Source organism: Brachyistius frenatus, unplaced genomic scaffold, assembly GCF_029030835.1.
Source record: "Brachyistius frenatus isolate BFR_SWC_R1_liver_20210118 unplaced genomic scaffold, ASM2903083v1 Contig_104, whole genome shotgun sequence".
NCBI lineage: Eukaryota > Metazoa > Chordata > Actinopteri > Embiotocidae > Brachyistius > Brachyistius frenatus.
The window spans coordinates 1-107,500 of record NW_027210703.1 but is presented as its reverse complement, the minus strand read 5'-3'; the positions used below and the strand labels follow the sequence as shown (position 1 = coordinate 107,500).

General features: G+C 41.5%; 7 protein-coding genes across 9 annotated transcripts in view; 5 read left to right on the top strand and 2 right to left on the bottom strand.

Moving 5' to 3' along the window:
- Positions 1-2,974, top strand: part of bbs9 (Bardet-Biedl syndrome 9) — a 165,038-nt gene extending 162,064 nt beyond the window's left edge. For both annotated transcript variants that reach the window (XM_069711947.1, XM_069711946.1), the window contains one exon: positions 943-2,974. In XM_069711947.1, coding sequence (XP_069568048.1) covers positions 943-1,232 — 290 coding nt within the window. In that variant the 3' untranslated portion in view covers positions 1,233-2,974. The remainder of the gene's footprint in view (positions 1-942) is intronic.
- A 10,590-nt stretch (positions 2,975-13,564) lies between these two features.
- On the top strand, positions 13,565-47,092 carry bmper (BMP binding endothelial regulator). Its single transcript, XM_069711909.1, has 18 exons — positions 13,565-13,586; positions 14,368-14,789; positions 15,366-15,482; positions 20,425-20,510; positions 30,409-30,508; positions 35,059-35,141; positions 35,805-35,895; positions 36,620-36,702; positions 37,499-37,598; positions 37,931-38,040; positions 38,191-38,325; positions 38,413-38,517; positions 42,130-42,175; positions 42,951-43,114; positions 43,418-43,619; positions 44,104-44,446; positions 44,887-45,017; positions 45,864-47,092. The coding sequence occupies exons 2-18, from the start codon at positions 14,786-14,788 to the stop codon at positions 46,043-46,045; spliced, it is 2,082 nt and encodes a 693-aa protein (XP_069568010.1). The 5' UTR covers positions 13,565-13,586; positions 14,368-14,785; the 3' UTR covers positions 46,046-47,092.
- Positions 47,093-48,680: 1,588 nt separating this feature from the next.
- On the bottom strand, positions 48,681-54,299 carry eaf1 (ELL associated factor 1). The gene is made up of 6 exons (XM_069711910.1): positions 53,991-54,299; positions 53,238-53,332; positions 53,008-53,144; positions 52,694-52,866; positions 52,336-52,557; positions 48,681-52,232 (listed from the first exon to the last, which is right to left on the bottom strand). The coding sequence occupies exons 1-6, from the start codon at positions 54,091-54,093 to the stop codon at positions 52,183-52,185; spliced, it is 780 nt and encodes a 259-aa protein (XP_069568011.1). The 5' UTR covers positions 54,094-54,299; the 3' UTR covers positions 48,681-52,182.
- A 250-nt stretch (positions 54,300-54,549) lies between these two features.
- On the top strand, positions 54,550-58,044 carry mettl6 (methyltransferase 6, methylcytidine). Of its 2 annotated transcripts, none has more exons than XM_069711919.1 (5): positions 54,550-55,003; positions 55,588-55,722; positions 56,046-56,216; positions 56,505-56,646; positions 57,127-58,044. In XM_069711919.1, the coding sequence occupies exons 1-5, from the start codon at positions 54,692-54,694 to the stop codon at positions 57,279-57,281; spliced, it is 915 nt and encodes a 304-aa protein (XP_069568020.1). In that variant the 5' UTR covers positions 54,550-54,691; the 3' UTR covers positions 57,282-58,044. The 2 variants fall into 2 exon arrangements, with proteins under 2 accessions (XP_069568020.1, XP_069568021.1); XM_069711920.1 differs by lacking the exon at positions 57,127-58,044 and adding an exon at positions 57,022-57,091.
- A 933-nt stretch (positions 58,045-58,977) lies between these two features.
- Positions 58,978-62,675, bottom strand: LOC138628731 (uncharacterized). The gene is made up of 3 exons (XM_069711922.1): positions 62,508-62,675; positions 61,529-61,861; positions 58,978-61,314 (listed from the first exon to the last, which is right to left on the bottom strand). Exons 1-3 carry the CDS (start codon positions 62,575-62,577, stop codon positions 61,310-61,312), a joined length of 408 nt encoding a protein of 135 aa, XP_069568023.1. The 5' UTR covers positions 62,578-62,675; the 3' UTR covers positions 58,978-61,309.
- Positions 62,676-63,497: 822 nt separating this feature from the next.
- Positions 63,498-67,301, top strand: LOC138628754 (C-type lectin domain family 4 member G-like). The gene is made up of 6 exons (XM_069711980.1): positions 63,498-63,570; positions 64,368-64,460; positions 64,834-65,061; positions 65,186-65,337; positions 65,485-65,594; positions 66,408-67,301. Exons 1-6 carry the CDS (start codon positions 63,498-63,500, stop codon positions 66,532-66,534), a joined length of 783 nt encoding a protein of 260 aa, XP_069568081.1. The 3' UTR covers positions 66,535-67,301.
- A 6,949-nt stretch (positions 67,302-74,250) lies between these two features.
- On the top strand, positions 74,251-104,451 carry sh3bp5b (SH3-domain binding protein 5b (BTK-associated)). The gene is made up of 9 exons (XM_069711963.1): positions 74,251-74,596; positions 75,471-75,533; positions 80,925-81,053; positions 96,040-96,204; positions 96,301-96,431; positions 98,329-98,371; positions 99,209-99,428; positions 102,001-102,378; positions 104,176-104,451. The coding sequence occupies exons 1-9, from the start codon at positions 74,519-74,521 to the stop codon at positions 104,409-104,411; spliced, it is 1,443 nt and encodes a 480-aa protein (XP_069568064.1). The 5' UTR covers positions 74,251-74,518; the 3' UTR covers positions 104,412-104,451.
- Positions 104,452-107,500: the final 3,049 nt, after the last annotated feature.

Genomic DNA, 107,500 nt, shown 5'->3' with positions numbered 1-107,500 from the left:
GAACAAGTATGAAATAGTCATTTAGTGACTGCTCATTGAAGCTGATGGACAGCAAGGGTCAAATCTTTCTAATGAAAAATCTATGTAAGTCTAGATTCGTTTGTGGGTAACTACAAGTGTGCATTCGCTTAAGTTCTCATTTAAAATGCGAGAAAGTTAGAAGCAACATAAAAAAAAATGTCTTCACTTTCTTTCAAACTTTAAGCTTTCACCTTTGCCTGGACCAGCTTGCGTCATTGTTTTGCAAAAACTTAGTGTTCAAGCATTTTCAGATTTATCCATTTAAACCACATATAAAAGTGGACGTGGCTTCCGTGCCTGAAAAATGAGGCTGAGGCCGAAGTGCCCTAAACTGCAATACCACAGAGTGCCACTAGAGGTTGGCTCCTAAAGGGCTCCGGCTCCGTAGACTGCCACTCAACTTCCCTCATGAAATTGGAAGTCAATAAAAAAATATTCCACGTTATTTTGGTGTTGTTAGCTATAGTCACTCCTTATTAGTTTTCTGGCGGTCCATCTGAAAATAATCCCGTCATAACATAGAAAATAAGGCTGGAAAAGCCGTGTTTTGGGGGGCGTGTCTGTTTGATTGACAGGCCTGTGGTGCAGTCAGGTTACAGCTATCGGTAGGCGGGACATAGTAACGCCGGGTTTCCAGTCAGATCCACCGCTGGCTCCTCCCCAGCTCGTCCAGATGTGGTCACTTCCTGCTCCAAACCGCTCCTGAACCAGCAAGATGGCGCCGGCTTATATCGGCGTTCACAAACCAATGGGAGACGTTGCCACTTGGTTTTAGGCCGTGCCTGCATAGACAGCTAAAAATGAAAATGCATGGTTTAAAAAAGAATAAATCAGTGATAAGAAGTAGATAAGTAAACAGATTTAGTCCTATGTAGAGACATGCGTGTTAACGATCTCTTTATATTCTTTTCGCTCATTCAGAAAAAGACTCCAAAGACAAGAAAGCGGCGTCCAGGGACTCCTCCGAGGCGGCTGTGAGAGACGAAGCGGGAGGCGCCGAGGAGTCCGCCAAGGAGGCGAAGAAGGAGAAGAAGGAATCGTCCAAGGAGAAGAAGGAGTCGAAGAAGGAAACGTCTTCCTCCAAGGAGAAGAAGGAGAAGAAGGAGAAGGACAAAGAAAAGGAAGTGAAGGAGTCGGGGGACAAGAAAGTATCCAGGAAGTCATCTGTAAAAGTGAAAGAGAAGAAGGAGCCCGAGGCGGCGGAGGGCTAACAGAAGCGGTGCAATAAGCTCACATGATATGCATCCAGACACACGCGTAAACAAAACACGACAAACATGTCTAAACAATCGTACACATCCGCGCATGTACGCGTATCTATCAACGTATGTATATACAGTGTACGTGTAAACATGTACGAGACCGCGTAAGTCGACACCACGCAGATACACTCTCACATATGCCCTCGACATATACAGTATATTTATGTAAATATACTGTATATTTATGTGTAAATATACTCAGTAAAGAAGAAGCAGAGCCATTTCCTCCCAGACGCATATTTACAGTAGATCGTCCAGTAAGAGCTGATCCTCGCACACACACACAGACACGCCTGTGTGTGTGTGTGTGTGTGTGTGTGTGTGTGTGTGTGTGTGTGTGTGTGTGTGTGTGTGTGTGTGTGTGTGTGTGTGTGTGTGTGTGTGCGTGCGCTGGGCGACTGTGGTGAGGTCTGAGCCCACGGAGACTGAGGACGAAGGCAAAATCTTCCTCCTCCTCCTCCTTCTTCCTCAGACATTTCGCTGACTCTCTACCTTCCTCCTCTTCGTCCTGCCTCAGCAGCAGTCGAACCCACAACCCCTGCACCTCCCTAATCCCAGTCAGGCCCCAAAACCACCTCCCCCGCCCACGCACGCTTCTGGATGTGACGTCGGACCCGCCCTCTCGCCCCCTCGCGTGGCACCGGGCCCCGTCGGAGTCGTCCCCCGCCTGCCCGCTAAGAATAAAATTGTCCCCGCCGCGTCCAGCCACCTCGCTGCTTCCGGGTAAATCGAGGCCACATCCTCCAGCCGCTGCCGCCCCCTCTGACCTCCTCCAGAGAGAGCTTCTTTTTTTTATTTTTTTTTTATAAATCTGGGACACTCAAGGACATGCGGCGGCTGATGGGCACATACTTGCTGCCTGCGGGGTCAAACCTGAGACTGTTTTTGTAAGATGGAAACCAACAGAAGGGCGTTCCTGGAAAAAAAAAAAAAAAAAATCAGGATCCCTGCAGTTTGGCACCCCAGATTTTCTGCTCGTCTTCGAGAATATTACAAAGGGGAGGCTGCTTCAAACAGCTCCTCACCACAATGCTCTCATAAAATGAGCATAAGTGGTGCTCCGAGAGCCTTTTTAGCAGCAAATACATATACGTGCAGGTGTTAGAATAAACTTCACGTTGTACTAAATGATGATAAAAGACCGATGAAGCTAGTGCGAATGTTGGATCGCTGGTTTTAAGAAAGATAAAGGAAAAAGCGAAAGTTCTGCCAACATCAGAAAGGTGTTTTGGGAGCGGTGGTTCAAAAACTATCCAAAAGGCACGAATGCCAGAGCAGACGGGTCCCTTTCACAAATTCGACAGCTTCAGGTCTTTTCAGAAATGGTGCACCTATTTTGGAAAAAGATCCCACGTAGACCGATGACTGAATTCTATTAATTTATTTATAAATTGATTCAAAGAGTCGGATATTTCCCAACCCGGGCTTATCACACCAAAATTGCCTGCATGTTTAGATACCAAGAGGGGGAAGTGAGGAAAAAAAAGAATATATATCAAAATATATACTTGGGTTAACCAATCCTTTCATAAAAACTGGATATAAATAGATAATTACATTGCTGAGAAAGAAATCTTACATCCACAGACTGACGAGTGTACCATGCAGTATGAGATGTGGACGTGTGTCCTGGCTTCTTGTAATGATCAGACTTACAACACACTGTATATGCATCAACAAAGTTTCAAAAAAAAAAAAAAAAAAAAAAGATAGATAGATAGATAGATAGATAGACAGGAATGTACTTGGACACATTAATTGAACCAAAATAAGCAGGGGTTTTTTTTAAGTTTCATTTTCTTCCAAAATGAAAAACTCTGTGTTATTATTGAAATACATGAAGACACAAATGTTGTCACAAACACACACGAACATCCTCGTTTCACTGATTACAAACCAAATCCTGTGATACTGGATTTGTGTGAAAGGCTTCGGACGCGCACAGTCATAGACTCATATAAACTAGTAACACTTTACAATAATACTACCTTAATTAACACTAGTTACTGCTGTACTACAGATTAACTACCAGGTGGATAACGGTTAACTAATGTGTAAATAGTCATTTTATAATCCCATTCAACAAAGAAATATTGATTCACAAATTATAAATACTTTAGATGTTATTGACATTATTGATTAAATTATTAAGTATTAATAAAAACAGTTAACTAATGTTTTAGTATCATTTGTTAACTGGTATTAATTCATTCATTGTTTAACAGCTCCCATAAAAGTTATTGGCATGTGTAGCACAATAAATAAATGACTACTCACACACACACACACACAAGTTAACTGTTTATTAACAGTTAGTTAATGCATATTACAACATTAACTACGTGTAATTAGAATATCCTCTAAAGAAGCATGTTTAATAGCTTTGAGGTGCATTTCTGCCAGAAATGAAGCTTCTTGACTTCAGCCATAGACGCTGTGCCAGTTCAACCAACGACAATCCCAGCAGCTCTGCACTACACCACAAGTTCCCTACAAGTCATGTCCGGGTGACCGATTTCAACCCTTCTGTCCACTGGGAAACTTTTTTTGTTGTTGTTGTTTTTTTTTTTTGCTTGTATTGTGAAACGGACGCCTGTTTTGCAGCGACTGTCGACCGATCCGATGGCGATATTTAGAAGAGGTCAAAACAGATCAAACTTGAACTAGCACCAGCCCATCCCCGGCCAACAAGGAGAGTTAGACATGTCTGTGATGTTTCAGAGGTTCCCATTGGACAGAAGGTACTACACGTTACCGTCTCAGACTACTTTGGATGTTTGTAATGTAGACTAGGTTTTGTAATTGTTGTATTAGTTGTCGGGGTTTACCGGGCTCCTGTTCCGAGTCTGCTTTTATAGCCACGATTCATTCCCAGAGGACAGTTTCTGCACTTTGTCATTAGTGTGCAACCTGTAGAGGATGAATATGAAATAAACCTTATTTATGAAATATTTAGTAATAAAAGTTATCTACTGTAAGTAATCAAAGCCTTCCGTTCGTGATGTACCGTATTATCAATGGTAAAAGGTATTTGTTTACAAAATATACGTGTACATACCATGTGTTTTCCTTGTATGTCTGTCTTGTGTTCCGCTTTTGTGGAGACGACGTCGAGTAAGTTCACTTTCGCCTGAATCTTTTCTGGTCGGATTTTTATCCAAACGCCTGCAGGACGAATATCCCGATGATTTTTGGCCAGAAGTCGTCATCTGCCAGTTTAAGTTCCCTCCAGGTCGGAAGTCGTGTATCAGTAAATTAACAGTAATTTTTCCCTCAGACTTCTGCACTGGATCGTCTTCCTTCTGCACAGAAGCCGTAAGTAAATCATCGTTCTGAGACATTTCATGTTTGTTTTCACCAACAACAACAACAACAACAACAACCAATTTCTGTCCACCAGTAAAGCAAGTGTTACTGAAAGAAAGCAGCTGAATTCTCCACTTTGTTCACCACCTAATGTTTAACTTCACCCGTCTGCTGTTTGAAGCCGGGCAGGAAGTATCCAGGACTTTTTCCGGCACTAAGATTTAAGCAAAACGGGAAAGATGTCCGTAAAACCAAAACAATTGGCTTAAAGATGCTAAAATGCTCGGAGCCGCAGCGTCAGATGATAATTCTCGAATAGTTTCCGATCACATCTCATCAATTCATTTCGCCTATTGTTAACATAAAACTATTAATCAGAGAAGCCTTGAGGGAAACTTAAAGGTACGCTGTGGAGTTTCTTGAAAACAAACACAGTAACGGGTACATTTCTCCTCCTCCTGCCGGCTCAATAGTACTTTTCTTTCAGTGTTACAGAACACACTTCGTACACATTAAAAGGTCCAGACAACGGAGTCCTTCAAGTCTTCTTCCTCTTCTTGTGTTATAGCTTCCATGTAGCACGCTTTAGCATCGCCTGCCTCTGCAGTCAGAAGAAACTTTACATTGTCACGCATTTACATATGTCCTCAAACGCAAGATGCTAAAGGCGGATTAAAAAAAAAAAAAAAATTTGCTTCATAGCTCCACACGTGGTCAAAAACTGCTCCATTAAGCTGACGTGTATGAATGTAATTCGATTTCTTTTAGCGTGCTGCGTTTAACGCCGCTCGGCATTTATAGTCATCTTTACTGAGTTTCCTTCTTACATAAAGGACCTTTTCACCGAAGCGAAACCTTTGGATTTCCGACTAGCCATCATCTCTCAAACTCGGCCCGATTCTTACGTTTCCCCGTTTCCTCAGGAGTGTTGCGGACAAAGAGTCAAAACTACCCTAACACTTGTCAGGTTGATGAACAGCGCTCCGTCTGATGACTTTTGAAGTGGCTCCTTTATTTTTTTTCTTTTGTTTTTTTTCTTTTCCTTTCTCTCGGGCTCTGCGGGTGAGATCAGCTTCAGATTGGGTGACGGCGCTGAAGCGGAGCTGCCGCTGTTTAATTTGGCAGCGCGTCCGCGTAGGAGCGCCGCAGATAGAGTTACACCGCCGCAAAAACTCTCTCAATTTTTGTTTCTCTTTCCCACTTGGGCAAATATTTTCGTTTCACTCCCTCAGCTCATATCTGCCGTGACGTTTCTTATTTCTCACTCAAACTTTCTCTTCGTGTTTTCCGTTCGTCTCTTTCTTCAGAATTTCTCATCAATTTCTACCATTTACATCCCTCCTTTCTCTCTCCATATGTTTTGTTTTTTTTCTCTCTCTCTCTCTCTCTCCATCTGTCTCCCCTTATCAGTTTCTTTATTTTCTAACTCAGTTTGGATTTCCATTTCCTCTTTCACTCACTCTTTCCCAATCTCTTTCTTATGGTCTCTATTATGTTCTTTCATCGTCTCTTTTCACTTTCACCCGTTGCTTCCTCTCTTGCGCTGTTTCATCCTTTTTTTTTTTTTTTTTTTTTTTCCCACCACTCCGTCCCCTTCATCTATCAACCCTCACCAAAATTACCAGCCGCCCTTTGTTGTTTTCTCTCCTCATTCAGCGCACTTTAGCTCCTTTTCCATCCACAGGAACTTTTCTTGGAAGTATTGAACCTTTTTCAAGAACTCAGGAACTTACCCCCCCTCCCCCCCCCTTTTGTCCATGAGTTTTCCAACTTTAAATCTTTGACCATATTTCCAACCCCTGGAAAAAGAAAAAAAAAATCTCTGCATCCAAGAGAAATTGTTTTTGATATTGGTTTAGAATAATAAACGTGTCTGGACGGTTTGATGAATGAGTGAATACACCCTCGGTGTGTTACACAACCACCTTTTTTGGGTACCGACGAAGGGAAACAGTCATATGAAATCGATTAAATATAACTGAAGAAATAACGATGAAATGTCACAAAATATTTCCTCGTGTTGGACAGAATTGCGCGCAAGAAAATGGTCCAAGACGTTCTTGTGTAAGGTTGTTTTCCACTCATTTTGACATGTCAAATGGAGTTTACTAGTCATGCAGAGTTTGGTTCAGCTTGCGTAACAAGACAAAACAAATTTTTAATTTCGTCTTTCCCCCTCTAAACTCTTTGCTAAGTTAAAACTGGACAGGCGCAGTGAGTTTTCATTCCGTTTTGTCCACGGCGGTTCCAAAAAAGTTAATTCAAGACAACATCCTCAACGGTGTTGACAAAAAGACAGAAGAGCAGCGCTTCGTTGTGCAATTCTGCTCCGAGCAGGAAAAAAAAAAGAAAAGTATGAAGCTATAAATTTCTGGAAGATGTTGACAGTGTGGTCCGTCTGCACTGCAGCAAACTGTTTTATATCCCAGCGAGGCTGTTGAGACAGTTGAGACTGCGCAACATGAAACCTACTCCAGCCATAGTAAAAGTCCCGTATTTCTACACTTTTCCTGTGCTATGATTGCAGTCTTAATATCCAAAAGATAATATTCTTGTAGTTTTAAGTTTTAAAAAAACATCTTAATATAGTTTTATATCTCCTCTCTGGAGCTCCACGAAGAACAGGTTGTTTTGTGTCCTGTCTTCTGATTGGCTGACTCTTTCTGAATGTCACATGCCCGCCGCAGGTTTTCTTTGTCTTGGAGCTTGCTGGCTCTACGACGGCATGACTGAAGCATGGTAAAACTTTGATAGAGTTTACATGGAAGTTAGTCCTGCTTTATAATCACACCAAAATAGAAATCTGAATATGGCGGCATTAAAACAAGCTCACTACCGACCAAGTGTCTTGCTCAAAGACACTTCGGCACGTAAACACGAGGACCCAAACAGGGATCCAATCGACGGCTTTAGGATTAGCGTGCCTCCCTTTCTCCCGTCTGAGCCACAGCCGCGCGTTCATATGCTAGATTAATCTGTTTAAAGTTTAATTTAGGACTTTTCTGAATGTCTGGTTTTCTTTATATGTACTTATATCTGACTGCTTTTGTGTGCTGTGTGTTTTCTCTCTGCTTTTTTTTTGTTTTGTTTTGCTCTGCTTTACTCAGGCTTCTTTTGCAAGCTCAATCTTGATCTCAGTGACATTATCGACTGAAATAAAGATTTTATATTAAGCTTAAAAAAAAACCACAAAAGAGCGCAAAAAAAAAAAAGCAAATCAAAATACAGGAAAGGCGTCTGCTGAGAAACCGACAGCTTGAAGACAAAAGCCTGTTTGCAAATGAACGTTTGAAATGCAGCGAAAACGCGGCCACATCCAGTGGACGTTCAGAGTCACTTCTCTCCCATCAGTCAGCTTATATTTCTTTCATAAAACAAATTATTCAAAATCTTTCTCTCTTTTTCTTCCTGTTTTTCTTGCTTACACTCTTTCTTTTCTCTTCTTTGTCTTTCTCCGTTACTCTCCGCTTGATGTTTTGTATTTACGTCCTCTAAACACTTTCCCAGATTTGGTATTTTCCTCATCAGTAACTTCTTTCCTCTTTTAAAGGCCCGTGTCCTGTAAACCGGCTCTGATGCGAGGAACACCCAACAGTTAAAAAAAAACATCAAACAACAGTACGTCAACAGTCGAAGTGTAATGTGGCAGCAGCAGCAGCAGTTTGGATTGAATATAATAAAAAGCGGAGTTTGGATTTAGACATTGAGCAGACGTGTCTCGCCGGGTTTCATTTGGGAGCTTATTTCTGTCTCTCGGGGTTTAAGGTGTAAACAAACTGGATTAGATAATTGCCGCATCATTTTACGATTTGAAGACTCAGCAGCGTTTCTCCACGGGGAACTTAAGTGGCTCGGATTTCTTTTTTTTTTTATGTGAACAGCACTGATATCGTGTTTTGATCCCCGGGGAAAATTACCATAAATTATATTTGGTTTCCCTGGTAACGCAGCTACATCATGTTCCCCAAATGATGTTACAACATTTTCTCTCTTGGTTTGTACTTTATGCTCCATTTTGGAGGGCTTATGGTTAATAATTTGGATATTGATGGAGATATTTGCCATGAAAACAATTTTAAAAATGATCAATTTATATTGCACCTGCAATGACACGTTTTATCGACCTTTTATTTGCAGTTATTTGACAAATACATTTGATAAATTTGTGATTAAAAAAAAAATAGAAATGCCATAATATTCCCTGAGATATACTTTTGCATCATATTTCTATTTGACCTGTTGGTGCACTCGCCCCCATCTTGTCTGGCAGCTGGAGAAAAATTTCCACCAGACAAAACATGATTGATTGATTTAAAAAGCTCTAAATGAGCACTGCAGGACAGAGAAACTTTACAGAGAATAACTCCAAATGAGAAACGGTCAGCCAGCTTAAATCAATAGAACACAAGGCAGCACAGCTGTTAAAAGCACTAGACACATCAGGCAAATCAGAAAACACTGACATTTCGAAAGGCTCCTTCGGCCAGTCAAGAACTAAGTGTCTAAATATGAAAATCTTTCCTACAAATACATAATAAATGCCAACTATCGAACTCGCCAACTCTAGCAAAGCAACAAGAGGAGCAGGATTTATAGCCATAGGTATTGCCGTCAGATGGTGTCGTCAGCAAGTGGCAACCAACCGATGACGTCACCCATTGGTTTGTGGACGGCCAATATGAGGCCTCGGGGGGGGGGGGGGGCAGACGGTGGATCTGACTTGTTTTTAATTGGAAACCTGAGGATACTACGTCCCGCCCTCCGATAGTGGAAAGTTTACAGCACCTCAGGCCTGTCAATCAAACAGACACGCTCCCAAAAATATTGACTTTGTATTTCACGAGAGAAGTTGAATGGGAGTCTGTGGAGCAACAAGCCTTTTGGAGCCGACCCCTGGTGGCAATCAGTGGTATCGCAGTTTAAGGTACTTCCGCATTTGGCCTCATTTTTCCGACCCGAAAGCTACGTCCACTTTTATGTTCAGTCTGAGGGGAACGACTTTTAGTTCATCTTAGAGGTATTATCACCGGATGACGCCGTCACCTGATAAATGCAGAAGTTGCAGCATCGCCGTTTGGCCATTTGGCCACCAGGTTTGCTATTTAATACCTTTTCTGTATTTCTTTCCAGGAGAGACGGATCTCTGCTGTGTCTTGTGTGTTCACATTCTGGTCCAGAGCAGTAGGTAAGAACCTAAAAACTGAACTGAGGGAAAAAACCCTCCTCACCACTGCTATTTAACCATGTTTCATTTTCTTACTTGAGCCAAAGTCTTTGCAAAGTCAATTATGCGCTGAGTGAGTTTCATGACCTCTGGGCCCTTGAAACCTTTAAAAAAAAAAGAAGCATTCCTCGCTTCCTTCCTGCAAAATGCCCTTTCTGAAGATATGCGGCTTCAGTCCGACAGCGGTGATACATGCCAAGAGATTAACTCGTCGCCCGACTTCCCCGTAAGAAACTTGTAAAACCAGGAGATTCTGCAGTGATGGATCCCAGAGCTCCCACACTAATTCAGCAGCTCCTGAGAAACGTACCTCTCTGTCCTCTGAAAGATACATGGCAAACGCTTCATGTCTTCACATCCTGGAATTTTACACGATTTAGCTTTTTTTACTCAGTTTCCAGAGCGTTCGTCTGTTGTGAAAAAGTACAGAAGATAGTTTATAAAAAATTAAAACCAAATCTCCATAAAGCTCTAAAATAGCTGCAGTTTATGTACTTACAAGGATGTAAACTGCAAACAATTACATGTTTATATTGCGTAGCTCCACCCTCTGGGCTGCCAGACGTCTGATCGAGGACTTTAGTTGCCAAGAGGAGGAAGCGTTGATCCTTAAACTACCAGAAACACCGGCACTCCAAACTTATGGATTTAACTAATGCTGAATATTTGTCACTCAATGCTAATATCCCCTTAATTTTGGAGGTATTATTATTCCTTATTTCTTAAATACACCAGTTTGTGGGAAGTCTCTCTCAGGGTGTCCCATGCTGATCAATGATGATGCAGTATTGACTCGAGAGACCGTCCTCTTCGACCGTTACCGTTCCTTTTAGTATCAGATCAGCTCCTGGAAGCTCGATGTAGGTGATGGCTTACTCAAAACTGAGTGTAGCGTAGAGTCCACAACTTTTACCCAGCGGAAAACCAACAAAGGAGAATAGAGTCGAGTTGAGGCGTACCACACAGAGGAAAAGCACCTCCAGTGAATCTTGTGTGGCAGCGGGAAGGACTGCGCTTGAGAAGTCAGCTCCGCAAACTGTAGACCGATAATTCCTCGGAGAGAGCGACTTTCAAAACACGGACCGTTTGGGGCCAGGAACTATGACTAGAAACTAAATTTAAACACGTGTTCGTCCATGGGATTCCTGGAAAGGTTCTTGTGGTGGAAACAGGCTGTTGGTGTTGGTGTGGCCTGACTCAGACAGCTGGGTCTAACCTCCCCCCACCTCCCCACCCCTCCGCCTCTCAGAGCCAGACCAACCGGCTGCAGGGGGGGGGGGGGGGGGGACCTCAGAGCTGCCGGGGCCCCAGCTCCCGTCCGCAGCCGGTCTCAAGACGGGACGTCCCTCACACCCTAAAAACCTCAGGTCATTCCAGCAAGTAGGAACACGCTCGGTGACCAAAACTCGTCTCGTCACATGTAGTTTCAACGATCCGTCTTCGTCCTCAAACCCACTTTCTACCATCTTTCTGGTCTTAAGTTTCCCGCTGCGCTTTTTGTTGAGGAAATAAGACTCGGTGATTATAATGGATTTCAGCTCCTCACCTTGCTTTTGAAAACGCTTCGCACTGACTTTCTTTTACGCTCTGATTTTTATCCACCCTTAAGATTTTCTTTGAGTGGCTACAGGCAAACTACTAAAATCCTCATCGATGCAAAAATAGGAAACTTGACGTTTGCACCTTCGATTGACGTCTGCAAATTGTTTGGAAATGTTTTCAAATCTAAAGCCTTTTATTTATTTTTTTTAACTTTCTTAAAACCGAAGCAGGCATTTTTCTGCAGATTTCTTTCATAGTTTTGTCAGTGAGTTTGAGTCCCTGCAGCACACACTCACGGTCCCACAGCCTCTTTCATAACTTCCCTGCTCACTCCCCGTCTTCGCCTCTAACGTGTGTGTGTGTGTGTGTGTGTGTGTGTGTGTGTGTGTGTGTGTGTGTGTGTGTGTGTGTGTGTGTGTGTGTGTGTGTGTGTGTGTGTGTGTGTGTGTGTGTGTGTGTCAGAGCCGGATAGTGTGAGAGGAGGATCGTTAAAGGACGTGCTGGGTCTGCGGTCAGATCAGGTCAAATCCCCCCTTCTTCTCTCTATTGCCATCTAGTGGTTAATATTACAGAAATTCAACGGCACACACTGAGACACTTTTTACATCTAATGTGGATATTTTTTTTCTCTTCTGTTCTTAATTTCAAACCCTTATGTTTTTGATTTTTTTTCTTTTGATATTTGTGACTTTTATTTGCACTTGACAATCTTTTTGACACAAACTATCGCTCTGTTGCTTTTCATCTCTTTAAGACACATTTTCCTCTTTTTGACAAACACATTTCCCTTTTGCTCCTCTTCCTCTTCCTCTCATGTCTTTTTTTTTTTTTTTTTTTTTTTTTTTTTTTGACACCTCGCCTGTGTGTGTTTCCAGCGTGCAGCGGAACAGATCGAGCGACGGCTCAGTTGAAAGCTGCTGGGTGGGTCCTAATTATTTCTTTGAAGACTCGCTTTTCCTCCCCGTCTGAGCTTCTGACGAGCTTCACTTTAAAGAGGCCAGACACACACACACACACACACACACACACACACACACACGCCGTCACGCAACCCGCCTCATCTGTCACATAAGACGTTAATGTTGACTCCAGACTGCAGATTTATGGGAAAGTAATGCTTAAATGTAGACGAGTTTACACGGTGAAGGAGCATGTTGAGTTTGACAGGGAAGATAAGTTTCCTCATTGTTTGCCCCGCACACCTGCAGATATACACACGTTACAGACGTGTAAAATTGTTTTAAAAAAAACAACAACACACAATTGGAAGTCACTAACTGAGCTTTTTAAGAGGTGACGATGCTACGGTGAAGTTAAGCTCAAAACAACTTGGTTAAGTTACTTGGTAAAGTTTCGGGAAAAATCATGGTTTAGTTTATAATGAGTTCTGTGTCGGAGGATGTTTTGGTACGACACTGTGTGCGGTAAAAGTTATGGAACTGTCCGGTGTTAAAGTCTAATGTTTTGTCAACCCATCCATCCACCCCGACCTCCTCCCAACACCGACTTCATTGCTCTATGACAACGTGGCCTGGCTTCCCTGTTTGATTCCGTTATAATTACTGTGGCCGCTAGAGGGCGATGTCAGTCGCCCGTAACCACGACGTTTTAGGGCATTTGCTGAACAGATGGTGTCTCAGATGAACACTTGACGATGTCGCTTGACAATGAAACGTCAAATATTTTTAGCTGTGGTTACGATTTAGATCATGAATAAGCTGCAATTGTAAAAGAAAAATCACTTCTTTTAAATGAAGAAACAAAAATAGAAACCCTCAGCTCACTGTTGGTCCTGTCATGGTCACATCGGTGTCCCCGAGAGGATACCCCAAACCACAGTTTGGAAACTACTGACCTTTGACCCTTTCAAAAGCCCCAACTGGTTCCTGAGTAGAACTTTGACGGCAACACAGACTTGTTTATTTTGATAAATTAGTGTTATTAGAAACACATTTTGGAATTAATGGTGAGAATACAAATATTGCACGACTATTCAATTCAACGAGGCTTCATCGGCATTAAGTTTGACCTAAGAACATGTCAAAGCATTTACAGTACTTCAACACTGTGCTATATATCCAAAAGTATGTCGACATCCACGTCTGTGATTGTGCTCTTGAATCTTCTACTGTAACAACTTCTACTCTTCTGGTTTCAGGCTGTAAGTCAACAAGAGCTGTATGAGAGCAGTCGGTGTTAAAGTTCATTCAAAGGTGTTCGACGGACTTTAGGTAAGAACCCTGTTAGATAAAGTTCCACAGGAAACAGGGAAAATGTTTCTTCATGGTGCCGACTCTGCATTTTTAAAACAGGAAAGGGACAAGCAGTTGTCACAAAGCTGAAAACACATAATGTCTATAATATCATGGCGGTGCATTAGGATTCCCCTTCATTATATTTAAGGTGTAAGGAACAAACCATGAAAATCATCTCCAGGTGTCCACATGCTTTTGAACATAATTGTAAACTTCGTAGATTAAAACACATTTCAAAAGAAGCAATGAAAAAAACTACTTAAAGTATAAAACGAGAAATACTCAAAATCAGAAAAAGATGGGAGGAAAATTCAGATTTTCGCATCTAAAATTTAATTAAAAAAATAATTCAACAATAACACAAAAAAAAAATCTTTCATTGTGATAATAATGCTGTGCCACTAACTGTTTGACCAAGAGGAGATCCAATAAATCCATAATGAGACGAACAGACTGGATATTTTTAGAATAAAATTGGGATTTTATTTTTGTTGTTGTTTGTTTGTTTGTGTTGTTGTTGTTGTTTTTTCTTCAAATTTGTGATATTTGGCTTCTGCAGGAGACACGCGTGTTCTACTTGACTGCAGTCCTCTATTCCTTATTTGTTTATGCATTTCAAAAAGGCATTAACTTACCACGTGGAGACATGAAGCTCTCCTGGCTTGTTGGTAATGAAACTGGATCCTTCGGAGGGAGTTTGCGCTCTCGCTCGCTCTCTCTCTCTCTCTCTCTCTCTCTCTCTCTCTCTCTCTCTCAGCTTTACAGACGCTCAGCAGCAGACAAACAGAAGCTGATATGTTGTCATCACTGAAAACTTAACAAAAGGAGGTCTGGAGGGTTTCTGCAGGAGACCTGAACCACAGGACCAAGAGACGGGTCCGCGGAGTTTGGAGGAGGCTTTGGAGAGGGGGCAGGAGGAGGTCCCGGGTTTCACAGAGGAGGCAGGACTTTCTGGCTCCGTGGTGCGCTCCGACACCAGAGGTCCGCTTTAATACCAGAGGAGGAGGAGGAGGAGAAGCAGATTGACTTTTTACGCTGCTCAGAGAAGAGAGAGGCTGCAGTCCACCCCTCCGTCCTGGACAGTCGGCTTCGAGCATCCATGTGTCAAACGGACTTCTGGATCGGGCGCGCAGAATTAGACGAGTCCGCTGCTGGAACAATCTTCACTTGCTGACATGTGTAAGGGGGGGAGTCATGACTTTTAAAACACCCCAGCTGTAATAAATCTGCAAGTGTGTGGGTTTTGTTTTTTTGTTTTTTTTGTTTTTAATCTAAGCTCCAATCACCTCGGACACTTTGGTTTTGGACTCTTCTGGCAGCCTGAGTGAATTGAAATCTATCTTCAAACCTCTAAACGCCTCCGCTGCTCCTCTCAGGATCCTCATATCTTCAGGGATTTGGGGCTGATTTTTTTCATAAATGGTTTTTAATCGATCCACGCACTCCTGTTATCTGCGCAGGACATGCGCAGCCCCGCTGTCTCCTGCCTGTCGGCGCGTCTTTGTCATTTTAATGCCGCTGTAATCACCGCACGTCTGTGTGATTGTCGCTTTGCATTTCAACGCAAACTGATAAACTGACCAGGTTTTCTCTCCTGGCTGCAACACAGACGAGAAAATTGCGAGATAAACGCAGATTGGGAGGATTTGTTTCATTTGATCTTTTTCCCCCCCCTTTGGATTGTTTTTATTTTTCTATTCCTCCGTTTCACCCAACTCTTTGATATTTTTTTTTTTTTTTTTTTTTTTCCTGGAGCGATCCCGAGGATGTTGCCGCGCTGCTCGAACCCTCCCTCCTGGTCCACCTGTGGGTTTTTCTTCTGCTTTTTGTTGCTGCTCCAAACGCCCCGGTCTTCCTCTCCGCTAATTACAGGTAAGATTAAAGGGATCATACGGCTTCATAATAACACTTCACAAACACCCACCGTGCGTAAAATCTACCCAAACCCCTGGTTATTTAGTCTGCTGCGGCGTCTCCGTGATCCTTCAGCCTGTTTTTTTACTCTGCCGGAGGCAGTGCACCAAAAAAACCAAAGTCACTTCAGCCTCTGATCACGCTTAAAGTGGTGGTAAAGAGCTCACGAAATGTTGGCGATAACCTCCAGGTTAGTGCATGATCACCAGGAAGCAAAAAATAAATCGACGGTATGCGGAAAAATCTATTTTATTTTTGAGAAAAGTATCCAAAACTTCCTCTTAACTTTGCATCCTTGCTAATTGTTATTTCATGTTGCTGTTTTTATTAGATTTTTTTTTATCCTGTCCTAATTAAGAGGGTTAAATGTGGAGATTGTGTACAATTTTCTTGCCGAAGGCAATATTAATCTAAAGTGCGGGAGTTGTGATATTTTGGCACTGGATGATGAACTTTATCCGGGTTATCCTCTCCGCACCACCCTGCAGGGATCTGGTCTGCTAATGCTCCAGCCAGAGATCCAAAAAAAAAAAAAAATCAACCAAAACCCACACTGGCACACTTGTTCTCTGCAGCAGAGCTTGTTATTTGCTGACATCTATCACGATGGCACGGGTCAATATCAAAGTAATCTATATCAAATTGAAGGAAATCACACAAGGATTTGAATCCTCAGGATGAAAGGTCTGCGTCAAATTAAAAGCGATCTTTACGCAAAATTGGTTGTTTGCGTCACTTTGGGCTATAATTAACCCCCTTTTTTTTTTTTCTTTTTTTTTTTTAAAGTTAAAAGCAGGCTGTAAAGTGTAAATCACTTTCCTCAACCAGCTCTAATTTAACAGCACCAGTCTGTGCGGCCTCTCCTGCGTCTTTCTCCGGGTGTAAACGCGCGCTCGCTCCCCCTTTTTTGACAGGCCACATCGCATCATATGATATCGTTTGTTTGCCCCGGAGCTCAGCTGAGGGATGAAAAAGAATATTAGCGGCGTGAATGATGCGGCGTGTGTGCGTCAAACGGCAGCGCGAGGAGACGTTAACTCCCGCGGACGACCTGCTCTCGTTGACCTGACCTGACCTGGCCTGGCACTGTGAGGAAAGGACATTAAGATTGGTTTCATTCGATTGTTATTTATTCGGTTCCTCCGGAGGTCATTTGGGTTGTTTCCGTGACAGCAGTAGATGCTGTTTCATGATAAATTCATTAAGAAAAAGAGTAAATCTGATTCAGAACAGAGCCGTTCATCTTTGAACATGAATTAATGACCAGAAAAGCCAGGAGTGACTTTATGCACATCCGCTCCTGACCCGATAGGAATAATTCTGATTTTAAGGGCTTCCCCTCTCTTGGCTGTTATTTATTTATTTATTTATTTATTTTCCTGGAGCAAACGAGGTAAGATGGGAATCAGATGGAGGGACAAAACCTGTACCAGATGGGTCTGTCTTGGTCAAACATGTGCATCTGTTTGAGTTGAAAACAGGGCAGGACACCAACCGCCACCTCTCCGTATCAGCTGAGAGGGCTAAACCATTATGATCCCACAGAAGATCGTATTCCTCCACCCGGCATCTGAAATATGCACTGTGTCATCTGTCTATTGTCTGTTCGACCACAGAGCAGGAGGTTCGGAGTGGTTTGAGGTCTTATAGTGGAGCTGTTGAATGTGTCGGAGCAGCGGGTGGAGCAGCAGGTACAGAGGTCGTCCTGTGGGCTGCAGGATTATCGACGGTGCTCATAACCACAGCAGTGCTGGTTTAAATCGCATCGCACTGATTGTTGAGATTTCATCCTCCTCATCTCCTTGCTGCCTCCTCCTACGAGGGCTCGGGGTACGGAAATCTTATGACCCCCCCGGAGTGTTTCACCATTGATCCCTGTGAAGTCAGGAAAGTTAGTGACGTTTAAGCTGCAGGAAAACCTGAGTGAAATAAATACAAATTTAAAAAAAAAAAAGATTCTATGCAAACTAAATTAGTCATGTTTAATATCCCTCATATGTCTTGATTGGATCGATTTCCCATGCGGTATTTCTTCTTTTCCAAACAACCTTGTTTATTCCGAAACAGTGGAGGAATGTAACAGAAGTACATTCAAATACAGATTTGAGTTACCTGCACTTTACTTGAGTGTTTTCATTGTTGACCCAAGGTGGGAAATAAGTCCACTTTTGACTCCGCCGTATTAATTTGAGTTTAAGTTTAACTTGGATGATAAAGAAGATAGCGAATACAAAACATATAATAAGCTCGCAAAACCTGTTAGTTTAAACTCCTCGTGAAAGTAGCTCCAACTTCATCAACAGCACCAGTAAAATATGACACTTCTGAAGTCTTTTCATAGTGCAGTATTAATACTTTTACCTTAAAATGTGCATAACGTCCATTTTTTTTAAACGTAAGTAGAGACTTTGAGCAGCAATAGCGCAATAAAAGTGTGCGGCGTATTTGTTTACGGGACCGAGAGGGTTAATATTTGAGGACTAAAACTCCGAGCCGGGCTACACTCGTATTTGACATTTAGCTAACTTACTCATCGGAGCTTAATGAATCGAGGTGCCTTTGTGAGACTGAAATGGAAGCGAGTCTCTCTCTCTCTCTCTCTCTCTCTCTCTCTCTCTCTCTCTCTCTCTCTCTCTCTCTCTCTCTCTCTCTCTCTCTCTCTCTCTCTCTCTCTCTCTCTCTCTCTCTCTCTCTCTCTCAGCAGAGCCAGATCAACGTTTCCAATCGGAGACCGCGACCTCCAACCGAGGAGAGGTCACGCGGCTCGGAGTCTCCACGAGCTCGAAAAATGACCCCCGAGCTGCTTCACCCGATTATTTGATCCGCCTTATTTCAGCTTATTTGTTGTTGTTTTTTTCCCCCCTTTAACGTAAATGTTTTGCAGCGGTTGATTGATGCAGAGTTTTGAAGTAAGGACCTGCACATCTATCATTAGAACCTAAGCGTTGACGGCTATCGGTTTGGATATGGGACAAACAAAGCAGCTTGAAAAACAATAGAGGAAGGGCTTTTTTTTTTTTTTTTTTTTTGTCAGACTAAGAGGCCTCGGAGTCCCCCGCCTACCCCCACCACCCACCACCACCTCCCCCTCCCCCGACACTTACAGCCCTTGCCAGTTTAATTACGCTCGAAGGTTGTAAATTTTACAGTGGCGGTGGAGTCGGCAGGGTTTGCCTGCTCTGCCCCGAATCCGCAGGCCGGTTTACTGCCGAGCTCGGAGGGACAAAAACAGACGGCACGGCCCGCTGCTCTGAGGATCTATTGTTGTGGAGCGGCTTCTGAGTTTACTCCATCACAGACCCGACGGAAACCCGCTGACGCCTTTTAAGCTGACGCTCCTTCTCGCTACGCCTTGAAAGCTGCTCATTCGCGCACGTCTGTAATTTTGCAGTGATGCGGCGGCAGATTTACGAGCCATATTCAGAGTAACTTTGGAACCGACGCTCGAGTTCAGACAGGGGTTCGCAAAAACTGCTGCTTTCTCACTTTTAGCCACCTATCGTCAGTTTCGCCCGCCGAAACGACACCTGTCGCCAAGCGGGGTTTGCTGGCTGCAGCTAACGAGCTAATGTAGCTAATGTCAGCTCCATGAGTTAAAAAAAAACAAAAATGTTCTCCAGGTGACTTATTTTGAAGTAAAGAAAACTTTTTTAAAACAGCTTTTACGTCTTTGCAGCTGCGTGCACGATATCACGCTAGTGTCGACATCTCGGGGCGCTTTTGCTTTACAGGATAATCTTACAAGTATTTCGCAGCTCACAGTTTACGTACGGCTCTTTTATTTAACAGTTAAGTTTGACTTTTAATGTTACAACAGCACGGAGAGTTGCTGATGTGTTCATCAAACATAATGCCGTCTCTGGTAATGTTGCTGGTTGCAGCGGTCTAAAACTTCCGACAAAGAGCCGGACGGAGCCGAGCGTCCGGGAACCGGCTTTCACACAGTGGGGAAATACTCCACTGTAAATATGTCGAGCCCCAGCAACTGAGGAATTACATTTGGAAACGCTGTAGCTTGGCTGCTCCTATAGAAAGTATACGTTAAATAGCCAGAGGTGCAAATGTGTCTTTCAAGTGAATCGTATTTGAGCAGATAAATATGTTATTTAATCCAGGCGTTACAACACTTTTGCTTTTGTGCTGTCTGGTCGTGGAAAGAAGAAAACCGGCCCGCGAACTCTTTAAATGTTGAATCGCAGTCTACCATTTGGACGCTTTGGTTTCTGAATTATCGACGTCACAACAAACCGAACAGTCCTCAGGTCAGAGGTCACACCGCACTGATGAGAGAGCCACCAAATGCTGGTCTCAGTCTTTTATTTCATGGTGGCATGTTCACGACCCCCGTGCAACACGTTCAGGTGCGGAAGCGCTTCGTCGCTGTGCGGTTGGGAAACGCTTACTGGACGAACTTGAAATGATCCTGATGGAGAAGCTGTGTCAGTGAATAGAAACAGGAAGTAGTTTTGACACTCAAACCGAGCTGTGGTGACGCCGCTTCAACTCCGAGCTCATGACGATAAGCTCCTACCGGGAGGGAAGTTTTTACTTTACCGAGTCAGAACAAGTCCGACACATAAACAAACAGCTGAGCGTCGGTCCGGACTTCGTTTCTTTTTTCTCTGCTGCAGCAGGAACTGCTGGCTCGGAGATGTTGACATCTGTCTGCTTCTACCCATAAAGCCATGTGTTTGGGGTCGTTTCCTGCCGTTGGTTCAGATTACATTTGCACTCGTAACAAACTGACGTTTTTTAAGACCTCGGTTTGAATGTCAATGCGTTTACCCGGGCCGACTAAAGGAAAGAAAAACTGCAGAAAACGCCCTTAATTAAAGGCTGATAAATGTCAGCAGCTATCGATATTACAGATATAACTGCGTCACCGTGTTGTCCATCGCAGGTACCGAGGCCAGCTGTGAGAACGAAGGAGAGGTCCTGCACATCCCCAACATCACAGACAACCCCTGCATCACCTGCGTCTGCCTGGTAAGAAACGACATCTCCGCTGTCACGTGGCTTTTGCAGTTATCGGCTGCCGTCACTCCCGTCGAATGATTCGACGCCCTTTCTGTTTGCTCTTCGCACCTTGACACGTAATTGCTGCCTCGGACCGACTGGATATGAAATGACCTCTCCAAGCGCTGACACTAGTATTTGTAAAGCTGATTATTGAGCTTTGATTGGTGTTTATCTTTTCTCGGGGTGTGAAAGATTTTGTGACAAAGAGAGAGGTCTTTGTAAAGCACGGTTTTGGAGGAATTTAAAGTCAGATGTGGGGATTGTTTCATTTAATGGCACATGTTTTTCGGCATTAAATACATTTTTATTAGCTTTGAAATTTTGCTCAAAATGCTTGGAAACCTATTTATCGGAGTGGAATTGGACGTGATGGTGCAACAGTAGTTTATAGCACATAAAGTGAGGGTTGTAGGGTTTTATGTTGTTTTTTTTTTCCAGGCAAGTGATTTGCGAGTGCAGGAAAGCCACTTTATAATGCAACTTTTTTTGGACCATTTTTTTCAGGATTTACAACAAACTTTCAGTGAAACTCGATGTGGGGATTGTTTGTTTTAACAGACGCGCCTGTCGTCACGCTGTCTTGGCTCGGCCCGGCTGTTAAAGCCAGCCTACAAAACGTTAGGGGACAACTCTTTCCTGGAACATGTGCTCTTTGACCCCTGACCCCCCTCCCCCTCTCCGCCTCCACCTATACACTGCTGTAGAGGCCTTTGTTTTAGGGAGATGAGAGTGGACCGACGGGGCTTTTCTGTGTCACTGCCTCGACATTGGCTGACAATTTGGGAAGTCTTTTTTTTTTTTTTTTTTTTTTTTTTGCTTTCTTACTGAGAGATGTGCGGCTGATACCACTCTGACGTTGCTATGGTAATTATGAAGCCCTCAGCAGCAGCCGATGAAACAATAGGGATGAGCATTCAAGCTAAAATACTGTTCGATATTCGCTGGGAAACTCTTCGACTGTTCTTCAAAGACCGCCTTAACCCTTTTGCATTTTTCTGCTGTTTGCAAATCTCGCAGCACCGTGCACATTTGAGCTGATCCTGGTGGTAACGTGTTCTTCTCCTCCGTTTGTTGTTAAATCGCGGTTGGTAAACAGCTTTTAGGTGCATTACCGCCACCTTCTGGCTGTGGTATTGTATTACTACCAGGTAACGGTTAAGATAAGATAAGATAATCCTTTATTCGTCCCGCAGTGGGGAAATTTGCAAACAAACAACGAGGGAAATTGTTTTTTGATTTCTTGTTTTTAAATGACTCCTCAAAAATCTGAAAATCAGGACCCTAACCTTGGAAATAACCACCTTCGGTCTGTCCAAGAGTAATTAAGTCTTTCTACCAGCTCCTCTAAAACTCACCGATCAACATGTTATACCTTGTTCTGGTAAATCCGTACAAAAAACTGGTGTAAACAACAAACATTGTGGTTTTACTTGGGTCACGTGCTGGACTGGCTTTTGGCGATGTGTTGCTGCTTCATAAAGTCTTATCCTCAATCTCAGGTTACCTGGCAACCAGCGGAAACCCCTGGACACACTAAGAGAGGTATCCAATAAAGCTCATTACCATATTTTCCAAAATGTCATAAATTATATTTAGAGGTCGCTGTTCGAATCAAACCGAACAAAGGTCGTATGACATGCTGTCCAGCTCTGTCTCCCTGATGTCTCTTGTGTGTCTTTGCTGTCCAGTTGGTATCAATCAAACAAACTGGAGATAACTGCACACTCATGGACAGATTCTCTCTGTGAAGGCAATCATTGGGTTGTTCTTTGTTGTTCACACTAATCTGAAAGAATTTTCCAGAGTAAGACCTGCAGGCCAGGTTGGACCAAAGTTAGCGTGACTTTAACGTGGTCTGTTTTGAAAAGCTTCAACATTTTTTGGACGAAGACGATCCAAAGTTTAAAAAAAAAAAAGTGTTTTAAAAAACCGAATCCTTAGATTTACTTCCACATTGAGCCCCGGCTACTGTTGGGTCGTTTCATTGGCTCCTGATTGGCTGCTCTGTGGCTCCCCTCTGCCCGAGGACTGACTGAGCCGTCCTCTGTGTTATCAGGCAGACATCAGCCGAAGCCCTGCTGAATGCTATCAGTCATCAGCAGGCAATGGCCCGTCCTTTCATCTCCGCTTTAACCCCCCCGTCTCACACACACACACACACACACACACACACATCCCCCCCCACCCCGCACACACACACACACACACACTCATAAACGTACATACATTCAGGGCGCCGTCTTTATTGAATTTGGCCTTCGTTTATCTCCTAAAATCCTTTTTTTTCAATCCCACACATGACGTCTTTCTTTAGCTTCTACCACAAATTTGTATCAGTCAGACATCATATCATTTACCTGTTTGGTTTTATAGTTCCGTTTTCTTTCTAACAAATAATATATTTAACATATGATCACTAATTTATTTGTTGAAATGTGAGAAAAATGGGTGTTACTGGCAATAGCTAGGAATCTATTGTTAAATAACAGCTAGAAAACATAACTGATACCTGAAGGTGATACTCTGTTTTAATATTTAGTTTTATTATTATTTATTATTATTATTACTTTCTGTCCCGGTCACGATTCTGCTCTCTCAACTTTTTTATCTTGTAGCAGGAAGCCAAACGAATTTTTGATGCCTTTTGCCATAAAAGCCAGTTCGAATTTAAATATAAACTGAATTATTTTTAACCAGAAAACAATGAGCCTTGCATGTGCATGACCCCAAAGTATTCTCAGGTCTACACTTCCAGAAAGGCTCCTGTGTCGCTGGATGGGGGTGGGGAGGGGGGGGGGCTTGGTGAGCCACCAGGGCTCCAGTGTCACTCATACATGGAAGAGTAAAAGGGGGGTGGGGGGGGTGGCTCCTTAGTTGGTCCAGCTAATACCTGCTAATGGCCCTGTGGGTACGGACACACACACACACACACACACACACACACACACACACACACACACACACACACACACACACACACACGTATATACACACACACACAGAAGATCCATTGTGTGTGTCCGGGTGAGGCCGAGCGCTGTAATGGGGCCAGGAGTGGATGTGACTGACAGACTGACTGACAGGCAGGTCGCCATGACGATCGGTTATCTCGGAGAGAGTCAGCCCATCTCCGTCACGCTCTTCATCGTCCTCCTCTATCTGTCTGTCCATCTCCGTGTCTTTTTCCACTCTCTCATCGGCTCTTCGTCCCCTCCCTCACACTCAGGTTGGCGCCTTCTTTTTTTTTTTTTTTTTTTCTCCCATCACTTCACATCGTTACAGTTTTCGCTCTCGTCCACCAAAACCGTTAAATCTTTTTTTTTTTTTTTTTTTTTTTATTCTGTCAGCATCACGTGGGAAGAAAAGATTGTTGCTGGAGGATGTGTGACTTTGTCTGGATGATAGTTCGGCTCGTTGTTCTGCTCACATTAAAACACCACCGATAACAAGTGTTTGGTAACAATCAGGACATCTCAGACAAACTTCTCACCATAAGAATGTAATGAGACTCAACAATGTTAAAAACTCTCATTTGATCAAACATTTATCAGTCAGTCCAGGACAGTACAGGTCCCTGCTTTCCAGTTTGTCATCAGGCAACAATAACATAACTTGAAATTATTATTTAAGGAGGAAAACATAGACATTATTAAAAACATAAATATCGATGCAAAAAAATGATCGAGGTGATGGTTCCTCCAAGAAGTTGTAGAGAAAGTCGGGAGCTTTAATGGGCTGCAACCAACTTGTTCTTCATTTTTAAGCAAAGTCCAATCAGACAGCGTACAAAAAGAGAAATCTGATCATTAAGGCTGTTCATACCGGCAGGAATGCAAATTTGTGACAGTTTCTGCAGTTAAAAAAAAGTTTTAAATAGATTTACATCTGTTCATTCTTCAAAAAAAAAAAAAAAACAAAACACAATGGATTCAAAACAACAAAAATATATATATTTTTTTAAATTGGCACGACTGCTTTTAAGGTATCAAAATATACGACTGTAGTAGGTAAACTTGCATAGCGTCCTATTGGGACGTGATATTAGTTTAATAGCAGAACATTCTTCTCCTTCATTCTTTCACTCCAACATTACAAGCGCCAACAATAGGGAAGGTCAAAGGTCAGAAGTCCCAGCAGCCCGTTCATTGATCAAACAAACATTCCAGTGGAGCTACATGGAGACGACGTTTTACACTCGGTAGCTGTGATCGATCTGAGAAGGTCAAAGGTCGTCCTCTGTCAGCATCTCACATCAAACAGTAGCTGATCAATACGAGGGGGAGTGGGAGTGGGGGGGGGGGGTTACCTGGCAACAACCTGATAACACTGCACCAACACCAACTCTATTATCTGCTATTTTTCATTCAAAATAAACTAATAATAAGAAATTATATATAATAATATATATATATATATATTAATAAATATTCTTACATTTTATACACATTACAAGGACTTCTGCTCGTGTTTTTTTGAAAACTTTATTTTACTCTCAGACCTTCCTCACCAGTCACCTGTCAAAAACATAATCTGCTATTCAAAACGTATTAATCACTGTCACAAAAATGAAGTGATCAATCATCACAATCACAGAACAATTACCTGACATTGAAAGCAACCTGAAGTTGCGGCCTCGGAGCTTCCTTTATTTGATATTCTACACTGTCTATATCTATAAGTGTAAAGGGAAAATTAATTCATGGCTGGATGCTATTACATTAGAGGCCACTGTAGTACAATAAACTCATCACATGCAGTCGCTACAAACTACTGCCGCGTTGTCGCACTTTGTTTGGACCTGCTGGACTTTATTTACAAATGCGGCAAAGATCTTAAAGTCCAAACAGACCGAATCTGTCAGGCTGACCTTCGAAGGAAATGTGTCTAAAATGATGCACAACGCAGTGAAGGAATGGTGCAGCCATCGTAAAACCTCTTCCATTTGAATATATCATATAAATAAGGTATTTTTTGGACAGTGCGGAATAAGATTCTTTAACATCCCTTAAAGCTACCAAAAAAGGAGAAAGAGGTTGTTTAAATGCAAATCGTTCAGGCTCCATCTCGCTCTAAGATAAAGTCAACACACTGCACGGTGTTGTATGTCACCCGTCCTCTACTACAGCAGCGCCGAGCTGAGGTTGTGACTTTGCCTCCAGGAGAACCGGCCGCAGAATCATCCCCATCAGGTTCTGCTCTCTCGTCAGGAGAAAGTCAACCTGCTGAAACAGTTTTGGAAACCGTCTCCCGTCGGCGTCTTTTCTCAGGCCGTCTCCTCCCTAAGCCGGCGTGGCTCCTGCTCTCCGGCGGGGGCGGGGGGGAGGGGGGGGTGGGAGGGGGGAGGTCGCGACCTGTATGTTTTGGAGGGAGGGTGAAAGGTGAAAGGTCACAGTGGCAAAGGGTCATCGAGGTTGGAGTCCAAGGGCTTAAGTGGGCCTTTAAGCTGAGAGCTCCTCTCCTGATTTCTCTATCTTTCACCATGACTGAGGGGAAGCAGGAAAGAGAGGAGGAGGAGGAGGAGGAGGAAGAGGAGGGGGAGGGGGGAGGAGGGATGTTTGACTTTTAGATGAAACAACTCAACACTTCAGAGGAAGTGAGTTTAAAGTACAGTACAGGAGATATTAGCAGCAGTTAGGCTTGTTGAATTTTAATGAATCAAATAAATCGTCGGCGAAAGATGAAGAGGACGTGATGGATGTGGGCTAAAAGATAAAGACAGGATTTGAGCGATGATGAGGAAGAGTGAAGAAGAAAATGAACTGAAGCAGTGAGCACTGTCGCCTCCTAGTGGCAGAACGACCCTACCGGCATGCAGACGAGGATATTTTTATTCATTCAAGCGGAAGAAAAGATCATTTAATGTGAATAAATTTATGAAAGAACTGAGATGTACAATATTTAATTCTTTAAATCATCAGTTTTATTTCAAAAGCGGTCTTTAAATTTGTTGCCCGTGAGGTTGTTTTTGCAGTTTCTGTCCAGTAGTGTGATGCGGAGTAAAGAACCTGCTCACTTATCATCAATAAATGCCTACAATTTGATAAAGTGCAAAAATAATTGATGGAAAACATTGCAAAATAAGTCATATTTGGACATTTTTTTTTTACAATCGCGGTGCTCATTGATTTCTGTAATACGTGAAGGAAATAATGCCCGTGTTGGTGTTAAATGGTCATTTTGTAAGTTTGGGAATTTTTTTTATGTTCATTACTCACAAAGAAACAGGAAGTTCACTGCTGGTTCTTCTGGTTATGTAAAACTGCCATGACATGATATTTTTTATGATCTGTACTTTAGCAATTTAATATTTCGAACATCGTCATACGTAAAACATGTGCTTGACATTTTGTTCTCTGAGGCCAAGGAGTCAACATCAATGTGTTCTCGGTCAACAATGTCGCTGGAGTTGACCTTGACCTTCAATAATTAAGTTAGCAAATGATTGAATTGAACTGATTGAGTTAAAAGATTTCCTTGGAAACAATCAGATTACACTATTTTTGTGTCCGCGATGTTCAGCGATTTAGAAGTTCAACTGGGAGGTCGCTGGAATATGAACAAAAATATTCATCTTTGACACTAAAAACTTGTATTTACTGTTAAATTACTTATTAAATGGAAATCCTTGTATCCTTTTACCGAGAGACAAACAAACACAAAGCGCTTTTCACTTTCCCTTTGTCCGACGCACACATATGGGCATACCAACGCTTTATCCCTCTCTCTGTGTGTGTGTGTGTGTGTGTGTGTGTGTGTGTGTGTGTGTGTGTGTGTGTGTGTGTGTGTGTGTGTGTGTGTGTGTGTGTGTGTGTGTGTGTGTGTGTGTTGGGGGGGAATGTGGTGGTCGTCGCTCTGCAGCAGACAGTCGTCCAGTCAACCAGCCTCGGTGCCGTGGTGGTATGTCGAGTGTTTATAAGGCGTGGTGACCCGTTGTGACCTTTGACCCCCAGACAACGAGGGTAGTGGCGGAGGGAGGGTTACATGTACTAACACCACTCTGTGCTAATGGATAACAGGAGAGAGAGAGAGAAGGACATGACCTTGGAGGCTCTTTGACCGAATTGTTCCCAGTACTTTAAAGGGACATTCCAGTGTTTTGTTTTGTTTTTTATTGTTTTTTTTAATGTTTTATAGCCAATTTGAAGTATATTTTTACTTGCTTGCATCTCGCAAAACCAGATGATTTTCGTCTGATGGACTTTTGCAGAATTCAGGCTTCATTCATAGATCTGTTCAGGAAATCTGGATGTCGTACTGAGAGTGCGTGAGGTTCTGGCGTCATCGCACCAGCCATACTCACGTCCTGGTGTTCATTCTCTCCGTTCTTCTGTCCTCCCTCTCAGTGTCGCCATGTGTTCTGATGGTATATTATTTTTGGTATTTTATTTGTGCCATCCTGCGACAAATTCCCACCTTACAGTAAACGGGGCCTTCGTTCAGGTTTTGCTTCAAGGAAAGTCAACAATCATTCACATCATCCATATCCCAAGTTATTTATCTGTTGCTTCTTATTTCGAAGCCGCTTACACTCCTCTGTCTGAAGATTTAAAACTGAAGCTATTGGACTGCTTTGGCAGCACCTGTTGCTGCAGAGATGAAAAGCAGATGACGTTGCCCATCCGCTATCGTACTGGGCTGTTTCACAACACGTTGCAGCTTCGTCCTGTCCTGTGCTCTACAGTTGACCGGACTCGCCCCCCTGGTCCGGATTATAAACAAGGTTGAGATGGATGGTAGTTAAATGATCCTGCGAGTCCTCAGAGTGTAGGAGGTTTCCAGAACTCGAATCTGATTGGACACAGCACGTATTGCCTGAGCCAGGAGCTTCAGATGTTACAATTGTCCATTCACAGAAAATAATTTTGCCTGATACGACCTCACTTTCCCCGAACATCGACCCCCGACTTTTTCCTCCGGCCTTTATCTCCTCTCTGCCCTCCTTTCTCTCCTCCTCTCTCCTCGCTCGTTTTACCTCCTCCGTCCCCTCTTTCCATCTCCGTGCCTCTCCTCCCTCCTCATCTGTCATGACATCATCTGTCCTCAGTGTGGTTGGGGTTTAGTTGGAGCACCGAAGCTATATTAAACCACCCGGACTTATTTTTTGCCCTCCTTTGATCCGTCCTCGTTAGAGCCGCCTGCCGCGGTGCCACAGGGCCACGGGACCTGCCAGCTCCCACTTTATAAACCCTCACAGTGTGTAAAATAAAACACACGCAGCATGTGGATAAAATCAGCAATAAAAGCTGGGTGTGAAAGTCGAGCGAATTAAACCGGCGCAGAGTCGGTCCTGTCCCACGGTGCAGTTAGTGCTGATGACGGATACAGCGCGCAGTGTGTCTGGAGGTGACCGGACGATTGTTGAGTTGGTGTGAAAATTCACAGCTATTCTGTGAAGACTGACTCACTTTTCATTTAAGAGCTGCAAACTTCTGGACGTGTAATGAAGTTGATAGCAGAGCACAGAGGCGGCGTATCTGCTGATTTTTTTTTTTTTTTTTTAGCCGTAGCTGCAATGTTGAGCTGTTCACACTGAAATATCAGGAAAGTTTGCGCCGACATTTATTCCCTTTTACTTTTCATTTTTCATCATCAGGTTTAATCTGTTCGATATTTTGCTTCCTGACTTACATTTAACTCAAAGCACTTACAGAGCTGACGGCATCGGCTGTTTATGGTATTTTACATTTTAACCGTTAAAATTTTCCTTAAAGAGACGAAAACCAACAATTTGTGTTGCTAACAAGTATCAGCATGATACACTGCAGTGTAACGACAATTGTTATAACTGAATGAAAAGTAGATACTTGTTTATTCAAAAGAAGTTTACAGTTGCATCAACACGCTGAGTATAAGTTGCTTTGTTTTCTCCTCTGTGAGTTCAGGCTGTGTTGGTTGTGATGTAGGAATAAATCATCTGAAAATGTACTTATAGACTGTATATAAAAATGGATGTAGTTTCCGTGAATAAAATGTGAAGCCTAAAAGTGCAACGCCACTAAAGGGCCACTAGGGGCTGGTGCCAAAAAAAAAAAAAAAAAAAACATTGACGCCAATAAACTCCCATTCAAAAAGTGTCAACTTCTCTTAAGTCAACACATTTTTTTCCCACAAGTCATTATGTTATCGTTAGCTAATTTCACTCCTTCTGATCAGTGCTCTGGTGCTCCAGCTGGAAATAATTCCATCATTAATTATATATTAAGGCCTAAAGCAGAAGTATGTTTTGGGGGCATGCCTGGTTAGATTAACATGCCTGAGGTTCAGCCAGGTTGCCACTATAGGCAGATGTTCAGAGTACTCTCAGATTGTCAGGCACATCTGACGCGCTTTCCTCCCTGGCTCGTCCAGATATCATCATCTGGCTCCGGAAAAAAAAAAAAAAAAAAAAAGATGGCGACAGTCAAAATGCCAAACTGGAGGCTTAAAAACAACAGTTCACAAACTAATGGGACCTCAATGCACCATTACGTATGTCTCTTTAATGTATTTTTAATTATATTTAGACATACATTTTAGTTTCTGGTCTCTTCAGGGGCTTGTTACTAGTCCAAATAAGCGATAAAACAACCTCATGCTGTGCTCATGTTACAAATTAAGGTGCTTGTATGATTGCAGAGTTGGTCAAAAAAAAAAAAAACAAAAATTTCCAGAGTTCCCAGCAATAAGCATGATTCTGATTCAGACACTGTTTACAATGTAGAAACTGATAATCACAGAAAACAAGAAAACAATGAGGAAGTAAAAAAAAAATTTTTTTTTAAAAGTGAACAAAGAGAAGTTGCGTTAATTGTTTTGCAAATGTTGGAAAAATATGAAACTGACATCTGAACACTGTCCTCCTGTCTCTCTGTGTTTTGTCCTGCAGGAGGGAAAAGCAGACTGTAAACAGGAGAAATGTCCGCTGGTCTCTGAGGACTGTGCTCTGGTGGTGAAACAGACCGGAGCCTGCTGCGAGAGGTGTAAAGGTAAGACGGGCTGACAGACACCAGAAGAAGAGGACGCCTGTGGTCCCTTTGATTTAGTTTTTTTTTTTTTTTTCATCATGATATTACAATATACCAGCAGTGATAATAAATAATGAAGAGCTTATACCTGCAGCTGCACTGCACTAATAGGGGACTGTAACATAGAGATGCTAACCAGACTCTCTGAACACACACACACACACACACACACACACACACACACACACACACACACACACACACACACACACACACACACACACACACACACACACACACACACACACACACACACACACATTGTCCTCCAGGACCTCTTTAATGCATTGTATCTAAACAGACAGACCTAAATATGACCTGTGGGAGTAAAGCTGTTTTATTTACCTGACGTATAGGCACACACACACACACACACACACACACACACACACACACACACACACACACACACACACACACACACACACACACACACACACACACACACACACACACACACACACACACACACACACACACACACACAGCTGCAGTGTGTGGAGACAGTGTGGCTGCTGAAGGGGTTCACCGGTGGGTTTACAGGCCACAGAAATACAGTTGCTTTTATGAGCCATGAAACTCCCCAATATACCCTTCATCTCTCAGATCCTCATCTTCCTCCTCTGTCAGGTTTTACTCACTGTTACACATGTGGATTTATATATTTGTCTATTCTTCCGAGGACTCTTAACGCCACATGAGCAGCTTCAATATCTTGCTGATCAAGCTGAGCACACTTATTGGGCACATTCACGATAAAAACGAAGCAGTAACTTATTTATTTTTCATATTCATAGGTGCTCAAACATTTTCCAAATAAATGCAAGTTAAAATTAATCAAAAACCTTGTCTTAATCCTAAATTCAAACTTCAACCTGTAAAAAAACTGAAATGTAGCATCTACGATTTTGAACCTTGATTTGAGTTTATTCCTTTATTCCTTTTATTTTATTTCTCCATTAATGGAACCAGAAAATCTGGACTGGGCAACACGAAATGGGACATCCAATCAGTGACCACTGTGGCTGCTTGTGATTGGCTAAAACCTGTCAATCATGCAGTACGTCATTTTGATCCGCAGAGCACTGTGCTAATGTATCTGCCACCAGCGGCTCCTTAACTCTTGTATAGTTGACATTTTTTTGCTGACCATTTTTAGATACAAACAGTTGTAGATTTTCTAATGTACTTTCCAACAACTTCATTAGTTTTGACTTGTCTCTGCAGCATCCAAATCAATTACATGAATTTTGAAACTCTTAACATCAAGCCCACACTTTCATTGTTGCCTTGTAATGCAGATTAAGTGCAGATTATAAAATACTCACAGCACTCATAGACCTTTGTTAAATCTTTGTCTCCAAAGTAATTTGAGGGACCCTTTAAGATCTTTTTAATGAGGCAATACCTTCCAAACTGCCACCAAAATCATTAAAAGGAAGCAAAAGTGAATCTTTTATGACCCTAACTTGTTTTTAAGAAAATGTTTTTGTTAAAATAACATTTAGATTTCTGTGTTTTGGATTTTTTTTTTTTTTTTCATTGGTTCCATATGGTTTGAATCGTTGGCTAACATTCAGTTATCAGCAGCTATTGGACAACCAGCATGTTCAGTTACTTCTGTATTGGCTTCAACACTTAAGCCATGAATGAATGCAAAATAAGATCCCCCAAAAAGTCCTCCCTTTAGAGGATGTTCTCGTTCTTTTTATGCTTATGAAGCCATTGTGGCTCCGTGGAAATATAAAAACACACCTACCTCCCAGCGCTCTGCAGGGGCGCGGCCCCCTTTTGTTTGCGGTTCTCCGTTTTACGACGCAGCACTTCGTTAAGAGAGGTGGAACTCACTCAACTCGGACATGGAAAGCCCCGCGTCGCCACGGCAGCCAGTGTTAGTTTTCTATTGTGTGGTTGAGTGTGTGACCGCTGTGACCAAATTTAGGACCCCTCTGTGTCTTTCGCTTTTGGACAACACACCAACTCCTCCGTGTCATATCACTGTTTTCTCACTTTTATGAAATCATACACTCAGTTAAAGGGAATCACAGCCAGACTGCATCAGTTTTATTGGGAACAGTTCACTCCAAAACTGACTTAATTAACCAGTTTATACATGCAGCAGTGTAGCAGAAGTGCATTTGAAATGGATTATAAAAAATTAAAAAAAACGTTTTTTTTTTTTTTTTTTACTAGAATTTGGGTATCTAAACTTTTTTTTTATTTTTTTATTTTTTTTTTTTTTATTATATACTAATTGCCTTCATCACCAAGACGAAGATGCAGGAATTGATTTGAAAGATTTTTTTAAATGAAATACATAGTGATTTTGACTGGAGGTCATGCTGTTATTCTTTTAAGCTGCAGTTCGTCACAATAATGTAAATAAATGTTTAAACATTAATAAGTCCAAATCTTTTTTTTTTTGGTTAATGTTGTTGTTAAAGCTAAGTTAAACCACCTGTAACCTTTATTTAAAACTATAAGTACTTCCCACAATCAAAGTTCAAATTGAGGAAAAAAATATCTTCAGGTGTATTTTTTTTAACTGAGCAAACAACATCTGTCCCGAGATTTTAATTCAAATATTGCTACCTCATGCATGATTGGTGCACAGAAGTATGTGACATTCCCTTTCTCTAGCGGAGCCCTCGCTCTTTAAACTAGTGAGAAATGTGCACACACTGTGTCAACACACAAATCCTCAAATCTACCATGAAATCGACCATAAACCTCAACATCCCCTTTGATGCGCGTCATTCTCCATCACTCTCCGCTCTCGACTATCTGCTGTGTCTAAAAGCATAAACTGCTTTACTACTTTTTAAAAAGCTAACCTGCCGTACCAAGCCGATGTTTTGTCACGTTCAGTCTGCGTTAGCGAGCGTATCGGCGGGATAGTTGTAGTCTCTTTTCTAAAATACTGCTCGTACCTCCCGCAGCATTGCTCCAGTATCAGAGGGGTTTGTTTTACACAGAAGCGAGTGGATCAATGGCTGTGATCGGGTTTCATCGTATGGAAAGTTAAACATTGATCTGAGATCACTTACTGTAAATGGGGTGAAATGAATAGGCTATTCATTTAGCGTTGAGTGGGCAGCAGTTGACAGCTCAGTGAGTTACTGAGCAGCTGGGACTGTGTTTTTTTTTAAAAAAATTTTAAAGTGTGTGAGGCAGAGATTAGCGTGTGTGCGCATACATTTTTCTATCTACAAGTTTTATAAAATGTGCGCTAAGAAGGAGATTATACATTCATATAACTAAAACTCAGTCAAATTCAAGTGAAATCAGTTTGGTGAGCAATAATATCTGTGAGATTTGACTTAATTTAACCTTCAGAGAAAAATCATTCAAATGTCAAGTTTTGACTCTCATGAACTTCATAAACAATCCCGCAGCCACACAGCTTGAATGTTTAACTATGACGGTCTTAGATTTGAAAGAACTTGATCTCAGCTGGTAAAACACAAGTAAGAGCTTGTAAGGATGATGTTGTGACTCGTCGGGCCTCAACGGAGACCTGAAAAAGCCTCTCTGATTCTTAATGGGCGTCACATCCAATACTATGATTATATATGACATGTCAAGTAGACAAACAAAAAAAGTGATTATCCTTCATAAAAATACTTAAGCTCATCTCCACCCTGCTGTTAATTTACTTTTTGTAGAAGTTGTTGTAATTTGAAACTAAAACTAAGATGACACTTTGGCAGAAAAAAAAGAAACTAGGAAGCAAACTCAAACATGTAGATGATGTTTTTACATACCTACAAACCCCCAGTTTATTGTTCTACATCACTTCTGACATTGTTGATGTGAAAATATATGAACATCTGAAAAGCCACCTGCAGTGCTTTGGTCATAATATTCCTCGCCGGTCTCTCCTCTCTCTTTCTATATTTAATTTGAGTCTTCTGATAAAGAAAGTTTTATCGGATTGACACTTTAAAAAAAAAAGAAAAGCACAAATTCTTGCATGACATGAGAATTTCTCAGAACAATAAAAAGTACTTTTCCACCAAGAACAAATGTCCAGGGGTAAAATATCCTCCAGCGATTTGTGATTTGTGTTTCCACAGCGGGAACATTCTCCCAGAAGATTAAGCCAATTAAACCACTAATGTATCAAAGGCAACCTGGTCTCAAATTCTCTGAATGTTTTTCTGCAAAAATGGACAACAAAAGCCTGGACATGGTCATCTATTGGGTGTAAAATCTTGATTATTATCTGCCTCATACTACAAGCAAAACAGTGTGTTTGCGGTTGCAGGTTTGTTTGTTTTTTAAATGCGGAGTTTCTATCGATGCTGCGAAAAATGCAACATCTTCTTAATTTAGACCCTAATTTCTCTGCTGGAAACACAGGAAGGTGAGATGAGCTCCTCAAAAGGTTCCTGTTCACCACGGAAAGTTCTTTAAAAAGAACAAAGAAAACCAAATGTACACTAAAGCATGTCTTTGGCTTTATATAACTCTATATAATTATACTCTCTTCTCTTCTCTCTGTCTTTCAGGTTGCATGTTAGATGGACGATCCTATAACAGCTCAGTATCCTGGACCAGCTCCGCCAAACCCTGCATAACTAGACGCTGTCAGGTGTGTGTGTGTGTGTGTGTGTGTGTGTGTGTGTGTGTGTGTGTGTGTGTGTGTGTGTGTGTGTGTGTGTGTGTGTGTGTGTGTGTGTGTGTGTGTGTGTGTGTGTGTGTGTGTGTGTGTGTGTGTGTGTGTGTGAGACCTAGCTACACTGTCAGCAGAGGAGAGATGAAGCGAGCAGACGGTGTTGTTTCAGCTCAGACATCATTTTGAAACCTCTGACCTCTGATCTGAAAAACACGCAGCTGTGCTGTTGTTTGAGGAAAGCAGAGATACAGGGAGGAGGATCGAGGGCTGGAAGGTTGCGAGAGGAGAACAAAGGTGTTGGAGATGAAGGGAAGTTTGAATACGAGGCAGAAAGAAGGAACGAGGCAGGGAAGGAAGAAAGATGTGGAAGGAGGAAAAGGAAGGAAATGTGGGATAAAAACAAGGAGAAAAGTAAGGAAAAGACTAATAAACTAAGTGAAAAATTAAAGGTAAAGAAGAAGGAAAGAGAGAAAAGAGAAAACTTCACCTAAGAGGGGGCAGAGTCCAAGAGATTAAACAGAGAGATGGAGGAACAAAAACACAGAACAGATGAGAGAAGAAAGCGTGGAGTAAGAACGAGAAGCATCATATTTACATGCACAAACTTGAAGAGATGATTTACCTCCCGGTTGTTGACAGGAAGGTGTCATCACCGAGGCGGAGGTGCAGTGTGTCGTCCACTGCAAGAACCCCAAAATCCACCCAAAGAAGTGCTGCCCCACCTGCCCCAGTGAGTACAAATGTTAATGGAAGCGTCTCCGTCTGCTCACTTCCTGGAAATTTGTAAACTAGTATTAAACTCCAGGGTTGCTGTGGCTGATCAGGAAAATATTTAAAGTCTTAAAAAGTTTTTAATGAGCGGGTCGGTTTGAAAAAAGGGTTTTGGACTTGGTCTCTTAAAATGAAGAGAAAAATTTTGCAGGCTATAAAAGATTTTTTACTGTAACTGGAAAAGAGAGACCCTGTTTCTTTTCGAAACAAACGGTGTCAGTGTGAGTCCTTGAATTTTGCTTTTTACAGCTGATGAACAATTTGTGACTTTTAAGTATTAAAAAAAAAAAATCTTGCAGTATTTCATGTGAATAATAATTAAAATAAGTCAAATATGCCAAAGTCTTACTTCGACACGGGGTGCAACGTCACTGGAAAACCAAGGTATGATGGAAAATAGTCATTTTATGTTATTTTTTTCTTGACTATAAATCATATTGAGGGGAAATCGGGTTTGTATTAATAACAAGAAAAAAAAAAAACACTCGTGTACGCTTGTTTCTTCTGCTGTCGGCGTGTGATTTTATGAATACAGTTTTTGCAACAAAATGCGTAAAACGTCTTGAGCTCGCTTTAAAACTGCCGTAGATTTAAAAAGCTTCACGCGAGGAGACAAAAGATGAGTGCGTTCGGTAAACGTGTTGAAAGCGAACGAAACGATGTTTTGCTTTCCGTCCCCGCAGGCTGCATCTTCGAGGGCCGTCTGTATAAAGAGAAGGAGGAGTTCAGCCCAGAAGGAAAACCCTGCATCAAGTGTACCTGCACTGTGAGTACACACAAACACTACTCGCACGCTCACCTTCCAGCTCCGAGACTCCGTCCTACAAATTAGTTGGTTTTGGAGTCTCCCGGGAGTCGCACATTTTTTCTGTCGGAACAACATCCCTTTCCTCGCTTTTTATCCCCCTCGTTTCCTCCCGTATTCCTCCCTCTCTGTTCCCCCCCCCCCTCCCCCTTAGACAAACAGACCCTACAGGTACGTCCATAAACACATTACAGCATTAATGTGCTGACACCTAGTCGGGGCACCCTGCAGGCTTTTTGACACGCACACACGCACACACACGCACACACGCACACACACACACGGGTGTCATTTTTCTACCTGCTGATTTACCAAGTTAAAAATGTGTAATGATCTGTTTATCAATCTTGATATTTCCTATTTATTCTGTGGGTTCTAATAAAATACGGATTGTTTAAAGAGCCTTTATTACAGGGAACAGACCGGGAAAATCAGAATATTTGACCATGTCTTCATGGAATATCAGGGAACTTTGTTTGCATGTTTCAATTTTAGTTCTGCAAAGTCAGCGTCGTCTTGTCTTGTCAGCGTTCTTTTGGTGATCATTACGAAACACCCAAACAGCAACAAGACAATCAGACAAAACATGCTCAACATGGATGTTTAGTCAAATTATTCTATAATATTTATATGCTTACATATAAAGTTTTATCACTTCCAAGAAGATCCAAGACAAATTTCTCCCTGAAGATCAAAAGGTTGAAGTTAATGCACGTTGGTTATAGTTGTGTTGTTGTTGTTGTTGTTGTTGTTCCAGGGAGGGCGGACTCTCTGCATGAGGGAGGTGTGTCCTGTCCTTTCCTGCCCCACCCACCTCAGCCACACCCCGCTCGGACAGTGCTGTCCCAGATGCCTCGGTAAAGACCAGCAAGCAGCCCTCTGATCTGCGGCCCTTGTAGAAACTGATGTAAAATCTCCACACGAGTTGGAAATGCAGATGTTTTTCTGTTTTTCAGTGTTTAACTCTGCTGATCTAGTTTGTCACTTCATGTTTCTCTCCATCATTGGTCGGGACAACACTTGTTGCGAACACACTTGATTACACATGAACTGATCAAATATGACATAACTTTACTGATGTTAGAAGTGAGCTATTGTTGTGGTTGAGATGGACTTTTGGGTGGTTGAAGTTTGAAGCAACTAAAATAATGTGTGTTTCTTACATGTGACCTTGTCTCTCCTCCTGCAGGTCAGAGGAAGGTGTTTGATCTGTCCTTAGGAAGCTGTCTGTTCCACAGCGAGGTCTACGAGAATGACACTTCCTTTATACACGAAAACTGTACTACCTGCACCTGCAAGGTACGAGCCTGGATATCAAACGCTCATCGTCAACTCATATTTTTAAATTTCACTTTTTTTCCTTCATTGAAAAAAAAAATTCTTCTAAATCTTTTTTTGGGGGCTTTTGACTTTTTTTCCCCTCCATGACCATGTCCTTCTTCTTCGAAGGATTCCACGGTGGTGTGCAAGAGACGGTGCTCACGGCAGGGAAGTTGCCAGGGCAACCAGTGCTGTGAGGAGTGTCTGTCCTACGTGAAGGTGGAGGAGGTGAAGTACTGCAGAGTCCGGAACAAGATCTACAGGGTGAGGAAGCGGAGTGGATGGACGGACGGACGGACGGACGGACGAACAGAAGTGTCCTGATCTTGTTGTGTCTTTTGTCCACTGCAGGAAGGAGACATGTGGTCGTCAGTTAACTGCACTCTTTGCGCCTGCGTTAAAGGGATGCTCGAGTGTCGGCCCAAGCAGTGTGTACCAATCACCAGCTGCCCCTCGGTGAGTGACAGGCCCACCGGCCAATCAATGACTTGCATGCTATTTGCATGGTTGAATACCCGGCATTGTTCAACCTACAAAAACTCTGTCGCTCTACTTGTTCTCCTTCCCGCTCTCTGTCCGACACACACTTTACAGCCCATGACTAACGGCGTCGTTTTCACTTCACACGCGTGACGCCTCAAACGATGATACTGCTTGTGATTTACGGACACAGAGCTGCCATGAGTGACTCTTAAATTCAACTGTTTCACCTAAAAAAAAAAAAAAAATAGGTGTCGAGTATCAGACCGAACCCAAAACAGCGAACATCTCATCGTCCCGTCCTCCGCTTCTAATCTGAAAACTGCTGATGTCACTCCGTTTTAGCGTCTTTTTTGTTTAAATGTGGGCGTTATCAGAAGATGCGACAGGTAGTTTTCGCATTAGATATCTTTTGTGCAGCTGAAGCTTCGCTGTTCAACTCTGGGAACTGCTGGCTGGAAGAAGGTTTGCGCTGCGTTCACCTGTCGCAGAGGTCGCTCCGAGGTCGTCTGTCGGCCGGTGGGTGATGGAGTGGATTCCTCGCATACCGCCGGCCGGTGGCGGTCACGCAGTCAAAGCCGGTGTCAATGTTAGTCCCAGTTCACACGCTTCCAGCGATTACAACAAGCCCTCACCTGTTGTTTGTGGTCAGGACAGGCGACTGCGGAGTGATGTAGGTGGTCTGCAGGGAGGGTTTTTTTTTTTCTCCAGGGCAAAGTTTCACTTATTACATGCTGCTTCATGAAGTATTTTTCGGAGTATTTATGCCACGGCTTTGCTTAGTTTTTGTAGTAGCATTTAACACTTTAATATTGTCGTTTCTGTCACGTGATGAATTGCAAGAACAGGTTGGCGTGCTGAAGATGCTACATCAGTTTTGAAGTTTTTAGGTTTTCCTGTTGATTACATGTTTTAACACTCCTTTATGCATTCATTATCCTGTACTGGAGAGATCCTAGATCACAGAAATCCCACATGTCCGTCTCGGGTAATTGACCCTAGTAAAATAGGAAATATTTTTGTTATGGTCTGCAGCATTTATCTGCTAATTAGCCGTCTTTGTTTTGTTCACACCGTATTTTGATAAGATCACATTACGGTCTATGGACATGGACACAGGCTGAGGTGAGACTACCAGTCTGTTAGTGTATCTTTAGTGTGTCTCGTCTGTCTCACCACTTGGTTAGAAAAAACACGTGGTTAAAAAAAAGCACGGCTTTTTGAAGCTTGTTTTTTCCAAACTAATGACAGGATTATTTTCAGATGGACCGCCAGAAAACAAATAAGAAGGATCGACTTTAGGTAGCAACACAGAAATAATACGTGGAAAAGATGTATTGACTTTGAATTTCATGAGAGATGTTGAACGGGACTCTCTAGAGCCCAAGACTTTTTGGAGCCAAACTCTAGTGGCACTCGGTGGTATTGCAGTTTCAGGTACTTCTGCATCGGCCTCATTTTTCAGACCCGGAAGCGACGTCCAACTTTTATATACAGTCTGTGCTCATAACACACAAACTCCCACACCTGTCCAAAGTTATCATGAGTTTGACTCATCTCTCTGACTGCCTGCATCACATCTAAACACACACACACACACACACACACACACACACACACACACACACACACACACACACACACACACACACACACACACACACACACACACACACACACACACACACACACACACACTCCCATGCTGTCGTCCTGCGGTCAGCAGCAGGTCGGCGGAGTGTGTAGGTCCCTTTTGGAGACAGTGTGTCTCCGAACAGCCTTTTGTCTGTGTGGCGTTTGAGTGACAGCAAAGAAGAGGCTCCCTATATTTAGGCCCCTGAAAACCAATCTCTGTCACTGTGTGTGTGTGTGTGTGTGTGTGTGTGTGTGTGTGTGTGTGTGTGTGTGTGTTTGAATGAGAGTGTGTGCTTGTGTGTGTCCTCGGCCTGTCAAAAGGCAGCCCTCTTCAAAGAGAGAGAGTGCCCTTTGTGCAGAGGTTAGGACTCTGGAGTGTGTATTGAGTGTACAGAGAACGTCTGTATGCGATGACAGATGAGTGGTGTGTGTGTGTGTGTGTGTGTGTGTGTGTGTGTGTGTGTGTGTGTGTGTGTGTGTGTGTGTGTGTGTGTGTGTGTGTGTGTGTGTGTGTGTGTGTGTGTGTGTGTGTGTGTGGGAGGAAGACAGGGGAAAAGTGTGTGTGTACTTGTTTGTCTATGTTTGTGAGGACCGATTTCAAATTTTAGACATGTTTGGAAAGTGAGGACATTTGGCCGGTCGGGAGTTTCGAAGGACGATTAAAGTTAGAATTAGTTAAAAGTTGGGATATGTGTTAAATCATTTAGTTGTGATGATTAAGGTCAGGATAAGGAGCTACAGCTGGAAGGTATTATGTCAGAGAGCGTCCTCACAAAGTAAGAAGAGCAAAAGTGTGTGTGCGCTAATGAAGGGCTTCCCTGAGGCAACAAAAACTAGGTGTGTGAAAGAGTCCTCTGATCTGCACTTCTGATGGAGGTTGAAACATACTGTACACACACACACACACACACACACACACACACACACACACACACACACACATGCAGAGGGTCCTGTTACACAGACAAAGTTCAGCGGTTGAAGTTGGAGTATCGGTGTCTCTGAGGCCGTTCTGGTTAAACTGTGAACTTGTCAAAATGTGAACTTTTCCTCCATTTCGATCTTTCATTTAATTTCTCTTCCGTCTGTCTGAATGACAAAACAGAACACGTTGTTATCTTTGTTTTCCCCACCGACAAAATGCGGAAAAAGAGTGGGTTTTTATTGTCATAGGATATCTTCAAAATGCTTGGTGGACTCAACCAAATCTTTCAGCTGCTGGATAAAAAAAACAAACCTGGAAAAGTGAATTTTTATTTCATGCTACATATTAGTATCGCTAGTGCAAATATGCAGAAACTGTTAGGAGTGCCTGAAATAGTTAAGCTTTCAAGTGCTGGACTGATCTATCTTTATCTTGATTTATCTCTAATATTAGCAATATTCTTTGCTTTAAACATCTTCTGGACCTTCTCTCTCTTTATCATTTTTCAGGCGTGACATTTTAACAAACGCAAAAAGATGTATATCAATTTTGAACCTCAAGAATTGTTTTTATTTTTTCTGTAATTTTAAGTTACCATTCAGGGTTGATTGTGCTTTTAATGAGCAGATATTTTTAGATAATTATAAAAAATAAAATAAAATAAAAAGTTAGATGTGTATGTTGATTTCTTTTGTTAATGGCATTCCATGTTTTTTTTTTTTTAATTATTATTATTTAATTGTGGGTAGTTGAGGGTATTCTTTCTGCATGCTTTTGTCCCCTAAGGATGTTTTAATGTATTAACAAGAATTGTCATTTTTGTAACTGTGGAAGCGTTTTCAGAAGTATTACATGTTTTGTTCTGCCCTGATCTGTCTCTGTTCTGCATGTGTCTGCTACGTGTCAAAAAGTTTCTGTTTTTCTTTTATCGCTCACCATCTTCAGGCGTCCCGCCATCTTTTCTTAATCTGTCCAATCCTTCAGAGAGTTTTCTAACACTGTGCATCTGTGACTCATCTCTGCTGCAGAACAAGATCCTGAACAGAACCGGCTGCTGTCCAGTTTGCACTGAAAGTGAGTAAGTCCTTCTCCGCCCCCCTGTCCTCCTCCTGAAATCCCTCCACACAGTGAATTGTGGGATTCTCGCTGATGTCTGATCTCTTTGAGGAAGCCCTTTAATTTGAGGCCTAAGAGTCTAAAAATATCTTAAATATATGTATGCAAGTTTGTTTATAGTTACAGTTTGCAGCTGTAGGATCACAAATATTGACAGATTATTTCTATTAAATCATATTTAGAAAGGTAATTAAAAGCCAAAACCTACAGTATGAGTCCAAGTCCAGTTTCTTTATCTTCACTGGAGGATTCCTCATGAGCTTCAGTCCAGACTGTGGTTTGCCCTCGGGTCATTTGTCTTGGTGGGTTTTTTTTGGCTTCGAACTGCAGCAAAAATCCCCCAAAATGTTCTATTTCAGGACTGCAAATACTCCAGAAACCTCACTTGTATATAATGTACAGTTCAGCTTCAGTTGGTGAGGCAGACGTTTCACCACACCACAGATCCTGGTTCCACTTCTGAGAGAGACAGATTAGTGCCACACATTTCAGCGTTTATCATAAATTTGATTTTTGCTGCCGGCTGTCAGGTTTCAGCATGTATCTCTATTAAAACCACAAATTTTAGGTTGTCTCCTTCTATTCGGGGACAGTAATAGAGACCTACTGCTGTCCCACAGCTGGCACTTTAACTTATCTAAGTTAAAAAGATTTTTTTCTATTTCTTTCGGTAATTGCGTCAAACATATTTCAACAATTTTCTTTCCCTGTCTTTGTCTCTGCACCTCTCCAGAACCAGGTGTTTGTACAGTCTTTGGCGACCCTCACTACAACACCTTCGACGGCAGGACCTTTAATTTCCAGGGAACTTGTCAGTATGTGCTGACTCGTGACTGTGGTGGCGTCCCCTCTGGGGGGCCGGGAAATAACATCAACAGCCCAGACTCCAGCTTCACGGTACGGTGGGGTTCAGAGATTTATCAAAGCAGTACACTGAGATTTTGGTAAACTGTGTACTCAGAATTAGATCAGAGATTGTTAGCATCTGCCAAAAGAGAAAAAAATATAATTTCTATCACGAGAAAAATGTGTAATTAGGACAAATTAAGAGTCAGTGGAGATAGGCCAGCAATTTCCCTCTGGTTTTAAGTTTTGTGTTAAGTATAAAATACATTAAGAATATATATTCTTTAGGTGAAAAATCACTCTACTCACACAAACTCTTATTCACCATGAATTCTTCCATGACTTTAATCGCAGGTGTTGGTGAAGAACGACGCCCGGCGGACTCGCTCCTTCTCCTGGACTCAGGCTGTCGAGGTGAGGCTGGGCGGTTTGAGCCTCAGCCTGCACCAGCACCTGACGGTCCGGAGGAACGGCACCCGCATCGCCCTTCCTTACCACGGCCCCGGGGTGCACATCGACCTGGACGGATACCTGCTCAAACTCACCACCATCGCAGGTCGGCACACATCACTCTGCTCCTACTTTTTAAAAATCCTACGTCTCGATTCAAAGCTTAAAATCTTCACCTCTCCCTTTTGTCTCATATGAAGCTGGACAACTTTAGAACTGTTAGTAACGTGTTATTTTGCAGACAGGAAAAGATTAAAAAAAAAAAATTCCAACTGCCCACTCTAGATTAAAAAAAAAAAGAAAAGATAGTTGTCACTAAAACTGGCCCTTAATGTTAATTTCTTTAATGTTTGACAAAATCATTTCAAATTAAAGTAATTTTTGTGACAACTTAGCAAACTGTTTGCTGATGAGGACCATGTGTTTGAAAAGTTCAAAAAGGAAGTGTGGCTTTATGTAGCTTTTTGATGTTGAAGACATATAACAGAAAACATATAAAATGCACTTAGTTTACTTTATTTTCCCAATAAATTACATGAAGTCCTACATTTTAGCTAAACTTTGTTCCCCTCCACTTCCTCCGCCTGCAGGCCTGGAGATCACCTGGGATGGGGACAGTTTCGTGGAGGTTGTAGCCGCTCCTCATCTGCGCGGACGCCTCTGCGGCCTTTGCGGCAACTACAACGGTCAAAAGCGCGACGACACCGTGGGGGGTGACGGCAAGATCAAGTTCGACTTGGACGAGTTCGCGGAGTCGTGGCGAGTCGAGGGGAACGAGGTTTGCTCCCAGCAGCATCTGCCTCGCAAGCCGCCGCCCTTCCTGTGTCCCGGCAGCGCCAAAGTCAAGTTCAGGGCCCACCGGGAGTGCCAGAAGATAAAGTCGTGGGAGTTTCAGAAGTGCCATCCCGTGGTGGACTTCGCCCCTTTCTACAGGTGAGGAGGCTGAGTCTGCTGTCAGTAAAAGTCAAACCTACCTCACTTTATTTAAACGTAGGGCTTTTATCATAAATATACACTGTGGACAAATTGCCTTACTTTTTTTTTTTAATGTTTATTAACTTGAAATAAAACTTTCTAACCTTTAACTCCTGCTATAACCATACTGGAACTGGACCGATTTAATGTCATCTCTGTAAAAGTGTACTATGTATACAATACACATCGTATTGAAATTTTCACAAATCAAATCATTTTTCTTTCTTTACCAGTAAACGAATCTTAAACGTTAAAACCACAAAAACTAAAATCGCACGTTGAAAGAGTGTAAAGACGCACGTAAATGTATTCATCCATTGTTCTGAATGATTCTGTTAATGTTTGAACTATCCCGTCCAAAACCTGATCCTAAACTAAACCAACCCTGCCCTCTGTAGGTCGTGTGTGACGGACATGTGCGAGTGTCCGGTCCATAAAAACTGCTACTGCGAGTCCTTCATCGCCTACAGCAGAGCCTGCGAGAGGGAGGGAGCGCCGGTCCTTTGGAAGCCTGACACAGTTTGCATGGGTCAGTGACATTAACCAATCACAGAGCTGCTTGGGAGTTGTTCACGACTGTTGGGGGCCAGTCTTATTATATATTAATGCAGACAGGTTTTTCCACTTTCAAATTCTAAGATGTAAAGACTGATACTTGCTGCCACTGGTATTTAAGTTCACAGTAACCGTTCTTCCGACTGGAAAAACATGGCTGCTGCTGTGGACATTTATTTTTGATTATGTACACAATGCAATCTAACACAACATGCTGGCAGTAAATGAAACCTTGAGTTGTTTCACTGAGCCGTGGATTTAACTTTATGGTCATTTTGGATGCTTAAAGCTTGCGATCCCATTGAACTCCATTGGTGTTTCCATTATTTTGTCCACTCCTCTTAAATAACTCAAATAAACCTGGAGCTGTGTGTGTAACGCAACACAGTTAAACAGCATTAGAATCAACAAAAAACAAATATTAATAACCTCAACGAAGGTCGTTTTGAATGAGTTTTAGCTCTGTGTATTTATTGCACTGCCAACTGAGTGTATATGGTTTTACATTAATGCAGCATGCGAGAAAACAAATAGGCATTAGTGAAATATTTGAAATAGGATCTACTGTATGCAGCCTTAATTTCCTCCTCTTTTTAATCAGATTGAATTTAATTGGCAATGTTTAAGGTGTTTATTTTTTTTTTAATGTTTTTAAGTTGCTGAATGGTGTACTGGCTTCTCAACATCTTACAAATGTTAATTTCTTGGCAATAAAGGCACCAGGAACAGTTCATTTCTAGAAAGAAACGTATTCTTCCATCGTTAAGTCCTAACTTCTTTTTTTCTCTCTCTCTCTCTACCTTCCCCTTCCCTCCACCAGCCACGCAGTGTAAACACGACGCCGTGTACGACACGTGCGGCCCGGGCTGCACCAAAACCTGCGACAACTGGAACGAGATCGGGCCGTGCCTCAAGCCCTGCGTGGCCGGCTGCCACTGCCCCGCCAACCTGGTGCTGTTCCAGGGACGCTGCATCAAACCCACCGCCTGCCCCGGACGGTGACCCTCGTGACTCGGGTGGGAGGGCAGGGGGCGGGGCCAAGGTTAAGGGAGGGTCATCTCTAGTGTGCAAATTAGTCGAGAAGAGTTTGGGAGGAACGCTAAAAGGGTCTCAAGTCGACAGATCAGATGCAACAAGGTACTCAGGGTCCATAGCTAACGCAAGGGAGCGCGTCGCGGTGACTCGAGACGTCAGAGATGCGAAAGCGCGGTGATGAACTGAAGGGAAAACGTAGCGGACGGGAGGCGGCTTGTCGGCGCCACGCTCAGCCTCTTACTTCCTTGCGCCTCTTGCGATACCGAGTACTCCAAGCACCACCGCAGGAGGCGCCGATTTTAGTCTCGCAGAGGAAGAACTGAAATCCCAAGAGAAAGCTCAGGGGAGATCTTACATCTCAGTAATCTGAGGAACATTCGCCACGATGCCACGGACCCTCAGCAGACAATGTGGGCCAGAGGACTCCCGTCAGAGCCGACACAGCGCCCCAATTTCTCTTGCAAACACACTAAAAGAGGGAAACTGGGCGTCTGCTATTTGGAATAGCGAGATTGAAAGCGGAGAAACTCTCTGATGCATCATGTCAAACTGCCCTCGTGATCTCTATTCCATCATTTCATACTGTAAACTAGCCAGATTTATATGAAAGACAGACAGCTTTTATATTATTATTGTTCTAATTATTATTATTATTATTATTATTATTATTATTATTTGTTGTTGTTGATGTTAATTTATATATCGGTCAACTGACACGTGGTAGCAAGAGCCAGAATCATGAGTATAATTGCGTTATAAATGATTTTAAAGGGAAACAAAAGCTATTTATGTATTTGTGTACTTTTGGTGTTACTGTTTGAAGAGAAATGCCCAAATGTGACTCAGTCGTTTGCACCATCGCAGGGAAAAAAAAAGTACTGTATTGTTTTTAAATGCTCCGTGTACAGGTTGTTGTGGTTGATCTCAAACTGAAGGCGTTCATGTTAAGCATTATGTTTCACTTGACGATATTAATTATTTAAGACCAGCAATATAATCGTTTCTCGAAGTTCACTTTTGACTGCCGTCTTTACTCTTTAAAGTCTTGAAGAAGGCTCCACCTCGAGGCTGCTGCTGCTGCTGCTTTAAATCCCCAAAGGCGACCAAAAACATGGAGCGTCGGTTAATTGGTGATGCTGAAGGGCCCCGTAGGTGTGAATGCGAGTGTGTATGTCTGTTTCTCTACGTGTGTTGGCCCCTGTGACAGACTGGCGACCCGTTCAGCTGCTGCACCCCCAACCTTTACCCAAAGACAACCGGAACAGGCTCCACCCCGCCCGTCACCCTGTTCAGGATACATGCGGGTATAGATGTTGGATGAATGGGTACTTTTGAGGTGTCATAAAATCGTTAAGGTCTGACAAAGAATTTGTTCCCATTGTGCTTCATTAGAAAGAACGACAAAACCGAAATATCAAGTTTTTCAAATAGAACTTTTTAAAAATTTGCAAATGATTCTCAATGTGTCGCCACGACCAGCACGACACTATATGTCTGTCCAGGTTATTGACAGTCAGGGCTTAAAGGACCTTCATCCTCTAGTGTGCGTGTGTGTGTGGTTAAGAGAGAGTGACAGAGAGAGCAAGAGAAAGTGGATGCTGCAATTCAGAAAGCCAAAGCCAAAGCAAAATGCATTGTGTTACCTTTCCAGATGTGCAGCTCCCAACCGTGGCATTACCTTGACTCCGGTCTGCCTCGTAGCTGCTAACTGGCCTTTACTGTCCGGACCAGGTCTGCTGCGACGAGGTGAGGCTGGGACACCGTCGTAAATTTGCAAGAACCGGGTCTTCATTTCTTTTTTGGGGGGAAGCAGCGAACGCGGTGCACAAGATATGGAAAACTGTTAAACTGTAACTGTTTGGGCTTAACTGGACACTTTACGGTTGATTAGAGAAACGTAATCACTGCTGTCGGCACGCACTGCTCACTGGCTGCTAATGTTGCCTCTCACAATGCGAGAGTCACTTCCTACGAAAGGGCCCTCTGAACATCAGTCACTCCCAGGTTACCCACAGGAACACCTTCTTCAAAGGGGAAAGACTCGGCCAACTACAAATGTTTTTGTACGTTATTTTAACGTATCTGACAAGAAGTTTTTTTATTTTAACTTTCTGCAACTAAAGGACTAGTGAAAACTTGGTCGACTAACACTTTTCTTGTCGACTAATGTTTAGTCGACTATTTGGGGGAAGCCCTGATTCGTCCTTGATAGTGATGTAATAGAGAGCAGCGATCAGCGTGTGCAGTTGTTAGCTGTTTGCTACTGAAAGAAGCAGATTTTAAAGTCTTTCCTAAATTAGTTTTTTTTTTTTCTTTTTTTTATCTATTTAAAAACCAAATTCGCACAAATAAGGAGTACATTTTTTTTTTTTTTTTAATACATTTGCACACTTAATACACCTTCAAATTTGTACAAACATATGTCACATGAACGTAGCTCTAAAATAAAACCATGAGAACTAAAGCACCAAATACAACAGAATCCATTAGACAACAAATTCAAGAGTTGTATAGTTTTCAGGGTAAAAACCACGGTGGGGGAATTAGACGTTCATGGTTCGCTCATTAAATACTCCACCATCCACTTTGACTTCAAGTAGTGTTTAAAAAAACAGGATAACAACTGGAGGCTGGGGTGGGTTCAGAAACTGACCATCGACTCCTGGAAGACGGTTCATTTCCCACATAAAAGAAGAAATACGTCAACAGTTAACAGGAAATCCGACTTCGAACTGTCGCGGTTTTTAGTGCTGTGCGGTGTGAACGTCTGATAACTAACAATCATGTCTGCTCTTCGTGATATAAAACCCAAACAACAGCAGTTACATTCTGTGTGATGAACTCGAACGTACAGTGTGTCCTCAGTGCTAATTGAAGGGTTTCTTTTTCACAGTGCCGCACAACCATCCCTCCTGTAATAGCCTATACTAAATATTTCAAAATGGAGAGAGTCTATTTTTACAAATAAATCATAGTACTCCTTTAAAGTTGGTGGCCAGCAAATCTTTTGGGAGCAGATGTCCAGTAAATGATGCAGGTATTGAAATCTGATGTTTTTAGACTGAAGCTGAAAGTTAGATATCATTTTTACTCTTTTAAACCATGTGGCTGTTTTCAGTTTGCGAATCTTTTCACTTTTTTTTTTTTTTTTCTTTTCCTCAAATGTAGTTGACGAGCTAAGACTAAAGTTGGATGGAGTTATGCTGAGAGTGACATGAGGTCACCTGTCTCGATTTAGGTTTGTTCCACCTTTAAGGGTGCCAAATGTGAACAGATATCAATGGATCCCACAAAGTCCTGAGAAGATGTCTCATTAGGTACAAAGTGAAAACCTCAAATTCCTAATTTACTGCCTGTATTTACTGTCTTTATTAAACCTGCATTGCGGAAATTGTGTCGCCCCCTTCTGCCAGCGAGAGTAATTACAACAACACTGTCGCCGAATTCATTGTGGATAAAAGGTGTCAAAACAGATGCAAAATTATTTGTTTTCACTACTAGAATTGGATTTTTATCAAATTTAGACAGTGTAGACGAGCCACATGATTCCTCGCCTGGCGGAAGTCACTGAGTTTGAATTCATTCGGCTAGCGTAGTGTATACCGTGAAATACAGAGATTTTCTTGGTGGGGAAAACAACATTGTGTAACCTCATCTGGCCGGGCTTGAATGTAACAAAAATCCTGTAAGTGTAGAGGTCACGCACTGCAGGTTTAAGTATCTGAAATCTCTTTTATTTAATAAGTGTTGCTTATTAAGGGAGCAGCAACGACATTTAATTCTGATCATTTTGTAAAGAAACTCTCCAGTTTTGGTTTTTGGTTATCGTACTGCAGGACACACTGTATGACCAATACTGACCGACACCGGTGTCTCTGGCAGATTAAGGGAAAAGTCACTGACATTAACAAAGTCAGAGATAAAACTCAAATCAATACGATAAAGAAACGGACATGACACTGTTACACTATGAACATTCCTGCACATCTTGTTCTTTGGCATTTTTTCAGAAACAGACACATTCACCTTCATTTCCAAACTGAAATGCTGTAAGGCATGGAATGGTACGATGGTTAAAGGTATTGTATGAAAATTATAGATCAAAAATACAATTTGTTCTCTGTTTGAACACAGAAGTGACACAGGGCTGATAAAACAGGCCATTTTGAAAAAAAAAATGACATTAGGAAACTAAATCTCTTTGGGGGAATTTTGTTTCCCTTTTCCAGATTTATTTCTTTATATTTTGGTTTTCAGTTGTTGTATTTCTTAGAAGATGCAGTATTGTGAATGTTCTTAATTGCCTATACTGATGCCCCCTCAAATCTGGACCGTCCTTCAAATTTGGAATAATTCATCAATTACCGATGAAGGATTTATTATTAACAACAATTCTCTAAAACCTTGCAGTCATAGTAAAACTCACTGTAGTGTCAAACAGCTTTTTTCACACGATAATCAGACCAAAGGTAACAAACTGACAAAACACTGTTGATAAAATGCATTTGTATCATCTGTACCTGCAAGATGAGTGCCAGGAAGTGTGTACTCAAACAACTGCCTTTGGTTTTATTTGGTAACACTGCCAATAACATCCAACTTTTCAGTTTGACTTTGACTCTTTTAGCTTATTATTTTTGATTCTTCAGCTGCAAACAGACTGCGTTTGGGTTTCTTAGGCTCTAATCTACATCTCCCGTTAAAACTGTCGCTGCTATTTCAATAAGAAATAATCTTACACAATAAGAGCGTACGCTGTCTAGCACCACATGAAAGATAGTGGAAGTAAATGGTAAAGAAAACCTCAGGAGTTGGTCAAAACCAAACCACAGCTAAAAAAATGAGAGTGAATACAAGACTTACATTCAAAATCCTGCTAACATGTTATCCACAGCAGCATGGTCAATACATGTCTGTGTCTTCTCTGCCTACTTGTGGTGGAAAACAAAATCGCTAAACATATGCAGCATGTTGCACATCAAATTTCCTATAAAGTTATGTAAGAAAATAGCAGTCTTGAACTGCCAAAACTTGAACTTATTACCAAACTTTAGAACAGCACCCGGAAGGATAATGGAGGTTGTTATCAGTGAACGGTTAAAAAAACGAAGCCCGGTTACGATCTGCGTCTCTCTTATTGTCAAGAAATCCAAAAACACAAAGCCTAACATACTCGGGCTCACGTACGCTTGTCCTGCTCTCCCAAATATTTCCTAGAGCACCAAATATGGATTCTTCCGCCGCAGAAAATAGTCCCCAACGTATGCAGCATTTCTAGTGACCTTCGTTTTGAGAAAGTATTAGAAAAGACGGTTCTGTTGTGGGATTTGTTGACTGCAAGAAACATGTAGAACAGCGGCTTTAATGGCGGTCATCTAACATTAGTTTGACGTATTGAGACTCTTTTGTAACATGACCGGCAAAACAACGAGCTAAATTTGAGATTCGGAGGTCAGAGTACAGCTGATTGCTTCGCGCCCCAGACTGATCTCAACATTTGCTAAGTTAGCAGATGATAACAATGGCTGTGTTTGTCTTGAATTTTCGCTCATTTGCAAAGCATCTGTGCAATTCTGCTTTTTTTTGTTGTTTTTTTTTTTTTTGTTGTATTTTTAGTGAATTGATACAAACGTAACAACGATGCAGGGAGGACTCCCGCAGCTTCCTCTGATAAACGACAAGATACAAGGAGAGAATACAGGGTGATATTTCAAGACTGTATCTTGCTCACCTCACCATAAAGACAAAACCCAACGAAAACAGATAATCCAAGTAGATAAAACTAGCTGCTCTAAGTACAGAAAATATGTATGTGCACTCTAATATATAATCTTCCGAACCTCTCAAGTAAAAGTTTCTCTCTAAAGTTTTGCTATACAAAAAAAAATATATATACATCTAAGAAAAAATACACTCTTAAAAGTCCCAGGCCGGCCAAATTCAGGTATATACTAAAATAAGATAAAAAAAAATTAAAAAAAATACAGTCTAACCAAGATATACAGCTGGCGTCAACTATCACAGCAAAGGAACAAGAGAACCAGGGAGAAAAGGAGGAGAGGGAGAGTGGAGGGGGGAGGGGGAGGGAGTCTGACCGCTGGAGTTCAGTCGTCATCGCTGTCGCTGCCCGACTCGCTGAGCTGAAGGTCGTTTCCTGTGAAGACCAAGAAGAAAGAAAAAATAAGTTTCGAACGTTCTTTGCTTTTTTTTTTTGGTTTACAGGCTTACAGACTGTTGGCATTGTCACAGATCCTCACGGAGCGTGTTCATGAGCTGGTTGTTGCCCTGCTGCCGGTCGGCTCCACCGTTGGCCATCGGGAGGCGGCTGGGGGACGTCTGGCTGAGCGGTCGCGGGGCGTCGTGCTCGCCGTCGCTGCTGCTGCTGTCGTCGCCGCTCCCCGAGGCGCTGGCCGAGTCCGAGGAGCTGCTGCTGCCGCTGCTGCTCATCTGCTCGATCACCTCCACCTCCGCTCGCAGCTCTGTCGACAGCAGCGGGGAGTCAGCGGGGTCGTTGTTCGAAAAAAAAAGAAAAGAATATACTCTCTGTTACGTTTGCTGTTATAATTATGTCAGGGTAGCGTTTGCTCTGTGAAGTCTGCGGCTGAACCACCTCACCTCTCTTGATGTCGTCGAGTTGAGGCTCCGGGGAGGGGTCATCCTTCGATGGGGAGGGAGAAGTTTTGATCCCAGCCCCGGGTTTGGTCGGGGCCCGGAACTGAGAGCTGGGCTGGCTGGACCGAACCGACTGCTGCTCGATCCGGGCCTGGATCTTACTGCTGCCCTCCGCCCTGTCAAACACACATACCAGTCATTAGTCCTTTCTGAACACGGTTTGACGTAAATCTATTTAAACGGCAGCGCGGGACTCAAATTCGACAACTCACAGGTTGCTTTCATTGGTTTGAATCTCTCAGACGTCGACCTCTCACCTGGTTTTCTTGACCTGGATGCTGCTGCTCAGCTTCTCCAGTACGAACTCCCCGGTGTCGTGGTTAATGATGAGCACACAGTCCTTCTGGTACGGCCGCTTGTTTCCTTTGAACACCGTCATTGGAGGCGTGGATCCCTGGAAGGAACAACGGGAATCTAATTATGTGCCGTCTTCCAGATCCCGCTCTGTTTTGTTTCACAGGAGGAGGAGGACAAAAAGCGGACTTACAGGAATGTGAGGTAGCGTTATGGTAACTTCATCTCCTTTCCCCACTTGTAGCTCTCCCTCGCAGCTCGTGTCGATAGATGCTGGTTTGAAGTCATCTAAAAAAAAATTAAAAAAAAAAAAATCAGTGATTCAATCAGGATTCAATCAGGTCCTGTGTTATAACACCTAAAATGCCACGCTTCTGTTTAATTATTGGACGCTATGATTGCAGATACCAATATAACAGCTTGTAGTCAACATTGGAGCTGCTGTGAAAAGTGATTGTAAATCTGATTCATTAGACAGATAGATAGATAGATTATGAATCCCTCAAAGGGATTTGTTTTTTTTTTTTTTTTTGCTACAGCATCATATATACGTACAGAGCAAAGCAATAAAAATGACAAAATAAGAAATATAGGTACAAATGTACAAACATTTTAAAACAAAAACCTTAAAACAGTCATGAATCTAGAAACTGATGACATAACTTCAATCAAACCCCTGATTTAGATAAAGGAAACACAGACACCGTGCAAATAAACGGATGAATTGAGGTTTTAAATGCAACAAAGCATTTTCTTAGACTGGAGCAAAATTATTTCAAAACATCTGGTCAACACATTCAAAGTGATGTTGTTGTTGTTGTTTTTTTGCATTCATCCAGATAATTAATTGACTGGTTGTGTAACAGCCTCGCCGCCATGTGAGCTGACTTCATCCCACACGAACAGTAAAATCCCAAGTTTTGTAAAGACGGTCTTTGGCACTCACATCTGATGGTGTGAAAGGAAGATTTTGGCCTCTTCTCAAAGCTCTCTCCGAGCTTCAAAACATGCTCCTCTTTGTCCAGCAGCGGATTCGTGCTCCCGTTCATGGTTGCCCTTTTTTTTTTTTTTTTTTTTTTTTTTTTTTTTTTTTAAACCAACGGAAAATTCACATTTAAAGTAAAATATCACGGAGAGACGAGGTAAATCCAGCAGCTTCACACGAGGTCCGGATTACGAAGCCAAACTGTAAGACAAAGTTTAGCTTCTCCTGGCTAACCTTTAGCAAAACATCACTTTCGTCACTCGGCCACTCCTCTTCCGCTTTTGGTCCAACAGTCAAATGCCACCGAAAAGCAGGCAGTTAACAGCCGATTACCTACACTACTTTTTTTTTTTTTTTTATTTTTTTTTTTTTAATTCGGATATATTATACATTAACAAATAAAGCCGACATTTAACAGAATTGTTACTTTGTGGGACTAAATTGTACTTTTATTTGTCGGTAACGTGCAACGATAGCAATGGCGGTGTGAAACGGAATCATATGTAAAAACGCCACACGGACGTATTTAATTGAGGCACACGATGGACGACGAATACGTAAAAAAAAAAAAAGTGTTGCCAGGTTTAGTTATCTCGTAAATCAACGGCTGTAAACGCAGAGGACGGGAAAAAAAAACCACCGGGGGCTTTTTCAACGGCAGCATGGCACTGTGGAAAAATGAAAACTTAAGTGGCGATATTAATACCACACATCCCGAAGAAGTGGAGTCGAAAGATCAGATGTGTTCACGGGTCGCCGGAGAAACTAAAACCCCCTCTGCCAGAGTTTTAACCCGGGAGGAGTCGGACAGGCTCGGCGGTGAGAGGGCGCCGGTGTCCAGCTTCAGACAAATGAAGTTGGAGAAAGAAGCTCAGAAAAACTGGGACTTGTTTTACAAAAGAAACACGACGAATTTCTTCAAGGACCGACACTGGACCACCAGAGAATTTGAAGAGCTCAAAGCCCGCCGAGAGGTGAGGAGGGCACCGGGATATGATGTTGTTTCACTATCATGTGCACCACAAAGGCATTTTACATCAGAGGAAACCAGTTTTTTTTTTTTTTTTTTACTTATTTGTGCCCTATTAAACCTATTAATTTTTTTTCTTTCATCGGTTTTTCTCTCATTTGTGCTGCCATGCTCTTAGTTGCGTGTTAGACAGCCACCAAAATGCACCGTTTCCCATGTGTAGGTCAGACATCCTGCTGAACTCTAAAATATGTCCCTGTAATGAGGCTTCAAGGGTCGGTAGGTCATGAATTGAGACATTTTTACAACATGTCAAATTCAATTCATTGTCAATAGTCCATAAATGAACTGTGTAGTTACTTACATTTCTAATTTACACCTACCACCGTGCATTTTTTTTAATTTTTTTTTTTTTTAAGGAAGCTGTGGGAATAAGCAGTGATTTATTTACAAAAGATGCACAACTTTCAAGTTTCCGGTAAATGAGTTTCAAAGTGAATTGTCAAAGTTTCTGCGCATCATTTGAAGTATGAGCTGATATTTGTTGCCATCTCTTACCTTTTTGTCTTTGTCCTGCCTGATTTGTAGTTTGAGTCCCAGAGGCTGGTGCTGCTGGAGGCTGGCTGCGGCGTGGGGAACTGCATCTTCCCCCTGCTGGAGGATGACCTGAACATCTTCGTTTACGCCTGTGACTTCTCGCCGCGTGCTGTTGAATTTGTCAAAGTAAGATGCCTATCCATCAATGTACCTGTGAAGTATTATTTTTTTTTTTTTTTAGGGGCAACAGAACCAGGCATTTTACACGGAGTACTAACTAATTCAAACGCTGTATTCTCCTGCTGGTTGCATAAGCTCCAGATATGTACAAACCTGTCCAGTTGCTCATAAAAGCATTACACTGCAGTTGTACAGGACAGCTTCCTAAAGTAGTAAAAGGAAAATATAAGGCATTTCTGAAAAGCTTTTATCTGTAATGAAAATCAAAGTCAACAAGAGCCCTTTTAAAGATGTTAATAAAAATGACTTCATCCTCTCTCTGTTTACAGCAAAACCCTCTGTACTGCGCCGAGCGCTGCCGTGCCTTCCAGTGTGACTTAACTAAAGACGATCTGATGGCAAATGTGCCAGAAGGCAGCGTGGACGTCGTCACCCTCATCTTCGTCCTGTCGGCCGTCCATCCCGACAAGATGAAGCTGGTTTTGGAGAACATCGGCAGGGTGAGAGAGCAGAAACAAGACGGCGTCGGGTGAATCCCGCCAGCTCGGAAAGTTTAATTTTTCTTGATGGATTTGGGAGTTGTTTCCTACAAAAACGACACACATCCTCCCACCTGTGTGTCTCTTATACCCACGTTTGAGTGTCTTTACAGACAAAGGGTAAAAAGATTGATTGAAAGAGCTTAATTATTGTGGCTGTCGGAGTTTGAGGTGGTAACTTACAAGCACGTGTCTGGCGGTGACTGTCCATTGTACAAACTGATTGAAATAGTGTAATGTGACTTAAAGGTACTGAAGCCTGGAGGCATCGTCCTGTTCAGGGACTACGGCTTGTACGACCACACCATGCTCCGATTTAAATCCGGCAGCAAGCTGGGGGAGAACTTCTACGTCCGCCAAGACGGAACCAGATCCTACTTCTTCTCTAAAGGTCAGTAATTTACTTTAAGAGTCAATTTTATGTCTGTTTGTGTCATGGAAAAGAGTCTTGAGTAGTTAGACAGGTTCATACTAAAGGCAGATAGAATTATTCTTTATGTAATTTGATAGGTAGTATAGATAAAGTACATAGATAGAGTATGCTTTTATTTTGTTGAGCATCCACTTCCACTGTTCTCCAGTCTCCTCAATGTTTATTTCCACTGCAGTAACCCGTTTAGTTTTTTTTTTATATTTGTTGGTCAGCTTCAGTATCAGTATCAAGCTTCCAGTTCGGAGTAAGTTAGTTCTAATAGATTGTTGTTTTTATGTAATTAAAAACAGCTTTTATCTGGAAATACTCAACGTTTTTTGTTTTTTTTAACAGAAACTACCACATCGGAAGTACACTATGAAGTTCTGTAAAAGGTGTCAGACATCCAATTTTTCCAGTGTGTGTGAAGTCTTTATTCATATTTCTCTCCTCTTTCAGAGCTCCTTGCTGAGCTGTTTGAGCAGACGGGCTTCCGCTCTGTTATGAACGACTACGTCCTGAGAGAGACGGTCAACAAGAAGGAGGGAGTCTGTGTTTCCAGGGTGTTCCTGCAGAGCAAATTCATCAAGCCCGGCCAATCACAGACCTCCTGATGTGGCCTTCTGTGTGTTGACTCACAAATCTCAAAGAAATTCTATACTTTGGAGAAATCGGTAGCCTAAAGGTCACCGGAAGAGGACTTGGGGCTCCAGGTTCTGAATCCTTCAGACCATGAGGGACATACAGGTGGGTAAGATTAATAATTGTGTTTTGCCTGTGAGGAAAGCTCACTGACACATTGGAGTTGCTCCCTTTGGCCAGCAGTTCAAGAGATTTGCTCTCACTCAGAATCTTTTAGGTGGAGATATGAGAAGCGTGATGGACAAAAATCTCAAGAGGTGAATGGTTGTTCAACCAAGCCCAGAGCTGTATACATATTGAACAGTTTCTACTCCCATCTCGGAGCCTTTGTCAAAGTTTAATCAGCTGGTATTATCATCCAGAGACATTTTTTTTTAATTCTTTGTGAGCCTCTGTATTTGATTTCTTCCCTGAACAAACAGGTATTTGAATTATGATACAGCAAATGTTTCACTTCCCCCTTATTCTCTCTGATATTGGCCGCGTGATGATTTTAAGAATTTAACTTAGTTTAAATTCCTTTGAAATGTTTTTTATCTTTCTTCTTCTTTTTTTTTTTTAAACATCTACACTGAAGAACACGCACGTTCACCTACATTAGGAAAGGTGGCTCACGCTGTCACATCCTGATTACGGTGCAGTTTTTCTATGCTGTGAACCTCAGTGGAAGATCATACATCCACATCCTGACATTTTAAGAATAAACTCATCTTTTTCAAGTGTCTTAACATTCAATGTGTTAACATGTCTTTAAAATATAAATGAGAGGTGTTATTGAATGGAGAAAGAAGATAAACATGGGATATAGAAGGGAATAGCATATAACAGCCAATGACATTGTTCTTTCATGGTATGTTTCTTTACCGTTAAGGTTACCAGGAAGCACCCACATTGTGCAATATTAATGTCTATCAAAATGTCACACTTCAGTATGATCCAAAACAAAAACAAGACAATTTAGTGAGACCACATTTTGATTGGACTTGGCTTAAAAAAAATTATTGATCTAGGGACGTTAATCTATACTGATTGTAGATGACAATGAAACGATGCCTCGACGATTCATCGTCTGACATTACACAAGTCGTCCAGAAGAGGGCGCCGGTATCCAGTTACAATGTAGAAATACTGAAATGTCAACATTGGTGTGATTCACTAGAAACTCCCTGGTTTCAAGATAAATACAAGCTTGGGTCAATGTGAACGACAAATGCAGATAATAATCCAATATTAGAACAAAATTTCCTCCTATTAGTCTGCCACTATCTGTGACTCATGATGGTTAATAATAAACTGCCTTGTCAGTCTGTGGGAAAATCAAAAGGCTCATAGCAGAAGCCTGGTCATACCAAAACAGTAAAGTACCCATGATTTTTTTTTTTTAGAGTGCAAAACACAGTTTTCTAATCAAATAATTTGTTGAATTGTATATAAATCGGTAATTTCAGGATTCAGCTCGTGAATTTAAACATTTCATTTATTTGTGTGTTTACAATTGATCCTGTTTTATATATGAATGTCAGTTTTACGATACGACCTCATCTCTATTATATACTTTTAGCCTTAATGTTATATGTCTGGTTGTGCAGTATTCATCGATCCAAATGTCCATTCTGAACTCGTGTTGCATTTCCTTCTTTGATATTCAAGTAACTATGAATGCAAAGATTTGATTTGATTTCATAAATTTATTTTCATATTGCCACAATCATCTAGTAGGAGGATCCCGTGTGAAGCAAATGATTTTTACAAGAATATAAGTTTGACCACATAGAAGAAGGTCCATCAAAGCACAATCACCAACAAGCAGCATGAGCAGGAAGCCATCTTGGCCTCTGTAGCCTGGCTCACGTGCTGCTGATAAATGAGACCGCTGTGAGGAATCAGTGTAGGTTTCTGTGAAGCATCTTAAAAGACGCTCTGAATGTGGCTTCCTGTTCAGCAACTGTTCCTATCACCTTTTTATTTCCTCCTACAGAAAACGTAGAAAGGTCACAGAGCCTCTCGGAACTGAAATGTGATTTGATGTTTGGTAACAATTTGACCAATTGCCTTTTAAATACAAAAATTGCCCCGTTTTATACTGTAAACATTAGGTTACTTTATTTCATGCTTTCTAGATGGAGGAGTAGCAAGCTATCGGGGCCCTAGTTTAAAACCAAAATTATCAATATTCATATGTGAAAAGGTAAAAGTTTAAGTTTGTTTTATTTTTTATTTTTTTTTTACTTTATTTAATAAATACATTGACAAATGCTTTTGTGTAAATACCCTGGTTGCCCTTGTTTGGTCTATATATATATATATCAATCATATAATCAATTAAAATTTTCTCCTGATATAATGTTGCTGAATGAAGAGAAGATCTCCAAAGATATTATTTCATGATGAATTTCTAAATCAAATTTCACAACATTCCATTGTAGTTGAGATATTTCACTTAAGTAAAAATATCAAGCTCATGGAGGCGCTCAACGAAAAGTCAGGGAATCACCGTAGTCAGTATGATACATCAGCTGAGGACCATGAATGGACAGACATTGGAGCCAATCCAGATGTTGAGATTTTTTTTTACTGAATAATTTTAAAAATGTAACCTCATAATGGCACTAAATGACAAGTCAGGGCATTAGCAAAGTCATTAGAATGTATCCTCTGAGGACCATGAATATAAGTCCATTTATATCAAAAGTCTTTACCAAAGGTAGTCACGAGTTATTTCACCGGCACCTTGAACCTTTGGGACAAACTGCCAACTCATTTTAAGACCAGACAAAGTTCTGTTTTATACACTGCTTGATTGTTCTTTAACGCAGAAAAATCCTTTAATCAGACTGTACACGTGACTTTAAACATGATTTCAGAGCAGCACACTGTAATTACTGCAGTTTCCTGTCCTATGGTTTGGTTTGTAATGCCCTCCACTATTATAGTAAAAAAAAAAAAAAAAATAGATAAATGGGGTGAAAAGGCTGTAGTGGAATCATATTTGAACGTTTCTTCCGGAAGGATATTAAAGCAGTTCAACTCCAATCTTGGTTTTCATGTTTTTTCTTCCTAGGGAAAATCGAAAGTACGGTCTTTTTTCTGCAATGCCTCGTGGGGATTTTCGGCATTGGGAAATGCGAGTTGAAAAATACAATCTTGTGGCTGCACATTTTATGAATCACCAAAGAGTTCAGGTTATTTATTGCTGTGAGTCTAACACCTTTTCACAATCATCTGATGTGTGCCGGCAAACCAGCACGTTACTCAAGGTTTTCATTTGTTCCGCTGAATCTCTGTTGCATAATCTCTCTTTCTCTCCATTAATTTTCATTGTTTTTCTACCTTTACATTAGAAATGTGTACAGAGCCTGGTTTCCCAGTGACATGAAGATTTCATTTTCAAATTGCATGTTATTATTTTGACTTTGGGCACAGACCCAAATTATTTAGTCAAATCTGTCTCTTTCCTGACTTAATTTATGAATAAAAATATGAATAAAATCCTCTATGTATCGTAATATAGTGCACTTTATGAAAAAAAAAAAGAGAGAGAGAGAAAGAAAATGTGTTAATTAATAAGCCACTGAAACACAGCGGTGTCTGTTTTTGGCTGATCGGGCAAATAATATATCTAGCCAAGCAACATATTTCATATTACATTCATTATTCAAATGTCTTACAAAAGACCAATATTCACAACACAAACCACATACAGCCTACTACACATAGTACATGGCAAAATTAATTTGCATATGTATTATATGAACCACCCAAATACAAACCACAGTAAAAATCTGGCTAGTTATAATCCAGAAGTCACACTTGATGATGAAACATTAAAAGACAAATAAAAAAATGTCGCTATGGAATAAACCCATTGAAACATAATCTTTGTTCAATTCGCTCAAAACAGGACCAATATGAGTTTTGTCTCAAAATAATTGTGGAAAATATAGTCTGGGTCAGCCATCTTTCGTCATCCTCTGTGAACAGAGCCAGCTCGGTCAGATGATCAATCTGCAAGAGAACATAGAGAATGTGTCATCTACGGTGTAAAATGACACATTTCCTTCCCACTGTATTAAAATTGAGGAACAAATTACACCACTTTAAGTACAGCTGTATGCGCCCATGAGCCAAAGGTCGTCGCCAACTTGAAGTTCAAACAACAACAACAACAAAAAAAAAAATCCACTCAGTTACCATAATGTTCCTTTGATGAAGACCATACCTTTGACGACGATCTTGATGAAATGCCCCATCGCGCTCTCTTCATTCTCACATTCTGCCGCGCACTGATATCGACCGTCGTCTTTTGGCGTCACGTTGAGAACCTCCGTCACGACCAGTCTGCGTCTGATGTTGCCGTTGGACACCGTCTCGTTCACTGTGGTGAAGTACTTTCTGGGGTCGGTCAGCGGCACATTTGGTTTGGCACTTTTATGCCAAATGACATCCACCATGCCACATTGCACAAAGTGATAGTGCGCCTCGCAGGATAGTTTGGCCGACGAGCCTCGAGTGGTGGTGATGGTACGCTGTGGGTAAAGGACCTCTAAGGTATCTAGAACACAAAGGACACAATTTGAAAGAACAAACGAAATAGTTATTAGTCAGTTTACACTTTTTTTTTTTTTTTTAGTCCTTTATTTATTTTAAATAGCTTAAAGGAAGTGTTTGTAATTTGGGAAACACTCTTCAAACTAACGCCACTCTCATACCCATCTGGGAAATATACTTCTTCAGCAAGCCGCTGAATAGCGTCGCTTAAAAAAAACAAGCGGGTGATAACCTGGCTCTATCTAAAAAAAATGAATTACAGTATGTACTTTACTCTACTCTGTTCTATGGCAAGTAAACTACAGTTCATACGTTGTAAAAAAAAAAAATACAAAGTCACACTATCAACTTAATCCTGAGGGATTGTTTTTGTAAAGATTTAAAACTCTGTGTTTGGTTTCGCTTTAATAACAGTTTTACAAACACCCCCAAGTTTGATTTTTACCAGCTTAAAATTTCAGATAAAACTGCCACAGACACTTTCACTGATATTTGAATAATATACTTTGGTCTACAGTGTAATTCAACTGAAGTATTACTTCTGGTTTCTAAAAAAGACACTCTGGCTTTCTTCTGACTGTGCCACTATCTTGTTGTAAGAAAACAAAAGAGTAAAACGTCTCACATATCCAAAAACATAGTGAACTAACCTTTATCCTGAGCAGACAACAGACCAAATGTCATCAACAACAGCAGCGTAGCTGCAGTAAACCAAGTCATCTTGTAACACACGCTGGAGGATATACACCAAAGATGAACACGACGGACTGCAGCGCAGGTTTAAGAATGGCCGACTCAGATTTCACTTTCACTGAGACGCTGTCTTTGAACTGTGGAAGTGTGTCTGCTGGTGTGTGGGTGGAGGATGTGTACCCGTGTGCTTGAAGGTGCACAGCCTGGTCTGCATTTCTTCCGACCACTAGACACTTACAGCTTTTTCAAGATCACTGTTTCCATTGTTGAGGTGTTTTTTGTTGTTGCACCAAAACATTTTCATGTTGCATGTAGAGAGAGTGCTTTCCATTTCTCTGATCAGTTTTTGTTGTTGTTATCGTTTAAGCTGCAATCGTCTTAAAAATCATTTTTAGTTTGACTACATGTATCGGTGTGTCTGTAGTTTGATTTAAAATGTTAGAGATACAAAATGAAAACGGCACATAGCTTGTACATCACATATCTTGAGAAAACGTGGTTGTTACAGTGATGATGTCACCCTTAGGTTGATGAATTTATGTATATATAAAATCACCTAATGCCGTATTAATATTAATTAAAGAAAGATAGATAGAGAGACTGGTTGAGAAAGATAGTGAGAGAGTAGATGTATATACATTTATATAATAGATATATAAGGCACAGGTCTTAGTTTTCTGTCTATATGTTTAGCAAGTTGCAACATTTAGTGACTGACGTGTATTAACACGCTTTTACTTGTGTATCCAATATTGGATAGTTTTTATATGTGGTCTGGTGACACAAGTGTTATTGGGAAATTGGTTACGATGGACACCAGTCCACTATGACTTCATGAACACACCCCCTCACCTGAAGACAGCTGAGTAGGCAGTACAGAATATTTCATAGGACAACACACTGCCTGTCTCTGACAGTTCATCCGAGTCGCGGAAAGAAGAATGGACATGGAATATTACGTCAATTCAGCTGCTGATGAAGCGAGGGATCATCCAGAGAAGACAGAAAATTGTTGCCCAGGTCATAAACTTTTTTGTTTTTCCTTTAGTTTCTTTTTCTTGGACTTTTCTGTTATGTTTTATAAGGAGTTTGCACCTTTTTTTTGTTGATTAAATGATCCACACGTTCTGTAAAATACTCATAATTGCCAGTTTATTATGCATAGTGAAAATGAATACCATCTCACACAGCAGTCATATGAATCCTTTAAGAAGGTTATAATGTTGACATTTTATTGAAACTGTTTTTGAGCTGTTAAACTGTGTGATCAGTTTGGAGGATGTAGTTTGTAGTGCAGTGTAGCAGAGGTGTTTCAATCATTTAACTTACCCTCATTGATATAAATGGAGTGGTCAAAATAATAGAAACACTTGTCACTATAATGCAATACAATTAAACCACACAACAAACATAATTGGTATGTATAAAATCTAATATTGAGTGTTCAAAACATTCTTTATATGTCGTTACGACTGAAGGAATGCTGTTATTACTCATGTTTGTTGTTTTATTGTTTTTATTTAGGTTAGGTTAGGTTAGATAGTTACTTTATTAATCCCAAGGGGATTTTTTTTAAATTAGGGATGTGGGTTCATTTGTTGAGACATGTTTGAGCTGTTTGTGAACCTTCTTAGAAATGGTGACACCGTGGAGAGTCCCTATGTTGCAAATCGTATTTCAACACTGTGCATGTTACAACATTTTCATCCAGTGTGTCACATTTTGCTCAGATAGGACAGCTTCTCTGTTGAGCTGCTAATGCCTATACAGGTATATGGTAATAATCTTTGTGGGTGATGTGGGTTTGTGCCCCGCAGGAAGGTCAAAGGTCTACAGCCTGGTCGGAGTCAGTGTCGGCCTGCTGTGCATGCTACAGTCAGCTCTCAATGTTTCTCTGCGCCTAAAAGGAAGTGAGTACCAGCTCCCATATTCCACAAAATACAAGAACAGCAACTGAGTAGTCAAAATCCAGATTTCATTTGAAAAGCTAAATAGACTTGTAGAAGAAATATTTCTAGACTCTGACTTGAATGGTTCAAACGTGCTCTCTGTGGATCATCTCGTCACAGCAGTGAATTTTGTAGTGAGTTATTCCTCAGACATTTTGTGAAACTTGGCTGTATTAAGATATTAAAATGTTTCAAAACAGCAGCCTCCTCATGATTTGAATGCCAACAAAAAAAAAAATGCCAAGAATCTTATTTTTCTCTTATGAGGAAGTTGTGTGAGGTTTTGACTCACAAAAAGAGGAGCAACTTTTTTTTTTTTTTTTCTCCTTCCTAGTTGGGTCATGCAACAACCACATCAACTCTACCACTGTCACCCTGATCCCATTTACTGACATCAGCACTCATCGTCTGGAGCGAGACCGACTGGTAAACAGAATCAGAGAGTTAGAGGACAGTACCAGCCACCTGATCGAAGACAATAACATATTAAATGACCTACTCAGACAACAAATAAATCAGGCAGTGCAACTTCAAGCTGAAATCAGAAGGCTTTCTCAAGTGGGTGAGTGTTTTATATTTCTAAAATATTTAGCAGTTATTGCTTTTTCAGCGCTCGCTTGACACCTTGGGATTCTTGTTTTGTCTGTTTTTCCAATCCTGTTCTGAACTGTCCTGTTGACAAGCAGGACAAACGCCCCTGAGCTGCTCCCCTGGATGGCGGTTGTACATGTCCAGCTGTTACCAGCTTTCCACTGAAGAAATGAGCTGGAACAACGCCAATGAAGACTGCGTGTCGAAAGGCGCTCATCTGGTGATTTTAAATGATGAAGTGGAAAAGGTATAACATTTTCTCTATTAGGAATGTTTGTACAAGCCATGTTATTGCTGCAAAAATTCTTACCCGAGTAAAAAATCTTCCGCTCATCAACCATTTTTTCATAATTCCTACCAAAATCAAATCTAAATCACAAATTCCTCCCATCAGGATGTTCTCCGTATTTTTGGACATACTGATGTGTGGATCGGGTTGAGAGCTCAGTTTAAGCTGTTTACGCTCATGTGGACATGGACGTGGGAGGACGGAACCACGATGCTGTAAGACTTTTTAAATGTTTCTCAGTGTGTAATCAAGGTATCCATTAATGAATGACACAATAGCCATAATTTTGCAAAAATAATTTCTGTGCAAATCAAGTAATGAATCAGTTTCAGGGTAAAAAAACAACAAATCACTTGTTACTTTGGATGATTTTAAACCTGTCAGCAACAGAAATGAAACAATGTTAGCAGTATCTTTGAGTGTTTCAGGCCACCTGAATGAATTGAGTCCCACATTTGCGCTCTTCTAACACTGCTTTACTCCAATCTGGCTCTTTTACAGCTAAGCGCTCCACTTTCTTAATGTTCAAACTTTGCTTCAGCTGCAAACAAGCATCATGCGACTGTACAAGCCCATTTCCAAACAAGTTGAGACGCTGTGTAAAATGCAAATGACAAAACACAATGCAATGATTTGCAAATCACATAAACCATATCTAATTGAAAATAGACCAAAGACAACTTATCAAATGTTGAAACGGAGATATTTTATTGTTTATTTGGACAGGGTCATGTCCAACACTATTGTGTTGTTTTTACAACACTCTGCAAACATTTGGGGAGACCAGACCAGTTGCTGGAGTTTTAGAAGTGAAACATTGTCTGCTTCTTGCCTGATATAGGATTCATGGAACATTTTACACAGTGTCTCAACTTTTTTGGAAACGGGTAGTTCGAGGCCATAAAACTAAGACAATGAGCTGGTGGAGGCTTTGTTACAAGACCCAAATTCAAGGAAACTCTGATTAATACAAATTAAGTTGAATGTTTATGATGACATTGGGGATAAGAACTGTTGTACTGTTACAGGGAATGGATGCCTTCAGTCTTTCAACCTGGATCCTGCGCCATTGCTAGCATTTTTGACACTTTGAGCTATAATGGCGCCAAATGCAGCGAACAACATTATTGGGTGTGTGAGAAGGAGCTGAAGTGATACACCACCTCCACCAAACCTCAGTCAAACAACAACTATTTATCATTAAACATCAAGTGACACAACAAGGAAATAATCCTTCTATATATCTTTTATTCCTTATTCGTGTCGTTAAACAGTTACGCGTATTTAAAACTAACGTACCTATATATACATTTCATTCATTGTTGATTAATTATGTTTTTTTTTTCTTGTTGGATGTAATCTAATGGTGTGTTCTTTCTATGACTGTATATGAAAAGAAAAAAAACAAGCAATTGATGAGGTGGTTGGCTAAAGTTTCATTCAGACAAAACCTCCGTCTGTCAAGTTGCTTTTTGACTCTGGTTAGTAAACAAATACCGATAGAATGATACTGTCTTTTATGTTTTAGTATTAGTAGTACTAGTTATTAATTAGTATTATATTTTTTCACAGCCTAACTTGTTTGCATGTTTAGCCTATTTCAGACTTTATACAGAAGAATAACCCAAATTGGGAAATGTCTGCCCACTCAAACAAGATTAGGGTACTTTAAATCATAATATAAGAATAAACCTGAATATGATAAACAGATTTTGCAGGGTAAATAAAAACAACAACAAGACACAACTCATAAAGCAAAAAACAGAAGTATGAAATTAGAATAGTGCAGTAATAAGGGAGGAAACTGTTAAAATACCGCCAACACAGGACATGAAATCATAAGGGAAGTAAAACAGTGTGACAGTCGAGTGTGTATATGTAAGTGGGTGTTGTTTTTAGAAAAAAAAGTCTACTATCAAAGGATCTTGATCTTTACCTAATTTGATGACCTTTTGTACTCGAGGATTGCCAACTTTTTTTTAACCTTTAAAAACAATTCTTGATGTGATTTTCAATTTAAAATGTTTATAGAGTAAAGGACGTTGTGCAAATAATTAGTTGTAATAAGCACTACTGCCCACTAGAGGATGTTATTATATTGAGGTACATTTTGGATGCAGCTGCAGAGCCTTGTTTTGTATCAAAAAAAAATATTTATTTGATTATATTAAGTTATAATCTTTGAAAAGGTGTTGCAGTGCTTGAATCAAACAGCACATTCAGTTTATTCGGTATCAGAACTTATTGTACTTACATTTTTTGAGTGATGAATAAACTTTTTAATGGCAATTGTAATTGTTTCATTTAAATGTTGTTATAGCAAACTGTTTGATGTCCTTTCTCTGTAGAAAATAATTCTTAATGAAAACAGTTTACTGATATTTTAGATGACACAAACACCACAAATGTAATTCTTTCTATTCCATTCTATACTATACTAAATAGTGGTTTGGTTGCAGATAAAGAATATCTCAAAAGATGATGATCTAAAACAGGTTAAAAACACCCCAGAATCACATTACTTCTATGTCCTTGTCTTTCAAATTGATTTTTCCAGGGAAAAGGTTATCTTTGCACTTAAGTATTTTTACTTCCTTTCAGTTGGGTGACTTGTCAGAGACTGATTACGAAAAACAAAAGGATTGAATTGATTTCACGGAAACTGAAACAGCTTGTCTATTCGTCCCTTTGGCAAGCTCCTATAACAACACAATACTCTATACTGCCACTGTATAACTCAGGCCTTCTTTTAGACATGTGTAGTCTGCAAGCCAAAGTTTGAGCGAGTGCACCTTTAAACTCCTATTAACGGTGCTGAACTTGAACTGGTTGCTCTTAGTTGCTCCTGAAGGTAGATGACTAAAACGTGCAATGCAAATGTAACTGGACATTGTTGCGTCCTGAGTGGCTGTTGGTGAGCTGTCCCTGGAAAGAACAGCACGCCCCAGTTCCTTATCCTGTGGTCCGGACGCAGACAGGAAGACGAAGGGAAGGGGACACAGGTCAGGTACCGAGCCTCGCATCAAGGTCTCCCTCATTACAGCACGAAACATCCACGCTCTGCTTCCACGCCGTCATGTAACATCCTGAGCGGCACACACCCTCATTAGTGTACAATCTGCACGACACAATGCGATTCACATCTCGTCGAACAACAAACATTCAAACTCTGCCTCTTACCTTAAAGGATGAGGCTGGAGTTGTTCAGACCAAATCCAACTATATGTGTTAGTCTCAAGTTTTGTAAATTCCGATTGCTTCCTGCTGAAGATGTAATTATTAATACATTGGGTTGCAAATATATCGTCTCACTTTGGCTTAGTAGTTTCCAAATAGCCAGCCACTCTACTTCCTAACAAATTGTACTCAAAGAAGTAAAAGCAGTCAACCTTGTTGGGAACTATTTTCAGTGACAAGTTAATCCACTTTCTTTTTTTTCACCTGAAAAAACATCCCCAAATACACTCAGTAACTTTTACCTTCACCTAATGAACACTGTAAATTAGGAAGAAAATACTGTCCTTATAACAAGAAGTCAGTTAATCTAATCAGTTAATCGTGACAATCTGTTTTTTTTATGGAATATTGCTTTATTGTTAGATACTGTAGACAGATGTGAATTTTAGATTTCAGCCATATACTCAATTTGTTGTTTTACCCGAATATCAAAGGGAATATTTTCACCAAGAACTTGAGGAAAATATTCAGGATTTGCCATTTTAACTGGAGCATTTCCTCACGGTCTGACTTTGATACGAAATTAATTAAGAACGGAAAGAAAATATTGACTGAGGAAGAAAGAAAAGTCGGATTCCTGTGCAACACCGTCGGTTTAAGGTTAACTTTCCTTCTACTATAACATTTGGCACCTTTCCATCTCGGCTGTCCAGGCATTCAGCTGACACTCTTACCCCAACCACTTAAACGAGTGCCTCGGGAGCGTAAGCCTAAACAAAGTTAAACGGATACAATCTGCTCCTCATCTGCCGTGAATGCGTGCACTGTGCTGATACGCACAGCACACAACACATTGCCAGCTCGTCCACCATTCACAGTTTAGCCATTTAGCTGACACTCTTATCGGGAGTTACTCACAATGAGGGGACGTTTAATTTCTTAGATCACCAACATTACAAAGCGGGTAAAAAAAATGTGGAGTAAAAATCAAGGGGCAGACAGGAGAAGGGGAGAGATGAATCAAGACGGCAACAGCTTCTTATGTGTCACTGATAAAGAAAAAAAAACCACTCCATGTTTCTAGTGGCTATCAGGAATCTGCTGACAATGTCCTGTTCTGGCAAGTTCACAAGGGCTGGAATTTTCTGAATGTTTTGGAAATGCATAACAAAAACATGATTAAAAAGATTTTATTCAGTGATACAATCCTACATTGCTGCCATTTTTCCAGTGGGATCTTCAGTAAGTCCGTTTTTTTTTTTTCTTCCTGTTTCACTCACAAACTAACAAATTATCAATGAATAATAAATCAAATACTTCAGGTTGTTATGCATTATGTCATAATCAAATAAACCAAATGAATGCAGTATGAAGGCGGTCACTCATAGCTCCAAATGCACACAGAACTATACCACTGTGGAGCTTCTTTTTTTCCCCATCTTGAATAAGTTGTTTTGGTTTAATGGGACATTTGCTGTAAGATTCAGGATTAGATTTGTGGTAAACAAGCAGACAGACAAAAGTGTGAGACAAGCTCGTAGAAAATCCAGCAGCTATAGGAACAGATATTTTACAGGGGGTCAGTGTTTGATGATTTCAACTATTTTTTGGGGGGGTTAATAATAATAATAATAATAATAATAATAATAATAATAATAATAATAATAATAATAATATGTGCCTCCTTTATGTCATCCTAACAGTTCCATTATATCCACCCAGGGCCTTTTCTTCAGATATATTTCCAACTTTTTCACAGACACCTCTATTGTGTTTGTAAAACTGTGTTACACTTTTTAAATTTACCATTCCTGTCACCACAAATTATTCAACAACTTTTGGAGTTTTTCTGCCCACTTGTGGCTACAAATGTAATTCGTCAAGAAACGGTCAAGTAATCTATGAATAACGATTCACAACATGAAAACCATATTTGCCTCTTGATGAGGAGGGTGTATATACGGCAGTACCTCATACTGAACACACATATGCCTGAAGTAATCTTTAAGGAGTATATCCGGCTTTCTTGTTTTTTTCCTCTCTGATTGCGGTACTGGCACAAATGTCTCTGTCCATAGCTGTCGTGTTCCTTCTCCTCGTCTTATCAACAGATTTGTAATCTAAAGTCCTTCTATCTCAGACTTGGTGTACCACACAATCCGGCATTGTCGTCATCAAAATGTTTTTCTTAAGCAATGCGTTGAGCTGATGTAGGAGCTTTTAGCTTTAGGTTTCACCCACCATAAGTAGCAGAGGTTGAGCTTTTACAACATATTGAGAAAATGTAACGTTAGAAGGGAAAGTATTTTATATATTAGATATTTGTAAGCAGGACTGTGATTTCATTTAGTTTCAGATTTGTTGTTTTTAAAATTCTCCCTCCGTTTCTAACAGCCATTATCTGAACTACAACTCTCGCATATCAGTCCCATATATTTTTTTATTCACATTATATTTAAAATTATGGTTCCAGATTTCTTATGTTGCCCAACCTACTCTAGTATACACAGTATATGATATATTTCAATGCCAAGTTACTTACTGAAGACTGATCTTTCTGTCTGGAAGTAGCGATATTTCATGATGACAGTAAACTAATAGCCAAAGACACGTACATTCGCGCAGAGGTCAGTAAGCCAGGGTTACGACCGAGGTTTAAGAGCAAGGCGAGGACACTCCAGTCCATTGCTTCCTCTTTAAAAGGGTTTGGGTATCCTGTTATTCAGACAAATCACCAGCAGCCTGAAGAGACACAAAACATGCTGATATGACTCTGGATATCCTTCAGGCTCCACAGGGCGTTGTGATCTCCTCTAGCAGAGATGTTGAGTTGCAGTCCTGTGGGGAATGGCGAAAGTAGGTATGCATATAGATGTGTGTCAGCATACAAAATCTCACCTTCACCTTCAGTGTGACTGAAGAAGCACTTTAGAACATCCACTCTTTAGCAGCTATGGTCAAGGCTTTGACTCCTGCTGAGCAGCAACAGCTTTGTATGGCTAGTTGTATATTTCAATTTTATGCCAAAGGAAAAGTCAAAGATTTTGCTAATTTAGTTCAAATAAGGAATCAGATTGACGTGAAGAAAATAGGTTTGGCTTAAAATCTTCTCTCAGAGTCATTTAAAAGGTTACTTCTAATTTTTGTGCAATGTTAAAACTGCATGTTATTAGGATGACTCAGGGATATAGCCAGGATTTAATTTATTCAACTATATCATTTTATCTTATGTAATTGTTATGGTTTAAATGCTGTATATTGAAACATAAATACTTACAATTTAAATATAGTGAGGCTAAAAGCACCAGAACAATCCACTTATCAAATCATATCCAAGATATGAATTCTACACTTGCATAGAATAAAATGTTCCATGGGTTTGTACACCTTTAGGTTTTCGGAGGTAACTGTTTAAAAATTAAAAAAAAAAAAAAGTATCACCTACTTAGTTGATTAAATAGTTATAGCACTCTTACACACTAGTACATTAAATAACATACAGCTTTGGCTTGAAAGTCCTTCAGGATGATTCTAAAGGATGATGCGTTTATCTGATGTGCCTTTCACTATCATGAGTACGTGCTGTTTATTATGAGTGAAGGTCAAAATTGTATCTTGAATCAATGAAGGTTGCCAGCTTACAAAAGCCTTGATTATACATAGATGTATTATTCCACTCTTCGTTCACATGAGATGTGTCCATCAACAGACATGTTCTTGTAAGAAAAGTTGAAAATCTTGATGGCAAGGCTGCTACAAAAGCCATTTGAGGTCTTTTCTTTTGTTATTTCTTTGGCAAATGGTGTGCGTGTCTGAGCCACTCTTCCAGCCTCACCCTTGAAGTATATATACACAGGCACATAGAGTTGGTTATGCAACCTGCATAATGCCTCCTCGGGCCTCTGTCTTTTCAATCTCCACGCTCTCAGTACTTTCTCCTCTGGTGAGCAAGAGGAACGAAAACAAAAGAGGTTAAGGAGCGATGCCAGGATATGTCAAAAGAAAGTCTGTCTCCAGGGAGACTCTCGTGTCCTTGAACGCATCCGAATATTTTTGAGTGAAATGAGTGTTTTGTGTTCCATTTTACAGCAGATGAAAGTTTGTCATGTCTTTTGATACATTCAGTCTGAAGGTTAATTTGGAAAAGTCTCAAAGGCTGTCAAGGGGGGGTGCAGCATGCAAATGCCAGTATACTCACTGTAAATGAAGATCTGTCAGTGTTGAAAGTGTGGTATGTATTTATTAAGGTGTTTTCAGTCAGTAAAATCCATAGCTGTCTTTGGAATGACTTTTTACTAAAAACAAACAGTATTGCAATTATCTCATTTAGCTCTGAAATCATTAATATTGATGAGTGATTCACAGTTCTATAACCAAAACCAGAGAGGAAGTAAGGTTCACAAGTCAGAGAAACAGGAAACTCTCACATCTAGAAGTGTTTTGAGGCCAACAGACAAGCCTCTGTTAAAGCCCAAATCATTCTCGTAAAGTGTGTTTTCTGGTAAATAAAATTGCTGCTTGAATACAGGAGACAGAAACACACCACCAGCACGTCACTCGGATGACACTCAAAGTAAGACATTAAGAAATGGAGTCAGAAGAAATGTTTTCAAACTAATCTTATTGGGAAATAAATGAACTGATGTTTATGCACACAAAAGAGACAAAGTTTAGCTTTATAAAACTATTGCTCTACTCTAATCAGCCAATCAAATATGTTGTCCATTTGACACATCAGACATGATATTCATAATAAGCCTTTGCTATAGAACTATGTGCAACAGATGACGCCTTATTTCTGGGCTAGTCTGACTATAATTATATTATCTGTTATTTCTAACATATTAATTTATTTGTGTGGCACGAATGCAGAAAAGTGTTACATGTTGCCAGAAAACGACAGGACCTCAAATTCATGTCCGTTCATGTGTGATAGTTGAGTGATCTTATGAAGTATCCTACAATATTTTAATGGGCTAGATAATTATTTGTTTCAATAGAATTATCTAGGAAATGTGCAGATACAGGAGATCATTCCTGCCGACCGCAATAAGACTGTACAATAACTCACCTCTGGCAAAATAAGACTGTACAATAACTGTACAATAACTCACCTCTGGCAAAATCCATCACATAACAATAACACTGTTGACTGTGTTTCTTGGTTGTTTGTATATAATATATATAGATATATATACTGTACTGTATCTACTGTGCATTTTATATTTATATTTAATATTTAGTACTGCTATTTTACTGCTATTTTATTGCTTTTCTATTATTCTATATTATCTTATTGCTTCTGTATGCTGCTGTAGCGAAAAAAACGTCCCCTCGGGGATTAATAAAGTAACTACCTACCTACCTACCTACCTAACCTGTTTGCAATCTAAATAATTTTATTCTCAGTTCAAACATTTTCATATACAAACTAGATTTTTCTTTGCAGTGTGAGAAATTTTCTTTGAAAAAAAACAAAAAACGTTGTTTAAAAAAAAAAAAAAGACACCAAACTACTACCTTCATAATGTGTAAGAATATTTATTTTCAAATATTCCCAGTCGGACGGCACCTCGCCGCTGCATGGCACTAATCACCCGCCATACACTCCCCAGCCTCTCAGAAGGGGGCGTTCCCGCTCTGTGGCAGAAACACTGGTACTGTCGGTCATTTCAGCAGCGGGCTCAGTGTGGAAGGAGATCCCGACGAGGAGCGACGCTTTTGAGCCTCGGCCCGGCCAATACGAACCGGAATATTTCTTTTTCGAAAAGCCGTTCTTTTTTTTAAAAAAAAACAACAACAACAACAACAATAGTAATTGTTCAAATCCGAGGACAGAAGTACGTTGAATCCAGCTCGACGTGACCGGCTTGAGACAGATGTGTCCGTCGTGTCTGCGGCGTCTCCAGTTGTTGTAACGTCTGTCTTTGTTCGGCTGTGGCATCTTTCCTTCACCTCCAACATGGACCATTTACAGAGGGAGCACAGGTCGGACGACGAGGATGAATACGAAGAGGAGGAGGTGGACCCCAGAATTCAGGTAATGAGTCTTTACTTCCACTGCTTTAATCATTAATATTATATTATATATATATATATATGTGTAACCCTAAATATTCATTTCTAGCCCAGCACGTCCGTTTGTCTCCACACCGCTGCAGCTAACAGCAAAGTCTTAGCATGATGCAGCCTAAAAAAAAAATTCCTGAATAATTTTTTAATTTATTTTTTTACATTAGTAAAAGTAAACTTTATCTGTTCAGTTCGCATCTAAAATAATTCCTACAGCTGTGACAGGTTGTTATTTGAAGAGAGTGGCAAATGTGTTTCAAAAGCCACGCAGGCTGATGCAATTCAAGAAGAGGGTAAACTATGGACTCCAGTTTGGTTGTTTTTTTTTTAAAGAGAATCAGCCAATTATATCAGTAAAAATGAATAATGTCAAAGAAGATGTAGCAAAGATACAGCATTTAACCAAAGCAGAAATAAGTCAGACTGGCTATAAATACAACAGCAATGTAGTTTCCCAGGTAAATGATTGTTTATTTGTTTAAAGGTGAGAAAATGATGACAACTTTTTTTTTTTATTTTATATGGAAATATTTGGTCACCTGAGTTAGGTAAAATAAGAAGAAGAAGAAGAAAAAAAAAGCATTTGCTATCCATCTGTTTTGGAGGACGGATCTTAAAGGTGAAGTTATAGATTACATTTCCAGTGGTTTCATTCTCCAAATGTCACATCGCTTTAACATTTCGGATCAGTATTATTTTTTACATTCCTTTCCGTCCCACGTACATTTCATTACTTCCACATGTTGCTCGCTCCCTCCCTGATACTTCCAGGTATTATATTATATTATTCTCTCCCCCCGCCCCGCCACTCGCTTCACCTCTCCGTTGTTACTCTCTTCCAGGGCGAGCTGGAGAAACTCAACCAGTCTACCGACGACATCAACAGACGTGAGACGGAGCTCGAGGTCAGTCCTTTGACACGCGCGGAGCTTCGTACGCTGAATGTTTTCGCAGGTTATCTGGAGCGGCAGGTTATCTTTTGACTGGTAGACCACGCAATCGCACGCTCGCCACCGAGCGTCGGCAGACGCGAGTTCACGTCCACCGCTCGCCTCTGATCAGACAAAATGTTGACTGACGGGTTGCGAGATCAGACTGTCGGTTCGACTCTTCAGAAATGGGTGTTTTTTTTGAAGGCATCCCGGCGTGCAGAGGCAGCGATTTTTCTTTTTTTTTTCTTTTTTTTTTTTTAACTGAGTTACAGCTGGACCTTTGTACTGTCTCCAGGCCAAGTTCAGCTTTTCTTCTGTCTCAGCAGGTTTCAACATTCAGTGAATTGGCTGGCAACTTGTTTTGCGAGAGGCACTGACGTCCAGTTTGGTGTTGCAATTAACTCATTTGAGCATTCAAAGTCATTTTTAATGACGGCTGTAGCCGCGCTACGCCCATCGAGGCCTTTTACGTACCGCAGCTGATCTTTGTATCCAATTAAAGCCCAGTAAAGACAGATGACTTACATTTATGTGGGTCAACGACATTGTGTGGAGCTTTGCAGAGGTCAAAGTGCAAAGCCATGTTGGGGTCTGGAGTTTGAGAAGAAAAAGACGCGCTTCGGTGCCATGAAACGTATTAAAGATGGACTGAAGGAGAAACTAACCACGCACACGCACACACACACACACACACACACACACACACACACACACACACACACACACACACACACACACTGACAAGGCTGCTGTTCAGCTGCTCGCTCAGATCGATAAAATCACTCTCTCTCTTCCTTAAGGTAAATCTTAAATTAGAATACCTGATTACACCCTTTTGAAACTAATTCATCTTTGGCCCCACACCTGTCTGCGGTGGTGACGAGTCTCTTCTCTGTGTGCAGCTGCTGAGCTAGCCGACATCAGTAAATCGTAGCCTCTACCGATCGTCTGAATGGGAGGCGATTTTTGGGGAAATCTTCAAATTGTAGAAACAGAAAATAACCCTCTCCTGCAGCGCACGAGGCCCTCGTTTGCATTGTTTTGTTCAGTTTTCCTCGAAGGCTATGCTACTCCGGATACCCGTCCACGCGCCCGCGGGAATAAACATCGTGTTGACCGTTCAACCCTGACCAATGCGCGTTTCTGCCTTTTTCAAGGGAAGTCGTTTTCATGTCCGACAAGGACGTCTCCTGTTGAGGAATAAGACCGTCTGCTCTCAGGGAGTGGAAGACGCTCGAAAGCGGTCTCGCCGCATTCAGAAACAAAACATCTCCCTCTAGGTTTTTGTTTTTTTGTTGGTGTATTTATAGATGACATAACGTGGAGTGTCGAGGGGTCTGTACAGATAATGATCTCCTTATGCAAGTTTGAACTGACAAACAGTTGAATCACAACAAGAACATTTAGACTGTTAATGATTGGTCACTGGACAGATGATTACCAACAGCTCGTGACTTTTTTCTTTTAGGCCTTTTTTTTTTTAAGCAAAACTGGTAAAAAATACAAATACAATATATATGTTTCAGCTTCTTAAATGTGAACACCACTTTACCCAAAAGAGGATGTGGGTTTTAAAGCATTCATGCTGCCGATGAGAATTGATTTGAATTAATAATGATCCCAGTGTTTTGGGAGTTTCGCTGACGTGAAAGACATAATGCACCTTCACAGCAAATGATATTTAATTTCGCCCGAAAACCACAAGTTGCAGACACGAGGTCTCGGCATCATTTTGTCAAAGCTGAAGTGCGTCACAGTGCCAGCGTCCGAGCCCTGAGTGGGAGGACAGGGACTCTGCACTGCAGTCTCCCATCAGCGATAGAAAAATCGAAGAGACGGTGAGATACAGAGCAAAGGACAGAGAGGCAAGAAAGACAGATATGCATTCATACCTCTGTCGAAGTCATTTTTTTTTAAGCTCTCCGTCTCATAACTGTGTAGCTTTAAAGTCCATTTTCTGTTTCATGCAGTCTGTTCGTGTCTGTACTCCAGCACATTTGGTTGGAAATGAAACGATGAGTGTGAGGTTGAAGTGCTGAGTTTCAACTTCGAATTGAGAGGTGTTTTAAACGCGTGTGCAAACGGTGTCAAGGGTAAAAAAGGTCACAATTCCTTCCTTCCCTTAAAGCTGGAAGTCAGCACTTTAAGCTGCCTGTTTTACTTGTAATCCAGCGTGCTGGAAATGTTATTACAGTAAAGTAGCTCTTAGCAGAAGGAAATGCAGAAGGTTTAGCAGAAATAACGGAAGGAAACGTAGCATATGTTTATTGTCAGTCTATTATTTCAGTTTTTTTTTTTATGTATTACATACAATGCTGTATTAGCAGCTCTCCAAAGCCATACCTTCATACCTTTGTACAGCTTCCTTTGAGCTCAATGCTAATGGTTTGCATGTCAGCATGCTCACAGTGAGAATGCAAACGTGCTGATATTTATCAGGTGTTAATATTTGGCATGTTCAGCATCATAGTGTAACCTGCTAGCATTCAAACATTTACTTGCTCGTTTTACATGTATGTGATCATTAACCAAAGTGTTAGGGGAATTCATAATTTAACTTGACGATGACGCTACGTGGATGTTCAACAGATTACCGAAGGTAATACTGGAGGGGACACGAATGTCACTCAACATTCGTGACAGTTCATCCAATTTGTCGAGCTACTTAAAACGAAGAATGTTAACCTCCTGGCGGCCCTACGGGTTAAAAGTGATGAACTGACCGACCGATATAAAATCCCCATAGAGCCATGCTGTTATCGAAGATATATATATATAAAAAAATAAGACAGTGACATTGCATTAAAGAAAGTTTTGCTCATTTTTGTCAGTTTGAAGGTCGATAGCAGATGAATGGATGGAACAGAGGGGCTTTTTTTTTTTTTTTTTTTTTTAAAGGGGTGATGTAGATAAGAGGAGTGGACGAAGGACTAAACATTAGTTTGATAGAGCGGCCGGTGGCTGAAAGTCAAACTGGAGAGGACCGACTGATGTCCGTGAGCCCGAAGGGAACGGTACAGTCAAAGTCGAGATCAGCCTCAGACAAGAGTGGAAGCAAACTATGGATTCACCTTCCTGCACGGATACAACAGCCCAGACTGCTGCAGCCCATCACAGCCGCAGACCTGCGTGATCCAATCAGAGTGATGCAGTGCATGGTTAAAGACAGGCAACGCATTTTATTCATATTACAAACACAAAAAGTGGCTGTAATGGGACATGTAGGTCAACAGGCTCTTCATCTTGCCTTAACTTTAATGTCGTCTCTGGAATCTCTTTCACCCGCCGCGATATTTGATGTGGATAAACGGTTCATTCCAGAGGTCATCAGACCCAGCACCGCAAGATATAAATCCAGTGACTCCAGTAAATCCAGTCAGATGAAGTGTTGAATGACGTGTTCGACATCAATCATAAGTTGCAGAAGTGGAAAATTGTGCCATTTATCAATGCTTTACATAATTCGGGACCTTTTTTTTTTTTTTTCTTTTTTACAAATGATAAACTATGCATCTGTTTTAATGCTTTTTTTTTTTTTTCCTTCTTCTCTTCGCTCTTTATTAAGGCTCTGAACTCTTATTGTTGTTTAATATTAACCTGCTGGTGATTTGGGGTAACAAAACATTCTGTTAATGCACCCACGCAGTACGTCCGATACATTTTGGGGACGTTTAACTTAGGTGGGACTTTGTGGACCATTGTGGCTTTTAGACAAAATATCCTGGAGTTGACGCCATGAGAGGTCATTGTATTATTTTCCAACAAGTGTAGCATACATCTTAAATGGGACTCATTTTAGATCAAAGGAACTGCAAGCCGTGTCCATTTATTCCAAGAATCAGAAAAAGTAGAATTAAAACCGAGATGGTATTCGTGAGCTTCTTTTGTGCGGGGCGACATCGGCCTGACGGCGTGCAGCATTTGGTGAAACATCTCATTTGCAACACGCATGCCACAATTTGCAACATGACATCAATTCCTCTTGCTTATTTTGACATGTTTAAAGTTTAAAAAAAAAAAACAACTCCACTTGCCATGGGGATGGTAGAGCAAGTGGGGGGAGGGGGGGTTGTTGTGTTGTGTAACACTTTGCTTAAATACTGAGATTTGTGGTCTATAAAGTATGTGAGAAAGTTTTTTGTTTTTGTTTTACATCTGAACCGTGGTAGAAGACCTTACATCTTCGGTTGGCTTCGCAAATAACTTGCTTACTGAAAAAAAAAAAAAAGCTTGTTGCACATTTTTCTCACTTGTTTTTCTCCTTCTTGCTCCTTTGTTCTCGTTCTTAGAAGTTTGTGCCATTCGTGCCATTTATATAACCATAATGAAATTTCCGAGACAAATGTTTATCAGTCTGATGAATTCCCCTTCGACGAGTACAAGTGGACAAACAAAGGTTTCAGAGATGGAAGTTTGCTTTCGGGTCAGTTAAAAAAAAAAAGAAGAAGAAGTTGTATTGGTCATGAAGTTTTCCCTGTCGTGGGATTTGTTCTATTTCTCAGTGTTCATGCGGACAATCTTGTTCTCAGGGAATCTTTGTTAGCTTTTTCTGGCACGTGGTGTCAACACTTTCCTCGTATTAAATGAAGTGCAGTGTTCGGTAGCTTATGGTTCTTGTGTATAATTTAGACCAACATATGTGTGACATTATCTCTGGTGCTCCTTGGTTTTTGGAGCTTTAATTGTTTCTGGCTTTGACCCGTAGCAGTATCGGCAAATAGAGCCCCGTTTCATTTCCTCAACTAGCAGCTTTACAAGCTGCGAGTCGAATGTAGGTTAGGGGTCAGGCTCTACAACGCTCCTGTCAAATGATGTAGCAACTGTTCAACAAAGCAATATTTCTCAAAAGCTACACCGGAGCATGTTCGCTGACGAGAGTCGGGCACAGCAACATCTGATTTTCATCCACCACCTGCTGTTGTAGCTAACAATGACATTGAGCGCTGACTTGTCCTTGGTTGATTGCTTTTTCTTTTCTTTTTTTATTCATAGTGCTTTGCATAACTGATTACATTTAAGAAGATAAAACACTAATACACATTTTCCCTTTGTGGGAATGTGGCAGAGTTGTGAAGTCACCTAATTCAGGTTTCAGTAGGAGTGTTCATCGTAGAACTTGGAGTGATGACACTTTTCATTGTCTGGGTTCAGGCTGAGGAAAGCCATTTAATTCCTGTAGTAAGAGGTGTAAGGCGTCTTTGTACACCCGACTTTAAGGTATTGATGACCCGGTCAATTGCAAATTGATGTTTTTGGCTCATTTGGGCATTTGTACAATGATATAAGATGCCCCCCTTCCCAATCCCCCACCCCAGTTTGTTTTTACTCAAATCACTAACATTTTCCTTTCTTCCTTCTGACCAGGATGCGAGGCAGAAGTTCCGTTCGGTTCTGGTGGATGCCACGGTGAAGCTGGATGAACTGGTGATGAAGATCGGCAAGGCCGTGGATGAGTCCAAGCCTTACTGGGAGGCCCGCAGATTGGCCAGACAGGTCAGTCAGCAGGACATGAAAGGGACGTAGGGATGGTGGAACCATTCAGACCTTTCTTAAAATGTTTTCAGGCAAGTCCAAGTCATCGGTCGAGGCAAGTCCAAAACAAGTCTTGGGTTTTGTCAAAGCAATCCTCGAGTCTAGTCTAAAGTCCTCATACGCAAATCAAGCAAGTCACTTTCAAGCCTTTCAGGTTTGAATGCTGACCAATAAAATAGCATGGCATTCCATGATTTTGCTTTTAAAACCTGTGTTTTTCCACAGCCAGTCTATACAGATATACACAGGCCTGCTAACTAAACAGGAGACTCGGCGTATTTTGTTATGCATGGCCTGATAATCGTCTCATTTATTATTTATTGTGTGAACTTTGCAGGTTGAACGCTGAGACTTGATTGCTTTTGCTTTCAAAGCAGGTCAAGTATCAAGTGAATCCTCCGTTTTGCGACCCAAGTCGTACTCGAGCCAAAGTCTCGAGTCAGGAAACATTTGAGTTTTAGACGCGTTGGGTGGGCGATGGGATGGATGCAGTAGGATTTATAGAACACCAAGCTAACGAGGCATCAGGAAGTCATTGGTAACTTGTTTGATTAGGTTGATAATCCTGCATTAAGAGCTGAATACCACTGTTCAAATGACCAGTGGCATCCAAACCTGATTACGTGTGCATCCAGCTTTTACAGTTCCCCTAGAGGTGTTTCGCTTGTTCAAATCTTCAGTAGCCTTCGATTTACGTCTCATTAATTGGCTCACTTTGACAGTATTTCTCCAGCTTTTGGACGTCGCTTCTCGAGCTGAAAGAAGGATTCTCATCCAAGACGTCGAGTCAAATTCATTTTACGTGACCGATAAAACGTAGACATCCGTCGCAGTCTATATTAGCGAGGAAGGTGAACTCCACAATTATTTCAAGCCACGATCTCACTTCCCCTTTTTCGGCCTCGTCTCAGCCAAATGTGTGCTCGTGTGATGTGTGTAAATAAAAGGGGGAAGAAGCCACCTGCACATCTCGATAAGAGCCCATGCAGCTGTACGCATGCAGTCAGGAAGCGCAGCCGTCGACTGAGGCTTTATTGTGTGGTTTCGTGGCGCCCCGCCTGTGTAGGACACAGCTCATATAGACGGGCTATCAGCGGTGTTCACGTTTTCACAGGGAGATGCATAATTGCCGTCGGTGTCTCGAGTAATTTTCCACAGCGTGTTGAAATACAGGCATATGGCGAAAGAGATTATGTAAAGTGGAATTGCAGTTGGACTTCCCCCTTTTCATTTTTCTAGCCTGTACTCGGCTCTCTGTGAGCGCTGCTGTTACTACAATGATTAAGCGCTTCGTGGAAAAGTAGAAATTTATCAAGTTTGTGCACAAAAGTACAAAAATGAAATCCGTAACATTCAGATTAGATATAAAGACAAAACTATACTGTGGATTCGCTTGGTTTTTGTCATTTTGAGGTATGTCCCCGTATTTAATCTGAGATTTGTCACAAAATACCAGAGGTTGATTGCATGATATTATCCAGCACCGTTGGTAGCTTTGTCTTCAGCTTTCGGGTTTCCCATTGGTAATGCCACTACTTCAGGCGGCGAGGTCACAAGACAGTCCATTTACGGATTGCCCCTTGATTATTTATACAAATTAAATCGGTTTCACGTGACGACATAAATGATACATATGTCTAGTATTTGTTGGAAAAAGGAAACGTCCTCTGTGGTTGTGCTGTACCCAGCGTCTCAACATTAACTGTCCTCGGGGGAACGGAGATAAGGATGCACAGCATGTGACTGTTCTAGTTCCTTCTACCTGCCAGCTCACCTGCTGGCCCAGTTTTATTTTGGTCTTATATCCGCATTTACTTCCACTTTTTTTTTTTTTTTTAAGTGCAAATGTGGAACGAGTTGAGTTTAACAGAAAGCAGAAATGCTTTATTCATAACTTCATAATTTCCTTTGTCTCTATAAAGGAAGCTTGTTGAAATGAGAATTAAAAAAAAAAAAAAAAAGATGGTGAGGGATGTTGTGATGTTTGCGTTTAAAGTGAGAGGAAGAACCAAAAATACAGAGGGGTTAAGTTGAAGCAGGGTTTGTCCTTTCTTCTATAGAAAAAGAATTAATTTTTATCCACTCACTCTATTTGGTTTCTGTATGACCACACTTTTGACTTTTGACTTGGCTGTTGGTTCTACTGCACCACTCTTTTCTTCATGGCCAGTCAAGCGGATATAAGTTGATGTCAGTCTGACAAAAATAATCAGTTTGAGTTTTAGAGAGGATTTTGGCATGGCTCTTGGAAAGCTAAATATGACCCACTTAAGCTAACTGTACTCTGTTACAACGGTTCAGGAGCTTGAATGAGGAAAGCAGTCCGTCTAAGTATGTTGATGTTGTGGGGGATTTTTTTTTTTTCCTTCCAAAGTGTTCTTGAGAAAAGGATGAATAGATGCAGTTCTGTCACTGATTTTGACTTCTGTCCAGGTCCAGGTCACTTTATTACTTAATACTTTATTCTTAATTGGACTTTTGTGACTTTTGTATTCAGCGGTAAGAGTTCAGCGGCCGTGCTGGTTGGGCGTCGTTATATTCGTGCTCAGGGTCAGGTTTAATTAAAAGCCGCGTATTATTTTTAAATTCTATGTCTCTTGACTGCAGCGACGAGGGCGCAGCTTAGATAAGTTTGTCCTCAGGGTGTCGGACTTTATTCATAATTGACCAGGCGATGATTACATTTTTATTCTCTGTTATGCTGAAACTGTAAATTCTCGAAAAAAAAAAGTTAAATGAATAGGATAAAACCAAGAGATTAGCTTTATTGCAATTGTGGTCGCCGACTGATGAAGGTGCACCCTTGGTCAGCTAAAGGCCGTATGACTGAGTTTTCAAATGAAATGCCCTCTTTTCAAATTAAAAGCCCTCTTTTCAAATTAAAAGTCCTGTTGGGTTTTATACATGGTCTAGCCATCTGCTAACTCTTGTTCCAGTTGTACTGGATATTGACACGGTGCACTCATGTTCCTTTGTGAGCTTGTTTATAGTTAAAACGTCTTATTCAAGGACACTTAAAGTGTTTATTTACATCCCGCATCCAGGTTTTCTCAGCAGGTCCAAGGTTTGAAAACGCCGAGTTTGAAATCACAGCCGGCTTTTCTAACCTCACTGGCCTACTTCGTATTTTCCGTCTGTTGTGTGCGTGCTCTCTAAATGCCTCCCAGGGCAGATTTAGTTGTTGTTCTGCTTCATATCAACACAGAAGGATAAACATCACTTTTGGTAAGCCAGTTTTGTTCTGCTTTCAGATCTTTTCATCGCTTGTCTCTCTCTGTCCCTGCCCTGAAAACAGTCTCTCTCTTTGTCTTTCCCTCTCTCTCATGGCCACAGACTGAAATGGAGATTTTTTTTTCTTTTTAATTAGATCTCAGCAGTAATCGCTTCACTCGTCTGCACCAAAACATTTAATGCCAAGGCTTTACTTGCAGCATGTCCAACAAGAGGCATTTCTTTGGCATAGCTCCACATGAGCTTCAGCAATGCTGTTTGTTTTTGATTAATCTTACGCTAATTCTTATGTTAGTTAGTCATTAAGATATCAATAGTAATCACTTTGTACAGGTAACCCTGTGCAGGGATTTGATGCTGCCATGAAGGTGATTATTTTTTCTATTTGATACAGTAATTTTTGGAGCCATTTCAGAGGATGGAGCAGATGGGAAATGGACTCCACTTCTTGCTCAGCATGAAAAAAAAAAATTGGCCCCAAGTGCCTCGGAGGGACTTAATATCTCTTCATCTTGTCCTTTTGTTCCTTGCAATCATAAAATGAACCACTGATCCTTATAAGGCATTCAGGCCTTTAACAAGACTGCAATCCTTCAACTCCCTGTGGACCTGTAGACATGTATAAGGTGTACTTCTAGGATACATGTTATTTTTCTGAACCGATGGTGAAAAAGGTTATTGGAACCGAAATCGAAGGAGCTGAAGTCCAGTGAAAGCAGCTGCTTGTTTGGGAGACTGAATTCTTTTTGCCTCACTGAGGGTGTCTAATGTCTTGAATATAGCTGGTTGCAGCTCGAGAGTCAAGTAACTGGATTCTGGCACAGTCAGGCAAAGCTCACGCACAATCCCTTTGATGTGATTTACTTTAATGATTTACCAACTAAAAATAACCCAAAATAAAGAAACACTGAGACTCTTTGTCACTTTGCCTTCATGTGGCCTTCCATCAATCACATCTGCTTCACAGCACAGCAGTGTCATGTTTGTGTTTCTTTTAAGAGCTGATCAGTCGACATCAGCAGAGTTTTGAGGATTCAGTCGGGGTTTTAAATAAATCCTGTTATTGTTCACTGCATCTTTCTTATTGATTATTGAATGGGCAGCCCATTCCTTTCCTTTCCTTTCCTTTCCTTTCACCTTTTTCATTATTTATTCAACCTCGTGGCACACCTCTTTTGTTGTCCTTTTGTCTTCCTGTTGATTTCCTTTCCTTGTTCCCTTCTCGCCTTCCCTGTTACTCCTTCCTTCTCTCTCCAGTTTTTCGTCGCTTGTTCAATATCTTCATCTCCGTTCAGCTTTGCCGGTTCTCCATCATCACAGTAGGCCTGTTGAGATAATCTTTCCCTTTCTCATCGTGCTCCCTCCATTGCTTTCCCACTCAGTTTGATAAGAAACAAATCATTTGCAGCTGTAGATAAGAAGCAGGCGGCACGGAGGGAACGATGGGGGAGGTGGATGGAGACAAATGAGTAGTTTTGACTTTGAGTCGAGATAGAAGATAAAATACAGACCTATAACTCCTGAGAGTATTGTATTATCTTCATTTGCATATCAGGCATCTTGCTGGCAGCTAATGATTCATGAGTAATTTGGCAGGACAACAATAAGTGTTTCTCCGCTTCGGTCCCCCGGGGTTTTGAAAACCAAAAAAAAACCCACGTTAAAATTAAATTAAAGATGTTTACAAATCCTCCTCCTGAGGTTTTGTACCTTCTTCCCCAACAATTGTTTCCTTTTGGGAAGTTTTTCCTTTCTGATTTGTAATATTAAGTTAAGTTGAACTGACTGACCTAGAGTACACAAATATCATTTTTCATGTTCCCAATCATATTGAGAAGTTATTATATAATTTAACTGAAACTTAGAAAAAAATATCTCCAAATGTTTAAGGTGTATATTTTTTTATCCAGAATTATAATCTAATTACAAAAGAATTGTCAGTACATTAAAAAAAAAAAACATTATTATTAGATCATGAAGCTGAAATAATTTGTTTATGAACAGACCAGTACACAAACAGACAATAAATAATTATCACCTATTTCAAGTCATCTTTCAGGCACAAATGCTTTAAATGTGCTTGTTGTGGCTTCTTAAATGTGAACACTTGCTGCTTTTCTTTGTCATATACAATAGTAAATATTATCATATGTACTTGTGTGGTCCAGCCCTCTGTAATGAGGCAGAACTCTTATCCTCTAGGACATGTTGGGCAGACACACGAAATGTTGCATTAATCAAATTTGCCACCTTCCCGTTGGAGAATCGTGCGATTAGTGTCTCCAGACATCGACTTAAACAGCTTTTAAGCGAGTATATTTTATGGCGACCTGAACTTCAGTTGAAGAAGCGCGACCCGGTTGGCGTGACGAGGCGAAAAACTTTGCCAAGTGATTGCTCGAGTGCACATCACTCTAAAGAGGCACGTTTTTTTTTAGTTTTTTTTTATTTTTTTATAAGTGCTGACTCTAGCGGGACAGAGCGAGGCTGCCCTACCTCAAGTTAAACTTTCAGAAGAAGTGTTTTTTTTTATTTATTTTTTTTAAACATGAAATATGCATTGGGTTCACTACTTATTCCACTTTACCTCTCAGGACTCTGCTGGAAAGGGAAAATAAGACAGTACGTACTTGCAAGTGTCTCACCTCTACCTGCTAATAGTCCTCAGGGGGTTTTAAACACTGCATATTTAAAAAGCCACAAACATTTGTAGACTTGAAGTGGTGCCTTATTTTGTTATTCATTGCTAGACTCTTTTTCAAAATTGTGGTTATTACATCCTGGAGGCAAAACAACGTATTTTTTTGCTGGATCTTCGGTTCGTACGAAGGACAGATTGGGCAGAGTAGCAGTGAACATTAACGTTTCTGAACGTGGACGAGTCAGTCCCACCTTATGTAACGACTGCAGGATCTGATTGAAACCACAAAGTGTCTGCAGGTTTGCCGATGACCGGTCAGACAATAAGATTCTGTTTTGTCACCAGCAAGATTTTTGGTTTAAAGAAGTTGCTCTTAAAAGCAAAAAATATATTTTGATGTGGTTCAAGAGTGACAATTTTGCTGTTCTCCACAAAATATGCAAAATTAGGAATCTCCTGAAGAATTTAGATGTCTAATATGAGAGTTAAGGCTACAAGGAAGAGCTAAACTTTATTCTCCGTGTTGAGCAGGGAAGTTGTGATTTAAAAGTAGTTTATTAAAAACTACTCATCCATCTCCACCAGCATTATAAGAATGTTGCACTGAAGCTTTTTCAACAGATGGAAAACTGCCATCTGCAAAACAGTGAGCCAAAGGGATTCAAAGTAGACAGGCATCCTTTAATAAAAAAATAAAAAAAAATAGCTGCATGGAGGTCTCTTGACGAACACATGGAAGTGGGAAAGTGGTGTTTTTACTTATTAATATGAAACAAAACATAACACAATACTCCTCCTGTAAATTCTATCATGCTTTTCAGTCTCCTTTAACTTCTTATCAGGTTATTCCCCCGTCTGTCTCTGTTTATCTTCCTCCCTCTCTTACCCGCTGGAGTGTTTTTGGTACACGAGGGATGCTGAGGATGGATGATGTGAAATGGATGGAGGGATGAAGTGAAATGGATGGATGGATTGAAAGATGGAGGGATTTAAGGATTCGCGGGAGGGAGGCTTAGGAAGCTGCTGCAAGGTCAAAGCCATCTGGTTTTGCTTCGACCTCCTGGGATGCTGTGTGTGTGTGTGTGTGTGTGTGTGTGTGTGTGTGTGTGTGTGTGTGTGTGTGTGTGTGTGTGTGTGTGTGTGTGTGTGTGTGTGTGTGTGTGTGTGTGTGTGTGTGTGTGTGTGTGTTGTTGTAATGACACGGGCCTGTCCGTAATTACATAAAAGCTCTGACAAACACGTCGTTGGTGGTGGGTTTCCTTTTGTACTTTTGACAATGACTCAATTAGAGCCAACAGTGATGTATGATAATTGTGTGTGTGTGTGTGCGCGCGCCAATATTTTATTTTTCCTTGGGGGGCCCTTTTCCTCACAGGCACCCCAAAATCGACATGAGCCCTCACTGGCTTCCCATTAGTAAACACGGCCTTTGTAGCTGGCAAGGACTTAAAAAAAAAAAAGATATCACATCTATAAAATAACATGAATCACTATCTAGTGTCCAACTGATACATCAGCATGACCAAAATAACTGGCCATCATCAGCATACAACACGCGACAGGTTGTAGAAGATTGCTTTTCCAACTGAAAATGATTCAGCTCGGTGTATATTTGGTCAAAGATATATATATATATAAAATATAAAATCAAAATACAATATCTTTGATCTGACGTGTGCTTTGGACTTCGGTAATGAATAGTTATCAACGACGGCTGAACTCTCTAAAAGAGAGTCGTTGAATTCAACAGCGTATTCCCTGTTTATTGGCTGCAAATATTTCTTGTATTCAATGATATTCAAGAGCTTTGTTGTTCTATCAAATTTTTTTTTTAGAACTGGCTGAATAAAGCTGTTTGAATTTTGAGCCTTTGCTGTAACGTCTCCCTTTGAACACGCGACCCGCAGCCGGCGGCCGAGGCTTCCTCCCCGCTGCTGAACACATTCGTGACCCGTTCAACCCACGAAGCTGTCTCGCACATTTAGGTCGGTCGCGGTTTCCATTTTGAGGTTTCGCTGAAGGCCGGGGGTTCGTTTGGGCGTACCGCCACGGAAAGGAATTCCTATTAACGGCGCTCCCGTGGCCACCGGCCAGCGTCCCTTTTATGGACGTCTTTGTCCCAGATTGCCCCTTCTTTTCAGATCAAATTAATTGTCAGCGGCTTGATCGAGGAGTAGAGATTAAAGTAATCAAATTTTCTGGAAAATTGGCCCGAATCGTGTCATTTTTGAAAACGGATACCGTAACCTACACCGCCCTCCTCCCCTCCCCTCCCCCCCCCCGCCGTCTCTCGACTTGATTATTTTTTGGAGGGCAGTTGTGCGATGTCTCCGGACATTAGTCGTGCTTGATACCTCGACGCCCTGCAGTTAACTTGCTTATCATGAACGTGTGAAGAGGGGGAGGGGGGAGGGGGAGAGGTGGTGGTGATGATGATGGTGGTGGTGGTGGTGGTAGGGGCGGTGGTTTCAAGCCTCCCTTCCCCAGATGAACGCTGCGGCGCATTTAACAGGAGCAAATATGTTTCATAGGAACAGGCTTTGAAGTCTGCTCGTGTCTTGTTATTATCTTATCGGGGGACAACGTGAAGGTCCACAGAAAGTCTTTTATGATCTAAAGGCTCCAGAACGTCCTCCCGCGACAGCTCTAACTGATGATGACACTTGTCCTTTGTGTCTGTCCTCCCATTCCGTCTTCTTTTACGGTCTTCTCCCGCCGGGGGTTCGACAGATAAAAGAGTTTTTGAAGGCAGTCAAGTGTAGTTTGGTTGAAGTCTCAGATGATTCATATGCAATATTGAACATGTACTTGTTCAACCAGCTTCATGTCAGTCTGTACTACATTTCCCTTTGAGGGGGGAAATGTGGGTTTTTAGCGAGATAGCTGTATTGTGCAAAAATTTCATTCATTCAACCCTTTAAATTTTTTTTTTTTTAAGTTCCTCGGGCTGTTTTCTGATGTCCTAAATTGCATAAGTATAATAGGACAACGTTCAGTGGCTTAAATGCCACGCATAAATACTGAGTAGACCAAGGAAGACAGCCGACCCGATTGTTAGCATTACATGAGGCTCTTTCTTTTTTCTCTTGCCACCCATGGGGCGGGCGAAAACATTATGTCTGACATTAGAGGAGTCTTTGGCTCAAAATGGGCTCACTCCGTGTTTCCTGTTGTTTGTTTTTTTAAACTGTTTTCATTTTCTTTCCGCTAAACAGACAATTCATTGTTTGTAAAACAGAACGTAGCGTTGAAACCGTTGTGGAAATGTTTTGTTTGACTTTGTGAGATCAGCATCGTGCCTTGTGCTACTGCTCCCTGCCTGTATCCGTATTTTTCCTTTATTTTCCCTTCTAACAAGTTAACAAAGCACGTTTTCTCAGTTTAAACGTCTCCTGAATAATTGAAGCGCCTGTAGAGCCGAATTGCCTGTTCTCAGACGAAGCGGGAATCGCTTTCAGAAGTTCTACATTACTTACACATGGGGTCCCCCTCTGCAGGCTCGCCTCGCTCAGCGTTTCATAGGGGGCTGCGTGCAGAGTGATTCAAATACGAAGTGGAAGAGCAAATGAGGGGATGAAAGAGGGAGAGCAGAGATGAGTGGCGATAATGCCGGGATGTGGAGGGAAACGGAGAGGGAAGGATTAAGCGTGAAATGGAGGGGAAAAGATTCCAAAAGAGGCTCAGAGAAAGTCAGAAACGTTGCGGGCAAGACGGATTTAGTGGGATATAGAAAGTGACAGATTGGGAGAGGACGGAGATGCAAGGACGGGGGGAAAGGAGAAGAGGCTGCGATGAAGATGAATGGAAGGAGACACTAAGGATGAAGATAGATAAAGATAGCGGAGGAGGAGAAAGAGCGGGAGAGACGGGGGAGGGGAGGGCGGGGTGGTGGTGGAGGGGAGGGGGGAAGAGGAGAAGGGACAAGAAATAAACGCCGGGACAGTGATGAAAAGAGAAGGGTGACGTAAAACAGAGTTTGACGAAGGAAAGAGGATGGAGATGGAAGCTGAAAAAGAAATCGAGCAAGAGACGTAAAACCAAAAGAGCAAAAATGGAGAAATGAAAGATTTTTTTTGGGGGGGGGGGGGGATCCACGGGGGGGGGTAATGCAGTACACTCGCACTGACACCCCGTTAAAAGGAGAACTGATCTTCTGCGGTGCCGACACCGTTCCAGACTAAATTCAGCCCGACAGGAAGTAATGGCAACGCCCGACGTGAGCGATGAAGTCACGCTGAGATTAAAGGGATCACGCGCTTGTCCTGTCCGCATACCTTTGGGCTGTCTCTCACCGTTTGGATCACTTTCAAATGAGATGTAGCTCAACGCTCCTGTTGGATACATAGTGCTTCAGACAGCAGCGCGGGGGGTGGGCCTTTTCAACTCGCCACCATGCAGACGCTCTGATTGGTTATCAGCTTCAAAAGCTTCATTTGGCGCCGTTAGGTTTTAGTGCAGAGCTGCGGCTCGTAGAGCATTTTTCTTTGTCAGTTCCTTTTACTTTAATAATATAATTTGGCGAGATACAATCTTTTCTTTTGGAATATATTCCCCTTTTTTGGTTTGACATAATAACACAAGAATTATATTTTGTGTGTGATTTTCGATCACAGAGACTGTAAGAGAGCATTTTATATGTTCTCCTTTTACGAATGACAAGGTAGAAGAAATGTTGACTGGTGGCAAAAATATTGTTGTTTACCTAGCGTGCTATTTATCTATTCCTGAAAGTATCCAAAAGCAGTGGAAACATGGTCACCCGACTCGCCAGTTGGTTGGTGACTCAGCACCACGTGAGAAGGCTTCCTTGGAAACTGATTGGAAAAGCCAGACGCTTATAAAAACAAATAGTTGGCAGTTGATTGGATGAGCCATCTGCCTTATCATCATCTATCAACTTCAAACAATTAGATCAACGAACCATATGATGTAGTTGGAGAGAGCTGATAGTCCGAGGATAGTTGGTGAGCATGTCGGTAAACGATTCTTGTCGTCTTTGTAAATCAAATTTGCTCGTGAAAAACAAAAAAACAAAAAACACAAATACCAAAGGAGCTGCTATTGTCCGCTTCTCGCCACCCCAAACCATGTCCGTAAGTGCCAGTAGTTCCTCATAGGATGCTGATTGGATCGCAGCACTGTGGTAAAAGACATTAGAAGGTGACGTCTTTTGCATTTCTGCAATACTTCGGCTTCACGTTGGTACAGCGGCTTAATATCTGCTGAACAGTTCTACGAGGCACAGCAGCACTTTTAATGTTCATGGTTTTGGTAACTAGGAGGTTCAGGTGTGCACACAACCTTTGACCTTGAAGTTGACTGTAACTTTTCCGTGGTGAGGACTTGCGCATTTATTCAGGGTGTTTTTGCTTTTAGTTATTTCTGTTTCCTCACTTTGTGGATCTTTAATTTTCCCTCCCTCTCTGCTAACCACTCCCCTCTCTCCCCGCAGCATCTTTTCTTTGTCTCGCTTCCTCACAAAAGGAAAATGGCGGTGGGAGCTAATTTAGCCAAATCCGACGAGTAGGGGAGGAGGGGAGCGGCGATCGTGTTGTTAAGGGCAAGAAAACCTTTCAACTAGTGGGGGTGGCTGGCTGAAAAGCTGATTTTAGATTCATCTTCTGGAGAACATGAATTTCTGACATGTCTCAGTGTTGGACTGAAGTAGATCGACTTTCACCAGTCTAACTTTCACTCCGCTTCAGCTTTATTTTGACTTGAAGATGCCCAAAGAGTTATCACTTCGCCTACCCATTAAAAAAAATAAAAAATAAATAAATAAAATCCCAAACATGTTCTTGAAGCTGCATAGATGCAGTTGGAGCCTTTTACACACAAAAGGACACTTCAAGAGGACAAGTAGACTGATTGTCGATGGACCCACGTCGGCCAAAACGCCACCCCCCCTGTTAAGACGACGGGAAACGAATCGATTTGCGTCCAAACGATCTTGAACCCCGAGACGGTAACTTAAGAGTCGTTGCTGTAGGTATAGCACACTGGCTTGTCTGCGCCGCGGAACGCAGAGCTCGACCACATGACGGCAACAAGGCCGAGGTTGTTTGGATCTTGCTGCGCTGGCATGTCGCTGACCGCGGATAATGAAATTACCAGCGAGCATGCGGTGACGTCAGCGTCTGCAGGCTCGAGGTCGACCGGGAGAGCCGACGGAGGGCAGATGCACGATACGGCTCGAACCCGCCGATAGCGGGCGCGTTCCGAGAAGTATTTTTTTTATTACTATTTTTGAATGCGTTTACATGTGACCGCATCAAGATCATGTAAATAAATCGGTGTGCGTGCGCGCCAATTCAAATAAAAGTGGGACATTGAAATCAGGTCAGTTAAGAGATTTCCATCCAACGGCACCAACAGTTGTCCAACAAATGTAGAAATAAACTGCGACGCCTTAAAAGTCGGGAAACACTTTCATTCTGGTATCACAATATTCACGACAAATGAATTTGGTAGAATTTGAATGGCGTGCAGACTGACTGACCGGCGTTTGACGTAGTTCACATTAATCCCAAGTTCTTTTGCACGTAACTTGAATAGCTGCATTTGTAGTGGCCGCTGCGTCGACCCTCGGTCGCCGGGGGCGACGCGGACTTGCAGCAAAGTTTGCGCAGTAGCTCGGTTGACGCCAAGTGGGTCAGTGAGAACCCACCCCGTGGTTTAATATTCCGCAAAGCCCGAGAGACGTGTCACTCCGCGCAGCACTTCTCGCCGAGCTGAGCGCAACTGAAGATGAGACGGTTACAGTAGTGTACATTTATCGGGACCTCGATAGTTATTCGATGTCGTTAGCACACCTCGGCCTCAAAGGAAGTAATGTCGGCGTTCTGGTGAATTTCAGCCGTTTGCCGTCAAGTTTGTAGAGATTTTCAGAGAGCGATCCAGCCGCGTGTCTTTCTGACCTTTCGAAATAGAGCAACAAATTGGCGAGTCTTTGTCCCTATAAACACTCCTGATGGTAATGTTTATACCAAACTGTCTAACCACGGTCCGACGCCCAGACAGCTGGGTTTTTAAATTTTTTTTTTATCTTCGACTAAGTCGTATTTTGGTATCTTTATGTTCACGCCGCTTTAATTATACCATTCAGGACAAATTAGCCTCAAACGCCGGCCGTTCAATCACAATACGAATCGACTCGGAGTTTTCCTCGAAACTTGTCCGGCCTAACAGCTGGCTGGTTGAACATGGACCCACGGGCGCGTCCTTCAAAAGTCAGTGGCGTTTATCGCGTCGGCCTTGAAATGTGGACGCCGAAGGAGCGAGGGCCCTGAAACGGGACTGTCACAGTTTCATGTTCAGATTAAAATCGCAGAAACGTTCACTTTACATTAACACAAGAAGAACACTTGACAGGGTTAGACGGTATATATTCGTATATATGTGCTGATTTCATTGTATTTGTTATATATTCCTCTAATATCGTGCCAAACGGTAACAAATAATCCTGATGCCATTTTTTTTTAATTTTTTTTTTTTTTTAAATTAAACAAACTATTTCCTGTTTCCACCTTGTCATTTTTTTTTAGGATATTTTCATGTTTTTATAGTCTTCAAATTTCAGTAAATTACAAATCTTTTGGTTTTGGGCCAAAGAAATTTGAATGTCAACTCATTAACCTTTAAAAAATGTCAAATATCTTTCACTCCCACTGACAAGATGTTCTAAACTGACATTTACTGAGGGACATTTTGTGCGGCGACCCGTGAGCACCCTGATCCAAGTTGCAGTCGTCTTTTAGAGCTTCTGTTGTTGAAGTGTTTCCTTACAGATACCAGAAAGGGATTTGTTCATCTGTGATTGTTGATCTGTTTCTCCAGCGTTGTCCGTGTCAAACCTCTCCTGTCTATTCACCCACGGGGAGCACACGTAACACCTTCGTTCACACCGTGAACCTGTATTTGTAGCTGCGGCGCGGAAAGCCTCAGGTCAACGGCTTCACGCGAATCAGACAAGTGACATCAGCAACTTCTTATGTAACTCCAAACTTAAACACGTTAACAAAGAGCTTTTCTGTTGAGGTTTAATGCTGTACGGTTCTATTTTTGACACTTCGCGAACATCAGATGGTTATTTTTATATCTGCATCAGAGTATCTTTGTCTATATGTACGGACAACCGGAAAACTTAAAAAAAATAAATAAAAAAAACAACCTGATGGGCTTGGAGAGAGACGGCAGTTTAAAACAGAAGAAACACGTTTTTGCAGACGACAAGTACTCGCTGTGTGAAGTCCCACAGTGGGTTTGTGTATAAAATATGCAACTCTGGTGTGAAGATTAAGCGGCTTTCACAACTGCTTCTTTTTTTTTTTTTTCCGTTTTGAATTAGTTACTGACAGATTTGCGGAAAATGATTTCTCAAGTGTTCCCTGATTGATTGACTGACCTGCTTCGGCCCCTCACTGATCACAGTATGTAAATGTACAAATGTTGCAGTAAAAAAAAGATACAAGTTTAGTTTTTTTAGGTGCGCCAAAAAAGATTCACAGCAAAAAAAAAGTTCATCAGGAAAACTGAAGATGGATGGATGATAAAGGCAATAAAAATGACAATACAAAATTAAGGTAGTAAAAAAATATTAAATATAAAAAAAAAAATGCACATTATATACAAATACAAATAGAATAATATTAAATTAAACTACAGGTCAAAACTGAAGATGGATGGATGATAAAGGCAATAAAAATGACAATACAAAATTAAGGTAGTAAAAAAATATTAAATATTTTAAAAAAAAATGCACATTATATACAAATACAAATAGAATAATATTAAATTAAACTACAGGTCAAAACTGAAGATGGATGGATGATAAAGGCAATAAAAATGACAATACAAAATTAAGGTAGTAAAAAAATATTAAATATTTAAAAAAAAAAATGCACATTATATACAAATACAAATAGAATAATATTAAATTAAACTAAACTAAACAAAACAAAACTGAAACATGAAAAGATGCAGGTATGAGACCCTAAAAACAGCTGGACCCTCTGATCTGTGAGGCCTCATACCAAAAAATATCGACCGTCTCCCTCTGCCCGTCCCCCCCTTCAGGCCCAGCTGGAGGCCCAGAAGGCAACCCAGGACTTCCAGAGAGCCACTGAGGTTCTGCGGGCGGCGAAGGAAACCATCTCGCTGGCCGAGCAGCGGCTCCTGGAGGAGGACAACCGGCAGTTTGACTCCGCCTGGCAGGAGATGCTGAACCACGCCACCCAGCGGGTGAGGTCAAATGCGACGACAGAACAGCTCAAGGCCGAGTTTGATCACCGGCTTGAGTTGCGGGGCTGACGGTGAGTTCTGATTGGCCGTTCGCAGGTGATGGAGGCGGAGCACACGAAGACGAGAAGCGAGCTGCTGCACAAGGAGACGGCGGCCAAGTACACGGCGGCGATCGGCCGCATGAAGCAGCTGGAGAAGAAACTCAAACGCACCATCAACAAGTCCAAGTAAGAGCAACTGGCTGTAATGTTGTGGCAGACATATTTCACATCACCCAAACTGACGTATGTTTTTTTTTTTTTAGAGCGAATAAAAGTTTATTATTTTGCATTTCTCCCACCTGCTTCGAAGGGGAAAGTACAGCGGAAAAGTGCAGCGAGGCGGTTGTGGTCTGAAACCACACAACGGGAAGTCAAAATATTGTAATTTGTGTCTTTCGCACAAAAGAATACAACTTAGTCTTTTTTTTTTCCTCAAAATCTAGTGACCTTTTCTTTATGCCTAAAAACATTGTCGTGTTTCCAACACAACTCCTCCAATTTCCGAATCAAAGTTACATTACTAATTCATAAAAATAAATTAAATAGATGAATACACTCTAATAAGGAATGTAATCCGTTGTTTCTCTCAGATTCAATTTGAGGAAACAGATTTTTGTCACATTTTGGAGGACAGCCGAAGGCAAAACTTTAAAAAAAATACTTTTGTGTTATTAGACATCGAAGTACTTTATTTGACGACTCGCACTTGCTTGGCACGCGACCGAATTCAGTTGCACTGCAGTCAAACGGCAGCAGTTTCAGAGAGTACTGGATTCACATTAGGACTTCGCTGTCTCTGCTGGACCCGACATGTGGACACGGCGGGGTGCCGAGCTGCAGAGAAGCAGACTGTCGCTGCACGACTGACTGCTTGTGGGCGGTTTCGCTGCAAACAAAGAAGTCAGGCCTTTACCTCTTGCTTTTATCAGCCCCGCCAACATCACAACATCACTCACTTACGGACACACGAGGAATTAATGTGTAACGCTCGAGATCCGGGATCTGGTCTAATCACAGATGATGATGGCTTTCTGCTTTATTAAAAGCAGATCCAGCGGTTTCGAAGCAGCTGCGGTCTGACGTCCCTTTCTGTTGTTTCAGTTTTCGACGCAAGCCGCGGTTCACACTTCTCTGTTCAGCTGAAAAGTCCTCACGAAAGCAGCGAACCCACATCGAAGCGGTCTGTTTGTTGTAAACGGTCAGGTGTTGAAAGGGGAAGTCCACAGGTGGCAGAAGTCACGAGACGTTACAATATCACATGATAAAAGATGCGGCTGCCGCTTCTGACACCTCAGGATTTCTCAGGGTTCTGCTGTCACTTCTGCAGTTGGTGCAGCACTGAAAACAGTAACGGTGGCGTCTTTCATTTCTGGCGCCCCCTAACGGTCAAGCCAAAAACACTTTCCGTCGGCCTCTTCGCACACGCGGTCTGAACATATCTACCAAGATTTATGATGATTGGGCAAATCATTAACGACTTGTAGCCAATTTGGGATCAAAACTGCCACGTTTTTAATGTCAAACAAATGAGAACGGTAAAACATGGCAACACTTCCGTCTGCCTGTTTAAAAGTGAAGCTCCATATTTGTTCTGTTGTCACTTCTGTAGTTTGTGACAAGGGGCATCTTTTAAAAAAAAGAAAAAAGAAAGGAAACAAGAGTGTAGAACATGAATTTCTTGCTTGTAACTTAACAGCCTTAAGCGAGAGAATCAAAAAGCAAAAGTCGAGTGCTGGATCAGTTAAATTCCAGCTCTTGTAATTAAAGCTTTATTCTTTCTTTCTTTTTCTGCATCCAGTCAAACTGCATTATCAGCCGCAGCCTTGCTGCGTGTTGCCTCAGCAGGGTGTTAATCCGTTCTGCATCGTTCACTCATCCAACATCACACAACCCCTTTATCTCCCTCTCCTCTGCCGGGTTGCCATGGTGATGATGTGGGTACCGCTCTTTTTCTGGGTTAAGTCTGTATTTTTTTCCCCCCTCTGATCTAATCTCCCTCTCTCTCTCTCTCTCTCTCTCTCTCTCTCTCTCTCTCTCTTTCTTTCTCCTGACCCCTCCTCTTCCTCCTCCTCCTCCTCCTCAGGCCCTACTTCGAGATGAAGGCCAAGTACTATCTGCAGCTGGAGGTACGTGACGAGCGTTCGGCTCTAATTTACTTCACTCTCCGTCCCACCGCTCACCTCTAAAGGTTATGAGGCTGCTGCTGCTCCTGTTTCTGTATCTCTGTTAGATCTTGATCGAGGGTTAAACAACTCGAACAGAAGCTGCAGTGATTTTTTTTTTTTTTTTTTTTTTTTTTTTTAGGCTGTAATCGGACCGAATTTCTCCGTCTCGCGTACAAATTGCGGCTTTTAACAACGTTAGGAACAAAGAGCGCCGTGACTGTCTGTGCTTTGTGCAGGAAACACTTAGAAGTGATCTAATTAACATGAGCTTCTTTTCACGGCATCATTCAACACAGAGAAAGAGCAGAGCGGGCTACAAATTCTTCACCAAGTTTTGTCGAAACTGTCTTGCGTTTTCTAAAGTGAAAACATATCTGTAGATTGGAAGGTTAATTATTTCAAATGAAGGCTTTAACTCCGATGAATATTTCAAATATATTCGGCCAATTTCTAGAATCGGAGTAAATTTTCGATTCTGACTAACATTTAACCAGTTTTTTTTTTTTTTTTGTCTTTCTGTGGACGTTTTGATGCTTTATTTTGCTTAAGGTCTCCATGGGAACTGTTGTTGTTGTTGGAACTGTTGTCCTAAATGAAGGACCGACACGTGTTTCAGGGCAGTTAGTGAAGCTCTGAAAAGGAGAACTGAGGCAGGAGGATTTACTTTTAACAGCCACTACATATTAATGCCAGATGACAGATCCTCGCCCCACCCGTGATGACCCTCCTCTCCGCCTCATCGCCTTCCTTCCTTCCTTCCTTCCTCCCTCCCTCCCTTCCTCCCTTCCTTCCTTCCAGAACCTGAAGAAGAACGTGGACGAGCGGCAGACCAAGCTCTCCCAGGCCAAAGGCGAGTACAAGACGGCCCTCCGGAACCTGGAGACGATCTCCGACGAGATCCACGAGCGGCGGCGGAGCTCCGCCATGGGCCCGCGGGGGCGCGGCGTCGGCGCCGAGGGCGACGGCGTCTCCGGGGACGACATCTCCAGCTTCAAGATGGAGTCGGACGGAATATCCAGTGAGTAACGTGACGCTCTCGCTTCACCTCAGCAGTCAGACAAAGATGGTTTTCTTTAAGACAATATATATTGTAACTTATATTATATATTATATATATATTATTATTATATATAATATATAATTATAACAATATATATAATATATATATATCCATATTGTATACAATATAATATATATAATTATTAATTTATAATTATATAATATATATAATATATATAGTAACTTATATTATATAGATATATATATATTTTCTTTATATCTTTTTTTTGCCACATGCTCTCTAGTCATGGCGAGTGTTGAAATGTGTGACTGCTCTCTGCCCTCTGGGACTCGGAGGATTCTCCCGATGAGATAAAAAAAAAAAAAAAAAAAAAAGCTAATTAGGAAAAATGTTACACCGCTCCCCGTCTTGCTGCTTCGCTGTGAACCTGGTAACTCTTTAAATGTCAGCGGGACCTTTTAATGAGATTTTCTTGCAGTTCTGCTGCCGTTTAGTGTCGGACAGGGGGCAGTAAAGTAACTTTCAAAACGGCCCACGCGGCAGAAGTTGATTGGTTGTCGTTGCCGTGACGCGACAACGAGGAGATAAGCCGTCCGGCTCTGGTCAAGCGGCGACTATCACTCGCGGGGGTTCTCTCCAGGGGCGACGTTTACGTCGGCGTCGGACGGGGAGCTTCTTGTCTCCTTCGCCGAATCCTCAGATGTGATTCCCGGAATGTCCGTTTTAAGCTTAATAAGGACGTCGGAGAAATATTTGGAAATTTGAGTCCGTTACGCATTTCTAGAAACGCCCCACATTGAGTGAATGCACACAAAAGACAAACCAGCCTGTATCTTCAGCTCCGTTATTACGTCACATGTCGCTTTATGACTGAACGGTTTCCACACGGAGGCGGGATCCATTTTTAGAGCTGCAACAATTACGTCATTGATTCAAAAAAAGAAAATGTTTTTTTTTTAACGTGATTACTGCCGCAGTTGAGAAACTCATCGCCGCTAAAGAAGTCTCTTATTTTAACTGTTTTTTTTTTTTTTTATTAAAAAACATTTGTATTGTAAATGTTACTGAACACAGAAGCGTTGGACTCTACCGGATAATTTAACAGTCCGTTGGGTTCCTGATATGAACTCGTGAGGATCCCTCGAGCTTTCTCGGCCATTTATCGGCTGCTACAGTACCCGCGAGCCTCAGCCGGCGTCGTCGTGCGGGATCGAAAAGGCGCTGACGATTGGCTCAGGTTTTCAAATTCGAAGCTGCAAAAGTCGTTTCGTCGGCACGGCCTTTTAGCTTTTTCTGCTGTTGTTTGCGGCACGGAATTTTATGCTTGGAAGAAATGCACCGTGGGAGCTTTTTGGTCCAGATGCTTTTACAGGCGTATTACTGAACTTCTTTTGTTCAGGCAGGCTGTTGTTGATGCTGTCGGTCTTTTGCACTGATGATTGAACCAGGAAGGTTACAGTTTTGTGTCCATTCGAGCTCATAGAGCAGAGGGGAGGGGGGTGTCAAACTCACTTTAGTTAAGGGGGCCACATACTGCCCACTTTGATCTCAAGTGGGCCAGACCAGTAAAATCATAGCATAAATAACGCAGACATAACGACAATATTTCTCTCTGTTTAAATCATTGGTGAAGGTTTTTTGGATGATAAACCCTGTTTTAAGGTCTTTCTACAATAAACTAGAAACATAAAGAGCAAAAACTCAGACATCGGCCCGCTGTTTAATCTGCCCGGGCTCTCAGCGAGCTGCTGCCTCCGGAGCAGACGTCGCATTTACGCCGTTTTTGAAGCAATTGCTGGATCGATTAAAAAAAAAAAAAATGTACGAAACGTTTGTACTCATAAACCTCCATATTCTCATAGATATGCAATTGATGTCTTTCTGTAATTTTCACACTTAGCAAAGTCATCCGGCGGGCCGGATCCGGCCCGCTGGCCGTATGTTTGACACCCCTGTCATAGAGAGTCTCCCACCGAGTCACGTCTACGAGAAACTCGTGCCAAGTGAATGGCATTTTTTTTTTACCTCCACAACCAGAGATGGCCGAGATAGCTCCTCCCACCTCGCTGCCTTTAAAAAAAATATATATATATTTTTAGTCCATTTCAAATGAGTGGAGGTCTCTGAACGAATCTGCAGCTGGCAGAAATAACCCCACTCGCAACGGAGCTGCCTTTTGCATCCCGTTAGCTTTGCCGAAAGAATGACTCGGGCGGCGTTGCCACGGCAACAGCGGCCCAGCCCGAGCGGACGGGGTGACTTGCGAGTTATGAGGCGAACGTGAGGCCAAAACTAACAGCCGGCGCTGGTGGCGTGTTCGTGTGCTTCGATCTGTGTCGGGGAAAAGCGTTCTCCGCATGTGATGTGACAGCTTAGTGTCCTCGCCGTTCTATTTATATCTGCTGGCTCACACTTTCTCTCTCTCTCTCTCTCTCTCTCCTCTCTGCATCTTTCCCTCCATCTCCCATCACCCTCTCCCCTCGTTCCTCTCCCTTCCACGTCCACCCTTCATCTCTCTGATTCGATGTCCTCCCGCCACGTATCCCCCCCCTCCTCCTCCCTCCCGCAGTGGCGTCGGTGTGCTTCGACGACGAGCCGTGCGGCGGCGGCGGCAGCAGCGTCATGTCGGAGGAAGACTCGGAGACGCGCTCCACCTGCAGCTTGGGTTCGTCTCCCAGCAGCCCCCAGGAGCTCCCGTCGCCCTGCCCCTTCGCCAGCTCCTCTTCCTCCTGCATGTCCTCGTCCTCCGCCTCGCCGTCGCCCACTCCCTCCTCCTCGTCCTCGTCCTCGTCCTCCTCCCCGTCCTCCCCGGCTCCTCTGTCCAGGCCCTGCAGCCTGGACCTGCCCAGCACCGTGTCGCTGTCCGACTTCGGCCTCATCTCGCCGGTGCTCGGGCCTCGCAGCGAGTGCAGCGGAGCGTCGTCGCCCGAGTGCGACCTGGAGAGAGGTGGGCGACACTTCAACGCACGTCACAACTTCCGCGCACGTGTCTCGGCGTAATAAAAATAGTCGGGACAGTTAGGAGGTATTATTAAAAAAACAAAACAAAACAAAAAACAGCACCCAACATACCTAACATTCATAATAATGGCACTAAAAGCTCAACTGCACCAGACTGTACTTAATACTGCTAAAATGTTGCTTATTTGACTCCAGGATCAATTCAATTAAGAATATATATCTTAATTACTGCTTAAAGGTACTGAAAAAAAAATGCTGAATAGTGATTCATGATTGTGATTTTGTTATATCTACTGGTTTTTCAATCATACTCAAGACTTTTCAAGACCTTTTTAAGACATTACAAAATGAAATTGAACTTGCTGAAGGCCGCAGAGGCGCAAGACACCAAATCTGTGATTGGATAATGTTGGATAATACAACTCCTGCTAATTTCAGGTGAATTCTGCAGCTTGCAGTCCCTCAATTTAAAACCCTTTTGCTCAGCCCACATTTATACCGACATCAGATAATTATATGGCAAAAAAAAAAAAAAAAAAAAAACATTTTTATGCAGTTTAATAAAGTAGACCGCATTGCAGAATAAAAAAATTAAAAAAAAAACTGCTAGAAAAGTCTTTATTTCCTTTTGCCTCGAGATGCATTCAAATCAGTCAAACAGATGACGTCGTCCGTCTTTGGACCCCTTGATTCAGATAAGGGAAAAACTCACCCACCTCCCCCCCCCCCAAAAAAAACAAAACAAAAAAAAAACAAGTTCGAACGTCTGTAAATGAGTCCATTTGTTTACGCAAGGCGAGAGGGAAACAAAAAAAAAAAAACAACAACAAAAAAGCAACATTGGAAGTGAGACGGATGACGGTGTGAGAATCTATTCTGGGTAAGACGTACGATCCGGCGCTACCTGACCGCCGCCCACCTGCTCCACCGCAGGGGGCCATTAGTCAAAGTGACAGCGAGCCGAGCGCCTCACCCGCACAGAAAAGAAAAAACAACAAAAACAACAACAACAACAACAACAGCTGGTCTGCAGATCCTCCCGGAGAGAGGAAACAGTTCGCTGCACTTCAGTCAGTTTTAATGAAGAACTCTTAAGAGCTTTAAGCTCGGTTTCTACCTGGAGTATTGTTTTGCGGGTTTGATGTCTTCCCTCCCCCTCTCCCCCCCTCCCCCCCCCCCCCCGCCCGATTCAGCCGCTATTAATGTTTTCAACCCTCCTTATTTCGAACGAGTATTAAAAAGCGTCCCCGGTCGCACATCTTTATTTAAATAGTGTTTTAAATGTGTAAGAGATTCCGTCCGCAGCCACGTTTGCTTGATTTGCTCTTCGTTACATTTGATGTTCCAGAAAACGCTGACGAATGTTTTCACAGATTAATCTCCAGCCGTTTCTCCACACGTTTATTCCCGCAGATACATTTTTTTTTGTTTGTTTTTGTTTTAGTAACAGTTCTGTTTGTCTGCTTGAAGTGAATTAAGAGTGCCTTTTTGGCTTTTCTCCAAAAGACAGTCAAGAGTATTTCTCCGCCTTTCGTCGGCCAATTCACGTCTTTTGAAAATTCTACAATCGGTTGAAAGCCCGCTGGACGTCCCGTAGTTTCCTCACAACGTTTGACCTCTCATCTGTCCAGTTGCCTTTTGACTCGGCACTTCTCCAAAAAAAAAAAAAAAAAAATCCTCATTTGCCTTCCCGTTATTAATGCCCAACAACAGTCTCGTGTTTGAAAAAAACCAAACAACAACAACAACATACACGTTTCACTGACCTCCTCCCGTGCTGCAGGTGACCGGGCCGAAGGTGCAGAGGGGGAACTGGACAACGCTGCGGCCGGCGGCGGCGGCAGCAGCAACAACAACAGCAGCAGCAGCTCGACTTCCGGCGCCAAGAAGATCTTCAGCCTGGAGACGCGCTTCAGCTTCCTGAACCTGCGACGCCCGCGAGCCGTCAACAAAAACACGGACAGCTGTTCCCAGAAGGCGGACGCCGGCCAGACGGCGGCGCTGGTCAAAGGAGTCTGAGGAAACAACAAAAAAAAACACCCCCAAAAAAAAGGAGAAATCCGTGAGACTCCTTCGTTTTCTGAACCGAACTTTGATAAACTGTCCGCGAGCTGTTTATAAGCTTCGCCGCCGACCGCCGCGCTCCCATTTCTAACCTCCGTGGTCGAAGAGAGACTTTGAATGTCATAGTCGGTGTAGATAAAGTTTCTTCTCCCTCGATGAAGGACGCCTTTGGACTCTCGCGTCTGAGAAATAAAAAAAAAGCACCGTTAAGGTTGAACATGTGTTGGTGAAAGGAGAGAGAGAGAGAGAGAGAGAAAGAAAAAAGGTTATAAACACTTGTTCGTGGTATTTTTTTTTAAGCTTCTGTCACAAACGTTCAGCATTTGACAGGATCGTGCGAAACCCCGCTTTCCCAAAACGGAGAATTTGTGACCGTTAAATGGCACACGGCACGCTGCGCACCCACGCGGAGGGGGACGCCCCGCTCGGTTCGACTTTTAAAACCAAGCCACGCGCACACACACACACACACACACACGTGAGGTTCACCGGCCTCGAACCCTTGTGCTGCATTCTGCCCGTGTTTGATAGACGGCTGTTGTACGTTCCGCCGTTATGTACGTGTACGTTTTCAGGTTCAGGTCTCGGCTGTTAATTAACTCGTCTCATTTCCACACGAACTGCAATATGCTAAAAGTTTCATTGAGGCTTTCCACGGCCTATTTTTTTTTTTTTTTTTTTTATCACCATGATGATTGTGAATTTTACAGATTAAAATAAAACAAAACGTAGAGAAAGCGACTTGACGGCAAGCGGAAAAGAGGTCTGAAGAAGAAATAACGCGTTCGTCTTACAAATGAGAAGTTGAATTCACAAGTAATTTGTAGCAACGAACTCAAAATTAGGACTTGTTACTATTCGTGCTGCTTCGAATTAGCACGTCGCGGGTAAAACATTTGAAAGGTTTTTTTTTATTCGCGAAGCATATCGAGACGTTTCTGTATTTCCACTCGCGGTCGCCGTTCCACGCAATGTCTCATTTTAAAGTTTCAAAATGGTCGCGTCGGTAACCTACGCGAAAGTAGCCGATGTGAGCCAGTTAATAAAAATCAGTCAGTCAACAATTGTTACAACGAATTAAGTGTTTGAGTTTAAGTTGAGTTTTTGCTTTTGTTTTTTTTAAATAAAAAAAAAAAAATGTCGAACGTTTTCTAGTTCTTGCTTCTTGAATTGAAGAATTTGATACCGTTCGAACCTAAAGATATTTTTGGGGGTTTGAATTATTGGTCAGAAAAAAAACAAGATTTTTGATGACGTGACCAAAGACTAAAAAGAAAAACAAAAGAAAATTTGAATTCTTTACTGAACAATTAAGTCAATGAAAGTCATTGTTGGTTGCAGCCCGACACCCAACAGTGACGTCATAGTGTCCTGACACACCCTGGCGTACTCTTCGTCATCGCTGCATACGCGTATTGTTGTTGATATCATTGATCAGTTTTATATTCAGTATGTTATTTTTTTCTATTTCCTAAATACATAATGCGACATATTATTGCTAGTATTACATGGCAATCAACAGTTTTTCCCAGCTGGTAGTTCTACAAAAATATCTGCCCTCGTAAGAGTAACTTTGGCCACTATTGTCGTGTAACTAGATGTCTGTCTAGTCTAGCTCACAAAGGCTCACAAACCCTTCAAATAACTAAGATGGACGTGAAGAAGAAAAAAAAAGAAGAATTAAGTTTTCTAAATGTGAAGAGAAAAGGAGTTTTTGAAAATAATGTCTGTTAATGACTATGTTAATAAAGGATGTTTAATGCTCCAGTAAGTTTTTGGGAAGGCAGGACGACATGTGAGGAAAAACTTTAATTAACCACAGTGGGTATGCGTGTGATCATAATAAAAAGGTTCAACAGTGTGATTTACGTTTTTTTTTGCAGATGTCAATAAAATATACTGGAATATTAATACAAATTTAATAAATGTCGTCTGAAATGTCAGAAAAAGGTCGAACTATAGTATGTTGAACAAAAACAACAACAAAAAATCATAAAAATGTTGTGAATAGTATGTGCTCCAAATATCATAAAGATTTCCCTGGACAATATATCGTCCAAAAAAACGGTATGTCGTCCGAAATATGATAAAAAAAAAAAAAAAGTCACACTATAGCATGTCGTCTAACATATGATAAAAAAGTATATAGTTTTTTTTCATATTTTTGACTACGTGCTATAAGTATGACTTTCGTTGACTGTGAGACGACAACGCTGACAACTGCACTATTATGTTGCCTGACTTTAGCATGTCTTCCAAATTATTATAAAAAAAAGTCATACTTTAGCATGTCTTCCAAATTATTATAAAAAGTCATACTTTAGCATGTCTTCCAAATTATTATAAAAAAGTCATACTTTAGCATGTCTTCCAAATTATTATAAAAAAAGTCATACTTTAGCATGTCTTCCAAATTATTATAAAAAAAGTCATACTTTAGCATGTCTTCCAAATTATTATAAAAAAGTCATACTATAGCATGTCTTCCAAATTATGAAAAAAAGTCATACTTTAGCATGTCTTCCAAATTATGAAAAAAAGTCATACTATAGCATGTCTTCCAAATTATTATAAAAAAAGTCATACTTTAGCATGTCTTCCAAATTATTATAAAAAAAAAGTCATACTTTAGCATGTCTTCCAAATTATGAAAAAAAGTCATACTTTAGCATGTCTTCCAAATTATTATAAAAATTATTATAAAAAGTCATACTTTAGCATGTCTTCCAAATTATTATAAAAAAGTCATACTTTAGCATGTCTTCCAAATTATTAAAAAAAGTCATACTATAGCATGTCTTCCAAATTATTATAAAAAAAAGTCATACTATAGCATGTCTTCCAAATTATTAAAAAAAGTCATACTATAGCATGTCTTCCAAATTATTATAAAAAAAGTCATACTTTAGCATGTCTTCCAAATTATTAAAAAAAGTCATACTTTAGCATGTCTTCCAAATTATTATAAAAAATTATTATAAAAAAGTCATACTATAGCATGTCTTCCAAATTATTATAAAAAAGTCATACTTTAGCATGTCTTC

Bases quoted from the DNA above. Each gene is read 5' to 3' on its own strand.
- bmper (XM_069711909.1), top strand. The intron at 30,509-35,058 runs GTAAGACGGGCT...TCTGTCTTTCAG, and splicing joins CTGCTGCGAGAGGTGTAAAG to GTTGCATGTTAGATGGACGA. The intron at 45,018-45,863 runs GTCAGTGACATT...TCCCTCCACCAG, and splicing joins GCCTGACACAGTTTGCATGG to CCACGCAGTGTAAACACGAC.
- eaf1 (XM_069711910.1), bottom strand. From the start codon at position 54,093: ATGAACGGGAGCACGAATCCGCTGCTGGACAAAGAGGAGCATGTTTTG. The intron at 53,333-53,990 runs GTGAGTGCCAAA...ATTTTTTTTTAG, and splicing joins TTCCTTTCACACCATCAGAT to ATGACTTCAAACCAGCATCT. The intron at 52,867-53,007 runs GTGAGAGGTCGA...TGTGTTTGACAG, and splicing joins ATCCAGGTCAAGAAAACCAG to GGCGGAGGGCAGCAGTAAGA.
- mettl6 (XM_069711919.1), top strand. From the start codon at position 54,692: ATGGCACTGTGGAAAAATGAAAACTTAAGTGGCGATATTAATACCACA. The intron at 55,723-56,045 runs GTAAGATGCCTA...CTCTGTTTACAG, and splicing joins GTGCTGTTGAATTTGTCAAA to CAAAACCCTCTGTACTGCGC. The intron at 56,217-56,504 runs GTGAGAGAGCAG...TGTGACTTAAAG, and splicing joins TTTTGGAGAACATCGGCAGG to GTACTGAAGCCTGGAGGCAT.
- LOC138628731 (XM_069711922.1), bottom strand. From the start codon at position 62,577: ATGACTTGGTTTACTGCAGCTACGCTGCTGTTGTTGATGACATTTGGT. The intron at 61,862-62,507 runs GTTAGTTCACTA...TTTGTGTTCTAG, and splicing joins GTTGTCTGCTCAGGATAAAG to ATACCTTAGAGGTCCTTTAC.
- LOC138628754 (XM_069711980.1), top strand. From the start codon at position 63,498: ATGGAATATTACGTCAATTCAGCTGCTGATGAAGCGAGGGATCATCCA. The intron at 64,461-64,833 runs GTGAGTACCAGC...TCTCCTTCCTAG, and splicing joins TTCTCTGCGCCTAAAAGGAA to TTGGGTCATGCAACAACCAC. The intron at 65,338-65,484 runs GTATAACATTTT...TCCTCCCATCAG, and splicing joins TAAATGATGAAGTGGAAAAG to GATGTTCTCCGTATTTTTGG.
- sh3bp5b (XM_069711963.1), top strand. From the start codon at position 74,519: ATGGACCATTTACAGAGGGAGCACAGGTCGGACGACGAGGATGAATAC. The intron at 74,597-75,470 runs GTAATGAGTCTT...ACTCTCTTCCAG, and splicing joins AGGTGGACCCCAGAATTCAG to GGCGAGCTGGAGAAACTCAA. The intron at 102,379-104,175 runs GTGGGCGACACT...CCCGTGCTGCAG, and splicing joins CGAGTGCGACCTGGAGAGAG to GTGACCGGGCCGAAGGTGCA.